Consider the following 144,179-nt stretch of genomic DNA (forward strand, 5'->3'; position numbering starts at 1 on the left):
TGGTTCTCCACTGGCTCCCAGAACTCTCCAGACCATTTTTTTTTTTTTTTTTTTTTGCTGCAGTTTCTCAGTTAACCATGTAAAAACTTGCTTGACAGCATGCATTTTATGACATGCATTTTCTTATGTATCTGTTTTAATTGCCTCCTGGTCACCCCATTGGTAAAGGGGGATTCTCACCCCATCACCCCAGGATTATGGGGATGCCCAGACACATGACACCCAACACTGGATAAGGATTTCGATGGCAATGTATTAGTCCCATATGCTCACTGCAGGGCAGAAGAGGACATCGTGTACCACACAGGGTCACCAGCACTTGGGAACAGAGTGAAGAAGCAGGGGCTGTGGGAGGCTGGCTTTGTAGTATCAGCAGGATGGAGCTTCCCCTAGTGCCTGTGGGAGGATGTGACTGTCTTGTTTGAATAATGCCACAGGGTGGCAGGCAACTGAACCCCACTACTCAGAGATAAGCAGGAACTGTGACTGGTTCCTGTGATAAGGAGGATGGCTTGACTAGGGTACCTTATCTGTGGAAAAAGAGTGGGGATGGGAACTTGTATTTGAGGCCCTCACAGGTTTTCCCAGATGTCAAGGCATGCATAATATCGGATCTTAATTTTAGGCCTTATACCACCGTATCTCACCCTCCTGCTCCCCTCCCATTTTACCTGCGATTATCTCCTAAACAACCTACTTTCTTTTCTTTCTCCTTCCTTCCTTCCTTCCTTCCTTCCTTCCTTCCTTCCTTCCTTCCTTCCTTCCTTCCTTCCTTCCTTCCTTCCTTCCTCTCTTTCTTTCTTTCTTTTTTTGAGACAGGGTCTTGCCCTGCTGCCTAGGCTGGAGTGCAGGGGCACGATCTCGGCCCACTGCAGCCTCCGCCTCCCAGGTTCAAGCATTTCTCCCACCTCAGCCTCCCAAGTAGCTGGGATTACAGGTGCACCACCATGCCCAGCTAATTTTTGTATTTTTAGTAGAGACAGGGTTTCACCAACTCCTGATCTCAGGTGAACCACCCCCCTTGGCCTCCCAAAGTGCTGGGGTTACAGGTGTGAGCCACCATGCCCAGTCAACCTACTTACATTTCAATCCTTGTCTTGTGGTCGGCTTTTGGGACAACCCAAACGGATACAACTATATGTGTGCTTGTAAGCATATCCTGCTACAAAAGATGTGTGTGTATATGTAAATATATATGTATATATGATATACATATATGTTTGTAATTTCTGAAAGTCATTTTTACTTTATAGAATATTCCTAGGTTATTAGTTCAATTTTGAGTCCCAAATAGCTGGTGGTAAGATGAAGCAATTTTTTTAGAGTTAACATTGATGGGTGGTTGGGCGTGGTGGCTCATGTCTGTAATCCCAGCATTTGGGGAGGCTGAGGTGGGAGAATCACTTGAGGCCAGAAGTTTAAGATCAGCCTGGACAACATGGGGAAACCCCGTCTCTACCAAAAAAATACAAAAATTAGCCAGGTGTGCCTGTAATCCCAGCTACTCAGGAGAATCGCTTGAACCTGGGAGGCAGAGGTTGCAGGGAGCTGAGATTGTGCCACTGCACTCCAGCCTGGGTGACAGAGTAAGACTCTGTCTCAAAAGAAAAAATTGATGATGTTACGTATTATTTCTTCCTAAAGGAAAAATAATTAGTGGTTGATGGGCACAGCTGCAAGTAAAACAGGGAGATAATGAAATAGGTATGAATAAATGGAGTGAGAAGAAACCTCATATTAGACCTGTCGAAATATCCTGTATAATGAAAATACGGTTTGTCTTCTTTTATCATTGACAATCAGAGCACAATCTTTAAATGAACACATTAATAGATGGCAGGCTTACACACATACACTCACGCTCATACACTCACACACTGTGTGGGGGCACAGGCAGGATTGAAATATGGTGTCTGTTACAACGACAAAGGATGCAACAACAGAACTTGGAAATAGGCCAGGCACGGTGGCTCACGCCTGTAATCCTAGCACTTTGGGAGGCCAAGGAGGGCGGATCACCTGAGGTCAGGAGTTTGAGAGCAGCCTGTCCAAAATGTTGAACCCTCATTCCTACAAAATATACAAAATTTAGCTGGGCATGGTGGTGTGCTCCTGTAATCCCAGCTACTCAGGAAGCTGAGGCACAAGAATTGCTTGAACCTGGGAGGAGGAGGCTGCAGTGAGCTGAGCTTGTGCCACTATACTCCAGCCTGGGCAACAGGGTGAGACTGCATCTCAAAAAAAAAGAATTTGGAAATAATGTTATAAAGGTCAAACGTAAGGCAGTTAAGGCATCAGGTGGGGTGACGGAGAGAATGTTGCTGCAGGGGGAATGTTAGAAAGTGTGAGCGTGACCATAGCTGGACAGAAGGATTCAAGGGAGATTTGCTATCTGTCTGTCCTTGATGTGGGGTAATTTTGCAATAACTGGCACGTGGTAGGCACTGGATGAACGTGTGTGGTTTCTGCATCACTTTGGTTATCTACAGAGCACCTAGTAAAATATATGTTGCGTGGTTCTGAAGATAATTTCAGACAGAGATGTAAGATTCCTGTGAGATTATTGCCTATGTATTTTGGGGCCCATCAGGGATGCCTGACTGCACTGGAACAAGTGATCTATTTTGGTGTACAGAGTACAAAGGGGTGGGAGAGGCATGCCCCTTTTCTGTAGATGTCATGTTGTTCCAGGGATGCTGTCTGCTATTGTATTCTCATCAGAGTGGTAGTGGAAGAGAAAGGAAGAGCATCTAGAGACAATGCAAGTAACAACCCAGAAAAGACTGGAAAGAGAACTGCTAGTGTGTGAGAAGATTATTAATTTATTAAAAAGTATATTTGGAGCACCTGTAATGTAGCCCACACTGCACTAGACATGCAAAGAACCAAACAGACATGAGGTTTCTAGACTCATGGAGCTAGTTGGAGGAGGGAAGCATAAATTACTGAATCCCAGGAATATTAAGTTATGTGCAGGAAATGAAAATAGGATGCTACGAAAACATATGACAAGGAAACCAACTCTGGGGGCTTCCAGAAGTTCCCCCCCAAGGAAATTATTAGGATTTCGAAAACAGGAGTGAGCAATTGTAAATATAGTGAATTTCACAAGCTTCCACTTATTTGTTTTAGCAAATGTTTGGAATTTCTGGGATAGCTGCTGTTTCTGGTGCAGTTTCAATGTTTCTGTCTAATTACTTGCTAATTTGGCTGCATAATTTATCAGGTCCGTATTTTTTGTTACCAAGCACTCCCTGAGTGTCTCCTTGGCTCCGGTGCAGCCAAATGAATGGCAACAAAAAATTGCACCCATGCACATTTATTTCCTGTTACACTGAACGGGATTTTCATCATTTTCCAGTTGGCTGTATTCAAAGTGAAATTAGCATTGTGCATCATCCTATGTAGAACGTATTGTTCAATAATTTCTATCCTTTCTATCACTCGCTTCTCTATCTCTTAGCATGCTGAAAATTGTTCGGTATTTCTTGTTTATTTTTTGGAAATTTTAGCAAAATTCAGTTGACTTTTAAGTGATACTGAATCAGTGAAACCCAGTCATTCCAGGTAATTTTAAGTATCATTGACTGTAAAGACAGAGACACAGTATCGTCATTAAAGTAGAAGAAGACAAATTGTTACCCCTCAGAGTCAGTAAAATAGTTTTTTTACAGTCCGTTTCACTAAGTGTTTAGAATGTGTATTACCTGATTAATCAATGTGTCATGAACCATGACAATGTCAATGTATTCTCACTGTTCAGTACAGGGTTGGCAGCAAGAGAGAAGTAGAATTATTAAGGTCTATTTGCCATGAAGTAGTACATTATCAGGCTTATGATTAAAGTAGCTGTTGGCTACCATTTGGTAAAGAGAAGATCAGTATTATGGGAGGACAGAAAAGGATATATAAATTTTGTCTTTCTGATTCACAGTAATTGGATCTGACTGGCTAACTCTTGTCCCATAAAATAACTCTTAATTACTTGTGGGGTGGGGAGTGGTGCTTCAGGCAAAAATGTGGACCAGGGAATAAATTCATTATTTTGCACATCAAAAATGGTATTTCATAAATGTTTTAGAACAGTTGACTCTTTCAAATGTAAGCTTTTCCCTAAAGATTTTTAAATTTATTTTGCTCTTCAATATTCAGTTTTTTTTTCTCTTTTAGCGTGATTAAAGACTGTTTCTATTGGCTTAAAGATTGTCCTCTTGATTAAAAGTGAAAGAGTGACCTAATGTCACTGTTAGGTGTTCTACTTTATTGACACAGATTTAGGATTGAAATTACCTTTATGTATGAAATTATAAATTCTATATTATAATAAATAAAATCTATAGTATAGTCTATAATGCATTCTGAAAAGGGCTGTATAAAGCAAACACTTGCAGAATCTTTATTCTTCTCTACTTGTTTCCTTTTTACTTGGATGGCTGCGTACCCATGGGAAATGTTGTCATCAAGAGGAAATAAAATTAAAGGCCAGGCACAGTGGCACCTGCCTATTATCCCAGCACTTTGTGAAGCCAAAGAGGGACGATGACTTGAGTTCAGGAGTTTGAGACCAGCCTGGATACCATAGTAAAACCCCATCTCTACAACCTTTTTTTTTTTTTTTTTTTTTTTTTTAAATTAGAAGGGCATGGTGGCACACTCCTGTAGTCCCAGCTAGTGGGGAGGCTGAGGCAGGAGGATCCCTTGATCCCAGGAGGTTGAGGCAGCAGTGAACTGTGATTGCGCCACTGCACTCTAGCCTGAACAACAGAGCAAGACCAGTCTTAAAAAAAAATTAAGTTTAAGATCTGTTCTAATTTGTATGCATCCTTTTAATTCTAAGATCACACTCATTCAGGGCTAGTTAATTGGGCAATTTATGTACACAATTTTTTTGCATGCCTGTTAGAAGCACAGGTCAATTAAACTACATACTATACAATTTCTTTTGTATTATGAACTGTTGTAAATTGAATTTCCTGGGCAACACACTCTGGGATACAGATTTGTATATAGGACACTTATTAGGAAGTGCTCTCAGGAACAATGCCCATGAGGGAAACAGGACTAAGTAGCGGGAGAAGACAGATAGATCCTAATACAGTTGCAGCAGAGGACTCAGCCAGTTCCATAGGGGGCTTGAGGCTAGCATGGCCCTCCCCAGTTGTGTTCCACCCCAGGTAAGGGGCTAGGCATCAGTCGGTCATGACGTGGCTGCCTCTCAGGAGCTGTGAGGTGGTTTGGCTCTGTGTCCCCACCCAAATCTCTTGTCAAACTGTCATCCCCATGTATCAGGGGAGGGGCCTGGTGGGATGTGATTGATCACGGGGTTGGATTTCCCCCTTGCTGTTCTCGTGTTCTGTTCTCATGACTGAGTTCTCATGAGATCTGATGGTTTAAAAGTGTGGGCACTTCCCCCTTTGCTCTCTGCCTTCTGCTGCCCTGTTAGAAGACACGCCGGCTTTCCCTTTGCCTTCCGCCATGACCGTAAGTTTCCTGAGGCCTCCCCCGTCAGGTGGAACTGTGAGTCAATTAAACCTCTTTTCTTTATAAATTACCCAGTCTCAGGTCATTCTTTATAGCAGTGTGACACCAATACAAGGTGTCACCTTGGAAGAGACAGTTCCTTTCACAGAGGACACCTGCGTGGGAAGGATCCAGTGGGGGCCATCAGTAGACAAAACTCCCAGTAGCTGGCAGGATGAAAATAGAGGGCCTGGGTGGCATGCACACAATGTATTCTCACTGTTCAGTACAGGGTTGGCAGCAAGAGAGGAGTAGAATTATTAAGGTCTATTTGCCATGAAGTAGTACATTATCAGGCTTATGATTAAAGTAACTGTTGGCTACCATTTGGTACAGAGGTTCTGTGCAGGTGTTATCAACTATTTCATGGTGCCTAAATCAGCCCCAGGGGGTATGCATCAGTATCTAGTCTCTAGATGATCCTTATAGAGTTTTTGAGTATGATCACATGCAATGCAAATATTCACATGACTTTCACCATAACAAAAACGTGCACTAGCTCTTTTATAAGGCACTTTAGAGTCTTTAGTCTTTGAGGTAACAATTTTTTTAAAAAGTTAACTATATCATGGTTATCATTTTAAAAACCTCCTTCTTATCTATTTGGAAAACGTGTGTCTATTTAAGCCTCCACCAAGTGGAAAAATTTTTTAAGGAAATTCTGATGATATAAATGCAAATGAAAAAATAGGAAAGCATCTTTCAAATTAGCATGACTGCATGACATCAGAGTCAGAAAGGGTAGGTGGAAAAATAAAGTGTGTGTAAGAAAAATGTGTGCAAAACAATGGCTGTGAAGTTGTAAGAAGATTGTAGGAAAAAAGCTAAGGAATACAAGAACCTCCAATGTTTTTTGATAGCCATGTTTTAAACAAAAACAAGAAAGGGATATGATACTCATTGTTTGCAGCAGATTGAATATTGTTCCCTGAGGGTGGGGAAATCAGAACGGCTCCTTTTTTCTTCTGTCTATGACTTCCTTTTCAGAGACAATGATCTTCATACCGGAAACATCTTGCCATAAAGGAGGGAATGGAAATGCCGCTGTGTGGAGTTAGTCAGAAATCTTCCGGTCATTTTTTTTCTTTTTTTTTTTTGAGTTTTTTTGTTTTTGTTTGTTGTTTTGAGACAGAGTCTTGCTCTGTTGCCCAGGCTGGAGTACAGTGGCACAAACATGATTCACTGCAGACTCGTCCTCCCAAGCTCAAGCCATCCTCCCACCTCAGCCTCCCAAGTAGCTGGGACCACAGGCGCACACCGCCACACCCAGCTAATTTTTAAATTTTTTGTATAGATTAAGTCTCACCATGTTGCCCAGGCTGGTCTCAAGCTCCTGGGCTCAAGCAATCTTCCTGCCTTGGCCTCCCAAAATGCTGGGATTACAGGTGTGAGCCACTGCACCCAGCCCCTCCAGTCATTTTAAGCAAATTTCATTCTCCAGATGGAGACAAATTACAGTCTGGTACTAAAGGTTGTTTACACGTATAATTTGATACTTATTACTGGTGATCATTAATGAATCACAGAGAAGAGGAGAGGTGATAGAAAATGACAAAGGAAACATGTTATTTTGATATGTAAAGGGAGGATAAAGATATATTTTGGAAACCAAAAATTGGTGAGAGTGACTTACATTTTTTAATTTATTTTTTGAGATGGAGCCTCGCTCTTATTGCCCAGGCTGGAGGGCAGTGGCACAATCTCAGCTCACTGCAACCTCTGCCTCCCAGGTTCAAGCACTTCTCCTGCCTTAGCCTCCCCAGTAGCTGGGATTACAGGTGCCTGCCACCATGCTTGGCTGATTTTTGTATTTTTAGTAGAGACGGGGTTTCGCCATGTTGGCCATGCTGGTCTCAAACTCCTGACCTCAGGTGATTCACCTGCCTCGGCCTCCCAAAGTGCTGGGATTACAGGCATGAGCCACTGCTCCTGGCCAACTTGACTTAAATTATTGTAAACAATTAGAAAGGAAAATGATAACAATTGGAGGCCACATGTCTGGCTAACCTCATTTCTTGCTTTGGAGGGAAGCAAGGAGAACGCTTATAACAATAAGGGCCCTGTAGGTAAAAGCCATAGGTTTGAATCCTCCTTTTGTCATCCATCAGCCGAATGACAGTGGTCATGTCCTATGACCACCCAGAGCTTCAGTTTTCTCATATGTATGTAACCTTGTTGAAATCACAGGCCCCTGGCATTCAGCCCAGGCTGGTATTTCAGAAAACACAACTCAACATGCCAGAAAAAAAAAAAAAATTGCGTCCTTATTTTCCTTCTTCTTAAAGTACATAAACAGGGTTCCGGGCTGCACATGGTGGCACAAGCCTGTAATCCCAACACTTTAGGAGAATCACTTGAGCTCAGGAGCTTGAGACCAGCCTGGGCAACATAGCAAGACCCCATATCTGCAAAAAAATACAAAAAAAAATTAGCTGACTTTGGTGGCACATCCTGTAGTCCCAGCTACCTGGCAGGCTGAGGTGGGAGGGCTGCTTGAGCCCAGGAGCTCCAGGCTGCAGTGAGCTTTGATCACACTGCTATACTCCAGCCTGGGTGACAGAGTGGCCCTAATTCAGAATCCTCATCTGTGCTACAATCCCATTTACTCTTCTCAGTTATTTATCTCCCACACCCTTTCCCAAACTCAAGTTTGACAAATGTTGAAAGAACTTTCTTACTTACACCTGGACTCTACAGATTTCTTTCCCCTTCCTGCACTCCCTCCCCTACCTCCTCACATACACCTCTGTACTTTATTATTTTTGACTGACAACGGATTTCTCCAAGTCTTTCCCCTCCTAAGCCTTTCAGGTTCTATCTTCTATTAATTCCCTGTCAACCCTCTAACTCTGATGTGTGAAGAGCCCAGGACTGGTCTAGCTGAGACAGGTCTCCCTAGGAGACAGATGGGGCAGGAACAAAAGGAGAAGCAGGGAAGGCAATTAGGGGCTTATTTTGGCAGCCTGGAGCTGGGTGGAGAGTCTGAGATCAATTTCATTCTTTCAGTGAACATTCATTTTGTGCCAGGTCTGTGCTTGGTGCTGGAGAAGGTGCAGGGGGCATGCCAGACAAAAGCCTGCCCTCCTGGAGCTCATAGCGCTAAGTGGTAGGAAAGAAGTAGAAATAAATGCTGAGGGTGGGGTGGGAACGAGCTTTCCATAGGGAGCAGCAAAAGTCACTCTGACGGGCTGACATTTGAGTTAAGACCTGAAGGATGAACAAGAACATTCAAGGCAGAGGGAACAGCAGCCCTGAACCTGGCATATTTGAGAAGCAGAAAGAATGGATCATGTAGGGTGATAGGGTTTAGATGTTTGTCCCCTCCAAATCTCATGTTGAAATGTGAGCTTCAGTGTTAGAAGTGGGCCTCGTGGGAGGTGTCTGGGTCACGGGGGCAGATCCCTCATGAATGTCTTAGCAGTAATGAGTGAGTTCTTATTCTTTGAGTTCACACAAGATCTGGTTATTTCAAAAAGCCTGGCACTGTCTCCTCTCTCTCTCTCTTTCTCTACCCATGTGATGTGCTGGCTCTCCTTTACCTCCTGCCATGATTATAAGCTTCCTGAGTCCCTCACCAGAAGCAGATGCTGGCACGATGCTTTGTTTACAGCCTGCAGAACTGTGAGCCAAATAAACCTCTTTTCCTGATAAACTACCCAGTCTCAGGCATTTATTTATAGCAATGCAAATGGACCAATACAGACAGCAAAGGAGGAAATAGATCTACTAAGTCAGGTTATGTTGTAGGATGCATGCCTTGGTGAAGATTTGAGCTTTATTCTAATAATTAGTGAAGCCTCAGAAGGGTTCTGAGCAAGGGCATGACAATATGTCATGTATGACAAGTATGATTTAAGTTTTTAAAATAGTACTCTGATAGCTGCATAGAGAATGTATGGCAGTCAGGCAATCGAAGCACAAAGACTACTTATGGGGCCATGGCTTCCATCCAGACAAGAGCTGATGTACCTTGAATGAGGGCAGTAGAAGTACTGATAAAGAGAAGTAGATGGATTTAAGGCTGAATCGTCAAAAGCCTGGGTAGCTCTTTCCCTGCCGCCGCGGAGTCGCGCGGAGGCGGAGGCTTGGGTGCGTTCAAGATTCTGCTTCACCCGTAACCCACCGCCATGGCCGAAGAAGGCAACTGCTGCTGGAGGTGTAATGGACGTTAATACTGCTTTACAAGAGGTGCTGAAGACCGCCCTCATCCACGATGGCCTAGCACGTGGAATTCGCGAAGCTGCCAAAGCCTTAGACAAGCGCCAAGCCCATCTTTGTGTGCTTGCATCCAACTGTGATGAGCCTATGTATGTCAAGTTGGTGGAGGCCCTTTGTGCTGAACATCAGATCAACCTAATTAAGGTTGATGACAACAAGAAACTAGGAGAATGGGTAGGCCTCTGTAAAATTGACAGAGAGGGGAAACCCCGTAAAGTGGTTGGTTGCAGTTGTGTAGTAGTTAAGGACAATGGAAAGGAGTCTCAGGCCAAGGATGTTATCGAAGAGTACTTCAAATGCAAGAAATGAATAAATAAATCTTTGGCTCACACACACACACACAAAAAAAAAAAAAAAAAAAAAAAAGCCTGGGTATAGGAGAGAAGAGAAGGAGAGGAATCAGAATGATAAATGTTTGGCTTGAGCAGTTCATTACCATCCACAGAAATGGGGAAGACTGGAAAAGAGAGAAGAAAGTCAAAGGTTGTGTTTTCGATATGCTACATTTGACAAGACTATTAGACGTCCAGTTGGAAATGTCAGATGGGCATTTTGACCATATAAATGAGTCTGGAGCTCAAGGGAGAGGTCAGAGCTGCACATATCAATCTGGGTGTCATCGCCAGAGAGATAGGACTCAAAGCCAGAGAGTGAAATGAGCTCACTTAGCTCTGGAGACAGCTGGAGAAGAAAAGAGGATCTAGGAGCAAGTTCCAGGGTATTCCCACATTTAGAGGCTTGAAAGAGGAGCAGAAGCCAACAAAGGAGAGGCAGAAGGAGCAGTCAGGGATGCAGAAAGAAAACCAGGAGAGTGTGGTGTAGTTTTCAGGGAAGAGAGTGGTTGACTGGGTAAGGTGTTCTTGAAAGATCGAATAAGATAAGTGAGGCCCAGTGCAGTGGCTCACGTCTGTAATCCCAGCACTTTGGGAGGCTCAGGCAGGTGGATCACTTGAGGTCACAAGTTCAAGACCAGCTTGGGCAACATGGTGAGACCCTGTCTCTACTAAAAATACAAAAATTAGCTGAGCGTGGTGGCATACCTGTAATCCCAGCTACTCGGGAGGCTGAGGCAGCAGAATCACATAAACCCAGGAGGTGGAGGTTGCAGTGAGCTGATATCATGCCACTGCACTCTAGCCTGGGTGACAGAGCAAGATTCTGTCTCAAAAAAGAAAAAGATAAGTGAGGCGTCTATTGAATTTGGAACATGGGGGCTGTTGATGAGCTTGAGATGATCCATGTTGGGGTGAGAGATCCCTTTCTTTCCATTCTGGATGTTCGATAGTTGAGTCTGAGAAATAAACTAATAGATCACTTAACAAGAGAAAAGGCTAACATGTATATTATGTGTACGCATGCATCCCAGGAAGCTGAGTGCCCAATGACCCAATGGCATTTAGAAGCTTATATACCCTTCTTCACAGGGAGAGGGAAGGGTGGGATGCAGACAATTTAGAGGAGGAGTAAATGAGTTTTAGGGAAGATGAATGGACCTGAAGAACAGATGGTAGTCTGAGACAAAGCCCATCTGGGCTCCTGGTATGGCATTAATTCTAGTCTTCTTTTCCTGGGATATGCTTCAGTCTTCTCCCAGTGGATGAGATACCCCGGGGAAGTTATTGACAATGATTGAGTATCTTAGGAGAACCCAGTGTTTAGGTAGGGAGGGACCTTTGGGGAAAGCCCTTCTCTGCATTTGCTGCTGTCCACGTGCTCTCAGTTTGAAGTCCAAAGTGTCATATTTTGGGCTTTCATTTTCTGAGCCTCAGAAGCTACATTAGCCAGTTTTAAGTCTTCTAATGAGTGAATAAATTGTTGAGGAAGGGGAAGCAGTAATTTCAGATAATTTGTTAGAGTACTGGTACTTACAGGGAGGTAGAAAAATGAGTTGGGAGATGGAGAGGGATTATGGAGTCAAGGGAGGAGCGTGTTTGTGTGCTTGTGAGAAGGATAACCCTAGTTATGTAAGAGAAGGAAGAGATGAGGAGGTCAGTGATGTTAAGAAGGTGAGACGGGCAGGGGCCAGAGCATACTGGAGGCTACTGATTTTTGATGAGAGCAGGGACATTTTTTTCTATTGTAACATATGGTAAGATGAAAAACACAGGCACTATTAAGGACCGAATTCTGTCTCCCCAAAATTCATGTTGAGGTCCTGGTCCCAAATGTGACTATATTAGAAGATAAGGTCTTTAGGGAGATAATTCTATTTAAATGAGGTCATAGAGGTAGCCCTTAATTTGATAGGGCTGGTGTCTTTGTAAGAAGAAGAGACACCAGCACTCTCTCCCTCATGCATGCACCAAGAAAAGACTATGTGAGGACCCAGCCAGCAGGCAGCTGTCTGCAAGCCAGGAAGAGAGCCCTTACCAGGTACCAACCAAGCCAACACTGTGATGCTGGATTTTGAGCCTCCAGAATGTGAGATGAAAAATTTCTGTTGTTTAAGCCACTCATTTTGTGCTATTTTGTTATGGCAGCCCAAGCGGACTAAGACTGGCACAGAAACTTAGAGATGTTTAGATACAGTGGGAAGAGTATGAAAGTGTTGCTCCTCTGCAGGCTTCTATTTTCTCAATAAAGTATGAAGTGAGGTCATCAGCGGAGAGTGAGTGTGTTGGTGGGGATATGGGAGGTTGGAGAAGAAGGGAGAATAAATAATTTTTGAAAGAGGAAAATGAAATTTATTAGGAAAATATAGTAGGATTGCCAGGTATCCTTAAATGCCCATTTGAAGTTCATAGAGCTGAGTTTAGAGTGAAATCATTCAGGAGAGTTTCTCTAGCAGTATTTGGCTAGTCAGGGGTAGCCCCAAATGGCAGACAGTTGGGTACATCCATGGCTCCAAATTTGCCAGTCAAGGACAACAGAAAAAGAAACAAGAGCGATAAGAATGTTTTTAAGGTTGTGAGTTGGGGAAGGAGGGAAATGAAGATAGGAGGCATGTATTGGGCATGGGGGCTTCCCAATGAGATTAAAGAATCATTGCAGAGAGAATACTAGAGTAAGTGAGCTGGATAAATAGAATGTATTGACATTAACAGAGAGTGGTTGTTAATATATTCATATATTTCATATAATGAATAATATATTCATTATATGAAACTAGTGATAAAAAATACCCACTTCACAGGATTATTCCAGGGAACAAATTGAAATACTTGATAAACTATAATGTGAGTTATGAATCTGGTAACTAAAGTAATGTAGCAGATATAACAGATCTTGATTTCTTCAGGCCATTCTACTACAACTATCATGAACAAAATCATAATATGTAAATGATAACATGCTAACTGGATTTATGACCATTGAAGAAGAATATCAAAATTGTTTACTCTGCTTATTTTTAGCTCTGGCCCAATTCTAGGACCATTCCCTTGTCAAAATGGTCAGTGTTTCTGTGTAAGACAACGCTTTGTGTGAGAAATTTCAGAGTGGTGCGTTGTGTAAGCAAGCCATTTGGTGTTTTCCAGGTATCAGCAATGATTAGACAGAAGCGGTGTCAAAGAACTATAATTTTAATTTCAGGAATTTTAAGCAAATAGTTGGAGGAACTGAAGAAATTTAGACAGTCTGTATTTCTTATATCTTGAATTGCTCAAGCAGAATGAGAATGTGATAAGACTCGTAAATTCCAAATTACATTCAATTGTATCTAATAAAGAGATTTAAGAAGTTGAGAAAATATATGTTATTACTGGGAAAGAAATAGAAAGTTAAGCAAAAAAAAAAAAAAAAAAAAGGAGAAGAAAAGATAGTAAGTAGTTGAACTAAATAGAAGCATTCAATGCCCAAGGAAAAAGTCCACAGCCGTAATAAAAATAATCATCCTGAATATTATATTCCTTGAACTTAAAAATGCATTCAATCTTTGATAGAGTTGAAAAAGAGATGTTTTAGATAACAAAATGCTAGCACTGTGTAAACACTGATCTCAAATTCTCCTTAGTTCTCTTACACTAATATGCACTTATATCGCTTTATAGATACTTAGAAGTACTTACTGATCCATACATACTTTTATCTTTTTTTTTAATTGATGCATAACAGATGTACATTGTTTTGGAGTACACATGACAATTTAATACATTTGTATAATTTGTAAATACCAAATCAGTATACTTGGGATATCCATTACTTTAAGTATTTGTCTTTTCTTTATGCTAAAAACATTCCCCTTTTTCTCTTGTAGCTATTTTGAAATGTACAATAGATGGTTGTAAACTATAATTACCCTGCTGATGTATCTAACATTAGGTCTTATTTCTTCTGTCATATTATATATTACCATATATACTTTTAAGTACTTACAGATATTTAGCCATTCCTGTAAAATTCTTGTAGTAAAAGTTCCTACAGACCTGAATATTAGGAAAATGCAGGTTTAGACCTAAAAAGGGTACCCTGATGCCGCCACTGATGTAGCAGTGGCTGGCTCCCCTAGGCTCAAATAATGCATTGACCTTTGGAGGGCAGCCAAGTGGAGCTCACGCAGGTTAATTTCCATGCAAGGCCTTGCTAGATCACATCATATCCCCTGCCTATTGCCAGACACTTAATCCAGGAATAGTATGGTTTGAGGAGCCCCTCTCTGTCAAAAATTTGGTACCTGCTTCACAGTCAGAATCCCAACTTTAGTGCCTTTGATTGGATTAATAATTTCTCTGAGCTCTAGGTCTGGGGACTGGGCTTGGCTTGGCAGTTGGGTTAGTCAGTGGGATAGGATGTGGCTCTGGAGTTGGGGTGGCTGGAGGTTGGAGGGCCTGGGGTGGGGGACAGGCTAGCAGGGAGAGCAGGCATTGTCCTAAGAAACAGAAACCCAAAAGTGTGTGATGTGAGGATAATCACAGCGATTGTTAACCATGGTCAAGAAGGATCCCCAAAGATGAATGCTGACAATGGCAAATCTGTTCAGCTGGAGCGGGGGCAGAGGTTGAGATGGGGCAAGCATGGGCAGGCTAGGAAGGCAAGAGGGGCCACAGCGCAGCGAGAGGGCCTCAAATGATTGCAGCCATCTGACCAGGCTGGCCACAGCTCTCTTTGGTTTTGCTTAAAGACAACCGAGTTGGGAGTGAGGGCAGAAAAAAAAACGTTCCTTAAAAGCATTTTCTGAAATGCAAATATATGTTCATCATGAGGTGTGAAACATTAAAAACTCATTAGAACTCATTGCCATGCATGATCCTGCTCACAAAGCCTAGTTTTATAGATGAATAGGAAATAGGGCTAGGAATTAAAGAATAAGAACACATATCCTCCAGGTGGAAGGTGCTTTAGAGGGAAACCTGAGATATCTTGGAAAAGAGTCTTGCAGGCAAATAGAGACAAAGCACCTGGGCTCTGCCAAGTTAGAATGAAGATAGCAAAGCAAAAGAAAATCTGCAACAAGACAAAGTAGCTCCAACTTAACTAGATGCAGGTTATTCCAAATTGTAAGTGAAATAACAGTAGGGCGTTTTATCAGCTGGGAAAGTTGGAATAAGCAGATAGAAGATTAATACACTTTCACGCAATCAAGAGCTCAAGTCTGGGCCGGGCGCAGTGGTTCATGCCTGTAATCCCAGCACTTTGGGAGACCGAGGTGGGAAGATCACCTGAGGTCGGGAGTTCGAGACCAGCCTGGCCAACATGGCGAAACCCCTTCTCTACTAAAAATACAAAAATTAGCTGGGTGTGGTGGTGGGCTGTAATTTCAGCTACTAGGGAGGCCAAGGCAGAAGAACTGCTTGAACCTGGAAGGCAGAGGTTGCAGTAAGCCGAGATTGCACTGCACTCCAGCCTGGGCGACAAGAGTGAAATTCTCTCTCTCTCTCTCTCTCTCTCTCTCACACACACACACACACACACACACACAAAGAGTTCAAGTCTTTTGGGTAGGGTAATTGCTTCTGAGTTGTCTGAAATGACACATGATTGACTGCTCTTGTCAGAACCGACCACCACATTCAAGTAATTTTATTCCATCTTTTTTGAGGATCATTGTTTTGTGTGTTTCCTGGTTGAAATTCATCTGTAATTAATTGTATTGCTTCATTTTGTGATTGATAGGTCCCTTGGGATGCTCTGCTAACCCTTCCTAATTGCAGTTTACCTAAGCACAGTAAATTTGGTTAGCCAATTCTCTTACTCTTCCATTAAATATTAATGAGTACACTTGAGTAACATCATTTTCAATACTGTAAAATCTCAATTAAATAGAATAAACAAGGATTGAGTTTTTCTAGTTAATTAAATCTTATAATTAGCTGAAGCTTAACCAGGGGACCTTTTGGTTCGACATCCTCCTGGTGATGTTTTTTTCTAGAATGTCTTATTTTGTTTTTCCATCTGATCCACTCCTGATTTTAATTTTCCCGGACGAGTTACCATCTCGCAATACCTCATGCTTAGTTGTCTCTTACTCATTCATTCATTTGTTCACATTTATTAGGAGGCTACTAATAGACGAGGAAGTCATAACCAGAGACAGACAGGAAAACGGTAAAATAGCAGATAAAGGGCAAACTCTAGAAGTGGTTCTTTCAACAAATTCTAGTTTATAGTTTTTCATTATTGTCTTAGAAAGCATGGGTCATAGAAAAAAAAAAGTCTTGGTCGATGGAGAGATTCTTGTGTGCTTCCTGTTAACTGAGTGAAGTAGTTTTCCCCTTTGCCTTTCAGAATTTTGAAAATCATCATTATTTTTTGACAGGGCCTTTGCCTCATTTATAAAATTGTCCCAGTACGATGAGACATTTCACTTGCTATTTATACTTTATTGTGACATACTCATCTTGCCATTTCATTTCATATTTAAGGTGCACGCAAATGTTTGGGTGTGATTTCTGAAAGATTTTTTGCACTAATCTTTGTTCCGATGACACTCAGCTGAACTCTACAAATAACCCCCAAACAGTCTTTAGATGATACACAGACACTCACCAGTTTTGAATGTTAAGCCAGCAAATTAGGACTTTGTTCACTCCTCACATATGTCTGACAACTAGCTTTTGTAGTGTTAGGTTTTCATGGTATATCATTTCCCTGAGGCTTCCACATTAATTAGGCAGCTTTTTCATATAGGCTCCGAGACTCGGACCAGTTTTCATTGGTTCAGTTCTTTCTTGCTCTGTTGGCCAGAAATAACTCTATGTTTTTTTTGTTTGTTTGTGATGGAGTTTCGCTCTTGTTGCCCAGGCTGGAGTGGATCTTGGCTCATTGCAACCTCTGCCTCCCAGGTTCAAGTGATTCTCCTGCCTCAGCCTCCCGAGTAGCTGGGATCACAGGCATGTGCCACCACTCCCTGCTAATTTTGTATTTTTAGTAGAGACGGGGTTTCTCCATGTTGGTCAGGATGGTCTCAAACTCCCCACCTCAGAAGACCGCCCACCTTGGCCTCCTGAAGTGTACTGGTACCACCACAGCTTACTGCAGCCTCACACTCCTAGGCTCAAGCAATCCTCCTACCTCAGCCTCCTGAGAAGCTGGGACTACAGCTGTGCACTAGCACATCTGGCTGATTTTTTTTTTTTGGTAGGGGCGGGGTCTTGCTATGTTGCCCAAGCTGGTCTTGAACTCCTAGGCTCAAGTGTCCACATGCCTTGGCTTCCCAAATTGCTGAGATTACAGTTATGACCCACTACACCTGGCTGTGCTACCCTATTAAACTTTGTTTTGCCTTGTTTTGTTCTTTTAAAGAAGATTCTGCAACACTTTCTACAGGAGTTCCTAGGTATTGAACCTGATGCTTTCCTGAAAATGAGTATAAAGCATGAACATGTAAAAGTTGAGCTAAGATTTCCCATTGTAAGAGAATCTTCACCCTTAGATGAGTAAACTTATTTTAAAACTGTAGTTATGGTTCAAATAGTTAAGTATTTGTAAATTCTTTAATGTTACAGCACCTAATGGCCATCTCAAACACTCAAATTAGCATGGAGTCAACATTGAATACAGATAAAAGATATTTTCCCATTAAAATTCTTATTTCAGCTGGGCACTGTGGCTCACGCCTGTAATCCCAACACTTTGGGAGGCCAAGGCAGGCGGATCACCTGAGGTTAGGAGTTCGAGACCAGTCTAACCAATATGGAGAAACCCCATCTCTACTAAAAATACAAAAAAAAGAAAAGAAAACAAATTAGCCAGGCATGGTGGCACTTGCCTGTAATCCCAGCTACTTGGGAGGATGAGGCAGGAGAATCTCTTGAACCTGGAAGGCAGAGGTTGTGGTGAGCCAAGATCACGCCATTGCACTCCAGCCTGGGCAACAAGAGCGAAACTCTGTCTCAAAAAAAATAAAAATAAAAATAAAAAATAAAAAATAAAATTCTTATCTCAAAATTCACTTATTTGAGTTTTAGTGAAGATACATTTATTTATTCATTTATTTATTTTATCTTTTTTTTTTTTTTTGAGACAGAGTCTCGCTCTGTCGCCTAGGCTGGAGTGCAGTGGCACAATCGTGACTCACTGCAACCTCCGCCTCCCGGGTTCAAGCGATTCTCCTCCCTCAGTCTCCCAAGTAGCTGAGATTACAGACACCCCCATGTCCAGCTAATTTTTGTATTTTTAGTAGAGACAGGGTTTCACCATGTTGGCCAGGCTGATCTTGAACTCCTGACCTAAAGTGATCCACCCGCCTCAGCCTCCCAAAGTGCTGAGATTACAGGCGTGAGCCACTGTGCCAGGCCTGTGGAAATATTTAATTAGCAGAGAAATTTACTTATTTTTTTGGTTGGGAAAAAGAACTTGCTGATGGTGATTGCATAGCTGATATGGACACGTAGGCATGGATATAACTGACATTTAATGACATTTCCAGAACTCACATTCTTGGATTGGGTGTTTTCTCAGAAGCGACAGGGTTTCTTCAGTCGTCATCAAGTTTGCTTGCACAAACCCTATTCAAGGGTTGCATTTGTTGGGCTGGATCCAGAGCTCAGGCTGACTGGGGGCTTTGGCCATGATGGATCGGGGTGACTCTCTGATGCAGAGCTCCTGGGACACTGAACCATGCTGCTGAATCAGGAAAATAATTATGTTAAATGTTCCCAGTAACATAAGTCTCCTCTTCCATTATTTCCTTTGTTATGGTTTTTATCTGAAAATTGAAAACAAAATAGAACACTTATTGGTGACATGATGACTTAGCTCACTTTACTTTTGTAGCTTTCAAATGGACTCATTGCTTTTCCCACAAACCTTTCTGCCTATGAGACAGTCCCATGTTTCTTGTGTGTGAAGTCTTGCTCTAGACTATTATGAAAAAGACTTTCAGGGCAGAAGAACTTGATCCAGGTGACTTTTAAGAACTTGTTACTGAAAGTGAGACCCTTAGTCCAGTGGGATTGGCATTGTCTGGGAGCTCATAGATATGACACCAAACCAGGTACGTTCTGCCAGTACCACACAGTAAGGCAATCGCGGTGACAGTGGGTTTTGCAAAAGAGAAAAGATTCATTCACAGGGCAGCACAGCCAGGAGATGGGAGAACAGCTCTCAAATCTACCTCCTCAAGGATAGTGCTTAGGGATATTTAAGGAGTAAAGAATTAGGATGGTCTAAGGTGGGGGAAGATAATTGAGGGTGGGGGGAAATGAGGTAATTGGTGATCTCAGCAAGTGTAGTCTGGGCTCATGGCTCTTCCTAGGATACGTGGTCAGAAAATAGCAGTGTTAACATGATCTGAGGGTGGAGTTTTGGCCCTGTGATGGCAAATGTCACTTTTTGGACATCCATGCAGGTGCATTCGGAGGGTTGGTGGTCTCAGCTGGTTTTAACTGGATAGGGGCCGCCCCAAGTTCCCGAAAGACAACTTAAGCAATTGTTACTATGGTGACATATATGTCAGACTGTTATTTATAGGGAAGCTAGTGAAGGCTAAGTTACAGCATTTAGCAGCCTGCCTTTAAGCTACGTGGGTTTAAAAAATCAACAAGCAGCAAAAATCAACAAGGTGCAAGCAACTTAAAAGATTAGCCCTCAGTAGCAGGCGCAGTGGCTCACACCTGTAATCCCAACACTTTGGGAGGCCGAGGTAGGCGGATCACGTGAGATTGGGAGTTTGAGACCAGCCTGGCCAACATGGAGAAACCCCGTCTCTACTAAAAATACAAAAATTAGCCGGGTGTGGTGGCACATGCCTGTAATCCCAGCTACTCGGGAGGCTGAGGCAGGAGAATCACTTGAATCCGGGAGGCGGAGGTTTCGGTGAGCTGAGATCTCACCACTGCACTCCAGCCTAAGCAACAAGAGCAAAACTCCATCTCAAAAAAAAAAAAAAAGATTAGCCCTCGGTTTCAGAAATGTAGAATATTAGGGCCTACCCTGGATCTACTGAACCAGAATCTGCATTTTATTACATTTCTCAGGTGATTCATGGGCACACTGAGTTGAAGAAATGCTGCTTTAAGACGCCTGCCAAGACAATAACGACTGCCGCTGTATAGACTATGAATGGGAGAAAAAAGTAACTCCTCCTCAACCCTCATACGTTTGTACTTGGGACAGACTCACAAGAAAAGACAGATTAACAAGAGAAAAACAAGCAAGTGTATTAATGCATGCAGTGCACGTCCTGTGGGAGAAAAGTAACTCAAAGCAGTGGCTTTAGGAGTCTGGCTTATGTCGTATATTTGACAAAGAACAATAAATTTCAGAGAAGTGACAAGACAAAGGGAAAGCCATCCCAGGATTCTAGAAGTGGGAAAATGTAGGAAGGCAAATTTATGGGAAATGAACGGAGTGAAGTCCACTGGCAGAATCTCCTGGCTTTGTTGCCGAGCTGATAAAAGGTTGTAAAGGAGAATTTACATCCTGGCTTTAGGTGGGAAATAGGGGGAGGGTAGAAGACCTTTTGTCTTTGCAATTCTCTGCCCTGCTTTCAGGCAAACAGAAGGAAGGCAAAGAGCTTTTCTGAGTCCCTTCTTAATTGCCTTTAGCTCAAAAACCATTTATGTCAAAGAGGCATATTTTGAGGTGACACATTCTGGTTTCTTTAAACAAATACTCCTGAATACTGATTATTAAGCTGGGTCTCCACTCCAATGACTGTGCTAAGTGTTTTTATGCATTGTCTCGTACAGATTTTGCATCAAATTCATCAAAGAGAAGATTATTCTCATTTTGCACCTGAGGAAGCTGAAACCACAGAAGGGCTAAATAACTTTCTTCTATTTTTTTTTTTTTTTTGAAATGGAGTCTTGCTCTGTTGCCCAGGCTGGAGTACAATGGCATGATCCTGGCTCACTGCAACCTCCACCTCCCAGATTCAAGCAATTCTCCTGCCTCAGCCTCCTGAGTAGCTGGCACTACAGGTGCCCCCCACCACACCTGGCTAAGTTTTGTACTTTTATTAGAGATGGGGTTTTGCCATGTTGGCCAGCCTGGTCTTGAACTCCTGACCTTGTGATCTTCCTGCCTCGGCCTCCCAAAGTGCCGGGATTACAGGCATGAGCCACCACATCCAGCCAATAATTTGCTTAAGGTTAAGCATCTAGTGTGTATCAGAGCAGGAATTTGAATGATTATCCACTTGCCATCAAAGTTTATCCTCTTGGCCACTGTAATTTGTTTATTTCATTCAAAAAATGTTGTCAGCACCCTCATTTGAGGTGTTAAAAGACAATTTTCATATAAAGGTAAAACCATGTATTTCATACAGATATGAAATTGATCACTTTTTAAATATTTTATTATTTTTATTTTTTAGGCAGAGTCTCACTCTGTCACCCAGGAGTTCAGTGGTGTGATCGTGGCTCACTGCAGGCTTGAACTCCTGGGTTCAGGCAATCCTCCTATTGTTATGCCCAGACCGTTTATTCCACGAAGAAGACCACCAGAGTCCAGAGTCGAAGCTAAGCAGCAAGGATCTTTATTACAGGTTCGAACCTGGAACTTTCCCTCGCTCGTGAAACGAGACGGGCAGGAGAGCTCCCCCACTGAGCTCCGAGCAGTGTTATATAGTCTAAGAAAAGTGGGCATAGAGTTATTATACAAATCAGATATATGATTGGCTAGTGTTTGAACAAGGCGATTTGGCTAACTATGATTGGTTCCCGCCATTTCTGATATTTTGGTTCAAACTTTGAGGCGGGAGAGCAGGTTTATGGCAGCAAGAGTTTATCTTACTTAAACACGTCTTGTGACCTTGCCTCAGAACTTACAAAATCTCTGGTATGTGCAAAACAAAATCTCTGGTACGTGCAGAAAACCAGGTACTCACAGAACTTACGAAATCTCTGGTATGTGCAAAGATTAGAGAGCAGAACAAGGGTGTAGCGGGTGGGGGGCGGGTACACATCTATCTTTGTGTCCTTTCACTGTCTCAGCGTCTGGAGTAGCTGGGACTACAGGCATGAACTACCATGCCTGGCTATTTAAAAAAATTTTTTTTATAAAGATGAGTTCTTGAAATTTTGCTCAGGCTGCTTTCGAACTCCTGGGCTCAACCGTAAAGACTGAATTTAAATCATCAGTGAGAGAACTGGAAAGGTGTTATAACCAGTTCAAAGGAGAATCCACAGAATAGATACATTTACATGTATAGATCAGAACTATCGAGCTGAGTGTGTCAATGGAGGCAGAACTACCTTTTTGTTGTGGTGTGGGAGAGGGAGAGTTGCCTCTCCCCTGGACACAATTCATTTGCATGCCTATGGATAAGAATTATTTTGCATTGCTATCAGTTAGGCACAATTTATAGAATTGCAAAAGAGCTCTGTTAAAGAAGAAAGTATTCATGACACTTGTTAAAACAGTAAGGCAGAATGAGCAATCAACTTAGATAACTCAGTACCTTCAGAGCAGCCTAGAGTAAGAGAATATTGTTGGAAGTCGGTTAAAAAAGACAGAAACACTGCACTGTGGGTGAATTCCACCCTGACTCTACACTTTTAGGCTTGCTTCCCATAGCCAAGGACCTGTCACTTCTGGACCAGTGAAATGAGACACGGATGCTCATGTTGGCAACTTGTTTTCAATCTGTTTCTATTTTATTTTATCTCTACTTGCCTAAATACACCATTTCCTAGTTTGGGTCCTACTCTTGCACACTGAATTTGAAGTTTTCATAAATCTCCATATCAAACCTGTCCTTTTGATAACTCCCACTTCAGGCGACTCAGGTAAGCCAATACTTTCTGACTGCCCAAAGCACTCAATCACGCCGGAGCCAGGCCCATCTGTTTCCCCATTTGGGGTAATCTGCGGGGTGCAGGGAGACTGAAATTCAGAAGAAGTGAGTCTGTGAGGTTCATTCCTGTGAATCCTTCCCTTAACATTAGAGTGATGGGCAGAGATAGTGTTCACGGTGTAGGGAAAATTTTGTGCCACAATGGATAGGTTTGCACTGTTTGGATCACATACCTCTTTGACTTTTAGTTTTGTTGTTTTCTTGGGATAGAGTCTCACTTTGTCACCCAGGCTGGAGTGCAGTCGTGTGATCTCGGCTCACTGCAACCTCCACCTCCTGGGTTCAAGCAACTCTCCTGCCTCAGCCTCCCGAGTAGCTGGGATTACAGGTATGTGCCACCATGCCTGGCTAAGTTTTGTATTTTTAGTAGACACGGGGTTTCATCATGTTAACCAGGCTGGTCTCAAACTCTGACCTTAGGTAGTCAACCAACTTCAGCCTCCCAAAGTGCTGGGATTACAGGTATGAGCCACTGTACCTGGCCAGATCACACACCTCTGAGTTATCGGATTCTGATCCTGTGGGAGCTATTTGATAACTCCAAGTTGCAGTTAATTGATAGCAATGCAAAATAATTCTTGTCCATAAATATGCAAATTATGTCCTTCGTGGTAGAGGTCCTAATGACTCACCCTGCCCCTCACCCTGCCAGTTCTTTTATTGGCACATTCATCTTAATATTCTTGATCTGTAAAGGCGGTGGTGCTCTGCATTCTCCTTTGAACTGCTTCCCTCATTATGAGTAGAATAAACGCTTTCACATATATTCATTTTATATGTGCATGAGAGTTACAATTTTTTTTTTTTTTTTTTTTTTTTTTTTTTTTGAGACAGAATCTCCCTCAGTCATCCAGGCTGGAGTGCAGTGGTGCAATCAAAGCGTACTGCAGTCTCCACCTCTCAGGCTCAAGCAATCCTCCCACCTCAGCTTCCTGAGTAGCTGGGACCACAGGCACACACCCACCTCCACATCTGGCTAATTTTTAAATTGTATGTAGAGACAGGAGTCTCACTAAGTTACCCAGGTTGGTCTCAAACTCCTAGGCTCAAGACCCTCCCCTACCTCGGCCTCCCAACATGCTGGGATTACAGGTGTAAGCCACCACATCCGGCTGCTTTTACATTGTTGAAAACTATCTTTCAACTATGGTAGGAGGGCAAAATACATTATGGTAACTGACTCAGAAGCAGAGAACTAGCTAATTAATCTTCATTGAGGGTAACTGAAGGCAAATAAAAGCCAACTAAGCAGAGATTATTTGCAGACATTTTTGCAATTTTAAGCTGCCTGAAATGTTTGTGGATAAAATGAAGTTCTATGAAGTCATTTTAGGAAAAGTTCCTCTATTTGAATTAAATGGCATTCACCAAAGCACAGAATCATGGTTTCTTGAAATTAATATGATTACAGAAGATAGCCGGCTTTCATTCTGCAAGCTTAGATGGTAATTGTGTGTTTACTTGTCTGTCATCCCCACCCGGCTGTTTGCTTCAAGGCAGCAAAGAAACTGTCTTGTACCTTGTTTTATCTCCAGAACTTACCATTCTCTGGCACAGATATCTGGTGAATGATGAAATTAAAAGGCAGCCAGAATCTGCCCCTCATCTTTGTAGGCACCATAACTTGATTTTGTCAGTTCCTGAGATAATGGACATACGAAGGCAGACTTTTGTTAGCCAGATTCATACAAGATGATTTATAAACCAGAATATTAATTTGTTAATTAAAAAGAGTACTCAAACCATGCAGTAGACTTAGGATGCTTGCCTTTCTCCCTCAGGAAAACTACGTGGTGTATGTGTGTTGGGGGGGGGGGGGCGGTGGCTACATTATAATTAGAAGTTTGCTTAATGAGCTGGAAGTTGGAACACAGGCAATGACTGTGGCCTCTGTCCCAGGGGCAGGTCAGCCTGTTACATCCCACTACAGTGTTCAGGATGCTGGTGGCTAGGATGCTCTCCTGGCTCCTCATCCCTGGAATGAGGACATAGTGTTTCTAAGTATACAGAAAGAATCTTGTAACTAGTTGGGCTTTCTGTTCTTTGATAATATTCCCTGTCTATTAAAGCATTCTTTCTTCAGAGAGTAACATTGATTTGGTTTTAAGTGTTACATTTAAATTCACAATCCTGTTTTAGCTCCTGTATGGTCACTGTAAATAGAATTTGGGATATTCTTGAAACTCCTTTGTCACCCATATGGAGATTATTCTTTGGGATGTTTTACTTGGCCAGGGGACTGATTGCATGATTGTATTAATTATGAGTCATATGCAGAGGGTGACATCAATTCTATGTTTTAGAGGTCTTTGTGGATGATTGGTAAGCACTTCTGGCATTATTTTATAGGGATTGAATAGTTTGTTTCCTTCAAGAGGCATTCTTCACATTATCAGAGTCTTAATTTTTTTTTTTTTTTTTTTCCTTAAGATGGAGTCTTGCTTGCTCTGCCGCCCAGGCTGGAGTACAGTGGTGCAATCTCAGCTCACTGCAACCTCTGCCTCCCAGGTTCAGGCAATTCTCCTGCCTCAGCCTCCTGAGTAGCTGGGATTACAGGCATGTGCCACCACGCCTAGCTAATTTTTGTATTTTCAGTAGAGACGGGATTTCGCCATGTTGACCAGCCAGCACTTGAACTCCTGACCTCAGGTGATCCACCCGCCTCGGCCTCCCAAAGTGTGGGATTACAGGCGTGAGCCACCATGCCCGGCCCAGAGTCTTAATTTTTCTTACCTGGTAGTAGCCATTGTAGTCTTTTAAGTTTTTGGCTATTCTGTGGAATCTTGTCAGCGGGGCTTGTAAAGTGATGACTTTCAACTCAAGAATGACTTATACAGATATAATTTTTTATAGCACATCAACCATATGTGGATAACAGCGATAGCAGAACTGCTTGTTTTTGTGTATCTTTTCTTTCCAACCTTATTAAAGATTCCCCCCTCCAACATACTGAAGTGATGAAAACATGCCTAAAGTCTTTGTTGCCAGTACCAAACAAACAAATTCTGTAATCCAATAATAAAAGCAGCCAGAAGCCATCACGTAAGACTGGAAGGAATTAAAAAAGGGAAATGTGCACCAATTAATGGTTAACAAATACAGGCAGGGGTCAGGCGGGGGATGGTTTTGCATGCCCAGTTAATAAGGAGTACAGAGCACATCTCAAGAGTGATGGGGATGGAAGGTCTTTGAGCAGGGAAGTGATGTGATCAAAAGTGCACAGGAGGCCGGGCGCGGTGGCTCATGCCTGTAATCCCAGCACTTTGGGAGGCCAAGGCGGGCAGATCACTTGAGGTCAGGAGTTGGAGACCAGCCTGGCCAACATGGTGAAATCCCGTCTCTGCTAAAAATACAAAAATTAGCCGGACTTGGTGGCAGGCGCCTGTAATCCCAGCTACTCAGGGGGCTGAGGCAGGAGAATTGCTTGAACCCGGGAGGCAGAGGTTGCATTGAGCCGAGAATGTGCCATTTAACTCCAGCCTGGGGGACAAGAGCGAGACTTCGTCTGAAAAAAAAAAATGTGCACACAAGACAACCTACCGTGGAGGAAACGAGGATGGAGCTGAAGGGGAAAGAGGTTGGCAGAGATGTTTAGAGGAAGCCAGCAGGCTAAGACACGAAACATAGAGGCAGTGTATGAGGGAACACCGGTAAACTGAATACTAGCCACTTACTTTAAATTCACATCAGAAAAAGAAGACTCATAAGAAACACCCACTCTTATGCACTGGTCCAAGAAAGAACCTGTGAAAGGACCCTGAAGAGTAGTCAGAGGTCAAAGGACAAGAAGAGAGGACTGTGGTGGAAGCCAGGTACTGAGTGAGTTGTTAGCGGTTCACATACCCTCAGGGGTCAAGTGGCAAATGTTGAAAGAGCTCTTGGACTTGGTGATGCTTTCCAACAATGGTTTAGTGGATTTGCAGGTAAAGAAAAGGGACAAGAGTTGGTTGCACTCTGAATGAAAGGTAAGGCAGTAGATGAAGGAGCATAGCAGAATGGATGATTTTGTTTGTTTTTCATTTTGAGATGGAATTGAGCTGGGAAAGGAGACCGTGGTAGGGAGAAGGGATTCAGGAGAAACAAAAATCAAGGGATGGGCTGGATCTCGGAGGAGATAGAGGGATGTGATGGCAGGTGGATTATTCTTTTGTGAGAGGGGAGATATTTCTTTCTCTGAGATGGAAAGTCAGGATGGTTTGTACTTACAGGCCAATGCTCACCCACCTGCATCCTGTTTCTCTGAAAAAGGAGCACAGTTAAATGAGAAGTTAGGAGTCCAGAGAACAGGCAGACAATAGGAAACAGTGGATGCCTAGTATAGCCGTGGAGGGAACTGGGCATGTAATGGAATTGCCAAGGTATATAAAAGGCCCTGCAAATTGGACACCATGAATTTACCAAGGCACCAACCCACCTGCATGAGTTTTTTTTCCAGTACTCCTCATGCGTCAGGTATAGGAATATAGGATACCAGGGGCTGTATTGCTTCGTTATTGCAGATTTGCCAGGTGACAAGATGTCAATGGATCAGGGAATTGAGAGGGCTGTCAAGATGTGACAAATACTACAAGTGGGCAGAAAAATAATCTTGCACAGTGACATGTGAGCGGATTGTGATCTTCTAATGGAGCAATTAGAGAAGCATTGGCAGAACAGTTAGAGCCATCTCTGTGCATGGGTCGGAGGCTTCTCATGCTAAGCTGACTACAGAGTTCTAGCAGAACACCATGAGGGTAGTAGCCATGGTCTCTCCCATGACTTGTCTCTTTGGGGGCAAGCTCAACTGTAGAGTTTGGCAGTTCTGATGTGAACAGGTCCTTTTTTTCTGTTTCAGCTAATTCTGGTAAGAAGGTTTTGTTTGTTTGTTTTTTATTTTTTTGTGTGTGGTTTTTGTTTTTTTGTTTTTTTTTTTTTGAGTTTCGCTCTTGTTGCCCAGGCTGGAGTGCAATGGCGCCATCTTGGCTCACTGCAACCTCTGCCTCCCAGGTTCAAGTGATTCTCCTGCCTCAGCCTCCCGAGTAGCTGGGATTACAGGCACACACCACCACTCCCGGCTAATTTTTTATTTTTAGTAGAGATGGGGTTTCTCCATGTTGGTCAGGCTGGTCTTGAACTCCCGACATCAGATGATCTGCCCACCTTGGCCTCCCAAAGTGCTGGGATTACAGGCATGAACCACTGTGCCTGGCAAGTTTTTAAGAAGTGCTTTCAACAGAAAATTGGAATAAAATTTAAAAACTTTTTTTTAGTCTCAGAATTGACAGAAACAGAATTCATACTTAGAGCCTGCAAGAATCTGGTCCCAGGGTTTTTGTTCTTAGAGTTTGCTTGGCAACCCTACTGAATCCTATTCTTTTTCTCTCCCTAGACTCAACTGCTCAGACTTCTAACTTGGTTAGTTTTAGGTGGGTCCTTCTCCATTCATATCCTGGCCTTCTACCTGGAAAGGAGCTCTCCTGCAGCAAGATGTGATATGATGCCCAGTGTATTAGTTAATTTTAATGCTGCTGATAAAGATATACCCGAGACTGGGTAATTCATGAAGAAAAAGAGATTTAATGGACTCACAGTTCCACGTGGATGGGGAGGCCTCACAATCATGGCAGAAGGCGAAAGGCATGTCTTACATGGTGGTAGACAAGAGAGAGAATGAGAATCAACTGAATGGGGTTTCCCCTTATAAAACCATCAGACTTATTCACTACCATGAGAACGGTATGGAGGAAACTGCCCCCATGATTCAATTATCTCCAACAGGGTCCTTCCCACAACACGTGGGAATTGTGAAAGTTATAATTCAAGATGAGATTTGGGTGGGGACACAGTCAAACCATATCACCCAGTAATCCTTCCTGGGCTTACGCATCAACCCACGCTTGTCTTGCAGCCATCTCTTGTGCCACCATGTTGTTTCTGGTTCAGAGTCTTTGCAATTTCTACTTTCACCTTGATCAATTTCTCTCAATCCCCTATGACTTGTCTAAGAGATGTCCCCAAATCAGTTTTTAAAAAGGATTCAACCCAATGTCTTTGCTTGTGGTGTGCACCAACCTCTTAGATGGGATCTGCTCACAGCTAGTGTCCTCTCTCATCCCAGAATTGAGAAGGTCTCTTTTTGGAGCAAGTTTGAACGACATTAGATGAAAAAAGGAAGAAAACTCTGAAGACTCTTGAAATGAAAAGGAGGGGACAGGGAAGGTATAGAGGCAAAGATAACTAAAAGGGCTTCCCTGTCTGTACCTTTCATTACTGGGTGACTTCTTACCAGTGTGAGATGCTCCCTACCTCTATGGCAATAACAATGACTGATTTGAGAAAATAATGCGATAATGACTTTGAGAGAATAAGAACACAATTATTTACTGACTTCTACTTGTCAGGTGTTTTTATATACATCCCCATTAAATTCCTAAAATTCCTTTATTGGGTTAGGCCTTTTTTTTTTGTTTTTAAAGGCAATCCCAAAGTTCGAAAGCCCAAGTCACAGAGTGGAGTCCAGATTCAGAGACTGGCCTTGCTGACTCCAAAGACCCCGTTTGGTTCCCAGGACTTCATTCTGTCACCTCCACTTCTACCCCAGATCCTCTCATTTGTTTCCATGTATCTTCTGTGATTTTAGTTTGCCCAACTAAACCCGTTCTGAGTTTTTATTTTAAAAGATAATCTATCTGATTTAAGAAGAGGCATAGGAGACGCAATCCTATTGGTGCCTACCAGTCACAGTTTCACAATTCAGTACTGCAATGCCATCATAATTCGAAGCATTGCTGGCTTGGTAATTCACTTCATGAACGGTCCTGCCTGCATAAAATACATGGCAAATGGGAAATAAACAAATCCTTGGACAGTATGATAATACATTCAGAAAACACAGAGGGTGATGCGTGGAGACTGAACTAGAGGGAGGTGAGAAGGAGGTGGCGGGGGAGATAAATCCTATCAGGATTAAAAGGGACTTTTGTGAGCCCATGTGTACTCTGCAGGCAGTGTTTTTAGAAAGCATTTCTGAGAAATATTGGAGAATTAATTACAAATCTGTCTTGTTTATTTCTTTATGCCTTCCTATCCCTCACTTCCCACATCCAATCTTCTATGAAGTCCTGTCAGTCTTGCCTCTAGAATGGATCTCAAATCTGTCCACTTCTCTTCCCCCTGATGGACACAAGTGTGGTGAAGTCTCCAGTCACACCTGTGTCAGATCTCCTCCCTGGGGACACAGGAGGGTGGCTCATTTCTGACTCCCAGGTTGCAATCAGGTGGGGCATGTGACCAGCTCTGGCTAATGATGCATTGTAATTCTGGCTCAAACATTTGGATACAGGGCAAGACCTTCCAGCATGTTCTTCTCCTGCCATATCAATAATGGAAGCAGGTTATTGAAATGAAGGTGCCATAAGACTGAAGCAATTTGGATCGCTGTATTAGTCAGAGTTCTCCACAAAAACAGAAGCAATAGAGAGATAGCAAAAGATGTATTACGAGGGATTAACTCCCATAATTAGGGGAGGCTGAGAAGTCCCAGGACCTGCCTTCTCCAAGCTGGAGCCCCAGGAAAGCCAGTGGTGTAGTTCAGTCTAAGCCCAAAGGCTGAGGAGACTTTGATAGAAACCAGGGGGCCAACAGTTTAAGTCCCAGTCTGAATATGAAGGCCCTAGAACCAGGAGCACCGATGTCCAAGGGCAAGAGAAAATGACGTCCCAGCTTGAGAGTGAACTCACCCTTCCCCTACTTTTTTGTTCTATCCAAGTGCTCAGCAGATTGGATGCTGCCACCCACGTTGGTGAGGGCAGCCTTTACTCCATCTACTGATTCAAATGCTCATCTGTTCCAGAAATACCTTCACAGCCACACCCAGAAATCATGTTTTACCAGTTATCTGGGCACCCCTTTGCCCAGTGAAGTTGACACAGAAAATGAACCATCACAAGTCCTAAACCACATGAAGCACAGCTGCCCTAGACGGGCCTCCAGACATACACTGGGCATTTCATGGGCAAGAAACAAACCTTTGTTTTGTAAGCAACTGAGAGCTTGACGTTGTTTGTTATCACATCATAGTCTATTCTATCCTGATAAGTAAAAGGAGTTGCCATCATCTCTCTCTCGTGGAGTCCTGCAGAAACCTCCTAACTTTTTCACTTCCTCTCTTGCCCCATTTCTCCTCATTTCTCTGCAATCACCCCATGGCTCTTCAGCCTTGAATCCCATTATCTTTTCAGTTCCTCAGATAATCCAGACTGCTCCCCATTTTGGAACCACTGCACATTTATTTTTTTGAGACAGGGTCTTACTCTGTCACCCAGGCTGCAATGCACTGGCCCAATCATGGCTCATTGCAGCCTTGGACTCCTGGGCTCAAGTGATTCACCTGCCTCAGCTCCCCAAAGTGCTGGGACTAGAGGTGTGAGCCACTGTGCCTGGCCTGCACACATGGTTTCCTCTGCCTTGAATGCACTACCCACTTGGTTTGGATCATCCTTGGGTGTCTCCACCTAAATGACAATCCCTTGGAGCCCTCCTCTGACCCCTCAGTGTGAGTAGAGACCTACTCTTCTGAGCCACCTACTCTGGTTCAACCATAACCAATCACAGTTCATAATTCCATATTCATTTGTGTGGTTATTTGTTGATTGATATCTTTTTCCTTAATCAGACTGTAAGCTCCATTAGGGAATGAGACCATGTCTATTTTCTCTTCCTCTCTGTCCTAAATAACCTGTGTGTGGGCCCAACCCATATTAGGCTATCAACGAATACCTTGAGGATGATGAAATAAATGCATTAACAGCAAGTTAGGGTTGCGCATATATATATATATATATATATATATATATTTTTTTTTTTTTTTTTTTTTAGACAGAGTCTCACTCTGTTGCCCAGGCTGGAATGCAGTGGCACAAACTCGGCTCACTGCAAGCTCCACCTCCTGGCTTCACACCATTCTCCTGCCCCAGCCTCCCGAGTAGCTGGGATTACAGGGGCCCACCACCATGCCCGGCTAATTTTTTTTGTATTTTTAGTAGAGACAGGGTTTCGCCGTGTTCGCCAGGATGGTCTCGATCTCCTGACCTCATGATCTGCCCGCCTTGGCCTCCCAAAGTGCTGGGATTACAGGCGTGAGCCACTGCACCTGGCCGCATATGTATTTTGAAAGAGATAGTTGATTTTTGTTGAGCACTTACTATATGTGATGCATGTTACAAGTGGTTTACATTGTTTTCTTAGCATATATATATATCATGGCAATACCACTATGAGGTAAGCACAGTTATCCTTGATTTAGAAATATGGAAGTCTGTGCCTGGAGTGGGTTAAATAACATGCCTATGTCCATGAGGCTCATTAGGCAGGCTAACTTTGTAACCCATGTCCTTAACCTGACTGGATTTTTTTTTTTCCACCTCCAGTTTTCAAAGTTTATAAAACAAATAGCACCAGGCCAGTATATTGCAGCTATCAGAATAATGAAAGGCCAGATTTGTGTTCATTGTGGAGAGAGTTAATGATCTCCTATGTCTGCACGTTTTCTACCAAAGAAAACATCTTTTAAAAATAAACGCGGGCCGGGCGCGGTGGCTCAAGCCTGTAATCCCAGCACTTTGGGAGGCCGAGACGGGCGGATCACGAGGTCAGGAGATGGAGACCATCCTGGCGAACACGGTGAAACCCCGTCTCTACTAAAAAAAATACAAAAAACTAGCCGGGCGAGGCGGCGGGCGCCTGCAGTCCCAGCTACTCTGGAGGCTGAGGCAGGAGAATGGCGTGAACCCGGGAGGCGGAGCTTGCAGTGAGCTGAGATCGCGCCACTGCACTCCAGCCTGGGCGACAGAGCGAGACTCCGTCTCAAAAAAAACAAAAAAAAAATAAAAATAAATAAACGCGGCTGGGCATGGTGACTCACACCTGTAATCCCAGCACTTTGGGAGGCCGAGACAGGTGGATCACGAGGTCAGGATATCAAGACCATCCTGGGTAACATGGTGAAACCCCGTTTCTACTAAAAAAATACAAATAATTAGCCGGATGTGGTGGCGGGCGCCTGTAGTCCCAGTTACTCGGGAAGCTGAGGCAGCAGAATGGCGTGAACTGGGAGGTGGAGCTCGCAGTGAGCTGAGATGCACCACTGCACTCCAGCCTAGGGGACAGAGTGAGATTCCCTCTCAAAAATAAATAAATAAAAATAAAGCAAAATAAATGCAGTGATTAAAACTATTAAATAACTTGTTCATTGTAAATACTAACCTCAGAATATGAAAACCTGCCAGTATAAAGTCCTCAAAGGAGGGGGCACGATGGCTCATGCCTGTAATCGCAACACTTTGGGAGGCCAATGCCGGTGGATCACCTAAGGTCGAGAGTTCGAGACCAATCTGACCAATAGGGAGAAACTGCATCTCTACTAAAAATACAACATTAGTGGGGCACGGTGGCAGGTGCCTGTAATCCCAGCTACTGGGGAGGCTGACGCAGGAGAATCGCTTGAACCAGCGAGGCGGAGGTTGCGGTAAGCTGAGATCGTGCCATTGCACGCCAGCCTGGGCAACAAGAGCAAAACTCCATCTCAAAAAAAAAAAAAAGTCCTCAAAATGGAGTTCTTTTATGTTTGACTTTAGAGCATAAGTTTTTTTTTTTTTTCTTTTTTTCATTTAGACCCATCAGAGGTGAAAATATTAATTTCGTTTTCCATGGAGAAATCCAATAAAGGAGTAAAAATCAGACTTCATTTGGACACACTTTATCAAGTAAATCTGATTTTTGTTAACAATATCTTATAAGCTCTCATTTTAAATCAATCTTTTTAAAAATCTCTTTCATGAAACAGCACATATCTGAATGAGAAGTCGCTCCAACTGACGGAGAAATGCAAAAATCTGCAATATGGCATTGAGTCTTTCGCTAACAAAACAAAAGGGTAAGTTCTACTCTTCACATTTAATTTCCTTTTACAATAAGGGTTTTATATTCAGAATGTTTGACAGTATCTCTGAAGTCATTTGGAATATGAGACTGTGTTCACTCTCAGGCTTACCATTGGGCTCTGAAGGTCCTGTTAATGAGCAGGATGGACCAGGGGCCAAACAGTGTGCACCAGGGTCAGACCCTGGCAGTGAGACTCAACTTATCTGTCCCTGGATCCGCATTTGTTAAAAATACCATGTAGGAGCCAGGTGCGGTGGCTTATGGCTGTAATCCCAGTGCTTTGGGAGGCAGAGGCTAGAGGATTGCTTGAGGCCAGAAGTTTGAGATCAGGCTTAGCAACATAGCAAGACCCCCATCGCTACAAAAAATAATTAAAATTGGGTGGCATGTGCCTGTAATCCCAGCTACTCAAGAGGCTGAGGCAGGAGGATGGTTTGAACCCAGGAGTTCAAGATTGTAGTGAGCTATGATGGCACCACTATATTCCAGCCCAGGGGACAGAGCAAGACCCTGACTCTGAAACTAATTTTTAAAATTAGCTGAGTGTGGTGGCTCGGGTCTGTGGTTTCAGCTATTCAGGAGGTTGAGGAAGGAGAACTGCCTGAGCCCAGGAGTTCAAGGCTGCAGTGAGCAATGATTGCACCACTTCGTCCAACCTGGGTGACAGACCAAGACCCTGTCTCTAAAATCAACCAAAAAAGCCCTCAAAACACCATGTAGTTTTACTGGCTAAACTTTTATAGGCCCTCAATCCTTTCTGAGAACCTGATATGTATTCTGAACGCTATCCTAGAGAAATACACACTGGAACAAAACTGTGCTTACAGTTTCAGCAGGTAAACGATTTACCCCCAGTCTCAGCTGTGACACCCCCTCAGCTTCCCCAGCGCTGCTTACAATCCTGGATTTTAGAGGGTTTGCTACATCATCTCCTTCAAAAAAAGGAAATCCAAGTGCTCCATGCCTCATCTACATGGAAGAGGCACTGGTGGCCTGAGACTCTGATGTGAGAAGTTCCTGGAAGGTGCCCAGTCCAATGGTGCTGGACAAAGGATGTGTGTGTGTTGGGCAGGGACACAAGGTTATGCCTGTAACCTCCCTGAAAGGAAGTAATCCAAGTTTCCTCTTGCTTTATGCTTGCCTGACATTTGAAGACGGTTCAGGATAATGTAAATGCCCAGTGGGTTTACCTTGCCCACTGCCTAGACAGAACCGATTTATCAAGACAGGGGAATTGCAATGGAGAAAGAGTAATTCATGCAGAGCTCACTGTGTGGGAGACCGGGGTTTTATTATTCAAATCAGTCTCCCTGGGCGTTTGTTAGGGGATCAGAGTTTTTAGAGATAATTTGGAGGGTAGGCGCTTGGGAAGTGGGGAGTGCTGATGGTCAGGTTGGAGATGGAATCACAGGGAGTTGAAGTGAGTTTTTCTTGCCATCTTCTGTTCCTGGGTGGGATGGCAGAACTGGCTGAGCCAGATTACTCGTCTGGGGGTGTCAGCTGATCCATCCAGTGTAGGGTCTAAAAAATATCTCAAGTACTGATGTTAGGTTTTACAATAGTGATGGTATCCCCAGGAGTAATATGGGGAGGTTCAGACTCTTGGAGCCAGAGGCCATATGACCCCTAAACTGTAATTTCTAATCTTGTAGCTAATTTGTTAGTCCAGCAAAGGCAGACTGGTCCCCTGGCAGAAAGGGGTTCTTTCAGGAAAGGGCAATTATCAATTTTGTTTCAGAGTCAAACCACGAACTGAATTCCTTCCCAATGTTAGTTCAGCCTACGCCCAGGAATAAACAAGGACAGCTTAAAGATTAGAAGCAAGATGGAGTCAGTTAGGTCTGATTTCTTTCATGTCATAATTTCCTCAGTTATCATTTTCAAAGATGGTTTCAGTAAGAGGTATTGCTGATTTCCACATGCCAGTCCTGTACAAGGAAGACCCAGTGAGTGGTCTTCCTGCCTTCATGTTTTTCACTTTCTCTTCCTATATCATAATTAAGGAATCTTTCTCATCTCTATATCATAATAATAATGATTCTCTTTCTCTCAGTCTCTCACACACACCTCTTCTTTTAAATGTTAGAAATAGAGTTTATGGGGGGAAGGAGTAAAGCCACTGCCTCTAATCCATTCCTTCCCTTACCTGGGGGTGTTGGAGGTTGACCTGGGGATAAAGAAACCAAAGTAGGTAAACTGGTTTAACCGGTTTCTCCACTGAGCCTCTGGGTAAATAGACAATGGTATTTGTTTAAAGGAAGAGACACATCCATTGAGTGTCCCTAGCAGGCTGATCTCTGGCTGAGGTCCTGCTTAAAGTTAATGGGATCCAGGATCCAGGAGGCAGGACTCCCTGGAGCATGGCTCAAAGGCTGTGGAACTCTCTGGGTCTAAAAGAGAAACCGTTTAACAATTTAAACCTTCCTGCTGTGTGAGGAAGCCCATGGACTTCACCTAGAAACCTCACCTACTATCCTGGGCCATGTGCAATGTGGGAAGACAGGACTGGGGTGTCCACCCTTGATGTCCCATGCCTGTCTCTGCTATGTCTGAGCCTGTTGACGCAACTGGAAATTATGTTTTACCAGCTATCTGGGCATGCCTGAGCCCAGTCAAGTTAACACAGAAAATGAACCATCATTACAAGCCTTAAACTATATGCAGCACAGCTGTCCTAGACGGCCCTCCAGATATACAGTGGGCATTTCATGGACAAGAAATAAACCTTTGTTTTGTAAAGCAATTGACAGCTTGGCGTTATTATCATGTCATAGTCTATTCTATCCTGGTAAGTAAAAGGAGTTGCCATCTCTCTCCTAGTGTTCAGCAGAAATCTCTTAACTTTTTCACTTCCCCTTTATCCCCATTTCCCCTCATTTCTCTGCAGATCCTTGAAATTATTAGGAAAGCCTGATATTGGCTAAGATCTCTGATTTGAGTTAATCGATTTGACAGCAGTCCAATCCTATATGTTAGCTCCGTTTCTCATAAAATGATAGCTCTATTAAAATCCTTGTTTTCTGGGACGGGCGCAGTGGCTCACACCTGTAATCCTAACACTTTGGGAGGCTGAGGCGGATGGATCACCTGAGGTGGGGAGTTGGAGAAACTCCGAACTCCCCTGACCAACATGGAGAAACCCCGCCTCTACTAAAATACAAAATTAGCCGGGCGTGATGACGCAGCCTGTAGTCCCAGCTTCTCGGGAGGCTGAGGCAGGAGAATCGCTTCAACCCGGGAGGCAGAGGCTGCAGTGAGCCAAGATCACGCCATCGCACTCCAGCCTGGGCAACAAGAGGGAAATTCGTCTCAAAAACAAAAAAAAAAAATTGTTTTCTTTTCCTTAAATTCCAACTAGCGGGCCTTAAGCTTGCGAGGGGAATGCACGGTGCTGTGTGTCTTCCACTGGCCCCACTCAATCCACTTTCACCCTCACAGCTTTTCATCCCCAGTTTCATCTCTGCCTGACTTTTCCCAAGGAGGCTGACTTACATGGAACTCACCAATAGGTTCTGGACTCTTTTGCCATCCGGTTTTTCTTTGGATTTGACCAAGGAGGAGCATGGAAAGAGATCAGAAAAAGGGAGGCCAAAGACTTTCCCCGGAACCTTGAAGCTGGGTGGGGGGATGAATAACTCCTCCCTACTCAGGCCCAGTCCCAAGGCGCAAAGCCACTTACGTCATCAGCGTGCGTCAGCAAAATAGCAGAAGCAGGAAGACAGGTGGCCTGAAGACCAAGAGAGAGGCGGACCGGGTACTACGTAGCAGTTAGGTCAGTCTGAGACACTTCCTGTTTATAGGAGACTATAAACCCCTGCCCTGTCCTCATTTGGGGCTGATGCCGTTTTAGGCCTCAGCCCGTCTGCCCTCAGGCTCTCATTAAAACAGCTTGTTGCTCCACACTGCCTTGTGTTGTTGGCCCGCTCTCGCGGTTCAAACCAATACAAGAGCCTTGCAGGAGGAAGGAGAAGAAGCTGTTTTTGGTGTCATTGCAGGTTAACTACATGCTTTTCTCTTTTCTTGGAGACAGAGTCTCACTCTGTCACCCAGGCTGGAGTGCAGTGGCATGACACTGACTCACTGCAACCTCGGCCTCCTGGTTCAAGCAATTCTCCTGCCTCAGTCTGACCAGTAGCTGGGACTACAGGCACGCGAAACCATGCCTGGCTAATTTTTGTGGTATTAGTAGAGGCAGGGTTTCACCATATTGGCCAGGCTTCTGACCTTGTGATCGAACTCGTGACCTTATGATCTGCCCGACTCAGCCTCCCAGAGTGGTGGGATTACAGGTGTGAGCCACCGTGCCCGGCCCTGTGTGTGTGTGAGAGAGAGTCTCATTCCGTTGCCCAGGCTGGACTGCAGTGGCGTGAACACAGCTCACTGCAGCCTTGACCTCCTGTACTCAAGCGATCCTCCTGCCTGAGCTTCCTGAATAGCCAGGAACACAGGTGCGTGCCACCATGGCTGGCTAATTTTTATTTTTTGTAGAGACGGGGTCTTTCTGCATTGCCCAGGTTGGTCTCAAACTCCTGGGTGCACGTGATCCTCCTGTCTTGGTCTCCCAAAGTGTTGTGTTTACAGGCACATGAACCCAGAAAATCTGAGACAGGTCTCAGTTAATTTAGAAAGTTTGTTTTGCCAAGATTGAGGATGCGCCTGTGACACAGTCTCAGGAAGTCCTGATAACATGTGCCCGAAGTAGTTGGGGCACAGCCTGGTTTTATACATGTTAGGGAGACATGAGAGCTCTGTCAGGCCTCTGAGCCCAAGCCTGCACTTACACATCATATAGTCTGAGGCAACTGAAGAACCACAAAAAGAAGTGAAAATGGCCAGTTCCTGATGACATTATCTTGTGACATTCCGTCTCCTGGACAATAAGTGTCCGGAACTCTCCGCCGAGCACCTTGTGACCCCCGCCCCTGCCTACAAGAGAACAACCCCCTTTAACTGTAATTTTCTACCACCTACCCAAATCCTATAAAACTGCCCCACCCCGATCTCCCTCCTTTTTCCGACTCAAGACTCACTCCGCCTGCACCCAGGTGATTAAAAAGCTTTATTGCTCACACAAAGCCTGTTTGGTGGTCTCTTCACAGGGAGGTGCGTGACAACAATCATTATATGTAAGAAGTAAGTTGGTTTGATCTGGAAAGGGGGTGACAACTTGAAGTAAAGGCAGGAAGACTGAAGTGTAGGGGGGAACTTCCAGGGCACAAATAGGTGAGACACAAATGATTGCATTCTTTTGAGTTTCTGATGAGTCTTTCCAAAGAAAGCCATCAGATATGCATCTATCTTAGTGAGGGGAGGGATAACTTGGAATAGAATGGGAGGCAGGTTTGCCCTAAGCAGTTTCCAGCTTGAGTTTTCCTTAGTGATTTTGGGGGCCCAAGATATTTTCCTTTCACATTTCACCTTTTTCTTTTTAAAAATCTTTTGGATAAAGAATTTTACAAAAAAAAAAAAAAAAAAAAAAAGGCTCTGGTTTCAGGTTTCATCTGCCATCTTTCATGGCTAGGATGGTTTGTTCCTAGATGGGTAGGTCCCGAAAGTTCATTTTAGCAGGTTGTGAAGTCTCCTGTCCTGTGAAAAGAAAATTAGCGGGAGAAAGGGGGAAAAACAAAAAACAAAAGAACAATCCTGGAAAAATCGATATAGGCCACATTACTCTGAAGTCCATACATTAGTAGGTAGATGCGGAAGTGGCTTATGTATGTAAATTGGTTGCTGTTATTTTCTTCTGAAGTTTAAATTGTCTGGCTTCCATTCTCATGGTTTGAAGAAAGCACAGCTTAGATGTTAGTGATTCCAAATTAGGAAAAATGGAAAAAAAAAAAAAAAAGAAAAAAATTGAAAACATTATTTTGAAGACTTGTAGCCAAGAAAAATTAGAATTTGGTCCAAACTGTAGAAAGTAATAAAAATGGAAAAAAAAGAACTAGGCATGACTAGAATCTAACAGGTATACTATCGTTTTGAAACACAATTTTTTTCTCTCTCCAGTTTCCCATTTTACTAAAGGCAAATCATGGTAGCACTGGTTTGCTTATTAGACTTGGCCTAATTATTTGTATATAGTGCAGCAGGAATAATTATTTTTACATAGGTTTTTAAATTGGTTTTGATGGAACTTTGTTCCATAGAAGGAAACTCAGATAAGACTTTTTAAAAGCCAAGCCCAGCCATGGATTTGTGCCATAAAATACTTACGACTTTCTCTCCTCTTGAGGTTCCAAGTTTAACCTGGGAGTTCTGTGCCTGTCAGAAAGTGGCATTCTGTTTTTACCACAGGTCAGAAACCCTGTACAGGCACTGTGTACACAAAATTTGAGGCCAGTTTTCCCAAGGGCTTTATTGGTTCCATAAGTCAAGTTTGATTCTTTAAAGGAAAGCACAGCATTCCAGTCAAAGCCTTGGTAAAATAACCGATTTCTCCAATGTGCCCTGTTACAAATGAAAACAGATTCCTATTGCACTTATGCAAATAGCTGTATTGCCATAAGTTAAGAATATTCACAAGTGGTTTCCAAATTCCAGAGAAATCAGAGAGAAACAAATATGCTCCAAATTTTGTTCATGGGAGTATACTAAATTGTTAAAAGCTGTCCGTAGCTCAAAAGAAATGTTTTAAGGGTCTGAAAAAACAAAGGATCAGTAAACACTTTTAAACAAAAAGTCAAAAAGATTGTTTCAGTCCATGCAGTTAATTCCTGTGTTCTGCTTGATACTCATGATAATTTTAGCTCTCCACGAGTTCTGAAAGTTTTTCCTACATTCTGATATCACAATCTACAAAGTTATTAGAAAGCTGCATTTAAAATCACCTGTTGAAGTTTTATAGCTGATTATAAAACCACCCTCTAAAGAGGAACACAACAAGACAACAATTGTCCGTGGATGAAAAAGAAGTTTTAAGGCAGTCATAGTCAAAAGACACAATTGATGAGAAAATTTGTTACCTCTGTGGCACACAATGATTATAACAATTATGACTATTACTGATAATGTACGCTAAGTTATATCAGAATTATAGGAGTTTCCCATAATTTTGGAACACATATTAATAACATATTTATATAAATACAGCCCAAAGAAAACGAAATACCACTTTATATTTGACAATGCTTCCTGTATAATTTTTATACCGAATAAGCCAAATTATGTCATTTTTTGGTCTTTAGGGAACCTAATGTCTTAAAGGATTAACCAGATTAGAAAAAGACATAATTTATAATTTGATTTTAGACAGTTTGTCAAATATCAAAGGTTTAAAACACTTGATATTACAAAATAGGATTACAGGTCATTGTGAAGTCATTTATTTAACCAAAGTGATAATTCAAGTATTTTTTAAAAGAGAAAGTGAAAACCTTCATTCTTTGTGAAAAGAGACTTAATTTTCTAAACAAGAAGCCCTAATAAAAACAGCATGAAGCCAATTACATTTGTTCTTCAAAATTTTGTAAACAATCTATAAAATTTAATCTTGATTATAAAATATAACTTCCACAAGCCTTTTATAACCTTTATAACCTTTATTAAGGTGTTGGTTATGCTTCTAGAAAACCTTCTTAATCTAACACAGGGATCCATATACTAGTTTTGCATCAGTGTGCCTTTGACACTAATGATTAATTCATAGAGAAACTGAACTTATTTTAACTTTCAAAATCGGCCCTTACAAATCTTATGGGCCCACCTCTTTCACAGTAGTCCCTGGGCCTTGAGGCATTGAATAGCTTTAATTTCTTGCCCTGTATCTCAGGCATGCAGTTTATTTTGATTGGCATCTTCTATGGGGCCTGAAGATGAGGCTTTAATTTCCATCAGTGTTTAGGATTTAGCAGGACTTGATGTCCTTTTTAAACCCAGGAGTTAAAGCCCTGTAAGTCAATGTTACAAGGACTTTAAAAGCATATACAGAGGCCGGGTGCAGTGGCTCACGCCTGTAATCCCAGCACTTTGGGAGGCTGAGTCAGGTGGATCACCTGAGGTCAGGAGTTTAAGACCAGCCTGGCCAACATGGTGAAACCCTGTCTCCACTAAAAATACAAAAATTAGCCAGAAACGGTGGCAGAGACCTGTAGTCCCAGCTACTTGGGAGGCTGAGGCAGAAGAACTGCTTGAACCTGGGAGGAGGAAGTTGCAGTGAGCCGAGATTGTACCATTGCACTCCAGCCTAGGTGATAACAGCAAGACTCTGTCTCAAAAAAATAACAAACAAACAAACAAACAAAAAAGCACCTACAAGAAGATACATGGATGTAATGACATTTATTAAAAAAAAATTTTATAACTGAAACTTCTTTTATCGGAAAATTCCCAAATAATGAGATATCTATTATTTAATGTAATACAACTTCATATTCTAAATTATGACCAGTTTGTCTACAAGTATTTATCCCATTACATTTACCTAATTATTTATTTTAATAGTTTACCTAGATTATTTATGAAAAATGTGATAGTCATTATTTTTTTTTTTTTTTGAGACGGGGTCTCGCTCTGTCACCCAGGCTGGAGTGCAGTGGCCGGATCTCAGCTCACTGCAAGCTCCGCCTCCCGGGTTCACGCCATTCTCCTGCCTCAGCCTCCCGAGTAGCTGGGACTACAGGCGCCCGCCACCTCGCCCGGCTAGATTTTTGTATTTTTTTAGTAGAGACGGGGTTTCACCGGGTTAGCCAGGATGGTCTCGATCTCCTGACCTTGTGATCCACCCGTCTCGGCCTCCCAAAGTGCTGGGATTACAGGCTTGAGCCACCGCGCCCGGCCTTGATAGTCATTATTTAAAGTTATGAAACCACCATGGGAAAATTATAACTGAGAGAGTGAAAAAATTTTGACTTGACTCCATCTTGCTTTTGACCTCCAAGCTGTCCTTGTGCATTCCTGAACACAGGCCAAGCTAACTTTGGGAGAAACTTAGTTTATAGTTTAGCTTTGAAAGAAAGACGGTAACAGTTCTTTCCCACAACAAACCTCCTTATTGTCTGTGGACTAGACTGCCTAAAGCCACAGGTTTAGAAGTTATGATAATCTTACTAAATTTGAGATGCAGCTATTTTCCTTAAACCCATATCAATGTCTTACTTATTAAAAATCACACAAGCAAAGATCATTCTGTTTTGGGCTGGGTTTACAGTTTTGTAACCCATGCCAAGTTTTGACACCTTACAGTATTTGGCAAGGATAAGTATGAAATTGCTTGATTAATAAATGCAAACAAAAATGTATGCTGGCAATTCTTAAGACACTTATAATACTACTTTACCAATAATTTTTTTTTTTTAGACGGAGTATTGCTCTGTTGCCCAGGCTGGAGTGCAGTAGTGCCATCTCGGCTCACTGCAAGCTTCACCTCTCAGGTTCATGCCATTCTCCTGCCTCAGCTTCCCAAGCAGCTGGGACTACAGGCACCCGTACCACACCCGGCTAATTTTTTGTATTTTTACTAGAGACAGGGTTTCACCGTGTTAGCCTGGATGGTCTCGATCCCCTGACCTCGTGATCCGCCTGCCTTGGCCTCCCAAAGTGCTGGGATTCAGGCGTGAGCCACCACGCCCGGCCCTTTACCAATAATTTTAAAGCCAGCTTATTTATTAAAGATTTTACTTAAGTTATATAACCTTTAAAAGCATGTGACTAGTCTTTTTTGGTATCTGATTTAAGCACTTTTTTTTTAAGCCAATTAATTAGAGCTCTTTTATATATTTTTAGTAGTGAAACATTGTGCACACAGCACCTAAATACATATAAAGACGTATTAGGCATGCCGATGGAAGTATATTTTATAGATTTATAACCCCCCCTTTTTTCATATTATAGACTTTCAGATTCTTGATAATCTGTTTTACAACCCTAGGTAGTTGTCAGCTAAATACCCTTAAGTTTGCACATTAAAGGAAGCAACTTAGGTGAAAATCAAATAGCAAAATTTGCATCATAAGGTACAGAGAGAAAAAGTCTGGTGGTACTAGAGGGAGACACTTTCATTTTTATTTGAATCAAATTAAACATAAAATTAAACTACACTCTTCCTTAAAAATCCAAGAGTAACCTCTGTTGCAGTAACTATGTTAGTCAAAAAATCAGGTGAAAACAGAACTCAGTCAACTGGGAAGAAAAAGGAAAAAAACAGACCAAAAAAAAGGAGAGAAAAACAGACAAAAAAAAAAAAAAAACCCAAAACAGGAAGGCCTTTCAAATACAAACATGTACACATACACACACACACATACACACACATATCTTGGCTGTTAGCTTTTTCATTAAGCTGACTTTTAACCATGCAGCTCCTTAAAAAAATTTTTTTTAAAAATTTTATTACATATTTCAGCTAGGACAAAATGCTGCTGTTTCAGAAGTACAGTCATTGCTCTTTCAGTTTGGTCTGGCTGGCAAAAAGGTGGCCTTGTTATGTAAATAAAGCCCCTTTTGTAGTTAAAATTAAAAATCTTTTTTTTTCCTTTTGATGGCCATTTTCCTCCCACTTCAGAGACCTTGTTCCCCATAATTTAGGGTTCCTCCTCGGATTTGACCAAGACAGAAACAAACAACAAAACCATTAAGCAAAACTAACAATGATCACACAAATTATATGATTTCTGAGTGCTGTAAGTGTAAGCAGAAATTAACACCAGCTGGTTGTTAAATACTAACGTTTGTTGTTTAAAGTAATTTGCAAGACAGAATCCCAAACCAGTTTCTTAGTGATGGGTCTCAAGCTGTAGACTGCTCTCTACCATCCTAGAAGCAGGAAACAAATGAAACAAAACTCATCTTCCCTGTTGGAAGGGAGCTCAAGCTCCATAAAGGAGGTACCTGCCTTCCATCGTCATGCCTTCCAGTTGGAAGCAAGTAAAGTCCCCCAAAAAGGAGTTGTACAGCAAAATAAACTTTAGATCTCAACCAGATTTTGGGAGATCAGGGATTCTCTGGAAGGTGCTCTCAGACCTCAGCAAATTGTCCTATTGATTTGAGCTATAAAGTTAGCTCATGCTGGTACCAGGCACCAAAAGGAGATTTGTGAGAGGTCAGGGGCATCTCCACTCAGAATCCCTTCATGGTTACCAAAATGTGAACCCAGAAAATCAGAGACAGATCTCAATTAATTTAGAAAGTCTTTATTTTGCCAAGGTTGAGAACACACCTGTTACTCAGCCTCAGGACATCCTGATGACATGTGCCCAAGATGGTCGGGCCTAGCTGGGTTTTGTACACTTTAGGGAGACGTGAGACATCAATCAATATATGTAAGAAGTACATCTGGAAAGGCGGGACAACTTGAAGCAAAGGCAGGAAGACTCCTAGTGGGGAGGGAACTTCCAGGTCACAGGTGAGAGACAAACGGTTGCATTCTTTTGAGTTTCTGATTAGCCTCTCCAATGGAGGCAATCGGATACGCGCCTATCTTGGCGAGCAGAGGGTAACTTTGAAAAGAATAGGAGGCTGGTTTGCCCCAAGCAGTTCCCAGCTTGAGTTTTCCTTAGTGATTTTGGGGGCCCAAGATATTTTCCTTTCACAGGTGTGACCCAACACTCCTGGCCTACATCCTTGACTGAAAGAAGGGCTGCCTCACTGAACAAACGCTAAGGTTATTATTAGGACTCTCACCCTCTCCTTTTCTTATTCTTACTCTTTCTCTCTCACTTTCACTCCTACTTTCCCTCTCTCTCTCTCTCCCTCCCTCTCTCCCATTCCCTCCACTGGACCCTTCAACTTAGGGATAAGCTGTTAATAGTCCCCTACTATTGTCCCTGTATTTCTTTACAACCTGCCTAGATCTTTGGGAAAAGTCCCTTCACTCTCTCTCTCTCTCTCTTTTTTTTTTTTTTTTTGAGACGGAATCCCACTCTTGTCTCCCAGGCTGGAGTGCAGTAGCGCGATCTCAGCTCACTGCAACCTCCACCTCCCGGGTTCAAGCGATTCTCCTGTCTCAGCCTCCCCAGTAGCTGGGACTACAGGTACGTGCTACCACGCCTGGCTAATTTTTTGTATTTTTAGTAGAGATGGGGTTTCATCGTGTTAGCCAGGATGGTCTTGATCTCCTGACCTCGTGACCCACCCGCCTCGGCCTCCCAAAGTGTTGGGATTACAGGCGTGAGCCATTGCGCCTGGTTGAAAAGTCCCTTCTTTAAGCCCTTCTTAAATTCCCTGATTGGAGCAGGCCATCATTCCTGCCAGGACTCTAGGTTTCTATAGACTGGTTGGAACGAACACTTTTGCAAATGCTTCTCCCCTTTCAAGATAAAGTCACTGATTTTGGGGGTGGACTTAAAGTAGTTCATGCACTGGAAATGCACTACATGCCGGTTTTGATGTTGAAGCTGTTGTTTTGTTTGTTGTTTGTTGGGTATGTGGGTGTTACAAGGATCTTTATGAAGGTTTTCCTGAGGGACTTGAGTTCCAAACTTCTTGTGGCACCCTCTGCACATCAGACGTGTGACAAAATGATGCAGGAAAAGTAGAACGGGCAAATTGGTCTTTGCTCCACCGGACCCTGTGGAAAGCTGGCTATACTGCTTGACAGATGTGCAAATTAGTGACTGAAACTTGCCTTTGACTCTCTTCAGTGATCTCTGACATTACCTGTTTTTGCTTTCCAAAGTGACAAAAGTTCTCAACTTGAGAGTGACAAATATCTGTGTTTTTGCAAAACACTTGAGTGAGAGAGGGAGAAAATTCTCTAATCATGGAAGGCATCTTTTTCAAGGCAGAGAATTTGACAACTCTTTGATGTGAATCAACAAAAGTGGTTAACTGCGGCATGCTAATGAGAATGCCGGGTGCCCATACCCCCATTTTTGCCCTCTCACTCCTTCTCTGTTGTTTTGTTTTGGGTGCTAAGACCTTTTCTCAGCAATTCTTTAGGGGGGTGCCTTTCCATTAAACACATGCGATTTTCAGCTAGCTCATATAATTAGCCTGCACTGGTATTCTGTTCTGGCAAAGGTCTAGAGAGAGCAGGCATGAATTGCCTATTGTTATAAAAGTGTTGTTTTGCACACAGGAGACTAATTTTTTTGGTTGTATTGCCTATGGTCAGGGACTGTGTGTGCTATTACAGACTTAGGGAGCACAATGGGGAAAGCCATTCAGTGTATGGCGATAAAAAAGTAATTTCATTTTCTTAGAAATAATTATCTGGCCCTATTTTTGTCATGGTCTGTTAAAAACTTAGAATCTTCTCTTTCTTCAGCCTATCTGTCCCTTTCACATTGCTAAAATAGGATTTAGAAAGATGGAGTTATAGTGGGAGGGAAAAGTGCCCTTTTTCTCCCCTAGTCTTAACTGTATTTTTTGAATAAATGGAAATTAGGCAGTTGCCATTAGGAGAATGAGTGGGATAGGGTCTTTTGTGCCATAATTCTTTATTCTGTGTTTCAGATTTTGAGCTCCAAAATGAATGGGACAATGTCTTGTTCACATGTCTATCCCCTGGTGCCAATCACAAGGCTTCAGCACACAGCAATTGCTCAATCAATTTTTGTTGAATAAACAAATGATTGAATGAATGTATTTCTTAGGTTTTCAAAGCATTTTTATACCATCTCTGTTACGCGTGTCCATGTGAAGAGACCACCAAACACGTTTTGTGTGAGCAATAAAGCTTTTTAATCACCTGGGTGGAGGCGGACTAAGACCAAAAAGGGAGTCAGCAAAGTGAGACAGGAGTGGGGCAGTTTTATAGGATTTGGGTAAGTAGTGGAAAATTACAGATAAAGGGGATTTTTCTCTCGTAGGCAGGGGCAGGGGTCACAAGGTGCTCAGTGGGGAGCTCCTGAGATTCAATTGTCCAGGAGAAGGAATGTCACAAGGTCAATTAGGGTGGGGCAGGAACAAATCATGATGGTGGAATGTCATCAGTTAAGGCAGGAATTGGCTATTTTCACTTCTTTTGTAGTTCTTCAGTTGCTTCAGGCCATCTGGATGTATACGCGCTGGTCACAGGGGATATGATGGCTTAGCTTGGGCTCAGAGGCCTGACAAACTCTAATTCCTAGATTTCAAAAAAATTTTAAATCTATAAACCAATACTTTTTTGAAACCTATTTTAACTTCTTTGACTCTTTCTCTTATTTTGAGTCTGTACTTTTCTGTTTTTTTCCTGCCCTGTCTTTTTCCTTGAATATTTCTCTGCTTTTCTGTAGCTCTATTCTTTCTAGTACATTATCTCCCAGATAAAATATTATACTGTATTAAAAATGCTTTATAGCCTTCTTATCACTGCTAGTTTGCTCATTTTTCAGTATGGCAAACTTATTATTTGTAATCTTTCTTGCTTATATTTTTAGAAAAATGTCTCTATGGCTATCCAAGCTGTCCATCTTATTGTTCGTTGCCTCAGATAAATGAAATGATTTTTCTAAGAGCAGATACTTCAGAGGTGCTGACCCAGGAAATGAACTCATTTCCTTTTCTTGGGTTTTTCTGCTTCTGTTGTTTTGCCTTCTCTTTTTTATGCTTTTCTTTCATTTCCCCCAAGAGTCCTGGCTCCCAAGAAAATGTACCATTTGCTTTGTTCAGTTTCTACCATTTGGTTAGAGTAGACGCACTTCTCTAACAAAATCGCTCAAAACTCAGAAGTCTGAGCACAAAATTTTACTCTCTCTCACACAGTGCAAAATATTCCTTCTTTATCAGGCAACCAACCCTCCTGGGTGGCTTTTCCCCGCGATGTTGATTCAGGGATACTGGTTCCTTCCATCTTAAGATGAAGCCATTTTCAACCATCTTGCTGCTCCAAGAGTGACTACTAATAAAGAGAAAGCTGATACTGCATGCAGCCTGCAGTGAGCACACATCACTCCCATTCTCACTCTGCCATCTGGTACTGGCCCTGTAGATGTTGGGGACATAGGGACATGTTGGGGGTTTTGTCTAATAAAATGCAAGTAGCATTGATGTGCGGTGGGTGTTTGGGAATGAAGTGTGTGGCTGTGCAGCTGCTTGTAGCAACAGGTGTGTACTACAGAAAGGGAGAACCAATCAGTGGTAGTCTGCCAGGCATCTCTGCCACGTATGTATTAAATAGCTCTACCATTCTGATCATTCTATTGATTATAGGCCTCTAGGGTGTCTCTTAAAGGTGGGAAGAAACATTTTTTTTAAACAGCAGCAATCTTGTACATCTTCTGAGCACCGGAGCATTTAAATAGATCCTCTACTAAGGGATTGAGATGTCTTCTAAGGAACAGCGTGTAAGCCACTGCCCTGTGACTTTCTGCACAATTGCTAGGGCATGGTGGGCTCACTTGTATTCAGATAGCTTTCTGGGGTAAAATACAAATGCTCAGAATCCAGATTTGGAACATCTGCCTTGCATAGACTAAGTGCAGCTTGCGCCATAGATGAGTGTCTATATTTGATGAGCTATTTCATGCTGTACCACTTAAAATCACCGGGAACAACTGAATTTTCTGAAAGATATCTTCTTCATGGAGTGGCATAAAGTTGTTACTCAGGAGGCACCGTTTTGCAGGGTGAAATGTGAACTAAAGACTTGCCCTAAGTGTTCTTAACTCTATTATCCTGGAGAGAACAACATGACCTGATTGCTGCTTGAAAAGAAAAGGCATAAATTATGGGCGATCAAGCTTCAAAAAGCCCAAATGTGAGCATATCACTTGACAGCCTGCTAACTATGCAAGTATCCTAAGTTTCAAGTTGCCCATCAGAAAGAAAGATTTTTGGTCATAGACAAGATTTTCTTGGCCTAGAATGCTGTGTGACTTGTTTCCATTCTGCTTTAAATCTGTGGTGCTTTGATTGCTTTTTAAAGCGATGTGCCCATTTTTGTCTTTCTACTCACCTCTGACCTTTTACCTTGCCTTTTCTCATCAGTTTTTAAGAGTTCCAAGGCTGGGCATGGTGGCTCACATCTGTAATTCCATTGCTTTGGGAGGCTGAGGCTGGAGGATCGCTTGAGGCCAGAAGGTTGAGGCTGCAGTGAGCTGTGATCACACCCCTGCACTCCAGCCTGAGTGACAGAGTGAGACCCTATATATATATATGAAATTGGAAGAAAAGAAGAGCTATAGATCAGAAAATAATACATCAACACAAAACAGCCATTCATACCAACATATTACATTCTTAGTATTTTGGGAAATTCTTCTTGGTAATCAAAGCAAAGGCTATGTTTGCTGATAGAAAATTTCAAGTTGGGAGGGCAGCTGAGCTAAATATATATATATGTATGTATGTATGTATGTATTTTTGAGACAGAGTCTCATTCTGTCACCCAGGCTGGAGTGCTGGAGTGCAGTGCTACGATCTCGGCTCACTGCAACCTCTGCCTTTTGGGTTCAAGTGATTCTCCTGCCTCAGCCTCCCAAGAAGCTGGTGCCCGCCACCATGCTTGGCTAATTTTTTTATTTTTAGCAGAGACGGGGTTTCACCATGTTGGCCAGGCTGCTCTTGAACTCCTGACCTCAGGTGATCCACTTGCCTCGGCCTCCCAAAGTGCTGCGATTATAGGCATGAACCACCGTACCCGGCCGAGCTAATAATATTGAAAGTATGATAGAAGTCTTTGAAAATGTTCTCATTTAAACAAAAGTTATGTCAAATTTATTAAAAAGTGGTTTAACAATCATTCTGTACTTCAAAGAGTACATGAAAAATAATCACAATCTAAGAGTTTAAAAGCATAGTCTCTCTTAAATTATTTGAATTCGTATATTGTTTGTTTCAACTATGAGCATATATGACTTTTTTTTTTTAATCTAATTCCCTCAGTTTAAAGGTAAAAAAATGGTATTATGACTTGTTCAAAGTCATGCAATCTGTTAGTGGGAGGATGAGAAATAAAAGACTGTATTTTTCCCATGTGTTTGTGTGTGTGTGCGTGTGTGTGTGTGTGTATTGTGGCTGTTGATGTTAAAAAATAGCTAGCATAATCCTAATCTGAATTCCTTAACTAATACTTGGTAAGAGTTCCTTACTATCATATTTACTATGCTGAAAATTGGAATCGTGTATTATTTTATTATAAGTACTTGTCAGTGGAAACAAAACCGAATTTTCTCTCAGAGAAAAATGGAAATGCTGGCTTGCTAGTTAGACTACAATATTGATTACACATTCATATCAGAAGGCTTCCTCATACTTCCTCAAATAACTGGTCATTTGAACAAAGCCTTTCTGGGAAGACCATGGCAATAAAAATAATCAAACTTATTTAAAGTCGTTGAGAAGTAATTTGAATTATTTTCAATTTTAAAAGTGGCATCGGGAAAGAAAGCAAATCTGTTGCTGTTTTCAATGTCTTCAAATATAACAGGCAATGTTAAAGGTATAGTTTATTTGCTATGTGTGGTAGCCAGAGCTGCGAGGTGACTAAAATGGTAGAAAGGAGGGCTTTATTGGCAATATCAGTTGGCAAACTGGGAAGAGAGTCTCCAACGTGGACTATAGGTGCTCTCTCTTTAAAGAGAGGAAGAGCGGGTTGGGTTTTATGCCTCACAGGGTCTGTATTACATGGTAAAGTCAAGCATATTCAGCAGGTTTTGGGGAAAAGTTATGCATATTTATAAGGGGGAGTCAAGTTCATGTGCTATATATGTAACATACATCCCATATTCACTTTGGGGTGGGTTTTAGCATTTAAATGAGGTGGAATTCGGCTCCTTATGTCAAAAGGTGAACTCTAGGACAGAAAGACAGTTTGTGCACAGCCTCTATAAACTGCTGAAACTGGCTTAAGGTCTGCTGGAGTTGCTTGCCAGCAAACAATGTTTGTAAGGCTGTCCTCCGTCCAATCATAGCTAAGGTTATCTGGATTATAAATCAGCCTGATAAATTGCCTAATAGCTCCTATTAGGGAGTTTAGAAAGAGTGTGGTTTTTCTTACAGCCATGGGAATTTATAGAGTTGCCGTCCTAGATGCCCTGTACCCTCGATCTGCAGGTAACTTTTGTTTTCCTAACCTTGTGGTCCTTCCTAGTTCATAAAAGGCTATCTATTTTGGTCTCTCAGATCGCAGCCTGAAAGATCCTCTCTTCCTGGTATTTATACACTTCTATAGTCCCTGTCAGCCCAAAGAGGGCTGCCCCGTGTAACCAACAGAATATTGCAGAAATAATGTGTGACTTTCAAGAAAGGTCATAAGAGACTTCGTGAGTTCTGTGCAATAATGAATGTTTACTGTTATTTTAAGCCACGAAGTTTTGGAGTAATTTGCTACATAGTCATGGATAACTAACCCATTACTCAGTTCATAATGCTTTACATTATTCTATTTTTGTCATAACGATGATAATTATTATTACCATAATTATCAATAGTGATAGTCACAATTACCATTTTTGTGGGCTAAGTCTCTGCCAGGTAATTTAAATGTATGTATAGTTCTTGCAATATTTCTTCAGAGTACATTTTACTATTTTAATTTTACAAGTGAGACAAATGAGCTCTGAGGATGGCTTCCAGAACATCAGACAGTTACAAATGGCAGAGCTGGGATTTGGATAAAATTCTAACTATTCTCTTTTCACTACTCCAAGGCACCACTCTTTTTTGTTTGTTTGTTTGTTTTGTTTTGTTTTGTTTTTGAGATAGAGTGCAGCACTGTCATCCAGGCTAGAGTGCAATGGCACGATCTTGGTTAACAGCAACCTCTGCCTCCCGGGTTCAAGCAATTCTCCTGCCTCAGCCTCCTGAGTAGTTAGGATTACAGGCATGCGCCACCGCACCCGGCTAATTTTTCTATTTTTAGTAGACATGGGGTTTCTCCATGTTGGTCAGGCTGTTCTCGAGCTCCCAACCTCAGGTGATCCGCCTGCCTTAGCCTCCCAAAATGCTGGGATTACAGGCGTGAGCCACCGCGCCCGGCCGGCATTACTCTTTTTTTTTTTTTTTTTCGAGACAGAGTCTCGCTCCGCCGCCAGATTAGAGTATAGTGGCGCGATCTCAGCTCAGTGCAACCTGTGCCTCCTGGGTTCAAGGTATTCTCCTGCCTCAGCCTCCCAGGCATCTGGGACTACAGGTGCACGCCACCACACCCGGTTATTTTTTGTATTTTTAGTAGAGACGGGATTTCACCATGTTGGCCAGGATGGTCTGAATCTCCTGACCTCAAGTGATTCCCCCGCCTCTGCCTCCCAAAGTGCTGGGATTACAGGCTTGAGCCACTGTGCCCGGTGGCGCCACTCTTAATGACAGCAGAATTGTAAGTCAGAAATTTGAAAAGAAAAAGGCATTGGATGTTGATTGTATAATGTGAAACTATTCAAAAGTGATCCAGCTCCAAAATAGTAATACACGTTCCTCACTTTTTGTTACTTATTTTACACAAGCGTCCATAATAGAAATGTACTTAGATAGCATTATCTTACGCAGCAGTACCTTACTTGCAGCTTGGGTATCAGTATGGTTCTCTTGGTAAGATCCTGGCTGATGGCTAATTACTGTCATCATTCAAAACTGATGTCTGAAAGCTTTGGACATTTTTAAGTTCTAGTCATATATTAAATATTAACTTCAGAAACGCAAAGCAACTACTATGTGCCCAATACCATGGCAAGCACAGGAAGAGTTCTTTTTGACCTGGAGAGTGCATTAGACTCACTGGGAAGCTTTTTCAAAGTATACATGGTTGAGAAGGGATTCAGAACTCTTGTATACAAGCAGCATGACAATAAATACATTATGTCTATTTCTTGGCAGTCCACAGTATATTAAGAGAGTCGTATATTTAAACAAATATTTATCATACAGTGGATTTCTCTTCTCATTTTTTTTTTTTTTTTTTTTTTTTTTGACGGAGTCTTACTCTGTCACCCAGGCTGGAGTGCAGTGGCATGACCTCAGCTCACTGCAACCTCTGCCTCCCGGGTTCAAGCAATTCTGCTGTCGCAGCCTCCCAATTAACTGGTATTACAGGTGTGTGCTACCACGCCCGGCTACTTTTTTGTATTTTTTAGTAGAGAAGGGGTTTCACCATGTTGGCCAGGCTGGTCTCGAACTCCTGACCTCAGGTCATCCTCCCACCTCGGCCTTCCAAGGTGCTGGGATTACAGGCATAAGCCACGGCACCTGGCCCTTTCTCATTCTTCACTGTAGATTCCTTCTCACGTCTCCTTTTTTTGACACTGTATGTCCAGAACTCAATGCTCAGGCGTCATTTCTCTTCATCCTCATCCCTCAAGTACCTCATTTAGTCTCATGGTTTTAAGTGCCATACTGACAATTCCCAAATTTCTATCTCCCACCTGAACCTCTTCACAGATTTGTATGTATCCCTGTTCAGTCACAGGATTTCTGGAATGTCTATAAGGGATCTCAAACCTAGTCTATCTCACACTGATCTCCCGGACTTCCCTGTAAACTTTGCACTTTAGCACTCTTCCCTATATCAGTTAATGACATGTCTGTCCTGCCAGTTGCTTGGGCCTGAAACTTTGGAGTTATCCTTGATTCCTCTCTTTTTAGCCATACCATGTCCAATCTATAATTAAATCGTATTGGCTACCTTCAAATCAAACCAGAAGCTGCTGATTTCTTCCTAACCCCACCAATCCCACTTTGGTTTAAGCCACCTTCATCCCTCTGCTGGATGATGGCAAACATCTCTTAATTTTCTCCCAACTTCCACCTCTTGCTCTCTTAAGGACTATTTTCAACAAAGTAGGCAAGGGGATCCTACTTCTGTAAGTAGACAGATAACTTCTCTGCTCCAAAGTCTTTCAGTTTCACTCAAAATAAAGGACAAAGTTCTTCCAGTGACCTACAAGGTTCTTACAAGTGCTTCTCAAATATATATGTATATGTTTGCCATTAACAGCACAAAGGAAGTGGGTTGGAGCAAAGGTATACTGTGCTATAGAAATGACAAGAGATGATAAAGTAATAATGATAACAAGGTACAGTTGGGTTTGTAACATTAATAGATGTAATACCTATAATAATAATATAATAAAGGAGAAAAAAGAATAGAGCTATGTAGGAATAATGTTTCTATGTATCTCTACAATTAAACTAGTATAAATTTGAAGCAGATTCTGATAAGTTAAGATGTGTATGGTAAACCTTAGAGCAATCACATTGAAAATAGTTAAAATTATTAAAGATGTAAGATGTTACATTAGAAAATATTTACCTAAGTCAAAACAAAGCTATAAAAGAAAAATAGACAAAAAAGAATGTGAAACATACAGCAAACAAAAAGTAAAACAGCAGACATAAAATAACAATATTAAATTTGAATGGATTAAATCACCCAATCAAAAGTCAGAGGTTGTCACACTGAGTTAAAAACAAGATCCAATTCTATGCTGTCTACAGAAGACACACTTTAGACTCAAAGATACAATAGATTGAAAGTAAAAGGATGGAAAAAGATACACTGTGCAAATAGCAACCACAAGAAAGCTGGAGTGGCTTTACTGATATCAGACAAAACAGACTTTTTAAAACAAAAAAGTTAAGAGATAAAGAAGGAGATTTTATAATGACTAAGGTCATCCATTAGCAATATATAATAATTATAAAATCAAAAGGAGAATTAGAAAATACTTTAAGATGAATGAAAATGAAGATATGGCATACCAAAACTTACGGGATGCAGGGGGTGATAAAGGATACAGGATTTTTTTTTTTTTGAGGTGATTAAAATGTTGTAAAATTGACTGCGGTGATGTTTGAACACATCTGTGAATATAACAACAACCACTTAACAGTACACGTATGAGGGGTGCATTATGTGGCATACAAATTATATTGCAATCAAGCTATAAAAACTTTTAACTACATATCACCTATGGGATTTTGTTTCAATATAGATTTAATTTTGTGGATCAGGGATGGGACCTGAGATACTGCATTCTTAACAAGCCTGTCCTATGTGATGCCAATACCACTAGTCTCAGGTCCACACTTTGAGTAGCAAGGCTAATACCATCAGACTTCTTATTAACTTTCTGATCTCATCTCCTGCCACCATCATGACTGGATTCAGGAGTGACTCAGAGGTGGATTATAGCCACCCAGATCATTTTGTGTCCCTCAAACACACCATGCCTGCCTCTATCTCCAGCCTTTGCAGTTGTCATTTACTTGGCCCAGAATGTTCTGCCCACACTTGCACCCCCTCATATTTGCACAGCTTACTAATTATTAATTAATTAATTATACATTTTTCAAGTATTTGCTCATTTATCACCTCTCAGTGAGGGCTTCCTTGGCCACCCTACATCAACTGCAACCCTGTTCCTAATACTTTCTTTCCCTATTGTCCTGCTTTCTTTTCTTTTCTTTTCTTTTTTTTTTTATTACTTAGTATGTTGAAGTACCTAGCGCTGTAACACTCTATTAATGTATGTATTATTTCAGTTTGCTATCAACCCTTACAATATAAACTTCATGAGCACATAGTGTTTTTGTTTGTTTATTTGTTTGTTTTGAGATGGAGTTTCACTCTTGTTGCCCAGGCCAGAGTGCAATGGTGTGATCTCAGCTCACTGCAACCACTGACCCCCAGGTTCAAGCAGTTCTCCCGCCTCTGCCTCACAAGTAACTGGCGTGCACTAGCATGCCCGGCTACTTTTTTTTTTTTTTTTTTTTTTTTTAATAGTAGAGATGGGATTTATCCATGGTAGTCAGGCTGGTCTCAAACTCCTGACCTCAGGTGACCTGCCGGCCTTGGCCTCCCAAAGTGCTGGGATTACAGGCATGAGCCACCATGCCTGTAATCCACCATGAAGGACATAGATTTCTGTGTTGTGTTGATTACTACTGATGCATAGAACAGTGTCTCATGCATAGCAAATGCCCAATACATATTTTTTCAATAAATACATGAAAAAAAAGGATAAGTGCTGTAGGGATATGTAATAGATATAGGAGTTGTGCATAGGAGAGTCAAGAGGGAGGGAAGGGACAACTCAGCGTATGTGAGTTGGGACAACTGAAGATGCAAAAGGTTAACAGCCACTCATATATGGCTTAAGAATCTTAGCAGGTGTTCTGTGCATGCTTGCTCATTTACTGTTGTAACTTCAAGAAATAGTGAAATAGTGAATTTATTGGTTCTATCAGACTCTGCAATTTATAGGTCTTATTTGTAAAAACCGATGGTATAAGATCACTAAATTGTCACTTTCATCTCTGAATATCCTCTTATATGTCTGGAGATTTCCTTGAACCTTGAAAAGTGGGCCATTGATTTTTTCATCTTTAGAAATCTTATAGTGATTGTATGACAAGAGGAAATATGAAAATCTTAAATATCAGACTCATTATTTGTTTATTCATTCTCTTTATCCTGGTGATATATTTGCAGGTTGCAGATATTTGTAAAGAAGAAGTGATACGGTTTGGTTGTGTCCCCACCCAAGTCTCATCTTGAATTATAGCTCCCATAATCCCCATGTGTCGTGGGAGGGACCTGGTAGGAGGTAATTGAATCACGGGGATGGGTTTTCCCGTGCTGTTCTTGTGATAGTAAATAGTTCTCAAGAGATCTGATGGTTTTATAAAGCACAGTTCCCCTGCACACACTCTTGTCTGCTGCCATGTAAGATGTGCCTTCGCTCCTCCTTTGCCTTCCTCCATGTTTGTGAGGCCTCCCCAGCCATAGGGAACTGTGAGTTCATTAAACTTTTTTTTCTTTATGTATTACCCACTCTCTGGTATTTCTTCCTAGCAGTATGAAAATGGACTAATACAACTGAAAATTCTGTTTTGTGTTTTGCTGTGAGCTACTGGTTGATTTTGGCATTGTATCAAATTTTCCATTGAAGTGCAATTCAGTTACCCCAAAATAATGCTGAGAAATAGCATCATGAATAGATTGCCGTTTGTGCTATAAGATCTGATCATTCAGATCTACCATCCGTGCTTTTTCTTCTTGCTGCATGTCCTTGAGGCTGACTTCCTTGGACTACATTAGTTGGACCCTCTTACCCTTTGGCTTTTGGTTAAGTTCAGCCTGTGGGAGTCATTGGCAGGAGAATGGAAGGAGAGAGAGTTTGGGGGATTTACTCCCCTGGATTCCTCCTGTGAGCTGGGATTAGGGATGACTGCATCTTCTACCAAAGGCTACCACCCTTGTCTTCACCTACAATCACAGCTCTTTCTGGGTCACCTGTAGATTTGGGGGTGAGAACAGCTCTCTTACTCTACCCTGTTGATGGCCCTAATGTGCTCCACCAATCTGTGTAGCTTTTCCTACCTCACATCCCACCTCTTTGTAAATGGATACACCATTCTTTCTTGGTTGGCTAAGGTTAGTCACAGCATAGGAAATGCTCACAGCATTTCCTAGCACATCTTAAGTATATGCCTAATACCTGTACCCGAGAAGTTAATTTTCTAGAACAAAGGAAGCATCCCTAAAAAAAAAAAAAAAAAGAACACCTGGCTTTTTCAAATAATACACTTTAGCACTTTGGAGATTTCACTGGAGCTGTGAAGAAGTACATTGGCATCTTCAGGAGTTAATCTCTGAACCTATGTTCTAATATTTATTTAACTTGTCTGAGGGACATTAAAAGATATGGAGAAAATAAAAGTTTCACATCCCTTTTTCCCATGCCAGTTGACAAGACCCATGACACTCTAATTAGAAGTTACCATCGTGCATAGCTGAAAACAATGTAAATTGAACTCTTTTACCTTTAGTGGATAAAATGTCAGTGCCACTGCATAGCTCAACTCAGTCTACCTGCCACGCACTTCTAGTTTAGCTTTCATACACTCATTAGCTATTCCTTCAAAGAGTATTACTCAGTGGAAATGATTGACTGTATTGACTGAACATCTTGTAGCACTGTATTCGTTTGCAGAATTTATTTTCAAGTAGAGCTGAGCTCTTCAGGGGCTTGGTGAAAATGCTGCAAAAGACTTTTTGATCTACACAGAACATCACTCAGAAAACTATTGACTTAATATTACTGTGTTATCCCCACCTATTTCAATGGATGAAAAATGGCGGGCTTTCACCATGAAGAGATGTCATAGGAAACCAAGTCGGTATCTCAGCTGCTTAAATAAGACTAGTAAATGAGTATCTCCAAGATAACTTCTAGGTACGTAGTAAGTACCCAATACAGTAGTCTCCCTTATCTGCATGGGATATGTTTCAAGACCCTCTGTGGATGCCTGAATCCACAGATAGTGCAGAACCCTATATATACCATGTTATTTCAGTCTCATAACTGAGACAGCTACTAAGTAACTAAGTCAGCAGGCAGGTAGCATAGACAGGGTGGATCTGCTGAACGGAGGATGATTTACATCCTAGGCAAGATGGAGCAGGACGATGTGAGATTTCATAGGCCACTCAGAGCAGTCCACAATTTTAAACTTATGAATTGTTTATTTCTGGAATGTTCCATTTAATATTTTTGGACTGTGGTTCACCATGGGTAGCTGGAACTGAAGAAAATGAAACCATACGAAAGGGGGAACTACTGTAAATATTTAATCATTTAATTAATTAACCATAAATTCTAGTGCTTTATAAGCCCTATTTATATCTTAATTGAGATAAAACTAGTCACAGCATGTGGGTCTTCATCTTCAAAGAGACGTTTCTAGGAAAATGTTTAAAATTTTAATATGACATTTATTATCATTTAGTAGGTTATTTATAATTTGTGGCTCATTTTGAGTATTACTAATAATGATTTAAATAGACATTATTTATTCTTTTGAACATAACTTGCTGCATTATTTAGTGTGATTTATTGTATGTCTTGGGACAGAAAACGTTTCTGATGGGATTAGTTTTCAGTTTCATTATGAAAATAGATGAGACACAACATGATATGTTGGAAAGAGCCAGAATGTGAATCAAAAGACATGAGTTTAATTCTTAGCTCATCTACATACAATGCAATACTGAGCAAGCTGTTTATCTTCTCACAACTCTCCGTTTTGTCATCCAGAAACACAGAAATGATATCTGAAGCAGAGCTACCTCCCAAGATTTTGGGGTGAGATATATGCTTTGTAAACTGAAAATCAACTCTATATGTAAGTGTGCAGAAAATATGATGTGATTTAGAACATTTTACTTAACAGGAAGCTGTTGCAGAGACACGCCTATCCCCAAATTGGCCCACAGCTGGAGCACACATGTGATTTTTCCTCCTCAAATGATTTTTGGTTGCAACCATGCTTCCATTTTATAGTTGCGATGATCCTGTGGCAATCTTAATTTTCTCAAAAAGCTGTTGGTGATTTAACTTTCACTAAAAAGGGCAAGCACTTAGAAAAAAACTTCCCTTTGATATCCCTTATTCTTGTTTTCCCCTCTATAATATCAGAGGATAAGGCTTCATTTCTAGATTGGACATAAAAATAACTTTTTGAACACATAATCTCAGGGAGTAAGTACCTTGAGGACTGTCTTCCAATATAAAATGACCAGAAGTATATCTAATAATAGATGGGTCTGCTATAAGGTATTCACTTCATTTTACATATCAGTGACCATAAAGTCAAAGGCTGTTTTATTCAGCTAACTTACCAGTAAACTTAGATACATTATGATTGGCATCTTTCAATATTAGGTTAAATTGGAACCAGCTACAATATACAGGGGGAGGGATGTTTAAAACAAAATATTTTAAAGGCTATCCATATTCTACAATGCATGTTTTTCCCAATTGTCCGTGGATGGCAATTTTAATGTTCCAGACTAAGCTCAATATACAGGCAAGAATGATTGCAAAAAAATCTCTGCTTTTCAAGTAAGCTAAAGTAAAATTATTATATACTCAGGAGCATTTGCACACAATTTTGGTGTTAATAACGTCATCTTTAATTTGCCAAGGTAGTCCTTGCTGTTTGGATGCTACATGTTAGTTTTGTACAACCCAGAACCACTCTGGATCAGTCTTATTTGATGAGTTAGAAGTGGCAGCAAAATCTTATCTGGCCTTTTCAGCAAGCCTCAGTGAAGCTCAAACTATGGGGATAATGAATGAGTGGGAGCCAGGCCAATAGGCTCACAGCTGGGATGAGAAGTATACGAGCTATGGTGAGCTCATTCATGTTTTACTATTAGCTTGGGTGGAGGGGGGAAGCAGAGAAACCTGATTTGTCAAATTTGCCAATTCCTGTGGCGTAAATGCTTCAACTTTGGCTGATTTCAAGCTACCAATGGTTTAATAACCTGTTCACAACATTCCTGAAAACTTAACAGTCAGCTCCCATAAGCTTGTATGAGCCAACTCCCAAGTATTAATAAGATAAAGTATGAAGGAAGGAACGAGAGGATCCTTAACCCACGCCATGCCAACAAAGAGGGCTGAGAAAGGAGATTTCCCTCAAGTCCAAGAGTCAGCCAAAAAGAGATAGGGATTTATTGTATTCTTTAAGTTGCAGAGGTTAGATCTCTACTACCAAGCAATATAACCCCCTTTCTCCATTTCCTGTGACCTAATCGGCAAGTTCTACATTGATTACTATTGATGGAGCCCAAAAAGGAAGATGGGTATAGATAATGTATACATTACTCATGGAAAAAGGGGGTAGTAGTTTCACACACACACACACACACACACACACACACACACACACACGCATGCCTTTAATACTAAGAAACTGGGAAATTAAGAAGGGTGAATTGGATTACTGGACTGAGAAAATTGACTAATGAGCTATTAGCTCTAATGTGAGAATTCTCAAGCGATAGATAAATTGAAGGAGGGCTGGGCTTTAAATGGGGAGATTTGTAAATAGGAAAAGTCAGTGGAAGTCAGTACTGAGGGAAGTTTTAAGTGGAAACCATAATCCAAGCTTTGAGCTTATTCAGAATAGTTTATGACCTTATTACATGTTGTATTTATATTTAAACATGCATTTCCAGGCTGGGCGCAGTGACTCAGGCCTGTAATCCCAGCACTTTGGGAGGCTGAGGTGGGCGAATCACAAGGTCAGGAGTTCGAGATCAGCCTGACCAACATGGTGAAACTTCATCTCTATGAGAAATACAAAAATTAGCCAGGCACGGGGATGTGTGCCTGTAATCCCAGCTACTCAGGAGACTGAGGCAGGAGAATAACTTGAACCGGGAAGGCAGAGGTTGCAGTGAGCCAAGATCACGCCACTGCACTCCAGCCTGGGCAACAGAGCAAGATTCCATCTCTAAATAAATAAATAAATAAATAAATAAATAAATAAAATGCATTTCCTAGGTTAATAAAAACAAATCAGCATGTCGTAGGGATTGTGCTGGGCCAGAAATGGTCAGTCCTCAAAGTCCTGAGGGGAAGGGACAGACTGAGAAACCAACATGTAAACTCATAATTAAATTTAACGTGAGAGAGGCTATTATAGTAATGTTGGTCAAAGCAGTCTGAGAGCTCATAGGAGGGTAGCAACTTATTAGCTATCCAGGGAACTCTTTAAAAAAGCATATCAATTTAAATATACTCTAGGTTCATAATAAATCATATTTCAAATTTTAAATATTTGATCCTTAAAAACAGCTGATATATAGTGCTTATTATCTTAGTTATAGCATCATGGAAAATACAATTTTTAGTTTAGTAATAAACATTTAAAAGTTTTTTGAGGAGTAATGTTCAATGAACTTCAACTCAAGTGTATAATTTGTCAAGTGTTGGCATATGTATACATCATTTCTATGATCATTAGATGATTATGACATCTCTGAATAAAGACAGTTTTACTATTTCCTTTTTAATCTGGATGGCTTTATTTCCTTTTCTTCTCTATTGCATTGGTTGGACCTCTAATACAATGTGGAATAGAGATGGTAAAAGTGGACATGCTTGTCTTTTTCCTGATTGTAGGGGGAAAGCATTCATCATTCAGTCTTTCACCATTAAGTATGATCCTAGCCATAGGTGTTTTTGTAAAATGCGCTTATCAAGTTGGAAATTCTGTTTTTCATTAAATTTTGTGAAAGTTTTCATCATTGCTGAATGTTGGATCAGGTCAAATCCTTTTGTGTGCTGAGATTATTATTTGTGTTTTTTTTTTATTCTGTTAATATGGTGAGCTGCCTTGATTGATTTTAAAATAAACCAAATTCCTGATATACACCTCAGTTGGTCACAGTGCTTTATCCTTTTTCATGTTGTTGGATTCAATTCAATTATATTTTGTTGAGGATTTTTTGCATCTATCTTTATAAGAAATTCTGGCCTTTTTTTTTTTTTTGAATATTTTTTCCTTATTTTGTATCAGGGTAACCCTGTTCTCATATAGTGAGCTGGGAAGTGTCTTACTCCCTTCAATTTTCTAGAAGACTTTGCCTACAATTGATATTAGTATTCCTTAAATGTTTCATAAAATTCTTCAATGAAGCCATTTCGGCCTAGTGTTTTGTTTGTTTTTTTTTTTTGCAGGAAGAATTTTAATTACAAAATCAATTTTATTAATGGCTATAGGACTATTTGTTATCAATTTCTTCTTGAGTGGCCTTTGGTAGTTTGTGTCTTTCAACACATATATCCATTGCATCTAAGTCACCAGCTTTGGCATAAAGTTATTATACTTTTAATGTTTTAAGGATTCTTAGCACTCCATCCTCTCTCATTTCTGGTACTGGTCATTTGTATCTTCTCTCACTTTTTTCTAATCAGTGTGGCAAGAGTTTTATCAATTTTATTGATGTTTTCAAAGAACGAGTTTTTGATCGCATTGAATTTTAAAGATTTTATCAGTTTCTACTCTAATCTCATTGTTTTCATTAATATTCTTTGCTTGGAAATATTATTTTCTTGTAATAATATTCCTTGCTCAGAAATATACTATGAATATAGCCCTTCTAACTTTGTTTTAATGATTCTTATCTTTTTACTTTTATTTACTTTTATTTATCTTTTTACTTTTATATTCTTATCTTTTTACTTTTAATATGTTTCATGTAGACAACATGTGGATTGGTTGATTATTATTCTCCTTCTTCTTCTTCTTCTTCTTCTTCTTCTTCTTCTTCTTCTTCTTCTTCTTCTTCTTCTTCTTCTTCTTCTTCTTCTTCTTCTTCTTTTTCTCCTTCTTCTGCTTCTGCTTCTTCCTCTTCTTCCCTTCTTCTTCCTCTTCTTCTTCCTCTTCCTCTTCTTCTTCTTCTTCTTCTTCATCTTCTCCCAGTTTGACATTTTTTGCCTTTTAATTGGTATGCCTAGATCCTTTATATTTGTTGAGATTAGTCACACAGTTGGGCCTAAATCTGCCATCTTGCTGTTTGTTCTCTACCTGTTCTTTATTCCCTTCTCTCTTTTTCTGCCTTCCTTTGGATTGAGTATTTTTATGATAACATTTTTATGATTTTGTTTGGTTTTGCTGGTTGTTTTAGGTGAAGAGTATTCATCTTTTTCTTATTGCTGTCAGTTGTCAAATGATTTATATCACTTCAATTTCCACTTCCCCACCTCCACCTCTTTCTGGCTTTTGTTCTGTAGTTGTCATGCATTTATGGCTACATATATAACCCCACCTCAAATATTATTATAGTCACTTTAAACAATTATCTTTCAAGAAGACTTAGAAAAATAAGAAAAAGTCTTTCATATGTATTTTCATATTTTACATTCCCAGTACTCTTCATCACGTTCTGTCAATCTAGATATCAGTCTGGTTTCATTTTTCTTCTCCATTATGTCTTCAACATATATTCTATCTCATTGTTGTAGAGCCTTTGATCACTAATAGCTGGCAACTAATGAATAAGTTACTAATTGAAATAAAGTTTAAGAGTTTTCTCACTCAAAGGGATATTTGCATTTCAAATGAGAACACAAAGACTAAAGGATATTCTGTGCTTTATAAATTAATACTTAATGGTGGAATTTCACATAGGGAGAGATCTACTGGGGACTGGGATCCTGCTCAGTGCTTCTCAAACTATACCACTCTAGCTATAGATTTTTACGTCAATAAAATTCTCTCTCAACAGTTCAATCCGGGTGTTGAATATACAGTTCAAAATTATAACTTAGTATAATTATTTGGAGGAAATTTTTGTCTATACATTCCGAGGTAAATATGTGAACTTAGAGTCTGAAAAAAATCTATTGAGTATGTATTTATGGCAAACATCTATAAAACATCTATAAAGATATATTTATTTGTCAATTATTTCAAGCCAAGGTGCAATGTCCATAAGATATATATGTGAGTTGGTGTGTTGTCATGGTTTTTAATACTACACTTGGCTTATGATATGTGCAAGTTATAAATCCCTAAACCAGCATAATAATCATTTACAAATTGTATTTTCTCAGTGTTTTGAAATGAGTGTGATTTTAATTATTTCTGCCTCATCTTGTATCATAAAATATTTAGACTAAAGTGAGTAGATTATAAAAGTATCTTCTAAGAACACTCACATATGAGATGGTTATTTTCTAATTCTATTGACATTTAATTTTTAGGTATTCAGAGAACGACTACCTTCAGATTATCACAGATATACAGAGCTGTCCATGGAAACGGCAAGCAGAAGAATATGCAAATTTTAGGTAATTTTTTTCATAAATAATATGAGATTTTAAAAGTGTCTTGTTCATTTGCTTTGTAGAGAAATAGGCAATATGTTATTAAAAAGAGAAGTAGAACCAACCCCAGCTGGCAATGAGGCCGACTGAATTCTAAGACCCTGTCATGAGCCACAGGGCATTCCATCTCCATTTCTTGTGTAGAAATTTGCATTATGTCACTGTTTTAATTACAGGAAATGCCAAATTCAAGAGAAAGATTTTATTATGTTTTTAAGTTATATTTTAGAAGATGTTGTGTTTTTTGGTACCACTGATATTTGGTATTTATTTATTTAGTAAATAAAATATCATAGTATTAAAGAATGTTTGGAAAACATAATAATCTATAATCCCATCACTTTAGAACAACAACTTTTGTTTCTTCCAGTTTTTCCTCATTCACTTTTTAACACAAGTGACATTCATGGGCGTGAGTTGCTCTAAGTAATAACCCAGAGAGGAGGTGTCACTTGACCATTATAGGGCTGTGGTTGGAGAACTTGTAGCCCATCCAGACAGAAATTAACTTTGTCAAAGCAATATGCAGTGAGGGAGCATCAATACTTATCTAATAGTTCTTACCCACTATACCTCCACATATCATAAATCAAGGTCAGTTGTCTCTGTGCTTGCTTGGTCTGGATTGTTCTGGTTTTTGTTTGAGGGAGGCTTCTTTTCTTTTTTCTCCTCCTCCTTCCTCTTCATCTTCTTCTTCTTTCTTCTTTCTCTTCTTTCCTCCTCCTCCTCCTTCTTTTTCCTCTTCCTCCTTTTCTTTTCTTCTTTCTTCTTTCCTCCTCCTCATTCTTTTTCTTCTCCTTCCTTCCTCCCTCCCTCCCTTCCTTCCTCCCTCCTTCCCTCCCTCTCCTCCTCCTGCTTCTTCTTCCTCCTCTTCCTCCTTTTTTTCCCACATTCTGATTCTTTCCTGTACATACCATTCCAATTTTGTCCTATGCCAAATTCTTTTATCCTATTACAATCCAGAGACATGTCTTTATCTTTACTTATTATTTTCAAAGTTTACTTGAAGCATTAAACTTGTAAAAAATATTACTAAAGAGACTTTGTTTTCCCCTAAAATACTCTTAAGAAATATCTGCAGTATGGTTCTCTTTTTTTATATGGGAAGGCAGCTCTTCTTGTTTGCCTTATGTAGTGGCTCTGCCTGTTCCTTCTTTAGCAGAATATGCTGGTATGATTGGACCAACTGCCTTTGATTCTGCTGCCAATGTGAGGAGGGTTCTGCTCCACCCCCAGTAGGTGAAAGAGTACCTTCCTGGTGGTGTCAAAGCTAAAAATGGGTATCTTCCCTCCACTGGGTAGACACATGGATATCATGACTTCCTGCAGGATACCATTAAACATCTTTCCAACCTGATATTTTAGGAAGAGAGGCTGGAAAGGGGATTCCTGTTTATTTCATTTCCAGGACGTTTTATGCCAAATCCAATCTATTTAAGACTGGATTTGAGAGGTCCTGGTGGCAGGAAGATGAGATTGAAAATTGCACAATCATAACCTAAATGATCACAGGGTTAGCAAGTGATAACAGAGTCTGATTTTCTGCATATACAGAATAGACAAGAAGAGGGAGAGATTCAGGTCGTGAGCTACTGAGGATCAATCTAAGATAATTAGCTGGAAAGATAGATTTGTAATGACTGTAATGATCCAAGTAGGGAGTATAGGAGCTTTTACTTGTGGCTGTTAAGTTGAGACCAAGCCTCCTGAGAGTAATGAAAATAAAACAAAGTATACCAAACACCTGTGTGAGGACACTGGAGCACCACTAAGGCAGGGAGAATTTAAAGGACTAAAGCCCAGAAGGTGAAGGGAACCCATCAATTTGGGCTGGTTTTTCTTATAAAGAACTTGCCGAATACAAAAGCAAAATTTGGCTGAGAGGCAGAGAAGCTGAGCAGAGCTTCCAGCAATCCCTGGAAAAAACACTGTTCAAAAGAACTGAAGGCCAACTTTGAATCCCTGGAAAACCCAGTTTTTAAAATAACTCAAGGGGCTGGGTGCGGTGGCTCACACCTGTATTCCCAGCACCTTAGGAGGCCAAGGGATCACCTGAGGTCAGGAGATCAAGAGCAGCCTGAACAACATGGTGAAACCTCATCTCTACTAAAAATACAAAAAAAAAAAAAAAATTAGCCAAAAGTGGTGGCACGCACTTGTAATCCCAGCTACTCAGGAGGCTGAGGCAGGAGAATCGCTTGAACCCGGGAGGCAGAGGTTGCAGATCACGCCATTGCACTCTAGCGTGGATGATATGACAGAGCAAGACTCCGTCTCAAAAAAAAAAAGAACTGAAGGCCAACTTCGAATCATTTCCATTCTGAGTTGGATTTAGATCCGCCCTTAGCTTAGATGCCTGATAAGAGCAAAAGGAAATCCCCTTCTTGGGGATTCTTTTGGGGGAAGGTAACCCAAGAACAGGCACAGACACATTTATTTATTGACTTGAATATTTATTATATTGTAATGTTCTTTTTATGGGCATATTTCTAAACTAAATTATAGAAACCCTCAACAGAAATCTATGCAATTAAATCATAATAAACCACCTACTTTCCTAAATTTTTACCAATATAGCTAGCCAAATCTGGGGAATCTCTGGCTTGTTTATAAAGCCGGTATTATAGATATGTTCCCTTTAATTATAGATGTCAGGTAGTTAAATTATTTTTAATTTTATTTACTTCGAGTATTTTATACCAACCAAATTGAAGAACAGTAGAATGTGAGTTTTTTAAATGTGGTAATTTTTAAACAGCAATTACAAAAGTTACATTAAATTTGGAAGAATACAAACAAGTCAACATATTTTAAACTCATCTGCAACCCGATTTTTGAAACTTCCAACTGTTGACACCTAGGGATTATTTGAAAATTATAGGACTCCTGTGGTCAAATGATCTAACAATAAGAGAACTTAAAAGTTATTTTTCTTAAATAAATATGTCACTTGCTATCAAAAAAGATAAAGTTTACTCAGCCGCAAATATTTAAGATTTACAAAGTCAGAGCACTGTAGCCTTTTTTCATGCCTGGTAGAGTGCTGGGCACAAAAAGGGCCTCTATAAAAAAAAAAAATTAAAGAAATGGATGCATGAAAGTAAACAAAAAAAGTGTAATGTTTTCTTACTGAACTTGAAGAACTTATAGTCACTTTAGAAAGACAAGAAATATAAATATGAATATTTGTGATTGAATAGCAGAATGAGTGATTTAGACAAATACTGTGATATACTAATGCAAGAGCACTGTGGGATATAGTTTTGTGAAATGTTTTGTGAAAAGAGGCAGAACTTAAGCTATAGCTCCAAAGGTGGCTAGAAAGGGAGGGTGAGACCAATTTGGGGCTGATGAGGCCAGGAAGAAAGGCCAATAAGTTTCAAGGCCAGTTGGGTTAGAGCAATGAACTTGTACTATTAGGCACGCAAGGTAAAGGGGATAATTTCAGGTAGACAAGGAAGGATCTGATGCACAGAGATCTGGTTATCAGAGTAAAGTCCACAGACATTCTGTAGATACCACGAGCCCAAGAGGAATATTGCTAGCAAAGGAATTACAAATTGAATTTATTGTTTTAGGGAAAGTATTCGGACAGCATAATGAATGAAAGCAAGTTGGAGTATTAGGAGGGAGGGGTAGTGTAGAAAAATCAGAGCAGGTAGGGGCTGGTTGTAGACAAGTAACTACAGAATGGTGACCACCTACAACATCAATGGTAGTTATGAAAATATTAAGAGAGAGATGCTTCACTATGAACCCTTTGGGGACATGGCGAGATCTTGTTTATCTTTGTATCTCCAGTGCCTATCACATAGATGGTACCCAATAAATTGCTCCATGACTGAAGACTTGGTAGGACTTGGTTACTTGTTGACTTCCAGTTCTCTCGTTGAAGGAGAAGAAAAATAAAGTCAAATGAGAAATCTTGCATCTGAAATACTCATGCTGCTACTGACAAATAGAAAGATTTCAAAGAGAAATTGGATAGAGAAGATGAAAGCATCTCGGACAGGATGTGTTTGAGCTGATTTTAGGACAACTGGATACAGAAGACCTTTTCCGTGGTCTGGAGAAAATATAAATGCTAAGAGAAAATGAATTCTCTCAAAAAAGAAAAGCAACTGCAGTTTACATCTGGCTTTTGTAAGAAATAGGGCTTCTCTAAATCTATCTTCTCAGCAATTTTAACTTTCTTTTTGTGCTTCGGGGGGGTTTGTCCTCTTTTTACAGATTCCTAAGCTTTTACTCGTTTAACACTGAGAACTTGGCAGCTTGGCGCTTGAGTCTCAAACTTCCTTCAGCTTTTACCTGGAAATATGAGAGGCTTAACTAGGAAGATTCTTAATCTGAAGTTCATGAAAGTGGTTTCCTAAAACTCTCGAAATTGTTTGTGAGATTTTGTACGTGTTTCTGGGAAAAGAATCTGTGACTTTCATCAGATTCTCAGGGAGTCTAGGACCTTCCACATGGACTAATGTATTTCTAAGGATCTTTCTGGCCCTGAGACTCTGTTTGGGATTCAATTGCCTTTTTCACTTTCCATGATGGCGTGATTATCCCAAGCATAGGTGTGAGTCTGGCTCAGATTTACCTGAAATTTACCAGAGATTCTAAGTTTCCGCTATGAATCTGCATTTTGTGAGATACTAGTTGAATACTGCATTTTGTGAGATACTCAGAGAGAGATTTAAGTAAGACTTGAAGATGTCCTGCTCTCTCTTCTTTCTTGGTATCTAATTTCTTTTAGTTGTAGCTGTACAAAGTCAACGATGTTGAGGTGTGTGCTTTTTCTGCTTTTAAAAATTTGATTGATTCTCCTATAAGAGGTCCCTACCCCCTTCCCTCCAAGGACAAGCTAATGCACAGAATAATTTGTGAAAAATCTACCTGGATTTCAGTCTAAGAAATTATTGCTCTTCACAGTCTCTCCCTCTGATTTTTAGAAAAATGATGGATAATCCTTTGCTTGAACGTGACACTCAGCTATTTGAGAATAACATTGAGATGCTTAAATTTAAATTAAACATGATATGAGACACCCTCTACTCCTCCTTCCCCACTTCTGCTTCACCCTTGAAGGCTCCTTTGTGAAACCCTGGAAACTTCTGGTAAGCAAGTTTTATCCCAGAAGATCAGTAGCTTCAGTAATTAGTCTTAGATTCCCTAGGTAACTTGCATGGTAATTACTGCATTAGTGTCTTGAATGGTTTTCTAACTTAAAAGAACCGTATTCATTTGTGTAACCAATTACAGAAAACTAATAGGTACACAGTAACAGTGCTTAATTTCTAGTTTACTTCCCTGTTCCCCCCCACCCCAAGAAATACACACACTATTATTTTGTTTCTTAATTTCTTTTGGAGCCACTAATACCATTTGATTTTTTTAGACATCCTCACATTTCAAAGAGATGAGTTGGAATCCAAGGTGACTGAATATTATCAATCACATATTTACTGAAAACTTAGTGGCAGGAAACAGTGCTGTTATGTCAACCCACACATTTATGACTCATGCAAATGAGATACCTTTCAAATGACTTGTAAAACAGGTATTTTGTGCCCGATTACTTTGTTACAGATAACTATTACATGGTGGCAATTTTATTAAATCTTGAATTATCCCCTCGGGTTTGATTACATTAAAATTTCTTGGAAATTATTCCTTTGTCTTTCTTGTGTTGGATATGTGAGAAAAGATTCCAGTACTGTATTTGTAAATTCATTGATATTTCTAAAATAACAGTCACTGTGTTGCTTTCATTTTTATTTTCGCTCTTTGAAGAATATAGTGTTAAACAAAATACACATGCATATCTACCACATATGTTAATTGTTTTAACTATATGACATTTACATTATTCAAACCATGCCATTTAATGATTTAACTTTGTGAAAGGACATAAATTATGAAAAGAGATGGGATAAGTTAATCAAATTTTTACATTAGATAATAAAACTGGAAAACCACACTTAGTCTTACCACAAAGTTTTCAGTTATTTTCTGAACCATTTCTCCAAAAGCAATAGTATTGTTTGATTTTGGTAAGTGTTTTGTGAGCTTACACTTTTTCTTTTCTTTTTTTTTTTTTTTTTTTTTGAGACGGAGTCTCACGCTGTTGCCCAGGCTGGAGTGCAGTGGCGCGATCTCGGCTCACTGCAAGCTCCGCCTCCTGGGTTCACGCCATTCTCCTGCCTCAGCCTCCTGAGTAGCTGGGACTACAGGCACCCGCCACCGCGCCCGGCTAATTTTTTGTATTTTTAGTAGAGACGGGGTTTCACTGTGGTCTCGAACTCCTGACCTTGTGATCCGCCCGCCTCGGCCTCCCAAAGTGCTGGGATTACAGGCTTGAGCCACCGCGCCCGGCCACTTTTTCATTCAATTAACATTTATTGAACCTTATTATGTTCCAGGCATTTTGTTCTGTGAGACAAAGTTCTTGGAGAAAACCAAAAATCATCTCTGCTAGGGGCTTCTTTTGAGAATACAAGACTAAGTTCATTTTTCTGAGCCACTATTCTCTTCTAAATGTTTGCTGTTTACAATTCATACAGGGTGACTACATTGACAGCTGAAAGCAATACATATTTTGTTTTTTTTTTTTAATTTAAGAAGATGTATACTTTATGATAGGTGATTTGGGTCAGTTGTCAGATTGAAAAAGCTTTTTTCTTTGTTTCCTCTGCATCGAGACCATTTTTCATCATTAATATACTGTCATATCATCTTCTATTTATCATTGCCATACAGCGTGCCTGTGCATTTAGAAAAAGCAACAAAAACCACACCATGTCATTACTTCTGCCGTATTTAATAACAGAAGCTAGCTCTTGCACATTTAGGGATTAGCTCCTCTCCTTGGTCTTCAGAATATAAACCTTGCCATCGAAGTGTATAGAACTCACATGGCGTTCACTGGTCCTCTAAATTCTATTTCAAAATTTATCTCCCAAGTTTTACTCAGTATTACCTATATATTTTTATGTTCACATGTCAAATAAGCTCCGTTTTAGGCTGCCTTGTGTTTCAAATTCTCTTTTCCTTATATAACATTGCTTGCCATGTCTTCACTGGTACATTACATTGTTTACATTGGTACAATATCCCAGCAGACAGATCTTTCTCCAGTGTTTTAACATTATTCCTTCACTTATAAGTTTATATTTCAATTGCCTTTCTATCCTTTGCTTTAATCATCATATTCTTTTATATTTCATTTCACCTTGTGTTAGTTCCGACATTCTACTCACATATGTCAGCTGATCTTTTATAAGCTTAACAATATCAATGTACACATTAGTTGTTAAGCGAAAAACTTAGACATCTGAGTTGCTGATTGAATTTGGACTTTTTGAAGAGTTTTACTTATTATTCTTTTAAATTTAAATGTTTATTTTTAATTGATGAATATTGTATCTATGGAATAAAATATGGTGTTTTGATATATGCATACATTGTGGAATAATTATATCAGGCTAATTAACATATCCATCAGCTCACATGCTTAGCATTTTTTTTTATAGTGAGAACTTTTAAAATCTACTCTTTTAGCAATTTTGAAATATGCAATACATTATTAGGAACTATGGTCACCCTGCTGTGCAATAGATCTTGAAAATGTATTCTTTCTGCCCAACTGAAACTTTGTATCCTTTGACCATCATCATCTCATTTCCCTTGCCTCCCAGTCTCTTGTAACCACCATTCTACTCTGTACTTCTCTAAGTTCAACTTTCTTAGATTCCACGTGTAAGTGAGATCATGTGCCTAGCTTAGTTCACTTAGCATAATGTCCTCCAGGTTTATTCTTAGTGTCTGCAATGACAGAATTTCCTCATTTTTTAAGGCTGTATACTATTCCACTGTGTGTGTGTATATATACACATATATATATATACACACACATATATATATATATGCATTCAACCATTGATGGACACTTAGGCTGATTCTACATCTTGGCTATTGTGAATCATGCTGCAGGAAACATGGGAATGTAGACACCTTTTTGACATATTGATTTCGTTTCCTTTGGGTATTTATTCATTTTCTTTCTTTAGCTGTCATGTTACGTGGGGCCCTAGGAGTTTGGGTTTCATCTAATATGTGATGGTGGAAGAATGTAACGTAAAATGAAGGCTAAATACACATGTCCTGGTTACAGTACTAACAATTTTTTTTACTTTTATTTATTCTGGAAGAAATTTAACCGCCCCCCGCCCCCCGCCATTTAACAAATGAAGAGGTAAAGATTCAGAGAGTTTAGGTGAATTTTCCAAGGTGTCATCACTAGTAAATGAAGGAACTGGATAGCTAATCTTGGAATTCTCAATATCCATTGACCACTCTGCCATATCATGTCAAAAATGATTAGTGCAGTGGACTTGTACAGGATAGATAGGACAGGTGGCCTCTCCTGCACTGGGCCAGGTGTGAAGTGATGAAGACTTGGACTGCGAAGCCTAGTAAAGCAATTAGAAGAGAGATGCTGGGGTGGGGGCAGGGAACACTCAGCAGTTCCAGGGAAAGGGAAAAGTGGCAAGATGATGACATGAGGCTTCTCCAGTTGTTGAAGTCTCATAATATTCTTGGCTTTTCTGAACACAATGTCTTCCATTTTGCATCTCACTAGATTCATTAAGGGGCAATCACTGATGTCTGACTTTCCGATTCTAAATGTGTAGGTCATGCCACCTTCCCAATTTTTTTAGGGAGTCAGGAGTTTGAAGATCAAACTCTACTCTGAGATTAGTGTCCCGGATTAACCTGAACCAGGGCTCACTATAAGTGCCACTATCTTATCTGTCAGTGTGATGTCAGCCGGATGATCACACAGACTACAGGCATCTGCCCTCTAGGTTGCTGGGATTTTTCCCAATGTACCAAGTGGCTAGTTCAAGAGACAACTCTGTTTTAACGGAGGTATAGATGTACTGCTAAATAAAAAGGTGGTGTCTATTTGAAGCTCTTAATTTTCTTCCAATCTATTAGGGCTGAAATGGTATGTTTTCCTGCCTTTAGAATCCCTGAATCACTGGATTTCTTAGATCATTTTTGTTTTGTTTTATTTTGTTTTGTTGCGATGGGGTCTCACTATGTGGCCCAGGCTGGTCTTGAACTCCGGGGCTCAAACGATCCTCCTGCCTCAGCCTCCTGAGTAGCTGGGGCTAGATCATTGTTTTCTTAATAACACAAACTACTCCTTTAGTTTGAAGCAAGCATTCATCGTGAGCCAGTTGATTGTAAAATCACAGTATGTCAGCATGCCATCTCGATTTTATTTTTTGTTTCATTTCTTAAACACTCAAAGATGCTTTGTCCTCCTCTACACAACCAAATCCGGGAAGGAGTTGTCCATACCCACTCTCTCATAGTACCTTCTACTTAATCCATGACCTTCAAACTGGTCACCATGAACCGTGGTGAATCCTTCTCATCTACTTCTTGCCCAGTAACTGGAGGGACCATGGACTTTGGTCACATCACTCCAACAACTTCCACCCCTGCCCCAACCAGTTTAGAACCAGTTATCCCCTCCTCTGGGAAGCCTTCCCTGGACAACCTGATTAAGTCATTGCTGCCATACTATCCTGAAATTCACCTTCATTACACTAGCCGCAGTTAATAAATTTTCATTTGTGTGTGTGTGTGTGTGTGTGTTTAATTTACAGGCTTGGTTAATCTGAGCCATGTGTTTTATGGAGTGTATCAGGAGGAACAAAGGATCTTTCTAGGTGGTTCAGAAAATAGGTCAAGACTCACTATAGGAACTAGGAGTTGGAAAGGGTTGAGGAGTACAGTCTGGTTTCTAGGCTCAGCTTTAAGTTGACTCCATGTGTCTTGTTTGTTTCAGGCGTTTTATTATTGATGTTTCTTGTTTGTTATCCCTAATCTTTCATTTTCTTTTAAATTTGGTCTCCTCTGTAAGTGAATGAATTCGTACTAGAACATCTTAAAGGCACCATTTTACCTTTGCTGCTGGTTATTGATGGCAACATCTTTATTCTTATTAGGCTAAGCCACTTTTCCCAGCCAGTGTCTTTATCAGTAAAATGGAAACAATACATACCTGTGTGAGTTTTTATGAACATTCAACATGTCAAATGCTCAGTACAGAGGCTGTTACATATTAGAATTTCAGCACATCGTAGCTATTGTGATTATTTCCAGTTTAATTTTTCTGGCTTACAATTCATATTTTACTAACTAGTTTAAACTCTTGGTATCTGCAATAAATACAGCAAGTCTATGATGGAGCAGTAGCGCTATAATAGTTTCTGTTCCAGTCCTCTGCCTAAGGGGATGTGTAAACATTTATAAACCCCAGTCTTGCTTTTGTGATCGTTTCATATGCATCACCACGCGCTTGGTAAGGTCCAACCCTTCCTGTTCAGTTCCTTCCGTTCGAACTTTCTTTGGTATTTTCATGATGGAAAGTAGGTCACACGGAGCAGAAAGTATTAAACTTCAACTTTCTAGGTTATCATCTTTCTGTGCATTATTTTCTATAGAAACGGACTTACCTTTATATGGACTGTCTGCGGCTTGTCCCTCCCTTTCAAGATGGCCGGTCAAACCACGGGCTCTGAGGTCTAATCAGGAATCGCTCTGAATTCCCTGAAAATTAATCAGCTCGAGTATAGGCAGAGCCAAGAGTTACGCTTCCTGCCCTGTCCCCAGATTACTTAGCCCTTGCCTAGGGCTAAATAAGGGCTGACAACCCAGGGTAGGAAGGGATCATTCTTATTTGAGATTCTGCTGGGTGAAGCCTAAGGGCAAAGATGAAAAGTTAGGATTTGGAAGGGAGCCAGAAGCCAAAAGCAGTTCCCAGAGGCCAGGCAAAAACAGAAGCTGAGTGCAGGGCTGAAGCCAAAGAGCAGAAGATGATAAATTCCACAGTGAACCGTGGGAGCTGTCCTGGAACAACCGCCTGAGATGTGCGCTGGCTTACGGCCCCTTTAGGTATGTGAACCCGGCTCATTTAATGACCATGAGCAGAAATGACCTGCCTCCCTGTTTCTCCACCTGTGCAAGACACAGTTTCCCAGTCAGAGCACAGATGAAGCTCCTTGAAATACACGTGCATTGCTGGTCCTTGCTGAAGCCTACAGTTAGGACTTGGTCTGGTAAATTGAAGTTCATGAAATAAGATCTTTTATAAAAGACGGTGGCATAAATACAAAATATACTGTGAACATTTCCCTTAAGAAATTAGCACGTTGGTGTAATTACACATAAGACTGATTCAGCATTATAATTACAAAACTGTTTTCATAGGATTCAGTATTGATTCAGGCTCTCAATATGTTGCCAGACAACGTCTGCAAAAAAAACAACAACAAAAAAAAAGTTTCCTACTCTTCCCTTTTCCTTCCCTAAAAAATCTAACTAAATAAAAGTTTATAATCCGTCAACAAAACTTGGTTTCTTTACATTCTCTTCTTCACACATGGAACAATAATGGCAGTGACCTAGATTTTTTTTTGTCTGCAAACTAAACTATATTCTGAAATCTTAACATTAATCATAACTGTTGATTTTGTATTTTTAGAACTTGCATTTTTCACACTTACAATCGGCTTTAATTTCTTTTTTTTTTTTTCTTTTGAGACGGAGTCTCACCCTGCCGCCCAGGCTGGAGTGCAGTGGTGCGGTCTTGCCTCACTGCAACTTCCTCCTCCCGGGTTCAAGCGATTCTCCTGCCTCAGCCTCCTGAGTAGCTGGGACTACAGGTGCCCGCCACCACGCCCGGCTAATTTTTTGTATTTCTAGTAGAGATGGGGTTTCGCTGTGTTAGCCAGGATGGTCTCAATCTCCTGACCTCGTGATCTACCCACTTCAGCAGGCATGGGACACCCATGCAATTAAAGCTCTGGGGGGTCCTTGCAAGTCACTTCTGTCACAGTTTTATGCTCATTGCAAACGGCACCTGAAGGCGGCCGCATGGGTGCACCCCTCACCTCTTTCCAATGATTTCACAGTCCCACTTTTTCACAATCTCACTCCGGTTCTGCAACGTGATCCCATTTTTTTTTCTTTACAAGTCTTAGCATGAATTAAAACCACAACAGGTCACCACCTTCATTATTAACCTATCGTGGTCCTCTCCCCTCTCTTACACTACTCTGTGTGTCAGAAAAAGCACCATCCTTCTCCCAGTGGCCTGAATCAGAAACCCCTGCGTGACCCTCGCTGTCTTCTTCAGTGCCCGTTTCTAGTCCGTCGCCAAACTTTTGCTAAAGTCTTACACCCTAAATATGTTTTAAACCTATCTTCTCTTTGCAATCTCACCACCCATCTCTGGTCTGGGTTACTTGGATAGCTAATTGTCTGTGTCTACTTGGTTAGGCTCTAGTACCGTTATTTAATCAAATGCTAATCAAAGTGTTGCTGTGAGGTATTTGGTAGATGTGGTTAATATCTACAATCAACTGACATTAAATAAAGGCACTTACCATTGTTAATGTGGGTGGGTCTCATCTCAATCAATTAAAGCCCTTACAAGCAAAAACTGAGGTGTCCCAGAGAAGAGGTAGTTCGACTTCAAGATTGCAGAATCAACTCCTGCCTGGATGTGCAACCTGCAAGCTTACCCTACAGATTTTAGATGTGTCAGCCGTTGCAATTGTGTGGACCAATTCTTGAGTCTCTTTAGATAGATAGATAGATAGATAGATAGATAAATAGATAGATAGATACATACATACATACATACATACATACATACATACATATATACACACATAGATACATAGATAGATAACATAGATAGAAGACAGATAAGTAGATGATAGATTGGTAGGCTGTTGATTCTATTTTTCTGGAGAGCCCAGACATACATAGCTATTGTTCTCTCTTAACTGGCATCTTGGTTATCTATTGCTGCATAAGGAACTGCCCCCAAACTGATGGCTTGTTTGTTTTCAATGATTTCATATTCTCTCTCAGTTTCGTGGGCTGCCTGGACTCAGCAGGGGAATTCTTTTCTTGTTGTTGTGACTGTTTTTGAGACAGGATCTCACTCTGTCATCCATACTGGTGTGCGGTGGCACCATCACAGCTCACTGCAACCTTGACCTCCTGTGATCAAGCAATCCTCCTGCCTCAGCCTCCTGAGTAGCTGGGACAGCAGGAGCACGCCACCAAGCCCAGCTAATTTTTGAATTTTTTTGTAGAGATGGGGTTTCCCTATGTTGCCCAGGCAACTCCTGGGCTTGAGCGGAAATCGATCCTGCCATCTCAGCAAGGTGTTGGAATTACAGATGTGAGCCACCACACTCAGCCCAGGGAACTCTTAATGGAGGGCTTTCATAGGGTTGCAGTCCACTGAGTCATCTGAGAGCTTGCCTGAGCTGGACGTCCAAGATGTGACACTCACATGTCAGTTCAGTTACCACTGACTGCTTACTAGGAATTCAGCTAGGGCTGCCATCTAAAGGGTCTTCAAAGGAGCCTCCACATGTGACTTGAGCTTCTTGCAGCTCAAGAAGACTCAATTCCTTGGGGGAATGGCTGGATTTCTTGGGGAAGTGTCCAGAGAATGAACATTCCAAGAGATCCAGGCAGAAGCCACAACACTTTTTATGACCTGGCACTGGAAATCCCAGAATGTCACTTCTTCTGTAGTATTCTACTGGTTCAAGTACTTTCTAAGGCCAGCTCCAATTCAAGGGGAGGAATTTTAGGTTTCATTTTCTGACATGTGCATGTAGGGAGAGAACGAGTTGATGGTGGCCACTGCAACACTGGGTCATTGCCTATCCTTCTAACTGATCAGTGGGATCTTTCTGCAGACCCACTAATCTATCCTCACTGAAGCCAGGGTGCACATGCTAAAATGCATATCCCGTGTGTCACTTCCATAACTAAGACCCTTCAATGCTTTGCCCTTTCCCATAGAAGAAATCCACATTGTTGACTTTGTGATGCCTATAAAACTCTTACTATAGTTCTCCAGCATTCTCCACCTAGTTCTCCATCTCCCAAGTCACACAGGATTTCTTTCAGAATTTTGCACATTCTATGCTCTCTCTCTCTCTCTCTCTCTCCTCCCGGCTTTCACATTCTCTCCTTCCTGCTTCTCAAACAGTCTTTACCCCTCCATCTCCTTCTCTTGCCTCACCTGGCTAGTTCTGTTTATCTTTAAGTTTTCAGCTTAAGCTTTGTGTTTTGTGGGGAGCTGTCCCCAAACTTTGGGTGGCTTAGGTACCTTCCAACATGCTCTTGACCCCATGGCTGGCCCAGTTCCTTGGGCTTGCATGACTGTGAAATTGGACTCAGCCAAACTTGCTTGTACTTTGCTTTATTATGGAGCCAGCAAAATATAAACACAAGATTAAGGATTCAAGAGAGTGGATTGTCCCACTCAGAGCAGCACCTGAAGTGCTCCAGGCATCTCAGTCTCAAAGGTCCACTGTTGTGACAAGAGGAAGCGAGCTTTTGTGCTGCAGTCTCACCCCTCCCAGCTCCCTCTGTGAAGCCTCAGAAGTATATAGTAGGCCTGGCCTAGCCCAGCTCTTCCCTCCTCCTCCCCCCGTTGCAGTGTAGACTGACAGCACCATGTTCTAATTGTCTGCTGTTGTCTCTCTCCCACTAGCTAAGAGTTCTCCATGGGATGTTCTCTGTCTTTTTTTCTGTTACATTCTTAGTAGTAAGAACAGTAGTAAGTGCTTGATTTGTTTATCCATTCATGTCCACGTGAATTACATTTGTTCTTCTGGGTATTTCCATCCTATCTTTTTGCAGGAGTTTGTCTTGGTTTACCCAGCCCCAAGCAATCTGTTGCCTGGGCAGGGATTTCCACCCCTAGCCTTGACCCCATGCACTTCAGTTTCCAACCTGCAGCCCCTTAACCTGTATCTGGCTGGGTCTTCCCTGGCCCTTTCGAGGGAGGGATTTGGGCACTGTTTCCCTCTTTTATTATGCACATAGCTGTGGATATTCAGCACAGCTTAAGAATATTTGATCACAATTTCCAAAATTTCCGAAGATGTAGACATTTTCCCATGAAGGACAGATGATATGGTTTGGCTGTGTCCTCACTTAAATCTCATCTTGAATTGTTGCTCCCCTAATGCCCATATGTTGTGGGAGGGACCCAGTGGGAGATAATTGAATCACTGGAGTGGTTTCCCCCATAGTGTTCTCATGGTGGTAAATAAGTCTCATGAGATCCAGTGGTTTTATTAGAAAAGTGATCCAAGTGGTTTAACTTACTCTCCTTCTCTCTTTGCTTGCCACCATGTGAGATGTGGCTTTCCTCCTCCTTGCCTTCTGCCAGGATTGGGAGGCCTCCCCAGCCACGTAGAACTGTGAATCCATTAAACCTCCTTTCCTTTGTAAATTACCCGGTCTTGGGTATGTCTTTATTAGCAGCATGAAAACTTCTAATACAACAGAGTATATTCATGTCTTGTGACAGTGACTGTGTGGGCTTTCTTCTTGACTTTTACCCCCTCTGTGCATCTTTGCCATGGTTTATTTGTGTATATTGTCAGACAACAATTACAGGGATGTAGGGCAGTATTAAGAGCACACAGCTATTTATAAACCCTAGACTGCCTGCATCCAAGTCTCAGTAATGTTGTTAGCTAGCTGTGTGACCTCAGGCAAGTAACTTCACCTCTCTGACCCAGCTTCTACATCTGAAAGATGGGGACAACAACAGTGATGATAATGTGCTTTCCTCATAAGGCTCTTTTAAGGATTAAATAATATATAAAGTGCTTGGAAGAGTTCTTGAGACAGTAAAAGCCATGCATGTATTTATTATTATTATTTATGCATCTATAGACATGAGCCTCAAACACACGTTTCCCTTTTTATGCTCCTATCTGAGCCTCTGTCTGGCGTCTCTCTTTCTGGGCCTTTTCTGTGGAACGTTCTGTCTGTGTAAACCTGCTCCTCTGTGATCTTGTGTTTGCATTTCTGTCTATTTCACATGTCTCTATATCCTTGGTTTCTGTGGGTGACTGTCTTTTGCCTTCTGTCTTCATCTCTTCTGTTTTTCTCAGGGCTCTCTTTCTGTGTTTTATTTCATGTGTCCATCACTTTTCTTTCCTCCTCTGTTTCATGAAATGTTCAACTGTTTCTTCTTTTTTTTCCTTGGTTTCTGCACAGTCTTAGTTTGCTCTTTCTCTTTAACCTCTCCACCTCTCTTCTGCCAGTACCAATAACATCAGAGCTGAAATTTAGAAACTATTTTCTGAGCTCATTAAATAGTTTTCTATTCCCTTTTCAAACATTTATGAGCTTATGAATACAATATTTTCTATGGCTCTCTAGGGGGGAATCAAATTGTTCTTTGCTTGCACAACCGTCTATTGATTTTTCTTCCTGTGGTTCAGTGACCCTTTGTAGAGAAAAGACTCCCTCTATCTTGCTGACTTTTCTTTCTGGACCATAGTTAACAGACATTGTTCACCTTTGTTACCTTGTTCAGAGGCTTCTTCCATCTTCTGCTTCTCATCTACATTGTGCTGTCTCAGGAGCAAGATGAGGAGAGGCTGGGGGTCCAGGTCATTCTTTGGCATATCCCCAGAGCCTAGCACAGTGCAAGGCACCTGGGATGCCCTTGATGAATATTTGTGAAAGGAATGAATTCATTTGGGAGTACTGAGGTTTAGGGGAAGACCAAGAAGAGCGTCTCATATCGACCCATTATCATAACGCCGTGCTGCCTTTGTCACTCTTATTTTTATTTTTGAGGGGGTGTCTCTGGCACCCAGGCTGGAACATGGTGGCATGATCTCAGCTCACTGCAGCCTCCATCTCCTGGGTTCAAGCGATCCTCCCACCTCAGCCTCCTGAGTAGCTGGGACTACAGGCACCCGTCACCATGGCCGGCTAATTTTTGTAATTTTAGTAGAGATGGGGTTTCATCACATTGGCGAAGCTGATCTCAAACTCCTGACCTCATGATCCACCCGCCTTGGCCTCCCAAAGTGCTGGGATTATAGACAAGAGCCACTGTGCCCGGGCTGTTCTTTCCACCTACTAAATATATCTCAAGTCTCCTTCCTCCTCTTTTCAACTCTAAAATTACTCGTTTCATGTAGGCCCTTTTAATCTTTAATTAGGTGACTCTAGCAAAAGCCTCGCAGCCAAGTCCCAGCTGACATTCCTCCCTCTGATCTCCTTCCACTGCCATCCATCCTATACGACCCAAAGAATTATCCTCAAACACAGGTTTATTCATTCAATGAGGAAATATCTATCAAGTGCCTCCTGTGCTGGGTGCTATGTTAAAAGCTCCATCACAAAATCTCCCCTAACTTCCAGGTTGGTTAAGTGTTCCTCCCCTGTGCTGCTCTCACAGCCTCATATTATGGTGAAATGATACTTAAATACCAGTGATGCTTTGTGTCTGTCTCTCTTAATACACTTAAGCTCCCAGAGGGCAAGGCCCGTTCATGTTTTATTCATATTTGTATTTAATACTTTGCAAATTGTTTAACACCACGACCTTGGGCCATGGCCATCACTGCTGGCTGCTCAGTGAATGTGGGCTGAATTGCTGTATATATTGGTGTTTGTCTCAGTCAGCTTGGGCTGCTGTCACCAAATGCCATAGACAGGGGGTTTAACAACTCACATTTATTTCTCATGGTTCTGGAGGCTGTGAAGTTTAAGATCAGGGTGCCAGCATGGTTCTGGTACGTTCTGGGTGAGGGCCCTCTTCTGGGTTACAGACAGACAGCTTCTATTTTTTTTTTTTTTTTTTGAGATGGAGCCTTGCTCTGTCACCCAGGCTGGAATACAGTGATGCGGTCTCCACTTACTGCAACCTCTGCCTCCTGGGTTCAAGCGTTTCTCCTGCTTCAGCCTCCCACATAGCTGGGATTACAGGTGCCTGCCACCACACCTGGCTAATTTTTTGTATTTTTAGTAGAGACGGGGGTTTCACCATGTTGGCCAGGCTGGTCTCGAACTCCTGACCTTGTGATCCGCCTGCCTCGGCCTTCCAGAGTGATGGGATTACAGGCATAAGCCACCGTGCCTGGCCCCAGCTTCTTACTCTAACCTCACATTTATCAGAGCTCCACTTTCAAGACCCTAATCACCTCCCAAAGACCTCACCTCCTAATACCATCGCACAGGGGCTTTGGGTTTCAACATACTTATTTCGGGGAGACGCAAGCATTCTGTCCATATCAGTCCTCATTCTGTAGCTTGAAGCTACAGAATTTAAATCTAATTATTCCTTTACCTTATGGTCCTTAAAATATTCAAAGAGAGCTATTGAATCCCCCGAATCTGCTCTTCTCCAGCTGGGACATTATTAGTTCTTCACCTACCATGAATTTCAATCTGTTCCCTCCAGACAGGCCCTGGTTTGTCAATTGCCTTTGAAAGTAAAGCTTCCACAACAGACTCAAGCACACCAGGCATGGTTTTGAACATTACAGAGTAGCACGTATCTCTCTCTTCCCTTTGTAGGCACGATTCCTTTAAATACACAGTTTCAGATCACGCTTGAAGTTTGGAAAGCCAGTGCACACTACTGGGTTCTAGAAAGTCAAGCAAAAGCCTGTAAATCTTCTTCTTGCCTTCAATGGCCTCTAACCAGAGATGACTTGTTCTCAACCTCCAATACCAGAGTATTCTTTCTCTCTCACCTTCTCCAGGCCTTACCTCCCATAACTGCACAACGCAAGCCCAGAGGCAAACACACAGACTCCTGCAAAGTCTAGAGGAGTCACTGGGACATGAAGACTGTGTGTGGAGGCTGGGCAGCTAGGGTGCATGGGGTGGGTCTTCTACTCTATGTGACAGCAATGGAAAGGCTCCTTGAGCCCAGAAAGCTCTTTTATTTTTTGTTAAAGAAGTTCTTCCAAATACGAACTTGAGAAATCTAGAAAAATATTTTGGGTTGTAAGATACGGTGGCTCAGGTAAGAACATTTTAATTTCCCCCATTGCACACCATGGTTTTGTTGGAAATAAATTTTTAGTGCCACAAAAGAAATAGCACTCAAACATAAATTTTCTCAGCAAGGCAATTTTACTTCTATAGAAGGGTGTGTCTCATGAATGGAGCAATGGCGAGAGCACACCTGAACAAGGGAGGGGAAGGGGTTCTTATCCCTGACACAGGTAGCTCCTACTGCTGTGACATTCCCCTGTTGGCTAGGGTTGGACTGCACAATCTAAGCTAATTCCGATTGACTGTTTTAAAGAGAGCAGGGGTACGAGCCAGAGTGGCAGGATGAGCAGTTTTTGCAGGAAATACAGTTACAGAACAGGTGACTAAAGGTGACTCAGGTCAGAGCAGGTGACCAGGCATGACTCAGGACAGAGAAAGTGACCAGAGGAATAGATGTGAACTACTGGTTACAACTGGTAGGAAGGTTGTTTACTGAAACTAGGGGCAAGGAGACAAGGAGAACGAGGAAGTTAAACTTTAAAATGGAGAACAAAGAACTGAACATACTGACATACTGATTCTTTGAAGAGAAACTTAGAACTCACTGTATTTAACAGTTCTTTGCAGTACAAGCGCTGGCAGTGGCTTTAGAGGAAGAGTTTGAATTCTGGGTTTGAATCTTTGCTTTGCTACTTACTGCCTTACAAATCATCTCTAAACCTTTTTATTTTCCTTCCTACTGGATCACAAACACTATAAAGGCAGAGACAATGCTTAATTTATTGACCAATGTGTAGCCAGCACTTCTCATAGAGCTCAATATTTAATAGGTGCTAAATAAATATGAATGAGTGAATGAATATGTCATATATGACCTTCTTAACTTTATTATCCTAAGTTATCCTCATCTATAAAATGAGAATATTAATTGCATCTATTTTGTAGGGCTATTCTAGGGCTTAAGTGAAATAATCTACGTAAAATATCTAGCATGCAGTGAGAATGCACGAAATGTTGGTTATTGTTATTATTATCGGTCAATCCATGAATTACATGTCAAATAGGGCAAGAAGAGAGGCAAAAAAAGGGGGCATCAACAGGAGAGAGGCAAGTGCTGGATTGTTGGCTTATGTATGTTATGTTTTCATGAAGAAAAAGAAATGTGGCTATTTTAGAAGTGGTTTGGATGGTAAATAAATCCTTTGACTTTCTGCTGGTGCTTACATTTTAAAACTCTTTTTCCTAGGACCCTCATTAGATTCATAGAAAATGAATTCTGGAAAGGTAGGTCTTTATCAATACCTAGACAGTGCCTGCAGCCTCTACCTTATGGGAACTTTTTCACATCTCATTAGGGAGGCTCAGAGTTTAACAAACAGAAGAGGTGCCTGGGAGTCATGGGTTTGGGCCTTTAGGTCGTTAGTATTCAGGTGTCCTGGGTCTGTGAACTGTAAGCCTTAAGTAGTCATTAACACTTCATGGAAATCCAGGAAGCACTGAATTTAGAACTGAAGAAGAATTTTGACCTGAGACTTGAAACAAATAAAAACAAACAACAAAAGAAACAGAAAAAGAAAATAGCACCTACAGTGAAAAAAAAACAAAAAGGAACTTTTACAATTTTAATAAAGATCCCTTTCTCAAAAGGAATTTGTAATGCAAAGATGATTTGACATCTGGATGCAAAGGTGATTTTGCAGATCTTCGATTCCATCTTTATAGATCCAGGTGAAAAGCATTAAGTCAGATCCTCCCAGAACCAACCTACTCCTTGAAAGTTAAGCATTTTTCAAAGTATATGAACCTTCCTGAATTCTAGAACTCAGTGCAGTACAGAAAGTCCCAATTCTTTCCTGGGGGGATGGGGGGCAGTGTATTCTCTTTTGAACCTGAGTTGCATGGAGGAAATTGCTCAAGGTAGAATGCAAGAAGAATTAGACTCTCATCAAGCCAGAGGCTTCTTTTCAGTTTATTTTAGGGCACATTGTTCAGGTCACCTGATAATCCTGCTCCCATAGGGCGGCTTATATATCTTCCATGTAAAAGGAGAACCTCAAATGCCTCAGTTATACAGGCTTTGAAGCATTTATATGTAAGTTGCATGGTGGCCTTTGAATTGAGTCTAGGTAGGTTTTCAGCAAGATGCTACCAGCAATACTTCGGGGGCAACAACCTATGCTATGGTTACCATTTTGGAAAGGATTCTAGGGGAAGAGGCTTAGATAATGGCATTTCCCTGGTTACAACATACTCTAGTGTGAACTGCAGAGAACTGAACGTCAAAACACAAAGGTTTGAGTTGTTTACAACCTGCAGGCTTTGGTCATATAACTTACCCTCTCTCAACCCCAATTTTCTCATCTTTAAAATGGGAATAATAACCAGGCATGGTGGCTCATGCCTGTAATCCCAACACTTTGGGATTTTAGGGCTGATGAGAAATAGAGTAATAGAGATAAGAATTCCATTTTGTTTTATTTGTTGTAAGAGCAACACTGGCTCTTACTCTCTGCCACATGGATGAGCTGGAAAGTGACAAAGACCGTACACTTATCACTCTGCCACTGCACACAAAAGCTGGAAAAGTCCCCTTAGCCTGTGACATCTTAGATTATAATTCTGATATTTTTCCTGGGAGATTATAACGAGTGCTTTGGGGTTGAATGTTGATTTTTGATAGTGAGATCTTCAAAAGTTGCAAGGGGAATGTCTAAACCAACCCTGGTACATCCATACCACGGAATACTACTCCAGCAATAAAGAACAATCTGATGCTACACAAGGTGTGTTAGTCTGTTCTTGCACTGCTCTAAAGAAATACCTGAGATGGGCTAATTTATAAAGAAAAGAGGTTTAATTGGCTCACGGTTCTGCAGGGTGTTCAGGAATCATGGCTGGGGAGGCCTCAGGAAACTCACAATCCTGGCACAAGGCAAAGAGGAGGCAGGCACATCTTACATGGCTGGAGCAGGAGGAAGAGAGAGAAGGGGGAGGTGCTACCCACTTTGAAACAACCAGATCTCGTGAGAACTCAGTCACTATCATGAGAACAGCAAAGGGGAAATCCAGTCCCGTGATCCAGCCACCTCCCACCAGGCCCCTCTTCTAACACGGGACTACAATTCGTCATGAGGTTTGGATGGGAACACAGACCCAAACCATATCATATGGCAATATGAATCTCAAAAAACATTTAGGCTGTGTGAAAGAAGTCTTACATAAAAGCGTACGTGTAGGCCAGGCATGGTGGCTCACGTCTATAATCCCAGCACTTTTGGAGGCCGAGGCAGGCAGATCATCTAAGGTCAGGAGTTTGAGACCAGCCTGGCCAACATAGTGAAACCCCATCTCTACTAAAAATATAAAAATTAGTTGGGCATGGTGGCGGGCGCCTGTAATCCCAGCTATTCGGGAGGCTGAGGCAAGAGAATCGCTTGAACCTGGGAGGTGGAGGTTGCAGTGAGCTGAGATCGAGCCAGTGCACTTCAGCCTGGGAGACAGAGTAAGACTCCATCTCAAAAAAAAAAAAAAAAAAAAAAAAGGCATACATGTGATATAATTCTGTTCATAATACTAGTCATATACTAGAACAGGGAAAACGAATTTGTGGTGAAAAATCATCACAAAAGTGTCCTCTGGGGCTTGGCGGAGGGTCTGGAGATAGGAAGTGTTTGGAGGTGACATGCACTCAGATCTATAATTTACTTTGAATTGCAACAAGTACCACTATAAAATTGGATTAATGGACAGATACACAATAAGGCAAAAATAGTGAAAAGTTAATTGTCAAATCTAGCTGCTGGTTATTCAAGTGTTTATTGTCCAGTTCTTTTAACTTTTCTATAGGTTTGGAAATTTTATACGATATTTAAAATATACAATTTCAGAAAAAGGCCCAGGGTGGTGGCTCAGGCCTATAATCCCAGCACTTTGGGAGGCTGAGGCAGGCAAATGACTTGAGGTCAGAAGTTAGAGACCAGCCTGGCCAAGGTGGTGAAACCCCATTTCTTCTAAAAATACAAAACATAAGCCAGGCGTTGTGGTGCACGCCTGTAGTCCCAGCTACTCGGGAGGCTAAGAATCTCTTGAACCTGTGAGATGGAGGCTGCAGTGAGCTGAGATCCCACCACTGCACTCCAGCCTGGTCAACATAGTGAGACTCTATCTAAAAAAATATTTCAGCAAAAACTCTATTAATATTTTTAAAAAGCATAAGAAGAGATCTGATTTAGTGTTTTTGGTGATGCAATATTCTTGTAGGCACTGAATATCCTTAGAGAAATTATTTGCCAAAGGTAAATGAGGATTTATTATGTTGCCTTTTCTCAAAATGCTGGATAAAAGAGCCATTACAATTATATACAAGTAAGAATTTCTGAATTTGCAATATGTCACACAAATTTTTATCAAATTAAACGTATAATTAAAAACTACTTAGTATCATGTTTTTGACTACATACCATTTATTTTCATCTTTTTCTTTTGTTAATCTCCATGAACTATCTTTTTTAAACGGTAGATTGTAAAATACAAAAAGAAACAATAAATGGGCGACAGAATCCAATTAAGAAGGACATACTATTTTAACGAATATTGTAACTTATCTAAGTTAACTGATAAGAAGTATTATTAAAAACCTTAACTTTGAGGTGCAAATATCACCCTTACTTTTCATGCCTTGAGAATTATTGGAGTTTAGAAGACTAAATTTTAGATGACCTTGACAAATTAGAGCATTGTATTTTTTCAAAAGGGCAAAATTCAGTAAAAACATGTATGGAAGCTTACTCTTAAGGACCAAACTAATAATAGAAGTGTGGGCTGAGGACGGACTATTTCTAATGACTCACTACCATCAACATTTCTTTTGAATATTCACTGACTCTTATGACTGAATCCGGCTTGGATACAGATTTTTCAGTAATATGGAGAAATAAGTTGAGGTTGAAAGATAAATGAGATGACTAAAATCATGAAAAACTGGTTGTATGAGGAAAACCTGAGAGAAGGGAAAATTCTGTAAACTCTTCAAGACCGAAAAAGGCTAAAGCTTTGCCTGATTTCCATTTTCAAGTACGTGAAGTATTTTTATAAGGAGATTCTATGAAAACCTAACAAGGAAAATGGATTTACATTAAAACATAGTTGCATTGTACAAATGCAGAAATCTCTCTGATTTTAAGGTTGATTAAACCCTGGAACAATTATCAAGAGACTTTAGGGAGTCTACATCGTTGGAGAATTGAAGAAATGAAATATGAATTCTAAGTAGTTCTGCATGCATCTGCCAGAGGTTGGGGGTTAACTCAGATGATCCTTGAAAGCACTTCCTAGGTCTACATTCTAATAATAATGTTTCACTCCATGGTAATCATTTTGAAATGTAGCTTGGTATTAATTTATGCTTCTCTGGGCTTTCTATAAGGAATAGCAACTTTAAATTTGCCTCAGTTAAAAATTCACTGTATTAGATATTTCTTTTTTTATTGGACTTATAATAAATGATTATGTATTGTTTTAGTGACTGTGATAGTCTTCTTAACTTAGTTTCTGTATTTTACAATTATTATAAAATTAAAATGAATCCTCTCATTTTTTGTTTTTAGTGTTATAACAGTATTATCAGAAGAAACTTTGTATTTTTAAAAATGTTACATTCATGAGCATTTTCTATTGATAAGAAGGTTCCTACCTGAGTATAAGTATGTTTAACTGCTTTGCCATTGATCTTGCCAAGTCACCATGCTACGATCCAGGGCCAGTTAGAAGTCTAGTGAGATTAAAAAAAAAAAAAAAAAAACTACCAGGTGCAGTGGCTCACGCCTGTAATCCCAACACTTTGGGAGGCTGAGAGCACAGATTACTTGAGGCCAGGAGTTCAAGACCAGCCTGGCCAACATGGTTGGACCCTGTCTTTACTAAAAATACAAAAATTAGCTGGGCATGGTAGCAGGTGCCTATAGTCCCAGCTACTCAGGAGGCTGAGGCAGGAGAATTCCTTGAACCTGGGAAACAGAATTTGCATTGAGCTAGATTGTGCCACTGCACTCCAGCCTGAGGGACAGGGCAAGACTCTGTCAAAAAAAAAAAAAAATTGGCTTTTGTTGCATTTGCTTTTAATGTTTTTGTCATGAAGTATTTGCCCACGCCTATATCCTGAATGGTATTGCCTAGATTTTCTTCTAGGGTTTTTATGGTTTTGGGTTTTACATTTAAGTCTTTAATCCACCTTGAGTTAATTTTTGTATAAGGTGTAAGGAAGGTGTCCAGTTTCCGTTTTCTGTATATGGCTAGCCAGTTTTCCTGGCACCAGTTATTAAATAGGGAATCCTTTCCGCATTGCTTGTGTTTGTCAGGTTTTTTGAAGATCAAATGGTGATAGATGTGTGGTGTTATTTCTGAGGCCTCTATTCTATTCCATTGGTCTATATATCTGTTTTGGTACCAGTACCAGGCTGTTTCGGTTACTTTAGCCTTGCAGTGTGAAGTCAGGTAGCGTGATGCCTCCAGCTTTGTTCTTTTTGCTTAGGACTGTCTTGGCTATATGGGCTCTTTTTTGGTTCCATATGAAATTTAAATTAGTTCTTTTGAAGATTGCCAGTGGTAGTTTGATGGGAATAGCATTGACTCTATTAATTATTTTGAGCAGTATGGCCATTTTCACAATATTGATTGTTTCTATCCATGAGGATGTAATGTTTTGTCATTTGTTTGTGTTCTCTGTTATTTCCTTGAGCAGTGGTTTGTAGTTCTCCTTGAAGAGGTCCTTCACCTCCCTTGTAAGCTATATTCCTAGGTATTTTATTCTCTTTGTGGCAGTTGTGAATGGGAGCTCATTCATGATTTGGCTCTCTGCTTGTCTATTGTGGGTGTATAGAAATCCTTGTAATTTTTGCACATGATTTTAAACTACAGAGCTTCTGCATGGCAAAAGAAACTAGCATCAGAGTGAACAGGCAACCTACAGAATGGGATTTTTGCAAACTACCCATCTGACAAAGGTCTGATATCCAGGATCTACAAGGAATTTAAACAAATGTACAAGAAAAATGAAACAACCCCAGGATGTGAACAGACACTTCTCAAAAGAAGACATTTATGCAGCCAACAAACATGAAAAAAAGCTCATCATCAATGGTCACTAGAGAATGCAAATCAAAACCACAATCAAATACCATCTCACATCAGTCAAATGGCAATTGTGAAAAAGTCAAGAAATAGCACATTGGGAGGCTGAGGCAGGCAGATCACTTGAGGTCAATAGTTCGAGACCAGTCTGGCCAACATGGTGAAACCCTCTCCCTACTAAAAAAAATTAGCAAGGCCTGGGTGGTGCACACTTGTAATCCCAGGTACTCAGGAGGCTGAGGCAGGAGAATCGCCTGAACCCAGGAGGTGGAGGTTGCAGTGAACCTGAGATCATGCCACTGCACTCCAGTGTGAGAGAGAGTGAGACTCTGTCTCAAAAAATAAAAAAATAAAGTCAAGAAATAGATGCAGTTGAGGCTGTAGAGAAATAGGAACGCTTTTACACTGTTGGTGGGAATGTAAGTTAATTCAACCATTGTGGAAGACAGTGTGACGACTCCCCAAGGATCTAGAACCAGAAATACCATTTGACCCAGCAATCCCATTACTGGGTATATAGTTAAAGAAATATAAATCATTCTACTATAAAGGCACATGTACATGTATGTTTATTGCATCACTGTTTACAATAGCAAAGACATGGAACCAACGCAAATGCCCATCAATGATAGATTGGACAAAGAAAATATGGCATATATACACCATTGAATACTATGCAGCCATAAAAAGGAATGAGATCATGTCCTTTGCAGGGACATGGATGAAGTTGGAAGCCATCATCCTCAGCAAACTAACACAGAAACAGAAAACCAAGCACCAGATGTTCTCACTCATAAGTGGGAGTTGAACAATGAGAACACATGGACACAGGGAGGGGAACATCTCACACTGGTACCTGTTGGGGGTAAGGGGAGGACAAATATCTAATGCATGTGGGGCTTAAAACCTAGATGACGGGTTAATAGGTGCAGCAAATGACCATGGCACATACATACCTATGTAACAAACCTCCTTGTCTGCATATGTATCCTGGAATTTAAAGTAAAATTAAAAAAATTAAAAAGAAATTAAGATAAGATTAAAGGAAAGACAAAAAAAAAAAGTAAAAAAGAGAGTCAGTCCCAATCCTTAAGGGATTTAGAGCCTGGAGGAAAAATAACAAGTCATCTTTGTGAATAATCATCTTCTTTTTGAAAGTCAGTCTGACAAAATCCTCTTTTGCATCATCCATTGTGGTGTCTATTTTCAGTTTCTTAATCTTATACCTTGGCTTCCTTTTTATTCTTTTCCTTTGCAGAGCAAAACTTGCTTCCTGCTGTGATGCTGTTCAAAACTTTGTTGTTTCTCAGAATAACACTCCAGTTGGGACTAACATGAGTTACGAGGTGGAAAGCAAAAAGAAAATCCCAATTAAAAAGAACATTTTTCATATGTTTCCAGTGGTGAGTAAAGATTTGTGGTGGGTTATTGGTGTTACCATTCCAGGTGAATTTTCTTTTACTTTAAGCTGTAGCTTACAATTATGATGGAATTAATTAAAATACCATATTGTTATGTTGTATAAAATTTGGATAGTGGGCCATTTTTTAAAAGGGCCGTTTTGAATGCAGTGTGGCTCTGTAGGGAAGGATTATTTATATCTTAAATGATAAGCTCTTCCACTCCTGAGTCTTCCAGACTCTTCTTCGAATGAGATGAGACGCTTGGGCTTCCTGCTTAGTAATCACTGAGGCGTGTGAAGATGGCCATTTTTCACCTCAAATAAGATTCTTCCAATTGTCAGTTATGGTGACTAAATCAATTCCTTCACAAGGAACGGTGCGTTTATGTGGCTCATCTTTGGGAAGTAAATAGGTGAGGATTTATAGTCAATAAACGTAGCCACCATAAGATAGAGATTGTTGTCTGCTGTATTCACTGATATATCCCAAACCCCGAGAACATTTCCCAGTACGTATATGCACTCACTACCTATTTGTAAAATCAGAAGAATGAGTAATGATAGGATAAAAAGCCACTTCACACAGTGAGGAGAAACTCGACCCTTAATACAAATCCTCACGGGGAAATTTTGGTTCTGAGGAACGTAAACATCTCATTGCTTCTAAACATACGCTCTCCAGCATCTTTCTACGATTCCATGACAAAGCAATTAGACCATGTCAGGATGGTCAAAACGGGATTCCTCTACATATGCAGTACACTAACTGTAGGATATGAGATTCCTACAGTTTTCTTTTGTTGGAACTTTGACCTCTTTCAGCTAATTTTTGTTGCTTACGTAAGTTGTTCCAATTCTTTTTTTATGTTAGGATTCAGAGGAAGAATAACTTGTTGAGTATGAGTGAGAAATAAATAGAAAATGAGAGAGAAAAAATACTGTATATTTTCTGGAAGAAAAAGGGGACAAAAAATATAACTCATAAAGCATTCTCATGATGCCCTGAAATGACCAGTGATTGAAAAGATGATAAGGAAAGAGTATTTATCTTTCCTATCAGGGAAAGCCTTGGAAAGTTTGACAGTGAACCCTTTCACTCATTCATCCATTCAGGTTTTGCCAGTGTCTGCCATGTTTTCCACTGACCGAAACAGAGGAGCAGCAACTACTTTACCCTCATTTGACCCTTTGAAAGGATTAACTTAATATAGGCCTGATAATTATGTATGCCACCGGGAACTGCATCCACTTTCCAAATTTATACTGTTTTTTTTTTTTTTCTTTAAACTGAGGAGAGGAAATTCTGCAGTCAATACAGCACCAATTGCAGCGCCAGGTCCCATTTTTTTGTGTTGCTCCAGCTTCTCCTTTCATGGACGGGGCTCGTGGTGGAGATGTCCTCTTTGCCACTTTGCTTTACTCTGCCCTTCTGCATGCAACTCTCCGGAACGAACTGCTGGGCACACAAGAAGATCGCATTAAGTGTTTTGATGAAATGATGTGGAGCCACTTCCTCCACAAACTTTGCTAAGTTACTTGCAGAGAAAAAAACCAAAACTTGATTTTCAACCAGAGTGAGCAATGAGCAGGCAGTGGAGTGTGCAAATTTGCATTTTCTTAGGAGGTTTATTTAAGGAAATGTTGAGGTTTGTAATTTATTTAAATTCATATGGAACATGAGATACTAAAGCATATAGATGTTTTCCTCCCAGTTGACCAAGAAACCAGAGAAAAACATTCATTATTGTGAGTGCATAATTTGAGATATGTTTCCTTCAGTAATCTTTTCTATTTTATACCATAAAGAGCCTATTTGCATTTTTCAATCCTACCCTATCTATAAAATTCAGAATTTATGGTGGCACCATTTAGTAGATACTGGCTGAAGGCGTCGTGAGCTAGAAGTTCGGTGACATGAAATAGCCTGAGGTATCTGGGAACCATTCATTTAAGAGCCAGTCACTCTGCTAGCCATTGCAGATATAACAAGGAATAAGATACATAATTATACATCATTAAGTTATCATTTTAATCCATGGAATTGTGAGAAACGATAATGTGTAGTGGTTTAGAGCAGGTACTCTGGGGCAAACTGTCTGGGTTCCTATCCCAGTTCTGCCACTTTCTGTCCGTTACTTGGACTCATGCCTCCATTTTCCCATCTGTAAAATACTCAAAAGGTTGCTGTGTAGGCTAAATGTGCTAATAAAGTATGTATTTGAAATAGTGCCTCTTGCTTAAAAAGCTCAATATGACTTTTACGTTTCAAAGACAAACCCACAAAGAGAGTTGTACTGAAACCGAGTTTCTTTGCTAGTTGGGCAGCTCCCAGAGCCAGCATCAGGGGCAGACAGCAGTCACGGTGCTTCTGGGGCATCTTCTGTCACTCTGGGCTGCTCAGAACCACGTCGGCCCTGGACTGTTGCCAGTGGGGCTGGTAAACTGACTTTGGCAAGTTTGACATGCCTTGATTTTGTAACCTTTGCCAAATTCAGTGGCGTCAATACTCCCATCCTGGACACTTTTTAGTGACCAATGGTTTAAAAAACCAACTCACAAAATTCCTGAATATTTACCAGTGGCCCCTTCAATGCTGACAGGCCAGGGTCAGTTTCGTTCTGCGCACGTGCCGTCAATTAATTACTGTGATACCGGTTTTGCAAAAGAAATAAGATTTATTCACAAAGCCACCTTTCTGTGTGAAGGGTGAAGAGCTTGTTGAAGTGTGTGAAGTGTGTGTGTGAAGTGTGTGTGTGTGTGTGAAGGTGGGAGAGCTTGTTGAAGGCCATGAGATGGATATTGAAAGCTGTGCACATTGCACTACACAAGATCGGGAGGGAAAAATGAGAGGAAATTAAAAATAATAAACAGCCTCTCTGCTCTCAAGGACTTACCCCTTAATCCTACAGACAAAATCGGTAGATCAGGACCTCGTCACTGGGAAGCATGAGCTGGCACCCCGACTGTGGGCTCGAGGTCACATTATTACTTTATGGAAGGTGACCAGGAAAGGGGAAGTACGCCATTGAATCGAAAAGTTAGATTTCGAGACTGCAGAGAACTTGGGGAAAATAGGAAACCTTCTGGGGTAAGCAGGCCGGGTCCTAAAAGGAATAAAAAAGATTCAGGTCTTGGAAATTAATGTGAAATATATCAGTCCAGTTGGTAGACCTCCCTGAAGCACGCTGGCTGGTCATTCGCAGAGACGGCAGGCATAAATCTAATGCCTTACTGAGCCTGAAGGTCTAACTGTTTAAGAAGCACAGGAAATTTTTGCTAAATCACCTATTAATTTTATGCCTTAGAATAAATAGATTTAATGCTGCTTCCTAATTTCTTTATTTTCTCTTTCTTGCTGAAAATGTCCTTGTTTATCAGAAAGGCAGAATATGGGGTTTTGCCATTCTAATTTTTTTCCTTAATCATGTGATGAAAAATACATGATACTGTATTTTGTATATTACATTATGCCGTGTATTCTATGCTGTCTGTTTCTCTCAAGAGAAATGAAACTTAGGTTCACATAATGATTTATTTTATTTTATTTTACTTATACTTTTTTTTTTTTTAAATTTAAGAAACAGGGTCTTGCTCTGTCGCCCAGGCTGGAGGGCAGTGGTGCAATCACGGCTCACTGCAGCCTGGAACTCCTAGGTTCAAGTGATTCCCCTACCTCAGCCTCCCAAGCAGCAAAGACTACTGGTGCTCTTCACCAAACTCAGCCAATTTTTCTACTTTTTGTAGAGACAGGATCTTGCTTTGTTGCCCAGGCCCATCTTAAACTCTTGGCCTCAAGTGACCCTCTCACCTCAGCCTCCCAAAGTGCTGGGATTACAGATGCGAGCAACTGCACCCGGCTGGTTTTTTGTTGTTGTTGTTTTGTTTTGTTTTTGAGACGGAGTCTCATTCTATCGCCCAGGCTGGAGTGCAGTGGTGCCATCTTGGCTCACTGCACCCTCCGCCTCCTGGGTTCAAGCAATTCTCTGCCTCAGTCTCGAGTAGTTGGAATTACAGGCGCCCACCACCATGCCCAGCTAATTATTATTATTTGTTTTCTATTTTTTGTAGAGTCGGGGTTTCACCATCTTGGCCAGGCTGGTCTTGAACTCCTGACCTTGTGATCCACCTGCCTTGGCCTCCCAAAGTGCTGGGATTATAAGTATGAGCCACTGCACCCAGCCCCAGCTGATTTTTTATACTAAGTCATAGTAAGTTGATTAGCAAACTGGGCTGCTGCTTTTTCTTGTTCTTATTCTTCTCCTTAGCATGCATAAAAAGTTAAGTCACTAGAATTAAGCTGTTGTCTATGGTTCTAAAATTAATGGTATTTCATGGTAGTTTTCCACTTTCTCCTGCTAGTCCCAGCCTTTTGTGGAGTACCCTTATAATCAGTGTGCAGTGGTCGGAAATGGGGGAATTCTGAATAAGTCTCTCTGTGGAGCTGAAATAGATAAATCCGACTTCGTTTTTAGGTAAGATCTGTCGAATTGGTTTCTTTGAAACAAAAGATCAGCTGGGTATTTCAGAGGGGGACAGTGTAAAGATATCCTTTGTATATTTTCACCTTTGAACTCTGTTACAAAAGTCTACTAATTACCCAGGAAGTTTTTCCTGAAGTGTTATATGGCTCATGAGATCCTCAGAATGTCAATACCAGAAGAATCAAAATGTGCTATATTTATATATGTTCAGGAAACCCCGGGTGAAGTTGTGGTGAAAGAGGGTTTGGTACTGCAGGAACTTTCAGAGCGTTCAGCGTGTTCATGGGTACCTTGGCTACCTTGGGAGGACTCCGGAGGGCAGCATGTCCCAGACGCACCTGACCTTGAAGATCTTTTTTTATTTGTTTGTTTGTTTTTGTTTAACAGAGCATTTCAAGGATGTTTTGTTCTTAGACAACACTTGGGAAAATGCTGATCAAGACGTTTTACAGCCATACAAACTATATCATTATTTCATTTTCTGGCTTGCAATTTAAAAAACAAATTTGTACTGCTTCTAAGTTCTGGTCTTTTAAAATGTTTTCTATCTGAGTGTCAGTTAGCACACAAAAATAGAAACAAAATGGTTTTCATGCGTTCCTTGTACTCATAAGCCATACCAAAGCATCTCCACTCTCTCAGTGTAATGGAAAGGTAATTCATCCGTCTGAGGATGGGTTTCAATTGAAATGCACCTTTTTCAGGAGTAAGTGGAAGTTTGATTCTTCCTGTTTTAGGAGCACTGATTTCATACATCACAGGAGATGCTTTGATCCTTCTTGATTTAATGCTGCCCTTTTAAGCAATTGAAAAAGAAACACGGTTTCTAGTAAACAGCTCCCTCCCAATTTTAATCTCATTTTTAAATTTTGTGCTGAAGGTAATCATAAAGCCACAATAGACCTGACAGTGCAACAATTATTGAATGTGGTCTTCCTGATTGGTGTTAAAATGGCCAATATCTGAATGGTTTACCCATTTTGTTCAAGTACTCAGTGTGAAAAAGCCATAAGGAAGATAATTCTTCTTGCTGTAGATTTTTTATAGGCTTAAAATTCCCGAAACATCTGTGATGAGGATGAGGCCTAAACATTCATTATACTTTATAGCAAGTATAGGCAATACAATAAGTTTTGATTTAAAACCCAGAAGAAAAATATCTCAGCAGATATTTCATTTATAATTCTAAAATAACTGTCTGTTTCCTAGATTCCACATTTGCTGATGTCAGGTATTTTCTTGAATATAGAATTTCCTTTAAAGCTAGCCATTTGAACTGAAAGGCAAAATGAGGGCTGAATGTGTTTGGTGTCATTAAAATATATTTAATTTTTTTAAGCCTGTACTTATTTTGGTGCTGCATGTTGATAGTTCATAAAGCAAACTTTTATTTTTCATTTCAAAAGATTTGGAGCTATGAATTAAGTGTGTGAGGAGCAAAAATAGGCAATGACTATATATACTACTGCTATATATGACTATACTAGTATATATACACATATATATTACAGTAGTAATATATTTAATCACATATATGCTGTAGTATACTGTAATACATATAATCTAGTAGTATTTATATATTACATATTATACACATGTATAATAAATATATAATACTGTATTATATATAGTATATAATATATTGTATATTGTATAATATGCAATATATAATAGTATATTGTATACTATATAATACGTATATATGTAATATATATATTATATTACATATAATACTGTATTATATAACATATGCATACATATTATACATCTATAATAACATAGATACATATATTTTGTATAAAATTAACAGGATATATAATTATATGTAATGTATACATGTATTACATATTATATATACATATTATATAATAAATAAAAGTATATAACAGTATTATGTGTTATATATGTATAATATGGATATACATTATAAGTTTACATGTTATATATGCATGTTATATATAATACACATGCATATTACATATTATATATACATGTTATATAATATATGAGTATTGCATAAATTATGCATATACATATATAACATATAATGCTGTTATATAATTTAAATGTAATATATATGTATATACGTATAATACATACCATGACCTATACTACTGTTTGTGTGTGTGTGTGTTTGTGTGTGTGTGTGTGTGTGTGTGTGTGTATAGTCTATATTCAGGAAAGTACCTGGCATCAGCAAAAGTAGAATCTAGAAACATGGGCATTTATTTTAGACTCATAAATTAAATATATACTGAGATATTTTTCTTTTAAGTTTTAAGCCAAAACTGATTGTATTTCCTCTATAAAATACCCCTCTCTATGATATTCTACTAGAAATCACTTTTGATTATTCAAAAGAATATGAGACTGTTCTAGAAAGGACATTTGTTATGGGAGGCCCACTAGCGAGGTCACTTTTATGCCCTAGTACCTATGATTAATCTTTATCATTTAATATTTATTAGTAATATTTGATTCATATTTATTTTACCAAGGTACGGTATTTATTTTATTTTCTGACATAGCTTTCATATCAATGAGGGAAATTCGTGTTTCATTCATTCATGTGTTTTACAGGACATGGTACGGCTCATTTCACCTTCAGTCATGTTATAGACCACATCAGTTTTGAACAGCCTTCTTTAGGAAGCACTCAAAGATGCTCCCTTCTTATGTTTAGCCTTACTACTTGAAATTCAGTAAATGATCTTTAGAAAGTCATAACCAATTTTTCCTTTTTTGTGACAAGAATATAATTACTCAAAATTAGAATTCTTAATTTGTTTTCCAATTTGAAAGCAAATTAGTACTCAAAGGAAGATGAGAACATCAGTATGAAAACATCACTATAAGAACATTAGGATTTTATTTATTAACACCGTAATTTGGTGACAAAACTATCCACATGGGAATCGGGAGGTTTTGATTTTTTAATGTAGTCTTTGCTTCTGGTAGACCATATAACTTTAGTCACAGTACATCAAGGTTTTAAGAATATGCAAATTGGTGATCATACCACTATGGGAACATAATCAATAGAAATAATATAAATAACAATTTTAATAAAAGGATTGGGAACTCTTCTAAATTTAGACAAGGTGTAATTGTCATTTCTGGTTTTGATACTTATAAAAGTGATTATCCATATTGAAAGCATTGATCAAATTTGTATCTTTTAGCTGGGCACAGTGGCTCACACCTGTAATCCCGACACTTGGGGAGGCCAAGGCAGGTGGATCACTTGAGGTCATGGGTTCAAGACAAGCCTGGCCAACATGGTGATACCCTATCACTACTAAAAATACAGAAATTAGCTGGGTGCATGCCTTTAGTCCCAGCTACTCAGGGGGTTGAGGCAGAAGAATTGCTTGAACCCAAGAGGCGGAGGTTGCAGTGAGCCCAGATAGCACCACTGCACTCCAGCCTAGGCAACAGAGTGAGATCTGTCTCAAAAAAAAAAAAAAGTGTGTATTTTATACAACATTGAAATGTCAGCTAAGAACTGAGTAATTACTAAAGTAAATAATTTAAAATAGAAACTAGATGGATTCTGAGGGTCTCTTAATAGCAATGATTTCTCCAACATAAGGACAATTATTTTATAGAGATGTGTGTGTGTGTGTGTATGTGTGCACGCGCGTGCATATGTGTGTATACAATCTTTTTTCTACAAGTTCTATTTTGAAAATGATTTTCTTTTCAAATTTCAGATGTAACCTCCCCCCAACCACAGGAGATGTTAGTAAAGATGTTGGCAGTAAAACAAATCTTGTGACTATAAATCCTAGTATCATAACTCTGAAGTAAGTAGCTGCAAGTTACATAACTGATCAAGAACATTTTTCCATTGTTCAATATGTTTCTCAGCTTAAGCACTAATCTTGTTGCTGAGACTGACTTGCAATACAGGTGGAATGAATTTTTGGAAAAATATATAAGAATTCATTTGCAAATTGTGGCATTCTATCAAGGTTGTTGTTCATAAGAGTTATGACTCAGTTGTACTTCCAATGTCATAAGCTAATCAAATCATATTTATTTCTTCATCTCTTTTAACAATAATGAAGCCACTTTTTTCCATTTTCTTTTAGAGCGTTAGCATTACTCTTCTATCTTGGTAGCACTTTCTTGATAAAACTTACTCTATTTAGAAACTTCAGAGAGTTAGTGCTAAGACAACCTGGCAAAATACAGTTATCACGTTGGAGAGTTTATTACTAAAAAATAATTACCATCTTTCATTTATGCAACATAACTACCATAAAATTGTTGGTTAATAAATAATCTTATACAAAGTTTTTACTCCATTGTTTTCATCAAAAGTAACTGATAAGCATTAGTAATAGAATGTTTGTGCTAATAGTTATAGCATCTCTTGAAATAAAGTAAAATAAATATTGAACTTGCCTTTCAAAGCATATTTTCTAAACACTCACAATTATACTTACAAGGATACTAAGTTATTTAAATCATACATATAGTTACTACAATGTGTGGAGGAAATTTTCAAAAATAATCTATATGTATATCTATATTTGCATTTAGATATTTTAAGTCTTCCTTCCTTCCTTCCTTCCTTTCTTCCTTCCTTCTTTCCTCCTTCCCTCCCTCCCTCCATCCCTCTCTCCCTTCCTTCCTCCCTTTCTTCCTTCTTTCTGTCCTTCCTTCCTCCCTCCCTCCCTTCCTTCCTCCCTCTCTTCCTTCTTTCCATCCTCCCTCCCTCCTTCCCTCCCTCCCTCCCTCCCTCCCTTCTTTCCTTCCTTCCTTCCTTCCTTCCTTCCTTCCTTCCTTCCTTCCTTCCTTCCTCTCTCTCTCTCTTTCTCTCTTTCTTTGTCTCACTTTGACACCCAGGTTAAAATGCAACAGTGCAATCACAGGTCACTGCAGCCTCAAACTCCTGGGCTCAAGGGGTCCTCTCACCTCAGCCTCCCAAGTAGCTGGGATTACAGGCATGCACCACTGTTCCCAGCTAATATTTTTATTTTTTATAGAGATGTGGGGCGGGGTCTCGCTATGTTACCCAGGCTGTTCTCGAACTCCTGGCCTCAAGTGATCTTCCCGCCTCAGCCTCCCAAAGTGCTGACAAGCATAAGCCTCTGTGCCTGGTCTATTTTAGGTTTTCTAAAGGAAACTTATAATGAAATATGTGCAAAAGGTGCACGAATCATAAATGTGCAGCTCAATGAATTTTAAAAAATGTATTGATATGCATACTATGCTTGAAAAAATATTTTATCATTATACATTTGGAAGGTGTTTCAATAACAAAAAGCAACTTTAGGAAAAAATATCAAATAAGAATAAAAAGTAATACAAGAAATATCTGTTCAGTAAGGGTATAGCCCAGTAAGAAAGTAAAAATTGAAAGGATTCCAAGAAAGAGAGATGAAGATCTAGCCATTGATATTGATGTAATGCTTACTTGAATGAGTTTTCTGAGTCCACACTTTATCTGTTTTATATACAGTATACAAATTGTTCAGTTTTTTGGCCAATGGTAAATTCAGCTTTATGTTATCAAAACTGCTACTTTGATTATTATTCTTGGGATTACTATAATTTTTTTTTTTAATTTGGCAGATATGGGAACTTAAAGGAAAAAAGAGCCCTATTTCTGGAGGACATTGCAACCTATGGAGATGCATTTTTTCTTCTGCCAGCATTTTCCTTCAGGGCCAACACGGGTACCTCTTTTAAAGTGTACTACACGCTCGAAGAGTCTAAAGCAAGACAAAAGGTTCTATTTTTCCATCCCAAGTACCTGAAACATCTGGCCCTTTTCTGGAGAACTAAAGGTGTGACTGCATACCGCTTGTCCACTGGCTTGATGATCACAAGTGTTGCAGTGGAACTGTGTGAAAACGTGAAGCTGTATGGATTCTGGCCCTTCTCTAAAACTGTAGAAGACATACCTGTCAGCCATCACTATTATGACAACAAGCTACCTAAACGTGGCTTCCATCAGATGCCCAAAGAATACAGCCAGATCCTCCAACTTCACATGAAAGGAATCCTCAAACTGCAATTTAGCAAATGTGAAGTCGCCTAAACAAAGTATCTTAAAATGGGAATAATTTTAATATAATGCAGTAGGTGATTAACAGTGTCTCCAAACACCAAAGGAGGTGGCTACAGAGTATTCTAAGACGAGCCCCCAAATTTGGTTTGACCAAAGCTTCCCCACTCATTTTGCAATGATGGCAAGTAATTCAATCCTTCTAATCTTCATTTTTTCTCCTTGTAATTTGGACACCATGATATCTGACTCATACAAATTTTTGTAATTTATGAAAATTATTGACATGGCCTTTGGTGTGAGGTAGGAACTCAAAGAATATTTCTTTGTTACTATTTATACCAGCCATCTCCACCTTCACCAGACCGATAATAAAAGCATGCTGTCTTGGACATCTCCTCTAAAGAGAATAGCTACATTACCAGTATCCATTGGATTTCTTTCTGTGGCAGGTCGCTATCAATAATATCCTTCCCATTTTTCTGCCTCAATGACTGCATACAAGAAAATTATACACTTAAACAAGAAATTCGTGATAATTCAGGAATGAAATTCTTCTGAGTATGGCAGTATGCCCGCTTCTGATTAAATTCACTTTTAATAGTAGCTGTGATGATATGTTGGTTGGATTTAAGCCATTTATTTTCCTCTTCTGTCTACATTTTTTCATCACTTCATAATTTTATTTTAACTTCCTGCCTCATTCTTACACCTTTTTCTCTCTCACTTATACGTTGTACTTCAAGGACATGAACGGTTACAATACCCAGTCTTTGTTACCTGTTGTCTTGTCTGTGGGGTCACTCATTCAATTTTGTTTTAAAATAATTCAATAACTACTTCATGCCAGGCCCTGCACCAGGCTTTGTGAGAGGGCGAGAAGGATTATTGTCTCTCATAGGAGAAAACAGATGTGCATATCATTAATTATGATAGTGTATGATAAGTATTATAATGACAAAAACTATGAATCAAGTGCTGCAAGGAACAGAAGCAGGGATAATTAAATCCATTTCAGTGGAATCTATTTCAATGTACAATAGTCTCCCCTAATCTGCAGATATGGGAAGACCCCCTGTGGATGCCTGAAACCATTGATGATATTAGGAATATATAATTGATTAGTAAAGGTAACAAAATATACTGAAATAAATATACAATGTGGGGACTTTATATGCTATTTTAATAAAAATTACATATAGTTAGGACATTTAGAGCTTACTTAAGTTTTTTCCCCATATAATATCCTATCCTGACTTAAATATTTTTCTGTAGAACATCAAGACAGAATCTCTAGTGTCACTGATATGGATTTCAGAAATATTCCAAATGGCGTGAGATCAAAGAGCATAATGATACCCATGTTCCAGTAAAAACTTAGGCTAAAAAAAATGTTTGCGGGTTTTCTTTTGTGGAGAAAATTGTAGACATTTCCACATTAACACATCTGAAGTTTCTGGTTCGACAGCTGTGTTGCCATCCTAAAAGCATGTTTGAAATTTTACAACAATCCTACCTAGATTCACATTAGCCAAAAATCTTTGTGTAAACAGACACCCAGAGATTTCATTAAGTGTGTTATAGTCAGAATTGGTGGTAATTAATCTACAGATCTGCAAAATAGTGTTCCTAGCTTTTCTTTTTATTTTGATCTTGGTGGAAAAACTTGCAGTAACTCACCATTACAGAGCGACAAGAACTGTGACTCATGTTTTATTATTTACATAGCTGATGTGGTGTATTGTCGATATCCATATTCTGTCATATTTAGACACATTCATTGTGACACATATAACATGTGCATTCTTTTTACCTTTTTCTCAAGTGGGTCTGTAGTTGTGATTTCACAACAGATTGGGGTTGTTGGGCATTACTTAGAACTTTATAAAATGCGATAGAACATGAATGTTGACAATATAACATATGGCTATATAAACTGTAAAACATAAGTCACAGGTCTTTTTGTTCTGTGGTAGTGAATTATTGCAAATTTTTCAAGAGCAAAGCAAAAAGAAAAACTATCAATTGCATCTTGTAGATTTGTAGATTCACCACAACCAAGTCTGACTGTGACACTGTGTGTGTAATCAGCATAGCTTAAATGTTGTTAGATCTAATGTGATCTTCTGCTCTTAAAGCCCAAGTACAACCAAGGGCAATGAGAATGGAAAGTCTGAGTTCTGGTACTAGACAAGAGTAGCACTTTAGGCTAGGCACAATGGCTCACACCTATAATCCCAGCACTTTAGGAGGTCAAGGTGGGTGGGTCGCTTGAGGCCAGGAGTTCGAGACTAGCCTGGGCAACATAGTGATAACCCCTCTCTACAAAAAACAAAAAAATTAGCTCAGCATAGTGGTGTGCACTTGTGGACCCAGCTACTCGGGAGCTAAGGAGGGAGGATCACTGGAGCCCAGGAGGCAGAGGCTGCAGTGAGCTGGGATTGTACCACTGCATTCCAGCCTGTGTGACAGGGTAAGACCCTGTCTCAAAAAAAAAAAAAAAAAAAAAAAAAGTAGTCCTTTAGTTAGGATTCTAGCTCATAATGCTACATACTGCCAGTTTCTAAGAGAAATACTAGCTTGCTTGATTCTATTTTCCACTTGTTCAGCCTCATTGAGTAATGAAACAGAATAACAAGATTCCAATATAATTTTCAGCCAAATCTAAAGGCAAGGCAGAAATATTCATTTAAGTATATAGTCCATAGCACTCTGTGGTCCCCGCAAAGGGCTCCATGATCAATTACATAGTGTTAATTTTTGCACAGTATAATAATCCTCTAGCATCCTTGAAGTCTCTGGTGCTTTTCCCTTTGAACAAAAGGCAATGACAAACAGATCATGACTTTCACTAAAGGAGATTTCCCTCTTCATGTGAGTCCTAACCCAGTAACTGTGTGGGCTCTCAGCCAGGTAATCAGTCAAAAACTCTTTCTTTGAGGACTCTCTGTAGAATACAGAATTAAGCAGTAAATCAGACCTGTTTTTGCCTAAATTTTTCCTTGCTTAAAAAAAATTTACCAGTTAAGTGTTATGTAATGTCAAGTACCCTAAATCAATCCAAGAATTAGGAAGCTTTGGGAAAATGGGAAAATTTTGTAGAAAACAGGTCCACTAACATCCTAAACAGCTACTGCAGAAGTATAGTTATGATGTGATATATAATATATTGTGATCTTCAAAACATTTTATTTATCTAACGTGACATGGAAACACATTATTATGCCATTAAAAATTGGAGGCATTGTAGGAATTCATCTATCTGATGTACTTGATCTAATAAGATTATTTCTTTCTTTATACTAATAAAAAAAATCCACTTGAGGCTGGTAGGAGTGTTTAAGATGTCCTATTTACATGTGGCTTCAGAAGGCTGATCCCATAGTGAGGAACAGTGTCACCAGTACCCTCCTGAGAGTGGAAAGGCAAGAATCTTTCTCATGCTCTTTCTTATTTGGGGTCATCACTCTTCCAGAAGCATTCTTTTTTTCAATTAAAAAAAATGTGGGTGATATATAATAAAGATGCACCACTTATGTAATGGAGACAGGGCAAACCCTTTAGCAGATAGTATTGAAACACTGGCTCACTGCATGGAGAAAAATGCCTACATTGCACCATATAAAAAGTTGGACTCCAGAGGGATGAAAACGATGGATTAAAAAGAAAATTGTAAAGCTCACAGAAGAAAATGTAGAAGAATTATGTTTGAGATATGAGTGAGGAACTGTACTTCTTCGACATGACCCAAAAATATTTTTTAAAGAGTTGGGCTAAGAAAGGATAGTTATGACTATATTAAAATGAAAGATTTCTAGTCAGTGAATGACACCTTAAAGCTAATAGGCTGGGGACAGACTGAAATAGCTTTTAGTAATGCATAAAATTAATGACATTAATAGACATTACAAGGAATTATAAATCAACAAGTAAAAGACAGGAAACTCAGTATAAAAATGAACAAAAGATAAGAATGTGATTTACAAAGGGGAAAACTGAGTAGCTAATAAGAATAGGAAATGATACTCAAATTTACCAGAAACCTGAGAAATGCAAATGAAAGTGAGATACTATATCCATTGCATTGGTCAAAATTAGTAAGGTCATGGTGGAAGTATAAGCTGATTGAATCATTTTGGAAAGTAACCTAGGAGTACTGAGTTAGTAAAATTCATCACATGTCTGTCCTAAAGTCCAGTAATTGCACTTTTGGATATACAGCCAAGAGAATTTATTCCGATCCGCACAAAAAAACAAGTACTAAGATATTTATTCCGTTATTGTTTGCGGTAGTAGACAATTGGACACACAGATGTCTGTTTCTTAGGAAGTCAGTGAACTAACTTGGCTGGATCCATGATATGGAATACAATACGGCAGTTAGAAGCAACTTACTGGACATATATAGAGAAATAAGGGTATATCTAAGGGTATATCCTTAAAATTTAGCGTAAAGAGAAAACAATTAATTAGTTTTAATTAATTAGCACAATGCCATTTAATTACATTAAAGCATATGCATGCATACATACAAACATATTCAAGGCTACGTGTCAAATACAAGAAGGGTACCCATTAAGAAGAGAGTAATCGGAGTGGGTTTAGGGATAAAGAAGAAAAATATACATGTTCTTATATTTAATACAGCAAGCCTTTGACATATATATTCTTATACTCACATATGATATTCTTATTACTACACAAATAAATATAGAAGCTGACTCAAAATGGTAAGTAACTTACATAAGGTTGCATTATATATAAGAGCAGAGCTAGTATTTAACTCATATGTCTGACTCTAAAGCCAATATTATTTCCATTATGCAATTATAAAATGAAAAGAAAAATCAGGATTATCCCATGTCATTGACATGTAATAAATAGCACATATTTACGTACATGCAGATACCCATGAAATCGTCTCTCCAATTAAGACAATGTGTATATTCATTACCCCAAAATGTTTTCTTGTGCTACTTTGTAATCCCTCCCTCTTCCTCCTCCCTGTCCATCCCACTCTGGTCCCCAGAAAATTCCTAATCTGTTTTTCTATAGACTAATTTACATTTTTACACTATAGACTGTTTACATTTTTTAGAATTTTATATAAATGGAATCTTACCATCTTTATTCATTTCTTGCACTTTTGCTCGACATAATATTAAAATTAATTCATGTTGATTGTGTATCAGTAGTTTATGCCTTTATTTACTGAGTAGAATTATGTTATATGGATGTACCACAATTGGCTTATCCACTCACTTGTTGATGAACATTTCAATATCTCCTGGTTTTGGCTATTACAAATAAAGGTATCATGAACATTTTTGTGCAAGTCTTCTTGTGAACATATATTTTTATTTCCTTGGGGCAAATATCTAGGATTGGAATGACTAGGTCAGATGGTCCATGTATGCCTAACACTTTTACAAAACTACCATGCTGTTTTACAAAGGGGTTGTAACATTTCATGTTCCTATCAATAGCCTATGCCAGTTGTTCTTGCCTGACATGTTTGACAAAATTTGGTTTGAGCAGTATTTAATTTTAGACAGTCTATTGGGTACACAGTTGTATCTCTGTATCTCATTGGGATTTGGATTTTCATTTCCCTTATGATTTTTTTCATGTGTTTATTTGACTTCCATATATCTTCTTTGATGAAGCATCTGCTGAAATATTTTGGCAATTTTTAATTGGATTGTCATCTTATAAGTGACTTATAAAAGATATTTATATATTCTAGATACAAGTCTTTTATTAGAATGTATTTTGCAACAACTTTCTCTGCCTTTTCATTTCGTTAACAGTGTTTTTCAATAGCAGAAGTTTTTAATTTTACTAAAGTCTAGTTTATTAATTTTTAAAATTTTATAGTTTGTGTTTTTGGTTTCAAACTTAAGAAATCTTTGCCAAACCCAAGGTAACAGATTTTCTCCTATGTTTTCTTTTGGAAGATTTATAGTTTGTTATATTTAAGCCTATGAGCCATCTTGAGTTAATTATTTTTCATATGTGTTCATAGTGTAAGGTAAGAATTAAATCATATTTTGCATATATCTGAACAGTTTTTCCAGCAGAATTTGTTGAAGAGATTTTTCCTTTGTTGTACTGCTTGGTTGAAAATCAATTGATTTATATTTGTGTTTATTTATTTGTAGACTCTATTCTGTTTCACTGATTTGTCTGTCGTTATGCCAATATCATACCATTTTTATTACTGTAACTTTATAAGTCTTGAGATAAAACTCCAATCTTAATTCTTTTTCAAAGCTGGTATTGGTTTTGTTTGTGTTTATGTTTTGCTTTTTACTATTCTGGAAGAATTTGCATAAGTTCAGCATTTTCTTCTTTACGTTTGGTAAAATTCACCAGAGAAACCATCTGACCTACAATTTTCCTTGAGGGAAGATTTTTAATGTTGAACAATTTCTTTAATAGATGCAGGACCATTCAGACAGTCTATTTCTTCTTGAGTGAGATTTGGTAGTTTGTGTTCTTCAGGAAATTTATCTTCTTCATCAGAGTTGTAGAATTTATCTTAATCAAGTTGTTCATAATATTCCCTTATCTGTTAATATTGTAGAGTCTACAATAATCCCCCTATCTGATTTCTCACATTGGTCATTTGCATCTTCTCTTGCCCCTGGTCTGTCTAGCTTGAGGTTTATTAGTTTTATTGACCATCTTGAGAACCTGTTGTCTGGTCTCTGATTTCTTCTCTGATCCTTATTATTTCTTTTCTTTAGTTGTATTTGCTTTTCCTTTTATAGTTTCCTAATGTCATTGATTTGAGATACCTTTTTTTAAACATGAGAATTTAGCACTATATTTTCCTCTAAGAACTGTTAGCTGTTTCCCACAAATTTGTATATGTCATGTTTTCATTTTCATTCCTTTCTAAATACTTTCTAACTGCCTTTTGAAATCTTCTTTGGACCAAGGGTTATTTGGAAGTATATTATTTAGTTTCCAAACATTTCTGATTTTTTTCATATGTGTTACTGTAGATCATTTTAAATTAATTTCACTGTAGTTAGTGAATATGCTTAGTATGTTTTAAATCCATTTAAATTTATTGAGACTGTGTTACAGACCAGAATATAGCCTTTCTTGGTAAGTGTCTTGTGTGCATTTCAAAAGAATGTGTACTCAGTTGTAGTTAGGTGGAGTGTTCTACTAATGTCAATTAGATCAGATTGATTGATGCTGTTGGTCAAGCCTTATCTTTCCTAATTTTTTTGTATACTTCTATCAATTATAGAGAGAAGAGTGCTACATCTTTGACAATAATTGTGGCTCTATTCCTTCTTGCAGTTCTAGCAATTTTTGCTTCATGTATCTTGAAATTCTGTTTAATATATGGATGAACGTTTAGGATTTTTATGTTTTCTTGGTCAATGACCCATTATTATAAAATGATCCTCTTTATCCCTACTGATATTTTTTCTCTAAAATCTAATTTGTCTGATATTATTATAGCCACTTCAGCTTTTTATGTTAGTGTTAACATATCTTTTTTAATTGTCTTACTTTTAAGTTGATTTTTTATATTAAAAGTTTTTTTAATTAACTGAATATAGTTGAGTTTTGCTTTTCTATACAGTCTGGGAATCTGCCTTTTATTTGGTGTTTTGTAATTAATGCCACACATTATTCTTATACATATATTGTAAACCCCCAAGACATTATTATTTTTCTGCTTTAAACTATCAGTTACCTTTCAAAAATATTTTTTTAAGGCTAGGCATGATGGCTCACGCCTATAGTACCAGCACTTTGGGAGGCTGAAAAGGGTGGATCGCTTGAGCGCAGGAGTTCATGACCAGCCTGGGAAATATCGCGAGACCTTGTCTGCACAAAAAATACAAAAAAAAAAAAAAAAACCAAAACCCAAAAAACAAAAAAGAAACAACCATTGTGGCACACACCTGTAGTCCCAGCAACTTGAGAGGCTGAGGTGGGAGGATCACTTGAGCCCAGGAGGTCGAGGCTGCAGTGAGCTATGATCATGCTACTGCACTCCAGTCTGGGTGACAGAGTAGGGCTGTGTCTCAAAAATATTTTTCTCTTTTTAAAGAAAATAGTTTTTTCACTTTTTAAAAAATTAATTAATTTATTTATTAGTTTACCTTAAGTTCCAGGATACATGGGCAGAACATTCAGGTTTGTTACATAGGCATACATGTGCCGTGGTGGTTTGCTGCACCTATTAACCCGTCATCTAGGTTCCCTCCCCTCCGCCCCCAACCCCCCAACAAGCCCCGGTGTGTGTTGTTCCCCTAACTGTGTTCATGTGTTCTCATTGTTCAACTCACACTTATAAATGAGAACATTTGGTGTTTGGTTTTCTGTTCCTGCGTTAGTTTGCTGAGGGCAATGACTTCCAGCTTCATCCATGTTGCTGCAAAGGACATGATCTCATTCCTTTTTATGGCTGCGTAGGATTCCATGGTCTATATGTACTGTATTTTCTTTATCCAGTCTATCATTGATGGACATTTGGGTTGGTTCCAAGTCTTTGCTATTGTAAATAGTGCTGCCATAAACACTTCTGTAAGTGTGTCTTTATAGTAGAATGATTTATATTCCTTTGCGTATATACCCAGTAATGGGATTGCTGGGTCGAATGGTATTTCTGGTTCTAGATCCTTGAGTGATCGCCACACTGTCTTCCACAATGGTTGAACTAATTTACATTCCCACCAGCAGGGTAAAAGCATTCCTGTTTCACCACAGGCTCTCCAGCATCTATTGTTTCTTGACTTTTTAATAATTGCCATTCTGACTGGTGTGACTCACTGTGGTTTTGATTTGCATTTCTCTAATGATCAGTGATGTTGAGCTTTTTTTCATATGTTTGTTGTCTGCATAAATGTCCTGTCTTGAGAAGTATCTGCTCATAACCTTTGCCTACTTTTTGATGGGGTTGTTTCTTTTTTTCTTGTACATTTGTTTAAGTTCCTTGTAGATTCTGGATACTTTTTTGTCAGACGAGTAGACTGCAAAAATTTTCTCCCATTCTGTAGGTTGCCTGTTGATGATAGTTTCTTTTGCTGTGTAGAAGTTCTTTAGTTTAATTAGATATCATGTGTCAATTTTGGCTTTTGTTGCAATTGCTTTTGGCGTTTTCTTCATGAAATCTTTGCCCATGCCTATGTCCTGAATGGTATTGCCTAGGTTTTCTTCCAAGGTTTTATGGTTTTGGGTTTTGCATTTAAGTATTTAATCCATCTTGAGTTAACTTTTGGGTAAGGTGTAAGGAAGGGATCCAGTTTCAGTTTTCCACATATGCCTAACCAGTTAAGAAAAGAATTTATATTTACTCACATTTACCATTTCCAGTGTTCTTCATATTGTGTGTAGATTTAGACTTTTAATGATTATCATTTCTCCAAGGGATTTTCTTTAACATTCCTTATAGTGCCAGACTGCTGGTAATAAATTTTTTCAGCTTTTGTATGTTTGAAAAGTTTATTTCTTCATTTTCAAGTGATAGTTTTGCTGGCTTTGAATTCTAGATTGATGGCATCTTTCACTACTTTAAAGGTGTGCTGCTCTTCCGACTTGCATTGTTTTCAATGCAAAGTCTATTGTCATCCTTATTTTTGTTCCCAGATACGTCATGTATCTTTTTGTTGTTGTTCCTTTTAAGATATTGCTTTCTACCACTAGTTCTAAGCACTTTTATTTTTATATGTAGTGGTGTCATTTTCTTTATGTGTTTGGTACTTGGAATTCTTTGAGCTTCTCATTAATAGATCTGTGGGTTTATAGCTTTCATTAAATTTGGAAAGTTTTTTTGCCATTATTTTCAAATATTTTCAGTGTCCCTTCCTCCCCGTTTTAAGGGACTTCAATTACTCATACGTATGAAGCCACTTTAATTTGTTCTGTAATTCACTGATTCTCTGTTCATTTTTTCTGTGTTTTTCTTTGGAAAAGAACTTTGCAAAGAAAATTCTTTAGATAATTTCACTGATTCTCTCTCTGTTCATTTTATTTCTGCTTTTTTTTTTTTCCTTTGGAAAAAGAACTTTCCAAAGAAAATTCTTTAGATAATTTCTATTATCTTTGTATACTACATAATTTCTATTTGGATCATTTCTGTTCCTATTTCTTCAACCTAACTAGTATTCTCTTTTGCAATGTCTAATTTTCCATTAATTCCAATCTAGTGTGTTTTTAATCTAAAACATTGTAGAAGTTTGATTTGTGCCTTTTTCTATCTTCCTTGTCTATTGTCTTAGTCCATTTGCACTCCTGTAACAAAACATCATAGACTGACTGGCTTACAAATAACAGAAATCTATTCTTTCTCACAGTTCTGGAGTCAGGGAAGTATAAGACGCAGGCACCAGCCTTGATCTAATGAAGGCCCACTTCCTGGTTCATAAATAACCTTCTTCTTACTGTGTCCTCACATGGCAAAAGGGCAGATGGAATTTTCTGGAGTCTTTTCAATAAGGGCACTAATCTCATTCATTAGATCTTTGGCTTCATAAGCTAATAATCTCCCAAAAGCCCTACCTTCCAATATCATCACATTGATGATTACATTTCAACATATGAATTTAGGGGAGACATAAACATTTAGTCTATAGCATCTCCATTTGACATGCGCTATCATTCTTCTATCCTCTTCAATACATAAAATACAGTTTTAACTCTTCTAATGTCCTTTTCTACTAATTTCATCATCTGTGTAATTCCTGGATCTGTCTCTACTAATTAATTTTCTTCTTATTATGGGTTATATTTTCCTGCTTCTTTGAATGTCTGGTAATTTTTTTTATTGAGTGCCAGACATTGTGAATTTTACTTTGTTAGATGCTGGATATTTTGATATTCTGACAAATACCTTAAAATTTATTCCCAAAGCATTTGAGTTACTTGCAAACTTAGAAACAATTTGTTTCTTTCAGAGGCTTACTTTTAGTCTTCATTGGAATGACAGCTGTGGTTATTCTAATTTTTTGGTATTTATTTTAGTTTTTTCTAGTGTCTATTCTAAATTTTTCCCACTCTCACACAATACCCTTGTGAGTACACTACGCCAGCTCAGGGTCACAGATGGCCAGAGCCTATTTGAGCAGCTTCAGGGCAAGGAGGGAACCAACCCTGGCAGGATGCCCTGGCATCAGAGGACACATTCACACCCACACCCCACACCCAGTATTCTCATTAGACTGCAACCATGTTGACACACCAATTCACCTAATGCGCACATCTCAGGTATATAGTGAGAAATTGGAGTATCCGGAGAAAATCCAGGCAGGTGTGGACAGAACATGCAAGCTCTACACAGGCAGTGGCCCCAGCCAGGAATTAAGGTTTTTTTTTTTTTTTTTTTCTCTACAATGTAACAAAACAATGTTGAATGAACCCATGTTATTCAATGACCTGCTGGGCAAAGTTGTCCTTTCTGTTGGGTAGGAGCATGAATTATTGCTGGTCTTCTAAGTTTCAGGAGATGTTCCCTTTGCTCCCTTGGGGTGACTTTTCTCAGACTCAAGTAGTGATATGATTTGGCTGTGTCCCCACCCAAATCTCATCTTGAATTGTAGCTCCCATAATTCCCCTGTGTGGTGGGAGGGACCCAGTGGGAGATAATTGAATCATGGAGGCGATTTCGCCCATACTATTCTCATGGTAGTGTAAGTCTCGTGAGATCTGATGGCTTTATAGGGGAAACCCCTTTTGCTTCGCTCTCATTCTCTTCTTTTTTCTGCCGCCGTGTGAGATGTGCCTTTCACCTTCCACCATGATTTTGAGGCCTCCCCAGCCACGGGGAACTGTGAGTCCATTAAACTCTTTCTTTTGTAAATTGCCTAGTCTTGGGTATGTCTTTAGGAGCAGCATGAAAGCAAACTAATACAGGTAGTTTCCTCCCACACATGCACTGGTCAGGACTCAGTTGAAGACTAGAGGGAATCCTCTGCTGAGATCCGTGAAGCTGCCTCCCCTCTGCAGCTCCCTTGGTGTTCCAGGCTCCTAGATCTGTAACCTCTCTACTCCCAGAGACCTCTGGACCCTGCCGAGTTCCTCCTGCCTGTGCTGTAGCCTGGGAACCCTCCAGGCAGTGGGCTGAGCATCAGTAGGCTCACCTCATTTCTTTTCTCTTTCTTGGGGCTCACAGTCCTGAGTTGCCTGATGTCCAATGTCTGAAAACAATTGTTTCATATAGCTCGTCTGGTTTTCCTTTTTACATTTGTTTAGATGGGGACTAAATCCAGTCCCTGGTACTGTATCTTATTCAGAAGGAGAAATTACCTTCTGATTTTATTTTTATAGTGTTTGTCTCTTGTCTTTATTGGGGTTGCTACTAATATCTTCTAGCAGTTCTCTTTGCCCCTCTGAAATTTGAGCCTGTCTTCCTAGTCCCAAGATTTTATGTTCACTTTCAACTTAGACCACCAGAAGTCAGTGGGATCCCATGGCACTAACTCTATTAGAAGAAAGTTTTATTTTAGTAAAAACATTTTATTGGCTGGGTGCAGTGGCTCCTGCGTAATCCCAGCACTTTGGGAGGCAGAGGCGGGCAGATCACTTGAGGTCAGGAGTTTCAAGACCAGCCTGGGCAACACGGCAAAACCCCATCTCTACTAAAAATACAAAACTTATCCCGGCATGGTGGTGCATGTCTGTGGTCCCAGATACTTGGGAGCCTGAGGCACGAGAATCGAATCACTTGAACCCAGGAGGCAGAGGCTGCAGTGAGCAGAGATCACACCACTTGCTGTTGGTGGTATAGTGGTTAGCATAGCTGCCTCCCGCACCACTGCATTCCAGCCTAGTCAACAGAGAGAGAGTCTGTCTCAAAAAAAATTTTTTATAAAGTGCTTACTATATATTTGGAACCTGTATAAGCACTTGGCCTAGATTATCTTATCTTATTTAAACCTAAGTCAGAGTAGAGTTTTACTATCTACATTTTATAAATCTGAAAACTGAGGTTGAGAAAGGCTAAGAAACTTGCCCTAGGTTATATAGTTACAAACGTTAGGGGCAAGTTTCAAATTCTGATTGTGTGCCCAAAGCCCATATGCCTAAACAATATCTTGTACTTTCATTGTTGTTGATGGTTGAAAAAAATAACATGTAAAATTTAAAAGTTCTGGAATTTTACCCATCATTATATTGGGTTTTTGTTTTTTTTAATTGCCTCGTTCTTTGTGATTGGTTCCAAATTGGTCAGGCTGGTCTCGTACTCCAGCTGCCTCAGCCTCCCAACGTGCTGGGATTACAGGCCTCAACTACTGCGCCCGGCCCACATGCCTATTCTTAACTGTTATTTTAACTTTTCTCAATTAAGGAATTATCATTCAAGCTTATACTATGAATTTTGTTTATTCTACTGGGTTTATTTTATTTTATTTTATTTTATTTATTTTTTTTTTTTTTTGAGACGGAGTCTGGCTCTGTTGCCCGGGCTGGAATGCAGTGGCCGGATCTTAGCTCACTGCAAGCTCCGCCTCCCGGGTTTACGCCATTCTCCTGCCTCAGCCTCCCCAGTAGCTGGGACTACAGGCGCCGCCACCTCGCCCGGCTAGTTTTTTGTATTTTTAGTAGAGACAGGGTTTCACCGTGTTAGCCAGGATGGTCTCGATCTCCTGACCTCGTGATCCGCCCGTCTCGGCCTCCCAAAGTGCTGGGATTACAGGCTTGAGCCACCGCGCCCGGCCGGGTTTATTTTAAAGTTTAATTAATTTTGGAATTATCCAATATGTTGTACTCTGATAAATGAGTTTATTTTCTGGGCCTTTAAGAGTGTGTGTGTGCGCGTGTGTGTGCGTGTGTGTGTGTGTGACATCCAGTAAAATACCACTGCATTATTATTCTATTCTTTGTCTTTTGAGGATCTCAAAGAGATTGAAAATCCTTACCTCAGCGATTATAGTGTTTCCCCTGGACGCTAATATCGCCAACCCATCTGATGTGAAAATGCAAGCAATCAAAAATCCAGGCTGTTAAACATTTGCTTAATTGTTCCCTAAGTTAGTAGCAGGTATTCAGTGTGTAGACAACCAACACCCCACGTCTGGTGTCCTTTATTAAAAGCTTGCTCTGTGTCGAGCGCTGTGCCTAATACTTTACATGTATGATCATGAATTATTGGAAGAATGCAATATAGCTATCCAGCTGATTTTCGCAGATAAAAACCTGGCTCAGAATGATTGGAGTGTTCTCAGCCACAAATATCAAAAAGCCCCATCAAATTCTTTACACTGGGTGAAATTCTTGGCTCACAGATCTGGCAGTCCAGAGACGGGGAAGCTTAACAGTTGCCTTCACCCTTTGGTTCTGGCTTCATTTCCTGTGGTGTCTTAGCCCAGTTTAGCTCTGTGTGACGACTTCATATGACCCAGCCATCACATTACTGGATATATACCCAAAGGATTATAAATCATTCTACTATAAAGACACATGCACACGTATGTTTATTGCAGCGCTATTCACAATAGCAAACATTTGGAACCAACCCAAATGCCCATCAATGTTAGACTGGATAAATAAAATGTGGCACATATACATCATGGAATACTATGCAGCCATAAAATAGAACGAGTTCACGTCCTTTGCAGGGACATGGATGCAGCTGAAAACCTTCATTCTCAGCAAACTAACACAGGAACAGAAAACCAAACTACACATGTTCTCACTCATGAGTGGGAGTTGAACAATGAGAACATATGGGCACAGGGAGGGGAACATTACACACCTGGGCCTTTTGGGTGATGGTTGGCAAGGGGAGGGACAGCATTAGGAGAAATACCTAATGTAGATGACGGGTTGATGGGTGCAGCAAACCACCACGGCACACGTATACCTATGTAACAAACCCGCACGTTCTGCACATATATCCCAGAACTTAAAGTATAATTTAAAAAAAAGAAGAAAAATAAAACTGGTCCTAATTTAAATACAGGTTCCAGCCCACTCAAGAGGAGGTGCCAACACTTCTTTTCCCTGTTGACAAAATATTCCTCCCATCTCCACGGCCCAGTAATAACAGTAAATAGGCTTCCTTGTCTATACATGCCAGAGGCAATTACTAACGTTAATTTTTTTTTTAAGACCAGCGTTCTCCCTTTGTCAGCCAGGCTGGAGTGCACTGGTGTGATCATGGCTCACCGAAGCCTCGAATTCCTGGGCTCAGGCAATTCTTCCACCTCACCCTCCTGAGTAGTTAGATCCACGGGTGTGTACCATCATGCCTGGATAATTTTTTAAGTTTTTGTAGAGATGGGGTTTCACTATGTTTTTCAGTCTTGAACTCCTGGCCTCAAGCCATCCTCTCTCCTCAGCCTCTCAAAGCATTAGGACTACAAGCATGAGCCACCACACCTAGCCAATTAATAACATTTTTATGGTGTCTAGGAAAACTTAAGAAAACATTTCTTTGCTTCTTGTTTCTTGTCTGTCTTTTCTATGTTTTGAGAAGCTGCTAAAAATTCCACACCATTTCTAAATAAATCTTAAGGTCTGATAAATTTCCAATTCTTTCAGTTTCATTTAATATATAAATGTGGGTGAATATGCTTGTTTTATAACTAGAGGGCTTCTGTGATAAACAGCCTCTTTTACAATGTTTGCATTTATAAATATTGAATATCATTGAGCACTGATGGCCATGCAATAAACATGGTATCAGCATATTTTCTTATCATAGTAGATATCACATAAGGACTCAGCTACTTGTAACTGACCAAAATCAAAATACATAATCTGTTGTTTTAAATAACTTTTGAGATTTGTATAAACTATCGCCAACTTTTCTTGAGTTGTCATTTTATTGAATTTTTTGAGGTTTTCACTAGTGTTTTATCCTCATTTTACAGACAAGAAAATTAAAGATTTAAAACTTGAGCTAGATTTACAGCTGATAAGAGGAAACTAGAAAAAATACATGTTTAATAACTTCTTATTTTGAAATATTTCAAATTTTCTAGTAATAATATTTTCAAGAATAGTATAATAAATTTCCCATATGCTCCTTTACATGAAATTACCAACTGATTTGGGGTTATATGAATGAGGTTATGACTCTTCATCCTAAATTCCTAAATCACCAAGTCTTTTCTCTCTCTTCTTTCTCTCTTTCTTTCTCTTTCTTTTTTTCTTTCTTTCTTTCTTCCTTTCTTTCTGTCTTTCTTTCTTTCTTTCTTTCTTTCTTTCTTTCTTTCTTTCTTTCTTTCTTTCTTTCTTTCTTTCTTTCTTTCTTTCTTTCTTTCTCTTTCCTTCTTTTCTGTTTTTTTTTTTTTTTTTTGACAGACTCTTGCTCTGTTGCCCAGGCTGGAGTGCAGTGGGGGCAATCTTGGCTCACTGCAACCTCCACCTCTTGGGTTCAAGCAATCCTCTCACCTCAGCCTCCTAAGTAGCTGTGACTACAGGCATGTGCCACCATGCCCAGCTAATTTCTTTTGTATCTTTTGGTAGAGACAGGGTCTCACTATGTTGCCAAGGCTGGTCTCGAAATTCTGGGTTCAAGCGATCCTCCCACCTTGGCCTCCCAAAGTAATGGGATTACAGGTGTGAGCCATTGAGCCTGGCCTTACCAAGTGTTTTCCAAGAACAATATCATTTGCTTATATAACTACAATATAATTAGAAATGAATTGAAGAAAGCAAGCTTCCTTCTTTAACAACATATTCGATTGCCTCCTTCATTTGGGTGAAGAACGAGAGTATTACTTATGTCTCCAACCCTTGAGTCAGTTATTTATTTGGTTCGTGAGAAGAATTTTGCTAGTGTTTTTGCTATTCCTTGGCATATTTGTAGGCAACTGGTGAGTGGTATTTTACTTGTCAGGAAATGCAGTGTGAAAATACTTCACAAAATTCGTATTATTATAACTCATTTTTAGCTAGTTTTTAAGCAGCCTACATGGCCTCTGGATGCAAATTAGAACATTTTGCAAGACATGAGAGTCAGCAGATTTTCTCTTCCAAAATATCATTTAATACCTTTACTGCGGTGGATCAAACAAAACAGAACCCTTTGGTCTTCAGAAGTCTTTGGTTTCTTCTGTATGCCTTAAGAAAATGTTAGGGTCATTCAGTTTTGTCCCAGCCTTTCTGAGGATTATTACAAAACACTGGAAGGTTTTAGGGTTCCCCTGCCTTCTCTCTGTTTCCAGGAAAGCGGTGAACACTGGTTTTTAACACATCTTCAAGCAGGGGACTCTGTAGGTTTCCTATGACATGTAATAAAAGGATGTTTTTCTTTCTTCTCCATAATAAAATTTGGAATCAATGAATTCTGACCTTAAGAACTTCACTACTTTTACTGGTCGAGCCATGAACCTGGAAGTATTTTGTGAGCTCTCAACCTTGGCACTGTTGCAAAGCAACTGATGTGGTTTGGCTGTGCCCCACTCAAATCTCATCTTGAATTGTAGCTCCCATAATTCCCTTGTGTTGTGGGAGGGACCTGGGAGGAGATAACTGAATCATGAGGACAGTTTCCCCCATACTGTTCTCATGGTAATGAATAAGTCTCATGAGATCTGACAGTTTCATAAGCAGAAACCCCTTTCACTTGGTTCTCATGCCGTCTTGCCTGCCACCATGTAAGATGTGCCTTTCACCTTCTGCCATGATTGTGAGGCCTCCCCAGCCACGTGTAGCTGTGAGTCCATTAAACTTCCTTTTCTTTATAAATTACCCAGTCTCAGGTATGTCTTTATCAGCAGCATGAAAACAGACTAATACAGCCAGACGCAAAAACAAACAAGCCACCTTACATCATCCCACCACAGGTAACAAGTTTGACTTTTCATTCTAGTTCCTCAGTAGACAGGGAGTAAAAGTGTATGTATAATATTAGGCACTCGGAGGTATGACCTGTCAACCTCTGAGACAATGAGGATGGCAAAGCACCTTCGTTTAATGAAGAGCAGTATGAACTGGAACTTCTGACATTAAAAGTAACATCCGTCTTTCCCCAGACACTTCATGGAAGCTAGATTCCTAATGAGACAATGATCTCATTACCATTTTATTTTTCATAGACCTACAGTGTCAAAGCCTAAAGCTGGCATACTTTTTTGTTTCCAATATTTCAACCACATGTCAGATTTACTGAGTTGATGAACTCAAGTCCCTTGCCGTGCTGAGGGCTCTGCCTGCTTAGCCACCAGCCAGGTCTCAGAAGAGAGCTCAGAGATGTCTGCCCTAGGAGATTTGCTGTCCTCATCTCTAAAGTTCTTTCGTTCATTCCCCCAAATCGACAAACCAGTGATGACTACTTTGTCCAAGACAAGGTGGGTGGGGAGGACATTTTAAAGGTAGGATGGGGCTGGACATCGTGGCTCACACCTAAAATCTCAGCACTTTGGGAGGCCAAGATGGGAGGATCGCTTGAGCCCAGGAGTTCGAGACCAGCCTGGACAATGTAGTGAGATTGCATATCCACAAAAAGTTTAAAAAATTAGGCCAGTGTGGTGGCACACACCTGTAGCCCCAGCTACTTGGGAGGCCCAGGTGGTGGGATCACTTGAGCCCAGGCGTTTGAGGCTACAGGGAACCACAACTATACCACTGCATTTCAGCCTTGGCAACAGAGCAAGACTCTGTCTCTAAATTTAAATAAATAAATAAATACTAATTTTAGATGCAGTTAATTATTTCTTTGAGTTGCCTTCTCCATAGGGCTGTGGCGTAAATGATCCATGAAAAATGAGAAGCACACAGGGACTCAACACAAGTAGCCATAGCTGTTGATTACTATTATTATTATCTCACACACATTTCTGGTTTTTTTTTTTTTTTTTTGAGACAGGATCTTGCTCTCTTGTCCAGGCTGGAGTGCAATGGAACAATCACAGCTCACTGCAGCCTTGAGCTCCTGAGCTCAAGCAATCTTCCCATCTCAGCCTCCCAAGTAGCTGGGGCTACAGGTACAAACCACCATGCCCAGCTAATTTTTTTTTTTTTTTTTTTTTTTTTTGCAGAGATGGAGTCTCACTATATTGTCCAAGCTAGTCTCCAACTCCTGGGCTCAAGCAATCTACCTGCCTCAACTCCCAATGTGCTGGGATTACAGGTGTGAGCCGCTGTGCCAGGCGTACACATTCCTTTTATATCCTCTAAAAGTATGGAACAGAGATGTGTCAGTGAGAACATCCTAAAAGCTGATGGTACGTAAATGTAACTTCTAGTGAAATAAAGTCAATATTATATATTTAAAGAGTCTTCTGCCATTATATTTAAACAGCAATTAATCAAAACTACATTGTAAATCATCTTATCCTTTTTTCTTTTGAGGTATATAAATGGTTGTCTTTTAGTTTTGATTTCCAAGTGGAGAAATTTTTAGTAGGCACCCTGGATCTCCCCTACATTATTTTTGTTCCAGTGAAATGTAACTACTCAAAAGTTCTAGAAATCTATACTTGAATGAAGTCATTTTTCAAAATAAAATAATAGTAACTGTTTTCAAAGATATATTCAAATGACTGGATTTTAAAAATATTAATCAACGTTCAAGAGAGGCAAAATTAATCACTGTTTTTAAAGTATAAGTCAAGTGTTGTTAAGATATTTCAGTCAGGCCAGGTGCAGGGGCTCATGCCGGTAATCCCAGCATTTTGGGAGGCTGAGACAGGAAGATCACTTGAGCCCAGGATTTTGAGACTGACCCGAGCAACATGGCAAGACCCTGTCTCTGCAAAAGATAAAAAAGTTAGCTGGGTGTAATGGCAAGCACTGGTGGTCCCTGCTACTTGGGAGGCTGAGGAGGGAGGATTGCTTGAGTCCAGGAGGCTACAGTGAGCCATGTTCACACCGCTGCACTCTGGCCTGGGTGACAGAACAAAACCTCTCAAAAAAAAAAAAAAAAAAAGTCTAGGCCTTGTGTGGTGGCTCACACTTTTAATCCCAGCACTTTGGGAAGCTGAGGTGGGTGGATCACCTGAAGTCAGGAGTTCGAGGCCAACATGGCCAACATGGTGAAACTCCATGTCTACTAAAAATACAAAAAATAGCTGGGCGTGGTGGCAGGCCCCTGTTATCCCAGCCATTCGGGAGGCTGAGGCAGGAGAATCACTTGCACCCAGGAGGCAGAGGTTGCAGCGAGCTGAGATTGTGCCATTGCACTCCAGCCTGGGTGATGAAGTGAGATTCCATCTTAAAAAGAAAAAATAAAGTCCAATAACTACTTTGTGTTTAAATCCTTGAAAAAGTATAAAGATGCATTTGGTTCATTTGGCGACTAAGTAATGTTTTAAGGAGCGAGCAAAGACATCTTTTTATTCTGTATTTATGGTTTTTCTGCCAATGTGATTCCTTTAAAAACTTAAGAAAAGCTTCTGATATTTTACTTCCAATCAGTTGCTTGCATTAGTAACCAAACCTGTGTTCTTTCCTAGATGTAATCATCACGACCAGTTAATTTTTCTGGGGCGGGGGGGGCTTTCTCTCCTGCCTCTTTTTTTTCCACTTATTTTTAATTATCTTAAGGCTAGCCAGGCGCAGTGGCTCACACCTGTTATCCCAGCACCTTGGGAGACGGAGGTGGGCGGATCACGCGGTCAGGAGATCGAGACCATCTTGGCTAACACGGTGAAACCCCGTCTCTACTTAAAAAAAGATACAAAAAAATTAGCTGGGCATGATGGTAGTCATCTGTAGTCCTAGCTACTTGGGAGGCTGAGGCAGGAGAATGGCGTGAACCCGGGAGGCAGAGCTTGCAATGAGCTGAGATCACACCACTGCCTCCAGCCTGGGTGACAGAGAGAGACTCCGTCTCAAAAAAAAAAAAAAAAAAAAAATGACCTTAAGGCCATGCAAAGTAGATAAGGCAGGAGGGAAGGCTAGGAAAAGTTGTCATGCTGAATCAAACATTTGGCAAAACTGCCACTGCAACAAATTGGGAAGAAGACCACATGCCTACTAAAACTCTAGCTTTGAGGAAAGAACTTGGAAATCAGAACATTAGAAGTGTTCATTGTTATCACTTGTATTTAGCAAAGTGTTTTAAGAATGAGATGAGCTCACATAAGAAACGGCTGCTTTGAGACACAGATAGAAGGGAACCGAGTGAGACCATCCATCTGGTAATATGAACTGTTGGAAAAATCCATGCTTTGTACTATGCAAGGGATGCTTTTGATCCTATGCAAAAGAGGAAGACCCCCAAAAGTTTTCCCTGAGATTGCCACTGACCAAGCATCATAATTCTAAAGAACTAAATGCTACTACTAACTCCTTTGTTGTAGTTGAAAATTCTAGCATTCATAAATATAACTGGTAGTCCTCAGCTTATTGATTGCATAAATAGAAAAATCAGGCCAGGCGCAGTGGCTCATGCTTGTAATCCCAGTACTTTGGGAGGCTGAGGCGGATGGATCACTTGAGGCCAGGAGTTCGAGACCAGCCTGGCCAACATGGTGAAACCCCATCCCTACTAAAACTACAAAAATTAGCCAGGCGTGGTGGCAGGCACCCTAATCCCAGCTACTCAGGAGGCTGAGGCAGGAGAATCGCTTGAACCTGGAGGCAGAGGTTGCAGTGAGCCAAGATTACACCACCGCACTCCAGCCTGGGTGACAGAATGAGACTCTATCTCAAAAAAGGAAAAAAAAAAAGAAAAAGCATGTAATAAAATGTAATGTAATCTTTATTAGATGATATTCAACTGCTCTTATTATAATTGTAATCTAAATTCAATAAGAGATGAAAATGCATTATCTTCATCTACAAAACACACACACAGCACATACATATTCACACACAAGTACACAACAACACGCACACATACACCTAAATTAGAGCTCTGTGACTCCTTGGCAGTGCCACTGGGAAACACAGATGACAGAAACTTCATATTTGGGTTTCTAGGAAAGCACGTTAGCATAAATTATAGCAATGATATTTTCTAACAATTTACCGTTTCCCTCTGTTATCTGCACTTACTTTAAAATCTCTCCAATAATGGTCTTTACTGCAAGTATATTCACAGTTTACTCTTAGGAAAAATGACATAACCATAGCTACTGGCCTGGCGCGGTGGCTCCTGCCTGTAAACCCAACACTTTGGGAGGCCAAGGCCAGTAGATTGCTTATGCTCAGGAATTTAAGCCCAGCCTGGGCAACACAGCAAGACCCCGTCTCTACCAAAAATACAAAAATTAACCAGACATGGTGGTATGTGCCTATAGTCCCAGCTACTCAGAAGGCTGAGGTGGGAGGATCACTGAAGCCCAGGAAGTAGAGGCTGCAGTGAGTGTGATCTCACTGTCCCTGCACTCCAGCCTGGGTGACAGAGCAAGACCCTGTATCTAAATAAATAAAAACAGTAGCTAGTATTTATTGAATGTACTTGCTGGCATTTTACACATATCCTCTAATTTTCACAATTGCCCTCATATTTAGGTACTATCAGCCTTGTAGTGGGTATGAGTATTTTATTTTCTAGTAATAGGAAATTCACTTTAAAATATCTAAAAAAAAAAAAAAAAAGGAAATTGACTAAAATACACTGACTCTGTTGAGAGCAGTTTGGCCTCTTGTGTGAGTTAAGCCAAGAAATGAAAAGCCACGGGATACCAAGACAGCCCCCTCTTCAGTCACACTCCCTATGTCTGGAACGACATTGACCTTGATTTCTACATATGGCTTCTAGTTCTCCGCTGCCTGACTTCCTTGGCTTTTTCTAGCACCTGCTACCTCACCATTCTCTGGTGCCAGTCACAAACAGAGATTCAGTGACAGCTATTTCATGTCAACTACAACTTCCTTGGAGAGGAAAGCTAGTGGTTCGGTCTGGGTCACACGTCTCATCTGCTCCAGATAATAGTCATGCAGTAACAAACATGGCTGCTAAATGATTCACAATAGCCAACATGTGGAAACAACCCAAGTGGTGAATGGATGAATGGATATAATATGAAATATACATACACACACAATGGGATATTATGCAGGCTTGAAAAAGAAGGAAATCCTGCCGTTTGCAACAACATGAATAAACTTGGAGGACATTGTGTTAAGTGAAATAAGCCAGACACAGAAAGACAAGCATTGCATGAATCTCACTTATCATGGAAACTGAAAGAGTCGAACTCACAGAAGCAGAGGGTAGAGTGATGGTTGCCAGGGGCTGGGAGTAGAAGGAGAGGTGGGGAAATGGGGACATGTCAATCAAATGGTACAAACTTTCAGTTATATGTGAGATAAATAAGTTCTGGAGACTTGATACACAGCATGGTAACTACACTTAATAATGACATATTGTACACTTGAAATTTGCTGAGAGGAGATCTTAAGTGTTCTCAACACACACACACACAAACACATACACAGAAAATAATAACTGTGAGGCAATGGATATGTTAATTCAGCCCTCACAGAAACACACAACATATGTTAATATGTTAACATATTAATTGGCTTGATTGTGGCAATCAATTCACAAAATAAACACATACAAAACATCATATTGGACTTTTAAGTATATGCAATTTTTTTGAAGACAGGGTCTTGCTCTGTTGCCCAGGCTGGAGTTCAGTGGTGCTATCATGGCTCACTGCAGCCTCCAGTTCCCCAGGCTGAGGTGATCCTCCTACCTCAGCCTCACAAGTAGTTGGGACTACAGATGATGCCACCACACCTGGCTGATTTTTTTTTTTTTTCAATAGAGACAGGGTTTCAGTGTACTGCCTAGGCTGGTCTTGAACTTCTGGGCTCAAGCAATCTGCCCACCTCGGTCTCCCATAGTGCTGGGATTATAGTTGTGAGCCACTGCACCTGGCCATAATTTTTATTTGTCATTCAACAGATTTTTATTTGTGTCAATAAAGCTGGGGGAAAAAAACTCACGTGGCTGCCAACACTCCAGTCAGAGCAGGAACATAGGAGGAGGGGACTTACTTAGAGGAAGGATACTATGAGGTCTAAGCAGACACCATAAGGAGATATTCTACAACCACTATCTTAAAAATAAGAAAGCAGAGACACTGAGAAGGTGAACAATTTATCCAAAGCCGCTAAAAAGAGAAGCCAGCAGGATTTCAGCTCGGGTCTGTGTGACTCCTAAGCCCACGTTGTTAAGCTTTGCTCTCAGCTTCCTGTAGAGCATTCACCGCAGTTCTTTGAATCACCGTCTTCTGATTTTATTATGTGAATTCAGATACATACAACTCCTAAGTAAATGAATAACCCATGATCATCATAATCCTCAACTCGTTTAGACATTTTAAAAAATTTTCAGTTAACCTGTCTTCTCCTTAAGGATTCATCCAACGTGAATACACACTGGAGAAATAAGTAAGATTTTAAAAGGCTTTCTATCAATTTAGTGGATTTCCCAGAAGTTGAATCTTCTCGGAAAAAATGTTTAACTCATTGATAGGCAGAAATCTACCCATTGAGTAGATAATATGGTTCCTCCAGAGGTGATCTGTTTTTTTTTTTTTTTTTTTTAGCTAGGGTCTTGCTCTGTTGCCCAGGCTAGAGTGCAGTGACACTATCTTGGCTCACTGCAACCTCCACCTCTCCTGCCTCAGCCTCTCGAGTAGCTGGGATTACAGGTGTTTGCCACCACTCCCAGCTAATTTTTGTATTTTTAGTAGAGACAGGGTTTCACCATGTTGGCCAGGCTGGTCTCAAACTCCTGGCCTCAAGTGATCTGCCTGACTCGGCCTCACAAAGTGCTGGGATTACAGGCATGAGCCACTCACTGCACCCGGCTAAAATTTGTAAATTCTTAAGGCCTGCTATTAGCTGTAGTTAGAGACTCGTGATTCTTCTTCATAACCAAAATAAAGGAACGCCCCCTGAACCAGCTGGTGTCTTAGTTATGACACTTCTGTTCTGCAAGAAGTGAAGGTGAATGGATGGTAAAGTGTTTTCTGCTATCAGAAAATAAAGATTTTATGATTCCGAGGAAACAAAAAGTAATAACAGCAATTCCAGGTGAAAGATTCTGAAAAATGGGTAAGCTTTTAATATTACCAGAAGAGGAATGATTCTGCTCTGTGGTGCTTGAACCTGTCTAAATGGAAACAGGCTGTCACATAAAATCAGCATGAGTTCATACATGCGATGGTTTTTGATGTGGATTGACTATCCTGTAGGGCCCTCTAGGGACTGAACTGTAATCTCCAAAATGCGTTTCAATCAGACCCGAGAACGAGAGGTGAAACCACTGTGTTCAGGTGACCCACGTCTTCAGCTCAATCTTCAAGAGATTTTCTGCAATATGTCATTTGACTTCATTCACCAGGTACAAAACTAATATTTGACGGAGGAAGGAAAAGGGACATCGTCATATTTTCTTAAAGGATTATTTATTTTAGTGGAGAGTAGCTATGAGGGGACCGAAGTTTCATAATCACCACTATCTAATAACCTGCACTGTGGCTAAATCAGATTTGCTCTTCTCTAGAAATGAAGGATTAGCAGAATTGCAGGAGCTGAAATGGCAGTTTAATAGAAGCTTCTATTTTCTACCATTTAACAGAGGTGAGAGCGGTTGACACTGCATGGGACACAAAGGTGTCCAGTAGAATGCATAATGCTGACAGCCATGTGGAAATGTACCTGCTCTAATAGATGATTCTTTCTTGTTATCTACAGAATGCTACTCACAAGCTATAAATTACAGAGAGTCAAAATATTAGATTGCAACCACGGGACACATTAAAAGTTAAACCGGCTGGGAGCGGTGGCTCACGCCTGTAATCCCAGCACTTTGGGAGGCTGAGGCGGGCGGATTACGAGGTCAGGAGATCAAGACCATCCTGGCTAACACGGTGAAACCCTGTCTCTACTAAAAATACCAAAAATTAGCTGGGCATGGTGGCAGGTGCCTGTAGTCCCAGCACTCGGGAGGCTGAGGCAGGAGAATGGCGCAAACCCGGGAGGCAGAGCTTGCAGTGAACCAAGATCATGCCACTGTGCTCCAGTCTGGGTGACAGAGCAAGAGTCCATCTCAAAAAAAAAAAAAAAAAAAAAGAAACCAAGCTCTCCAGATTGCTAAATGGTGACTTGGTCTGATAGTTATTTTGAGCTTTTGATTTTCGAAGGTTTCTGAGGGTACTTTGGGTTGCTCATGGGTCAATGTTCCTCCTCTTTTTGTTTCATAGGGAAATAAAATTCTCACCTCCTGGGTGTGGGGACAATTTCTTGTCCTCAAAAAATTAAGTGGCAGGGAATAGTGGAGATTCTCCAGCTTGCTCAGGATTCAACTTGTAAAGCCTCCAGTATTCATAAATTTCAGCTCATGTGATCTTTATTGTAGACAATTTTTAAAAATTCTTGCCTGGATCTCTTTTATGAAGTGGGTCTTCTGTGCTATAAATGATTTAGTGGGAACTCAAAAATATTTATTGATTCATCATTTCATAAATGTGGTGCAAGTGACTGGGGAAAACGAAAAAATAGTGCTTCTTTTAAAATAAAATAACACTCGATAAAAAGTTAGTTCTTCTCCTCTCCCTTCTCAGGCTAGATATTAATCCCATGATGTTCTTGGCATTCTGAAATACAGTAATCCAAAGGAAATATTTCTTTCTTTCCACGCACATATGTATGTTTGAATGAATGTAAGCTACCTTCTGTGTTTTCAACTGATTCTGAATTACTGGCAAAACAGCAATGATAGCGCTGCCACCAGCCATTTGACTAGCATGAGTAATAGTGACACCAGGTTATAAAAAGTAATTATAACTTCTTCCCTTTTATCTTTTTTCCATGAGGTCTTCAGGGTGGCAGCTCTTAACCAGTAGTTCGAAAGAGCAACGTTTACATTTTGATTTAAAAAGAAAAAAAAAGTAACTCTCCACCCAAACAGTACTGACTCAATATTACAAAAAGAGATTGTTGAGAAGAGAGATTATTTAGAACTGTCTTCATATGCCTAGCAGCAGCCTCTTTTTTGCATATTAGTAGTATACTAAGTTGAATTTGGTTTATTCAAACTAGAACTATTTATCAAGTGACTTTTGTAGCCTGTGCCACTTGTACATATAGCTTGAATCCTTAAAAGGTGCATAGTAAATGTATATAAATTTACTTATAAAAGGTGCATGGTAAGTGTATACTAATTTACCTATAAAAGGTGCATAATAAATGTATATACATTTACCTGTAGAAGGTGCATGATAAACATATACAATTAATGTTATACATGCATAGTAGCAGGTGGAGTGTTGCACAGAGCGGACGGGAAATGCGTTGTGGAGTGAGTACCTGCTCCTGCAAATGACTGGTCTCACTTAACTTCCTGTCACTGTCAAGGAAGGAAAAGCATTTAGGAAGGGGGTGAACACTTGAACTCCTGAGTAAACAAAAGAAGGCTGTCAAGACAGGAAACTGTTGTATTCAAAAGATGCTAAGGGCAATTAATTGTAGAAGCCGAGGAAGCCCTCAATTTCACACCATGTTGTATTCAAGAAATAATTATTACTGTGGAAATCCGTTTCTGACCATTCGTTTTGTGTTATGTGAACCCAAAGGTATCTGAGACGTATCACAATCAATTTAGAAAGTTTATTTTGCCAAGGTTAAGGACACGCCCGTGACACAGCCTCAAGAGGTCTTGAAAACATGTGCCCAAGGTGGTCAGTGAACAGCTTGGTTTTATACTTTTTTTTTTGAGACGGAGTCTCGCTCTGTCGCCCAGGCTGGAGTGCAGTGGCGCGATCTCGGCTCACTGCAAGCTCCGCCCCCCGGGTTCCCGCCATTCTCCTGCCTCAGCCTCCCGAGTAGCTGGGACTACAGGCGCCCGCCACCGCGCCCGGCTAATTTTTTGTATTTCTGTTAGAGACGGGGTTTCACCGTGTTAGCCAAGATGGTCTCCATCTCCTGACCTCGTGAGCCGCCCGCCTCAGCCTCTCAAAGTGCTGGGATTACAGGTATGAGCCACACCGCCCGGCCAGTTTTACACATTTTATGGAGACATGAGACGTCGGTCAACATGTGTAAGAGGAACATTGGTTCGGTCTGGAAAGGCCCGACATCTTGGAGCTGGGAAGAGGGCTTCCATGTCATAAAGTAGTTAAGAGGCAGTCGGTGGCATTCTTTTGAGTCTGATTGGCCTTTCACTGAATACACAATTTACCTGTGAGAGGAGGGTAGAGGAATACTCGCTCAAGCCTTCGTGTGGCTCAGTGAAACAATAGGGCAGTGGAAGCAACCAGATAGGCATTTGCCTCACTTGAGCAGAGGAATGACTTTTAGTTCTGTCTGTCCTTTGTCCACAAGGAATTTTCTTGTGGGTAAATCATGAGGGAGGGAGGTAGCTTGTTTATCTTTGTGGCTTTGTTATTTAGGAATCAAATGGGAGGCAGCTTTGCCTGATGCCGTTCCCTGCTTGACTTTTGCTTTTGGCTTAATAATCTTGGGATCCTGAGATACGAGTCTCTAGGTCCCTCCAAGTATATCCCAGCTTAGCACATTTGCAAGAATAAATCAGACATGGATCCTATGCTCAAGAGTGCAACACACTAGTTAGGGAAGTAAAATATGTAAGAAGTAATTCTAATAAAGCCTGGAAGTGAGCCACAGCGTGTGAGAAATAGAGGGGGATAGCCCAGCTATGCTGTGCAGATTTTCCTGCAGATCCTCCGGGAGGGGACCTGCTGTGGGGAGTGGAGTTAGCAAAAGAGCTCCACCGGCCACGTCTCCAGGACCCACTGCAGACTTCAGCCAGGGCAATGCACTCCCTGGGCTGCTCCCAGCCAGTGAGGATGGGACACCTGAGCCAAACCATTCTGCCCCAGTGCAGGACTCTAACAATCTTTGCTCCAGGGCACTCCATCATCCTGGCCAGACTTTCTCAGAGCTGCGCTGGAGTCTGAGATTCTTCCTGACTCCTCCTCCTTCCTCTTCTTTCACAGGTGTCAGACTGCAAGCCTGGCCTGGAAGCTCTGCCGACTCTTGTTCCTCCTCTCCTTTACCTTCTACAGGGAATTCCAATTCCCCTAATAAATTTCTTGCATGTGTTATTGTATATTGATATCTCTTTCCTGGATGACATGAACTGATACTGAAAGCTAAAGTCTTTGAAGGTAAGGAAAAGTGATCAATTTTCATTCATTTGCAGAGATTAGGAAAGAAGGCAAAGATAAGGGAACATTTGAGCTGGACCTCTCTATGAGGCAGATGGAAGTCAAAGTAAAACAAAGTCTTTGGCACATTTAAAAATATGAAATGGTTTATATTCATGAATGAATTATAAGACCATTCTTTTAAACTGTCATAGTGATGCTCCATTTATTTCAACACCAACTGGTATGATTTGGATCTGTATCCCCTCCCAAACCTCATGTTGGATTATAATCCCCAGTGTTCGAGGTGGGGCCTGGTGGGAGGTGCCTGGATCATGGAGTGGATCCTTCAGGTATGGTCTAGCACCATGTTCTAGGTGCTGTTCTCATAATAGTGAGTGAGTTATCATGAGATCTGGCTGTTTAAAAGTGTGTACCTCCCCGTTTCCTTTCTCTCTGCTCCTGCTCCGGCCACAAAAGATGTGCCTGCGTCCCCTTCACCTTCTGCCATGATTGTAAGTTTCCTGAGGCCTTCCCAGAGACAGAAGCCATCATGGTTCCTGTACAACCTGCAGAACCATGAATCAATTAAACCTCTTTTCTCAGGCTGGGTGCAGTGGCTCACGCCTGTAATCCCAGCACTTTGGGAGGCCGAGGTGGGTGGATCACTTGAGGCCAGGAGTTGGAGACTGGCCTTGCCAACATGGTGAAACCCCATCTGTACTAAATATACAAAAAAATTAGCTGAGCATGTTGGCACATGCCTATAGTCCCAGCTACTCAGGAGGTTGAGGCAGGAGAATCGCTTGAACCCGGGAGGTGGAGATTGCAGTGAGCCTGTAGCAAGGTGAGATCTCATGACTGCACTCCAACCTGGGTGACAGAGCAAGACTCCATCACAAATATATTTTTAAAAAGCTCTTTTCTTTATAAATTACCCTGTCTCAGGTATTTCTTTATAGCAGTGTGAGAACAGACTAATATACCAACCATAGCAAAATTGATCATTGGGATTTCATGACATCTCTTTCCCACCAGGTATTCTAGCAGATGGCTTACCTTGACCCCTTCTGCCCTCCCTGCCTATGCTGTAGATGAGGGAACTATAGAGTTGTGAAGTTGCATAAATCACTGGGGGCAGCTGAGGGACAAAGTGAAGGAAAAAATATTCCACTGATGATCTCAGCCTTAAAATACTCAACTGCCCCACTGGGATTTTGTCTTTGAGAAGAGAAACCATTGTTTTCCAGCACCTCACTTCTACATTAATTTTCCTAAAAAATTTACTAGCTTGCTCAAAAAGCTTCTGTGGCTCTTCACTCCCTAGAGAAGGTCCAAGAAATACAAGAATCTCAAAGTGCTTTCCACTTCACAAACAGGGCAGGTGTTGGGCACCCTATGGTTAAATAAGATCTAGAAACAGTTTGTACCATAGCATATACTGAGGGGGACTTACCATGCACATCAACACAGAGAAGGTCCTGGAAGTTCTAAAGTAAAGAAAACATTCAACTTCATTTACTGTTGTGTTTGCCAAACTTATTTGCTCACAGAGTTCTTAATTCAGCCACCCCTAATAAATAAACAGAATTTATCCTCTTTGAGAAATTCTGGCTTGCAAGTTTCCTTTATTTCATTTCATAAAAGTTTTATTTTCCTTTAATCATTAAAGAACACTGTGATGGTTAATTTTAGGTGTCAACTTGACTGGGCTAAGGGATACCCAGATAGCTAGTAAAGTATTATTTCTGGGTGTGTCTGTTCAGGTGTTTCCAGAAAAGATTGATATTTGAGTCAGTGGACGGAGTAAGAAAGATCTACCCTCACCAGTGTGGGTGGGCACCTTACAATCCACTGAGGGCCCAGACAGAACTAAAAGGAAGAGAAAAGGTCAATTTGCTTGCTCACTCCTGGAGCTGAGATGCCAATTTTTTCCAATCCTTGGACATCAGAACTCCAGGATCTGCAGCCATCAGACTCTGGGATTGCACCAGTGGCCCCCAAACTCTGGATCTCAGGCCTTCAGACTGGGGCTGAGCCACAGTATTGGCTTCCCTTGCTCTCCAGCTTGCAGACAACCCATTGTGAGACTTTGAAGCCTCCATGGTCTTGTGAGCCAAATCCCCTCATAATCTTTCTTTTCTCTTTCTTTCTTTCTTTCTTTCTTTCTTTCTTTCTTTCTTTCTTTCTTTCTTTCTTTCTTTCTTTCTTTCTTTCTTTCTTTCCTTTCTTTCTTTTTCTTTCTTTCTTTCCCTTTCTTTCTTCCTCCCCTTCCTTCCTTCCTTCCTTCCTTCCTTCCTTCCTTCCTTCCTTCCTTCCTTCCTTCCTTCCTTCCTTCCTTCCTCTTTCTATCTCATTTATCTGTCTATCAAATCATCTATCTATCTCTATCATCTATCATCCTATCTATCCATTTATCTCTACCATCTCTCTCTCTATCTCTATTAGTTGTTTCTCACACTGCTATGAAGAAATACCTGAGACTGACTAGTTTATAAAGGAAAGAGGTTTAATTGATTCACAGTTCCACATGGCTGGAGAGGCATCAGGAGACTTATAATTATGATGGAAGGCAAAGGAGAAGCAGGCACCATCTTCACAGGGCAGCAAGATGGAGTTCGTACAAGCAGGGGAAATGCCAGATGCTTATAAAACCATCAGATCTCATGAGACTCACTCATTATCACTAGAACAGTGTGGTGGAGACTACTCCCACAATCCAATTACCTCTGCCAGGTTTTGCCCTTGACACATGTGGGTTACAATTCAAGATGAGATTTTGAGTGAAGGCACAGTCAAACCATATCATTCTGCCTCTGGCCCCTCCCAAATCTCATGTCCTCATATTTCAAAATGCAATCATACCTTTTCAACAGTCCCCCAAAATCTTAACTCATTCCAGCATTAACCCAAAAGTCCAAATCCACAGTCTCATCTGAGACAAAATAAGTCCCTTCCGTCTACAGGCATGTAAAATCAAAAGCAAGTTAGTTACTTCCTAGATATGATGGGAGTACAAGCATTGGGTAAATTCTCCTGTTCCAAACGGGAGAAATTGGCCAAAACAAAAAAAAATTGGCCAAAACAAAAAATTGGCCATGCAAGTTTGAAATCCAACAAGGAAATCATTAAATCTTAAAACTCCAAAATGATATCCTTTGATTCCACATCTCACATCCAGGTCATGCTGATGCAAGAGGTGGGCTCCTAATGGCCTTGGGAAACTCTGCTTCTGTGGTTTTGTAGGGTATAGTCCCCCACCTTGGCTGCTTCCACAGCTGGCATTGAGTGTCTGGCATTGAGTGTTTTCCAGGTGCACGATGCAAGCTGTCAGTGGATCTGCCATTCTGGAGTCTGGAGGACAGTGGCACTCTTCTCACAGCTCCACTAGGTGGTGGCCCAGTGGGGACTCTGTGTGGGGGCACCAATCACACATTTCCCTTCTGCACTGCCCTAGCAGAGTTTCTCCATGAAGGCTCTGATGCTGCAGCAAATTTTTGCCTGGACATCCAGGAGTTTCCATAGATCCTCTGAAATCTAGGTGGAGGTTCCCAAACTTCAGTTCTTCACTTCTGTGTACCCACAGGCTGAATACCATATGGGAGCTGTCAAGGTTTAGGGCTCACAGGAGCTCACACCCTCTGAAGCAACAGCCCAAGCTGTACTTTAACTCCTTTTAACCACAACTGGAGCTGGTACAGCTAGGATGCAGGGCATCAAGTACCAAGGCTGCACACAGTGGCAGAACCCTGGACCTACCCCCATGAAACCATTTTTTCCTCCTAGGCCTCTGGGCCTGTGATGGGGGCAGGGCTGCCATGAAGTTCTCTATTATGCCCTGGAGACATTTCCCCCATTGGTTTGGTGACTAACATTTGGCTCCTCGATACTTATGCAGATTTCTGCAGCTGGCTTGAATTTCTCCCCAGAAACTAGATTTTTCTTTTCTATTGCATTGTCAGGCTGCAAATTTTCCAAACTTTTATGTTCTGTCACCTCTTGAATGCTTTGCTGTTTAAGAATTTCTTCTGTCAAGTACCCTAAATCATCTCTCTCAAGTTCAAAGTTCCACAGATCACTAGTGCAGGGGCAAAATGCTGCCAGTCTCTTTGCTAAAGCATAGTGAGAGTTACCTTTATTGCAGTTCCCAACAAGTTCCTCATCTTCATCTGAGACCACCTCAGCCTGGACTTCATTGTTCACATCACCATCAGCATTTTGGTCAAAACCATTTAACAAGTCTTTAGGAAGTTCCAAACTTTCCAACATCTTCCTTTCTTCTTCTGAGCCCTCCAAATTGTTCCAATCTCTGCCTGTTATCCCATTCCAAAGTCACTTCCACATTTTCAGGTAGCTTTATAGCAGCACTACACTCCTGGTACCAATTTACACTGCTATGAAGTAAAGGGTAATTTATAAAGGAAAGAGGCTTACTTGATTCATAGTTTAGCATGACTGGGGAGGTCTCAGGAGACTTACAATCATGGCAGCAGGCAAAAGAGAAGCAGACACCTTCACACAGCAGGACAGAATGAGTACAAGCAGGAGAAATGCCAGATGCTGATAAAACCGTCAGATCTTATGAGAGTCACTCATTATCATAAGAACAGCATGGGGGAAACCACCTCTATGATCCAATTACTTCCACCTGGTCCCATCCTTGACACACAGGGATTACATTTCAAGATCAGATTTTGAATGGGGACACAGCCAAACCATATCACTATCTATCTTCTTATCCATATATCTATCATCCAACAAATCATCTATGATCTATCAGTCTTCCTATCTTCCTATCATCTATTTATTTATCTTCTTATGTATTTATCTATCCATCTAAACATCTATCTGTCTCTATCTACCTATCATCTATCTATGTCTATCCTCTATCTTCCTATCTATCTCCCTATCAAACTAGCTATTAAATCATCTATTTATCTCTCTGTTTATCAAATCATCTATTCTCTCTCTCTCTCTCTCTCTGCCATTGGTTCTGTTCCTTGGAGGACCCTGACTAATACAAACACACATTAATTAAAATTAAGACTCAAAAATATATGAAAGAGAGAGGCAAAATCATCTCTGATATCTTGTCATATGATACTATTTAATTATGGAGACCTGCTTTTCATATATTTCTTTATATCCGTATATACACATATAGAATGATGCATAGATATTGATATGGTTTGGCTCTTTGTCCCCACCCAAATCTCATGTCGACTGGTAATCCCCACATATCAGGGGATGGGCCTGGTGGAGGTGATTGAATCATGGGGGCAGATTTCTCTCCCCTGTGCTCTTCTTGTGATAGTGAGTGTGTTCTCATAAGATCTGATGTGTTAAATGTGTGGCACTTCCCCACTCAGTCTCTCTCTCTCTTCCTACCATGTAAGAATTGCCTTTCTTCCCCTTCACCTTCCACCATGATTGCGTTTCCTGAGGCCTCCCAAGCAATATGGGATTGTGTGTCAATTAAACTTCTTTTCTTTATACATTACCCAGTCTCAGAGAGTTTTTTATAGCAATGTGAAAACGAGTTAACAGATATATATATATTTTTTAATCTTGGGTCTCTTTCTCTCTCTTTCCTTCTCAGACATTGGCATTACTACCATCTCTCCCCGCCACCAGCAGAAGCAGGGTACCTTGTGTACCAAGCTACTGAGCATCCTTCTAGACCTTCCTTCATACTTTTGTACAAGCATAAACACAGATACAATGTGATTTAATTTTTTTTTACTAAAATGAAATCATATTATGGAAATTCCCCATATCTTAGCTTTCTCACTTAACAATACATTGAAAAATTCTTCTGATTTGATCCATTTAGATCTAACTCATTTTAAAATTTTATTTTATAAGTTTATTTAAAGTTTTTAAAATTCTTAGTAGAGGTGGGAATCTCACTATGTTGCCTGGTCTGCTCTTGAACTCCTGGTCTTAATTATCTTCCTACCTCAGCCTCCCAAAGTGCTGGGATTACAGGCATGAGCCACCATGCCTGGCCATAACTCATTTTTAATAGCTTGAACAATTGTACATGGTATGGAGGTATTAATATGTCTTTAGCCATTTTCCTATTCATGGGCATTTTCTTTTCTAAAAATTTCTACAATATTGCTGTAAAACCTCCCTGATCATATATTCCTATAGATTGTTGCTTTTATTTCCAAGGGATGGATCCATAGAATTGGAATTGCTAAAACAAATTACACACACACACACACACAAACTCACGCACACACAACTTGAATTTTGATGGATACTACTGGATTGTTTCTCAATAGGTTGTGACAGTTCATATTTCCATCACCAAATATAAGAGAATCTTTTTTTCATGTGGGCCTCCAGCCATAGGCATCTGTAATTCCTCCTTGTAATTGCCAATATTATGGGGCACAATTATGGCTATTGTTTTAATGTGCATTTACTTGTCTACCAGGGCAATTAACATATTTTTGCCCTAGTAGTTGTTGCAGATACTATCAGTGTTCTGTCATGTCCTCTCACTCTTACCTTTTCTGTAAATGCCTGCTGGACTTCCAGCTGCCAATACCTGCATCTCCTTGCTAGAGGGCTTTCGTCAGCTGTGACATCTAATACTGCTGTCTCTTAATTGTAGATCTTCCATTCTCTTTTCCATCCCTTCTGTGGTAATTTGTTTATTCATGATTCTTCCTTCCTCTGGGATCAGTAGTGGCAGCTTATATTTTGCTCAAAAAATATACATTTCCTCCAGGTTTTGACCTTTATTTCTATGCATTGTATCTAGGATATTCTTAAAACTATTTTAATGCCTTCCTTATCTATGGTCATGTTTTCTTTCTCATTCCTAAGCTTGTATATCTCTGTCCTCTTTAATTCTTGGTTAAACTCATGAAAGTTTGTCTATTATTTTGGTCCTTTGGAAGAACTGGCTTTGGGATATATTTAACCTATTATTACGTTTTATATCTTTTTGTTATCTTAATTCCTTTTTGTGATATTTTTTGTCTTTTTTTATTTCTATTTTCATAAACCAAGCATTGCATTTAAAAAAATTTATTGTTTCTTCTATAATCATGGAGGCGTTTGTGCAGAAGCTAACTGCAGGTCTGGCTGCTAAACTCCACACATTCCCAAAAAAGGCCTGTCTTTAAGATCAGCCTTAGTTGGCTCCTGGGAGCTGAATTCTGAGATGTTGAAATATTCTGCAGGATCAGAGAGTTTTGCATGACCGAGGTCTGGGGCTACCTGGTACTAGTTTAGTCAGATTGTTTATGCTAACAATGTGATTTATGGTGATGCTTATTTTTGCTATTTTTGCTCTGAGAGGCTGAGGTCAATCATGCATGTACTATGTCTATGTTACTGACTCTGCATAAAAACCCTGGATACCAAGGGTAAGTTTCCCTGGCTGGCAATACTTTGCATGTATAGTCACACGTTCTTGCCAGGAGAATTAAATGCATCTGTGTTTCTCTATTGGGAGAGGACATCTGGAAATTTGCCTTGGTTTCTCCTGGACGTTGCTCCATGACCTTGGCATTTTGCTGATTTTAATCTGCATCCTTTCCCTGCAATAAACCATAATTGTGAGCACAATAGCTTTTCTGAGTCCTCTGAGTCCTTCTAGTGTATTCATAAGCCTGAGGGTGGTCTTGGGGACCCCCAAAACAGCTTTCAAGGTTGTAATCTCCCACTGAATATAGTTTTCATAGTGTACCAGATGTTTTATTATTATTATTATTTGAGATAAACTCTTACTCTGTTGCCCAGGCTAGAATGCAGTTGTGTGGTCTCAGCCCACTGCAGCCTCCACCTCCTGGGTTCAAGTGATTCTCCTGCCTCAGCCTCCCAAGTAGCTGAGATTACAGGTGTGCACCATCACACCCAGCTAATTTTTATATTTTCAGTAGAGATGGTTTTCACCATGTTGGCCATGCTGCTCTCAAACTCCTGACCTCAAGTGATCTGCCTGCCTCGACCTCCCAAAGTGCTGGGATTACAGGCAGGAGCCACCATGCCGGGCCTGTGTGCCAGAGGTTTTAGAATGTAGTGGTTTTCCTTTCACTGGTCTACCTATAGTTGATGATTTTATTTTGACTTTTCTCTTCTATCCAAGATTTACGTGGAAGTAGATTTATTATTTTCTGAGTAATACAGGCATAGTTTTATTTTTTGCCTAACTGTATCAGATTATGATCAAGGAATATGGTCTCTTAAAATTTCTTCTTTTGAAAATGTGTCAGTTTTTTTTATTTGTTTGAACAAGCAGCTTCATAATTAAATACTGTTTCTTATTACATGAAAGCAGATAGAATTCCTATATACTTCAGATACTCTATTTCCCACTGCTTTTATTCATGCACCAGAAAGAAGATAAATTTAGACTACTTTTAATTTTACTTAACTCACTCCCATCCCCTCAAGTCCTAGCTTTCGCCAAATTTATAACTTTTAGTACAAGACTGTTGTTAGTATTTCACTCACAGTGCATGGAAGAAAGAGGCTTTGTACTGTATATGGATCAGATCTGTCAGAGGCAGCTTAAATCACTTCTATACCTGTTGGGAATAGAACTGGTAAGGGAAGAAAAAGCTCTCTGAAAAATAGGAGGACAGGCACAGTGTGGCAGATTCATTATCACAAGGCCAGAAAGTTCACATCCTGAGTAGTAGGTTACTTATCACAAAACTGATGAGTTAATTTACAGCTGAAGTGAAGAAAATCAATTTCCCATAACAAACGTTTTAAAGCTTTGTGGTTAAACTATTATATTTACAGGTCTTGTTGTCAAACACTTAAATTTCTCAGGAATTCTTGTTGTTGTTTATTTTTCTTATAACTATCAGTAAATTTAGGGACAGCACTTCTAACTGAGTTAGCATATGGTTTGTTCTCCCAGACCATGAATGCTTTTAGTTTCTAGCACTGTTTGTCTGTTCAGAGTGCTCTCATGGTCACCAGGATATAAATATTCTTTACTTTTTTGTTGTTGTTGTTATCTTGCTAACATTGGAAGTAAGAGCTCGGGGTCACAAAGAAAATGCACACTAAAACAAAGAATTTCTCAACAAGGCAAATTTACTTCCGCAGAAGGGTGCTGCTCATAAACCTGGCTGCCACGAGAGCATGCAGAACAAAAGAGAGTAGGGGTTTTTCTTCCTAATGCAGATTCTGCCTCTGTGTCTTTCCCCCACTGGCTGGGGTTGGACCGCACAATGTAAACTAGCCCCAATTGGCTAAACATGTAAACTTTCTTAGATAAGGTAGGCACGTGATAGAGGAGAGAGGGAGAGGAGGAAGGGGTCACCTACAGGGGACTAGAAAGCTAACCTATTCCCACACAAGGAAAGGAACGTGGACTGGGGCTGTGGCATGTCTAAGTATATTTAGACAGGTTAAGGCACAGCCAAAGTGGGGGTGGGGGGCGGGTACTTGGAATTAGAGAATAACGAACGGGGGACCTGGGCAAGCTGTTTGAAGAGGAACCTAGCTGTATCTAACACTAAGAAAGGCAATATTAGCACAGCCCTTAAGGACTTAAGTCAGCAAGTCTAATTTCCTCACAGGGCTTCTCATCAAATAAAATGGCAAATTAGATTTCTATCACTAAGATCAGTCAAAAAAATTAAATGCATAATGTCTAATTTTTATATTCTACCTTTCTCTGTTTAGACTTAAAAATGTATACATTTTTTGAAATGCTCATTATTGGCCACTATTTAATCTTCTTTCCCCCTTTCTCTGTCTGATCTCTGAGATATTTTGTTGTTTGGCTAAAAGCTTTTTCTTGAATATTCTCGACTGTTCACAGATTATATAGTTTTGGAATTCTGGCATATTTATAAAAGTCTTTGTTTTCCTTGATGGGTGAATGATATCTTAGATGGAAACACATTTCCTGGATTTTAGTCTGTGGGTGTCCATACTCTTCCATGTTCATTCTACAGATAAATGTAATGCTAATCTCATATGTGCATGTATACATTATTAAATTTTATGTCTAGAATGTTGTAAAAATGTATTCTTCATTTTGGAATTCAGTAATTTTGACAAAATGCATAGAGATGCCCTAGAACTCTCAATTATTGAATTTTAGACTCAGTTGAGGTAATAGGCACAATAGTGGTCTTCCAAAGATGTCTAATCCCAATAATTTGTGAGTATGTTCTATTACAAGGGGGAATTAAGATTGTGGATGGAATTAAGGTTGCTAATCAGATGACTTTGAGATGGGGAGGTTATCCTTGATTATCCAGCTGTGGGAGGTAGGAGGGTCAGAGTCCTGTAGAGATTTGAAGATGTTCCTTTGCTGGCTTTGAAGATGGAGGAAGAGGCCATGAGCCAAGGAATGTAGATGGCCTGGAAAAGGTAAGGACACGGAGTTTTTCCCTAAAGCTTCTTGTAAAAACACAGCCCTGCCAACAATTTTGTTTTAGTCCAGTGAGACCCATTTTGAACTTCTGACCTCCAGAACTGTAAGATAATAGATTCGAGCTGTTTTTAAGCCTCTAAATGCATGGTCATTTGTAGCAACAGTAATAGAAATCTCATACAGTTGATCTGGCATCAAGAGGGAAACAAATCCTGCCTAAGCTTCTTCCTGTGGGCCTGGGTAGAGGCTTTGCTGACATCCTCCAGGTCTGCTAATGGCTTGCAGGTGCCAAACTGCAGAGAAACAGCTGGAAATTGGAGTCCAGAGAAGAGGACAGGAGGAAAGCACTCTGGAGCCCTCTTGGTAAAATCCTTGTTACTTAAGCTTTTCAACCTTCTCTCCTGCCATTCCTAGCACCGTATCTTCATGTTAGCCCTGGGCTTCATTTCTCTAGTAAAACCAGGCTACATACTGTTTCTCCATGCCATTTGTTTGAGTTGAAATATTCTTTTGTGTAACAAATGTAGAGGTTGCAGGCAAGAGAGAGGAAAACAAAAACACCAAGATCTGAAAAACAAACAAAACCATTGTCAAGTATTATTCTTGTTGTCTGGGAGATAAAGCCAGAGTTATGGGTCACAGAGATTTTGACATTCCCTGAACTGTGTAGGGTAAGAGAGCCTCTACCTGCAGTAAACAAACAAATTAGTGAGAATAATTAGCATGACCTACAGTAAGACCAGGGTTAGGCTAAAGAAAATAACTGACTAAATAGAGTTAAAGCCATGCCTGAGACTTTCAGTGAGGGAATTAAAAAGCAACAGATCTAATTAAGTAGTCTGGTACACCATTTGGAATTTGGAATTTGCTTGTTAATTAGAAGCCTTGCTCTATTTGGCAATAATTATTGCTGACTGGAAAATGTATACATGCAGCAGTACTCTTTTTAATGAGGGAATGCACTCTCAAATATACTTCTCTGTCAAAAGTACATATTACCACAGGCAAAAACAAGATAAAAGGCATAGGAATATGTTTCCAGATATCAGACAGCAGTTTAAGAAATGTAAGTAAAATAACATCAAATGTTCAAGGAAGAATAAGCTATGTCAGATTTTGTTTGGAGGTGAGAAGATGGTGAATTGCAGAGGAGAGAAACCCACCAGGGATGAGCTAACACTGGATGATGAGGGGAGATAAGGGTCCTGTCTGAGTCCAAGAGTGGGCAAGAGGTGGTTAGATGAGGAATTAGAGCCCATGAGTCCAATCAGCCTGCTCATCATCGCAAATAAAGTTTTATTGGAACACAACTAGCTCCCACTGGTTGAGTCATCATCATCTACAGCTGCTTTTGTATTACAGCAGCAGGGCTGAATAGTTGTGGCAAAGATCATGTGGCCCCCAAAGTTGAAAATACTTACAGTCTTACCCTTTACAAAAGTAGTTTGCTGAGCATTCGTTAGAGGAAGGTCTCTGGTAATAGTTCTCCATAGAAGCATTGACATTAGTTGTGAGGTACATTGGGATTCAGTGGTACCTAATCATAGTTCAATTGCCCAAGTTGACAAATGATTCAATTTTTAAAAATTAAAATAGGGAGGATGCAAAGTTATCT

At 40.2% G+C, this 144,179-nt stretch overlaps 2 protein-coding genes and 1 long non-coding RNA gene across 4 annotated transcripts; 2 read left to right on the plus strand and 1 right to left on the minus strand.

Moving 5' to 3' along the window:
• Window positions 1-5,040: 5,040 nt before the first annotated feature.
• LOC105488221 (small ribosomal subunit protein eS12-like) lies at window positions 5,041-10,069 on the plus strand. The gene is made up of 2 exons (XM_071068742.1): window positions 5,041-5,174; window positions 9,522-10,069. Exons 1-2 carry the CDS (start codon window positions 5,041-5,043, stop codon window positions 10,045-10,047), a joined length of 660 nt encoding a protein of 219 aa, XP_070924843.1. The 3' UTR covers window positions 10,048-10,069.
• An 8,440-nt stretch (window positions 10,070-18,509) lies between these two features.
• LOC105488223 (uncharacterized) lies at window positions 18,510-37,483 on the minus strand. The gene is made up of 3 exons (XR_011608228.1): window positions 37,339-37,483; window positions 24,458-24,555; window positions 18,510-18,823 (listed from the first exon to the last, which is right to left on the minus strand). It is a non-coding gene; the product is annotated as an uncharacterized lncRNA (long non-coding RNA).
• LOC105488224 (ST8 alpha-N-acetyl-neuraminide alpha-2,8-sialyltransferase 6) lies at window positions 37,304-108,828 on the plus strand. 2 transcript variants are annotated; one of them, XM_071070426.1, is made up of 6 exons: window positions 37,304-37,607; window positions 65,191-65,277; window positions 92,564-92,708; window positions 97,067-97,179; window positions 100,902-100,994; window positions 102,772-108,828. In XM_071070426.1, the coding sequence occupies exons 3-6, from the start codon at window positions 92,640-92,642 to the stop codon at window positions 103,238-103,240; spliced, it is 744 nt and encodes a 247-aa protein (XP_070926527.1). In that variant the 5' UTR covers window positions 37,304-37,607; window positions 65,191-65,277; window positions 92,564-92,639; the 3' UTR covers window positions 103,241-108,828. The 2 variants fall into 2 exon arrangements, with proteins under 2 accessions (XP_070926527.1, XP_024650641.1); XM_024794873.2 differs by lacking the exon at window positions 37,304-37,607 and adding an exon at window positions 59,745-59,815.
• The last annotated feature ends 35,351 nt before the right edge of the window (window positions 108,829-144,179 follow it).

The sequence above is a fragment of the Macaca nemestrina genome, chromosome 9, assembly GCF_043159975.1.
Source record: "Macaca nemestrina isolate mMacNem1 chromosome 9, mMacNem.hap1, whole genome shotgun sequence".
NCBI classification, from domain to species: domain Eukaryota; kingdom Metazoa; phylum Chordata; class Mammalia; order Primates; family Cercopithecidae; genus Macaca; species Macaca nemestrina.

Excerpts from the sequence above, each read along its gene's own strand:
- LOC105488221 (XM_071068742.1), top strand. The coding sequence starts at position 5,041 with ATGCCCATGAGGGAAACAGGACTAAGTAGCGGGAGAAGACAGATAGAT. Across the intron at positions 5,175-9,521 it reads CCAGTTGTGTTCCACCCCAG|AGAAGTAGATGGATTTAAGG; the intron begins GTAAGGGGCTAG and ends GTACTGATAAAG.
- LOC105488224 (XM_024794873.2), top strand. Across the intron at positions 65,278-92,563 it reads GAAGAATATGCAAATTTTAG|AGCAAAACTTGCTTCCTGCT; the intron begins GTAATTTTTTTC and ends TTTCCTTTGCAG. Across the intron at positions 92,709-97,066 it reads TTTTTCATATGTTTCCAGTG|TCCCAGCCTTTTGTGGAGTA; the intron begins GTGAGTAAAGAT and ends TTCTCCTGCTAG.